General features: G+C 40.8%; 2 pseudogenes; both read left to right on the top strand.

Annotated features, from left to right (window-relative positions):
* The first annotated feature begins 39,704 nt into the window (after positions 1–39,704).
* On the top strand, positions 39,705–110,441 carry LOC123939044 (annotated as a pseudogene).
* Positions 46,558–47,271, top strand: LOC123939046 (annotated as a pseudogene).
* Positions 110,442–144,179: the final 33,738 nt, after the last annotated feature.

Below are 144,179 nucleotides of genomic sequence, written 5' to 3'. Positions count from 1 at the left end.
TTTTATCCATTTCGAGTTTATCTTTGAGTACGGTGTAAGAGAATGGTTGAGCTTCATTCTTCTACATATAGCTCTCCAGTTTCCCAGCACCATTTATTGAAGAGACTGTATTTTTTTTCCATTGTATATTTTTTCCTGTTTTGTCGAAGATTATTTGACAATCGAGTTGAGGGTCCATATCTGGGTTCCACTGGTCAATATGTCTGTTTTTATGCCAGTACCACACTGTCTTGGTGATCACAGCTTTGTAGTCAAGCTTGAAATCGGGTAACGTGATGCCGCCAGTTTTGTTTTTGTTTTTCAGCATTTCCTTAGCAATTTGGGGTCTCTTCTGATTCCATACAAATTTTAGGATTCTTTGCTCCAGCTCTTTGAAAATTTTGATCGGAATGGCATTAAAAGTATAGATTGCTCTAGGCAGTATAGACATTTTAACAATGTTTATTCTTCCAAACCAAGAGTCTTCCATCTTTTTGTGTCTTCTTCCATTTCTTTCATGAGTTTTCTGTAGTTCCTCAAGTACACGTCCTTTACCTCTTTGGTTAGGTTTATTCCCAGGTATCTTATGGTTCTTGGTGCTATAGTAAATGGAATCAATTCTCTAATTTCCCTTTCTGTATTTTCATTGTTAGTGTATAAGAAAGCCACAGATTTCTGTACATTGACTTTGTATCCTGCCAAGGTACTGAATTGCTGTATGAGTTCTAGTAGTTTGGGGGTGGAGTATTTGGGGTTTCCATATAAAAAATCATGTCATCTGCGAAGAGAGAGAGTTTGACTTCTTCACTGTCAATTTGGATACATTTTATTTCTCTTTGTGGTTTGCTTGCCGTTGCTAGGACTTCTAATATTATGTTGAACAAGAGTGGTAAGAGTGGGCATCCTTGTCGTGTTCCTGATCTCAATGGGAAGGCGGCAAGCTTTTTCCCATTGAGGATGATATTTGCTGTGTGTCTTTCATAGATAGATTTTATGAAGTTCAGGATTGTTCCCTCTATCCCTATCCTTTGAAGCGTTTTCATCAGGAACGGATGCTGGATTTTGTCAAATGCTTTTTTCTGCATCAATTGAGAGGACCATGTGGTTCTTCTCTCTTCTCTTATTGATTTCTTCTATCACATTGATTGATTTGCGAATGTTGAACCAACATTGTAACCCAGGGATGAATCCCACCTGGTCATGGTGGATAATCTTTTTAATGTGCTGCTGGATCCTGTTTGCTAGGATCTTGTTGAGAATCTTTGCATCCATATTCATCAATGATATTGGTCTGAAATTCTCCTTTTTGGTAGGGTCTTTGCCTGGATTGTGGATCAGGGTAATGCTGGCTTCATAAAAGGCGTCTGGAATTTTTCCTTCTGCTTCAATTTTTGGAAGAGCTTCAGGAGAATTGGTGTTATGTCTTCTTTGGAAGTTTGGTAGAATTCCCCAGGGAATCCATCAGGTACTGGGCTCTTGTTTTGGGGGAAGTTTTGATTACTGCTTCAATCTCATTATTAGATATTGGTCTATTCAGGTTGTCCATTTCTTCCTGGTTCAATTTTGAGAGTTTATAGTTTTCCAGGAATGGATCCATTTCATCTAGGTTGCTTAGCTTATTGGCATATAACTGTTATTTATAATTTCTGATGATTGTTTCTATTTCCGTGGTGTTTGTTGTGATCTCTCCCTTTTCATTCATAATTTTATTCATTTGGGCTTTCTCTCTTTTCTTTTGGATTAGTGTGGCCAATGGTTTATCGATCTTATTGATTCTTTCAAAAAACCAGCTTCTAGTTTCATTGATACGTTCTACTGTATCTCTGGTTTTTATCTCATTGATCTCTGCTCTAATCTTGATTATTTTCCTTCTTGCGTGTGGATTTGGTTTGATTTGTTGTTGATTCTCCAGTTCTTTAAGGTGTAGAGACAGCTGGTGTGTTCTGAATTTTTCAATGTTTTTGAGGGAGGCTTGGATGGCTATGTATTTCCCCCTTAGAACCGCCTTTGCTGTATCCCATAGGTTTTGGACAGAAGTGTCTTCATTCTCATTGGTTTCCATGAATTGTTTAAGTTCATCTTTGATCTCCTGGTTGATCCAAGCATTGTTAAGCAAGGTGGTCTTTAGCTTCCAGGTGTTTGAGTTCCTTCTGAACTTTTCCTTGTGATTGAGTTCCAGTTTCAAAGCATTGTGATCGGAGAATATGCAGGGAATAATGTCAGTCTTTTGGTATCGGTTGAGTCCTGCTTTGTGACACAGTATGTGGTCTATTCTGGAGAAGGTTCCATGTGCACTTGAGAGGAATGATTATTCTGCTGTTTTAGGGTCGAGTGTTCTGTATATGTATATGAGCTCTATCTGGTCATTGTTTCATTCAATACTCTTATTTCTTTATTAATTTTCTGCTTCGATGATCTGTCTATTTCTGAGAGAGGTGTATTAAGATCTCCTACTTTATTGTATTCATATCAATATGACTCTTTATCTTGATTAATAGTTTTCTTATGTAATTGGGTGCTCCCCTATTGGGGGCACAGATATTTACAATTGTTAGATCATCTTGGTGGATAGTCCCTTTAAGAATTATGTAGTGTCCTTCTGTATCTCTGACTACAATCTTTGGTTTAAAATCTAATTTATCTGATATGAGAATCACTACCCCGGCCTTCTTTTGAGGCTCATTGGCATGAAAGATGCTTCTCCATCCCTTCACTTTCAGTCTGGGTGTATCCTTAGGTTCAAATTGGGTCTCTTGTAGACAAAATATGGATGGGTCCTGTCATTTTTTCCAATATGCAACCCCGTGTCATTTTATGGGCGCATTTAGGCCATTCGCATTGAGCGTGATTATTGAGAGATATGTTTTGATTGACATCGTGTTACCTTTGAAGTCTGTCTGTAGATTGTTTCTATATTTCTGTTCAATGATATTCTTAGGATTTTTTTCTCTTTTATAGGACCCTCCTTAATATTTCCTGCAGTGTCGGCTTGGTGGTTCCATAGTCTTTTAAACCTTGCTGATCTTGGAAACTCTTTATTTCTTCATCCATTTTAAATGTCAGTTTTGCTGGATAGAGTATTCTTGGTTGCATGTTCTTCTCATTTAGTACTCTGAATATATTTTGCCAGCCCTTCCAGGCTTGCCAGGTCTCTGTGGAAAGGTCTGACATTATTCTAATGGTCTTTCCTCTGTATGTCAGTAGCTTTTTTGTCCTAGCTGCTTTTAAGAGGGTCTGTCTTGAAACATAATTCCTCATTTTAACTATAAGGTGTCACAAGGACTTTCAAGAATCTAAAATCTTGGGGGGAAATCTCTCTGTCTCTAGTACATGGATGTTGTTTCCGTTTGTGAGACTGGGAAAATTTTCATAGACAACTTGTTCCACTATATCTTCTAGACTTCTTTCTTTTTCCTCCCCTTCAAGGATTCCAATAATTCTGACCTTGGAACATTTCATGGAATCATTTATTTCCCTGATACTGTTTTCGTGGCTTCTGAGCTGTTTGTTCCAGGCTTCCTCCTGATCCTTTCTCTCTATCTGTTTGTTGTCCAGATCACTAATTCTATCTTCTGTGACAGTTAACCTAGCTTTTAGAGAATTTAGATTAGATTGGAACTCATTGAGAGCCTTTTGATCATCATCCCTGGTGGCTTTCAGTTCTGCCCTAACATTGTGAACATCATCCCTGGTGGCTTTCAGTTCTGCCCTAATCAATTCTGTTTGGTCATCCATGGCTTTCTCCAACCTAGCTATTTCCTGGATAATTGTTAGCCTGAATTCCTTTTCTGACATATTGTCTATGTCGATAGTCATTAGCTCTGTTGCAGAAGGTCCATCCTCTGTATTTTTCTTCTGTTGGGTATTCCTCCTCCTAGTCATTTTGGTAAGAGATGATTGAACAGATGCAGCTGAATTTATCGATTGTGGTGCAGTCAAGGTGCACCCTGGAATGCTTTTGTGCAATCAGCGTTCCCCACCCAAATAAGAGAAAATAGAAAAGAAAAAAAATAAGAAGAAAAAAAAAAGGAAAAGAAAAAAGGAAAAAAAAAGAGAGAGAGAGAGATACAGGGAAAAAAGGATAGATAAAAGGGAAGGCTCAGCCCAAATGGGCCCCAAGGTAAGATTTATGAAGTATACGAACAAAAACAGACAAACGAAAAGACTGATAAATGTATATGACAAGAGAAATATATATATATATGGGAAGAACCTCATCAGAAAGAACCCCAGGTATAAGATTTATATTCTATTAGGACAAACACAAATTCACAGAAACACTGACAGAAGGAAAAATTGGGAGAGTGGTTATAAATTCTCAGTGTCGGCGAGGAAGGTTATTTTGATTCTTCCTAGATGTATCTTGATGTTTTTGTTTAAGGGACTCAACTTTCCTAAGTTACAGGGGCATTAGAAACTGGTTTGCCTATAGGGGTAGCATTAATTGGGGAAAGGGATTACCTTGAAGTTTAACTCTATATGTATAGTAGAAAAAAAAAATTAAAAAAGTATAAACTAGACTAAACTAATTAAAATTTAAAAAAAAAATTAAAAATAGAAAAGCAAAAGAAAAACATGTGTGTATGTATCAAAAAGTTCAAGTTAGAAGGTTATTAAGGAATTTGATGTACTGGACATCTCAGTGTGATGGTCAATAGGTTAAAAAATTATCTGTATGTATTAAAAAAAGAAGCAGAATATTGGTAAAGAGTTAAAAATAAAAGTTGTATTTTTGAAGTAGTGGTGGTTGTTCTCTTGTAGTCTTTTTTTTTTTTTTTCTTCCTTCCTGGTTGGTTTTCTGGGGGAGGGGTCTGCCATGTGGGTTTTCAGACAATGATGTTCCCTGAGTTAGTTCCTCCTGCTCCCCTCAAGGGCGTGGGCTCTGAGGAAATTGTTTTTTTCAGGCTTTTGTTCTCTGGGGGTATTTATGTTCTTTCATCTGTTTTCTCTCGCCTTGACAGCTTTTGATGGTTTTTGCAGTTTTAGAGGAGAGCAAACTGCACCCCGACCTTCCTCTAAGAGAGAAGCCTCAGAATGCTCTGCAGAGCTGCTTGCAGGGTCAGTTCTGAGTCACTGTCCCTGGGGATGCAGGAGCTCCTCGTTGTACCCAATACCAGGGCATCGGTGGCTGTCTGGGCAGCTCCAGACCGCCAGAGAGGTTCCAAGCAGAGATCGCACACTGAGATTTTCCTGCTTTCCCAGGCTGGGAATGTCTGGTTTTTCTGGATGCCAGAGCTCCAGGCTAGCACCTGTGAGCACCTCTCCCAGGGGAGGGTGTGGGAGGCGAGCCTTTCAGGATTACCATCTGGACCGGCTCCCAGCCCCTCAGGGGAGCTGGACCCCACTTGTTCTTGGGCGCACTGGCGGCTCAGGAGTGCTGGCGGCTCAGGGACCGAGACCTGATTTCTCCGCCGCACTCTCTCTGGTTCTGGGCCAGGGGAGGTTGTCCTGGGTCCGGAGACTTAGGTCCCTGTCCCTAACCACCCCAATTTCCACTATTTCCCCCCGCGATCCTTTGCTCTTTGTTTTTTGAGTGCTTTCAACCAGACTCCAAGTTAATGCTGGTCCCCAGATGCAGGGCACTCTCGTATTGGGGTATTACTTTCCAATTGGTCACCTCTGGTGGCTCCCTCCCCCTTTTGTTTATCTTCCAATATCAGTCAGATATTCCCACTCTGCTTTACCTGCCACTGGCGTCTTCTGCTCCTGTAGAGATTCAGACGTGTGTAATTCTGATCTCAGGCTGATTTCATGGGTGGTCGGAGTTCTTTGGGGACTTGTATAAATTCTTGACTCTTTCATCTCTGGTACATTTTTAATTAATAGTTTTAATACTTTTCTTTTAATTTCTATTTAGTTTTGAGCAGTTAAAACAACCATTTTTATTTCATAATTGCTGCATAAAACATTTAGTGTTAAGATAGGATTCTTTTTAAATACAAATTTAATATATATATATATCTGCATCTATTTACCATCTGTGTTAAGACAGGAAATCCAATGAATTCCCTTAAATTTCTGAAACTTGATTTATCATCAGCAGCTATCTGTAGTCGTATTGATGGTTGTATCAAACTCAAGAGACTTTGGTCAGGAATAAATAAAATAAATTCGTGGCACCAATCTCACATAAGGTAGGTTCCACCATGGGGAGATGGTCAACAGAAGTGTATAGTCCTATCCTCTCTGCCATGTATGGACCTTCTTCAGGTTCAAGCCTTTGTTCTCCAACTGACTAAGAAACCATCTCTTTCCCTTTTACTCCACTCCCTATTGATAGTAATGCTTAAGCCAGACCCAAAATTTGAGTGAAATTTAAATGATTTAAGCAGATGCAAATCTTTTGCAAAGTAAATAGACTGGCCTTCATAATGTCATTGGGTAAAATTAAAATAATGGTGAAATAATCTAATTATTTTTACATGAAAATATAATTCTTCACATTAGAGTTTGGAACCAGATTTTCAATATCTAAAGTGACTTCCATGTCAGCTGCAGTACCTCTTTAACTATAAACACAACCAGCTTTCCCAGTTTTCCCTCTGCAAGTTGACAGTGACCACCCAATAATTGAAAATAAACTCCTTCACTTAGACCCAGAACCCTGATGTAGGTATTTCCCAGTAGATTAAGAGATGCACATCTGCAATAATTTGAGTAAATGTAAATTACTAAGTGAAATAACTTTTTTAATGATTTTATTCCATTATTCCAATAATGCATGGACATTGCATCAACAGACCATAGGATAAAATGATGGTCCCACAACCTATGCCTCTTGACACCCGAGGCAGATACTTCAAACCCATTTATAATTTTTACCAGTACTTCCTCATTTTTTAAAAGATTTTATTTATTTATTTGACACAGAGAGAGATCACAAGTAGGTAGAGAAGCAGGCAGATTGAGAGGGAGGAAGCAGGCTCCCTGCTGAGCAGAGAACACAATGAGGGGCTGGATCCCAGGACCCTGAGATCATGACCTGAGCCAAAGGCAGAGGTTTTAACCCATGAGCCACCCAGGCACCTCATTCCTCAGTTTTTTTTAAAATCTTGATTCCTAAATCTGAAATACCATGCCATGATTTATAACTCAGGCCACTGCGGATGAAAAATCATCCCCTTCTGACATCATCAACGTTTTCCACTCCCCTCCCCATTCTGTCAGCATAGTTACATACCACATTATGGCTGAGGATATGCATCTAGAGCTTTGTTGCATCTCCTAAAATGTATTGTCCATATATAAAATATAAAACAGTATCTGAAACATGACATTTTATATGTATGACTATATAGATTGCTTCTCAGATAACTATAATTTCTCTCAAGGAGAGTTTAGGATATCATCCTATATCATTTTGAGGATTATCAAGAAATTGTTCTCAAGACAGTATTCAGTATTTTCAAGAAAATACCTTTTAATAGATTACTTATTTTATTTTCTGTGGTCTTTACATCATCTTTCAATATTGTCAGTCATATATTGGTGTAGAAAAAGTTCTTTTTATGAGATTAACTTAAATAAATAATCTGTCCAAAAGAAATCGATGTCATACACATTTACAGAAATGCCCATAAGTATATGTTGGGTTATCTTTTATTCCTCTCATTCTCTTATCTGTCCTAAGTGTCAAATTTTGTGTTTCAAATTTTGCTTTCTGATCGATTTTCATCAATTAATCTTTTGAAACTTTGATTAAATTTATTGTATTAATTATTATCATTTATTTTCCAGAAGTTGTTTGTTGTTATTTGGCCTTTCATTTTATAGAACACATGACATTTTTATTTTGCATTTAACAAATTCTCATGTCATTGTGAAGGCATCAGTTTTTTTGTAAGGGTTCCATGTATTTATCTTTTTTTTTTATTTAATTTAAGTGTTTTAGTGTCACAAGATTCATTGTTTATGCACCACACCCAGTGCTCCATGCAATACGTGTCCCCTTAAATACACACCACCAGACATTTATGTAAGTCATTCTTAATTCAGTACACATATATGTGTTTGTGTCTATCTTTCCTAATAAGACTTCTTCAATATTCTGATGGCTTTGGTCCTCAAAAAGTATGAGAGGCTGAAGCACTACAATCCTTTGTAGGTGTAACATGCTGGGCTTTATTCACTGATGGTATTCCTTCTGGAGAAGATTCCCTCTACTCCTTCCAAACTTAGAATACTCTTGAAATGCCATTTCTCCTACTCCTTTTATATGTCTCTTCCTTAAAATGTCTTCACCCAAAATGTTCTTAACCTTTCCATCTCATTCCACCCTCTCCTCTGTTTCCCACTTTATTGAATCTTATGCAGATTTACTTCTTTGTTATGCTGTTAGTTGAGTTTTATGAAAGAGGGTGATACACGTAGGATCTAAATGCACAGATATCAAAAAATGGAAAGAGATTTAAGTACACAAAAGCAGGAGACCAAACAATAAGAAAAGGTAGCATAAAGCCATGCATACAGTTCTATAATTATTGAGAAGCAGAAGAACAATACAGATTTTTTCAGAGAACATAAGCAGTGTCAAGGACCTACAATAAAATTTTAGAGAAAATTGTCAGGAATGGATTTTCTTTAAAGCATTTGAATATTGAGTGAGGAGGACAAAATCTCCTTCATATAATTTATACTTATCAATAACTCTTCTCTGTTGATTTCTGTGGAAAAAGAAGCAGATACTAAGTCTGGGGTTCAAAACAAACAAATGAATAAACCAAAAGGTCTATAGCTCGACCTGACAGACTACTCTAGTTTCAGAAATTTTAAGGCTTAATTATGAAAGAAAAAAATCACTGCCTAAGTTTCATAAAATATATTCAAGTATGGGTCTATAATTTATGCATTTACATTACCTTACAATGCATACTTTGCAAGTACAAAGCCTGGTGTTGATAATAACTAAACTTACACAGGAAAATAAAATATGTCTATCTTAATAAAGCTACAGAAATATACTATTCTTACAAATTTATACATTTCCATAAAATATTTTGAGAATGGACATTATAGGTCATCAAGATTTTAACTAAGAGAAAATTTGTTTCAAAATATGTTATTTTTTTTTAAGAGCTGCCATATGTCCTGAATAAATCACAGTGGGATTAAATGAGTTAATAAGAGGTTGTTTTCTGTACTTAATAAGTGTCTCCTTTTAGGAAAAACTAATGTCCCATGGAAAAATATGAACCAGACATCAACTGATTTCTTCTGATTGGGGTTATTCCCACCATCAAGAATTGGGCTAGTTTTCTTCATTCTCAGTTTTCTCCTTTTCCTAATATCTCTGTTTGGTAACCTGTCCATGATCATCATCATCCTCTGGGATCCCCATCTCCACACACTCTGTCTGCCTGTGCTTGCTCTCTCTCTCTCTCTGACAAATAAATAAATAAAATCTTTAAAAAATATATTAAAATAAGATATGGTATATATACCATTATAAAATCTACACATATTTATAGATAGATATATATGTTATATCTATACATGTGTATATATTTCTGCAATATATAAACAAAATCTATAGATATATAACTCATGTTATATCTATAGATATGTATAGATATATAGATATGTAATACATATTAGACAGCAGATATATAGGTATACATATAATATTACTAAGCCATCAAAACAGAATGATTTCTTGTGATTTGCAGCGACATGAATGATGCTAGAGAGTATTACACCAAGTGAAATAAGTCAGAGAAAGAAAAATATCGTTAAGTTTTGACTCATATGTCAATTCAGAAAAGAAAGGAGTGAAGGGGGAAAAAAGAAAGAGAGACAAACCAATACACTCACCCGTAACTCTAAAGAAGGAGCAGATGATCACCTAAGGAAGGGTGGTGGGAATGGTTTACCTAAGGAATGGGGACTAACGAGTACACTTGTGATGAGTCCTGAGTGTTGTTTGGAAGTGTTAAATCACCATATTCTATACCTACAACTGACATTATGTTGTATATTCTCTAACTGGAATTAAAATAAAATCTTAAAAATATGTTAAGTGGTGACAAATGACAAGACTATAATGGACAATGGGTGTAGCAAGCATAGCATGCTTTTAAAATAACTCCCTTCAATAACACTGATGTGCGTAATGGTGTTCACTTTCCATTTAATTGTTGCAAATTGTCCTCAGTGTGTATGCTTGGAAAAAAGAGGTTAAAATTTTGCATCAGGCGCCTGGGTGGATCAGTGGGTTAAAGCCTCTGCCTTCAGCTCAGGTCATGATCTGGGGGTCCTGGGATCAAGCCCCGCATGGGGCTCTCTGCTTAGCAGGGAACATGCTTCCCCCTCTCTCTCTGCCTGCCTCTCTGCCTACTTGTGTTCTCTCTCTGTCAAAATAAAATCTTAAAAATAAAAAAAAAATTGTGTCAATGACCAATCCTACTATTGATGAGCTAAAAAAGCAATATAATGTAATTATCCTAGGAAAAATTAACATATATATCCATAAAAATAACACACACACACATACACACACAAATATGTATACCTCTAACAGAAACATAAAATACAAAACTGAATCATATTGAAACAAATTAATTTAGCGCCCTTAAAAGTAGAGTATTCCTGAATTAAAGCCAGTGCCCATCTGAACTAGGGTCTTGTGAGATTGAATTTCCACCTACAGTAGCCAGACATTTCTAGAACTCTGGTGGTTCTGTGAATTTTGATGACCTTCAGGAAGAGATTGTTCTTTGTTCTTCATGCCACCAGTGGTTCCTAGCCTAAAAATAGCCATCCTTATTTGTCTGGACAACACCAACATTGCTACTTAGAGCTTGTCAGATTCAGTAGAATTAGAAATATAAAACACCTAGTAACCATCAGAGTTCAAAAGCCCATTGTTCTTAATATATCATTGGTCACCTTATGATACTTACCAACTTGACTATTTCATTGAAATGTGCAGTCATTCACATAAAAGGGATTTATTTTTATTTTACTTGATTTTACTTCCAGTGTTAAAAGATTCATTGTTTATGCACCACACCCAGTGCTCAATGCGATAAGTGTCCTCCTTAATACCCACCATCAGGCTCACCAAACCCTTCACCCACCCTTCATCCAAAACCCTAAGTTTGTTTCTCAGAGTCCACAGTCTTTCATGATACGTCTTCCCCTCCAATTTCCCCCAACTCACTTCTCTCCAATTCCCAAGGTCCTCTGTGTTATTCTTTATGCTCCACAAGTAAGTGAAACTATATGATAATTGACTTTCTGTGACTTGTTTCACTCAGCATAATCTCCTCCAATCCCATCCACATTGATACAAAAGTTGGGTATTCATCATTTTTGATGGAGGCATCATACTACATTGTATATATGGACCACATCTTTATCCATACGTGTGTTGAAGGGCATCTAGGCTCTTTCCCCAGTTGGTTGGCTGTGGACATTGCTGCTATGAACATTGGGGTACAGATGGCCCTTCTTTTCACTAAATCTGTACCTTTGGGGTAAATACCTAGTAGTGCAATTTCAGGGTCAAGGGTAGCTCTATTTTTAATTTCCTCAGAAATCTCCACCCTGTTTTTTCCAAAGTGACTGCACCAACTTGAATTCTCACCAACAGTGTAAGAGAGTTCAGTTCCCTTTTTTCCACATCCTCTCCAACACATGGTGTTTACTATCTTCTAATGGGTGTAAGGTGGTATTTCAATGTAGTTTTGATTTGAATCTCCCGGATGGCTAAGGATGATGAACATTTTTTCATGTGTCTGTTAGCTATTTATGTCTTCTTTGGAAAAGTGTCTGTTCATGGTTTCTTCCCATTTCTTTGATTTAGTTATCTGGTTTTGGGGTGTGGAGTTTGAAGTGTTCATTTGAGATCTTGGATATCAGCCTTTGTCTGTAGTGTCATTCGCAAATATTTTCTCCAGTTCTGTGGACTGCCTCTTTATTTTGTTGACCCTTTCCTTTGCTCTGCAGAAGATTTTGATCTTGATGTACTCCCAAAAGTTCATTTTTGCTTTTGTTTCTTTTGCCTTTGGAGACATGTCTTGAAAGAAGTTGCTGTGGCCAATGTTGAAGAGATTACTACCTAGGTTCTTCTCAAGGATTTTGATTGATTTCTGCCTCGTGTTGAGGTCTTTTATCCATTTTAAGTTTATCTTTATGTATGGTGTAAGAGAATGGTCGGGTTTCATTCATCTACACATAGCTGTCCTTTTTTCCCAGCTCCATTTATTGGAGAGACTGTCTTATTTCCCACTGGATTACTTTTTCCCGCTTTGTGAAAGATTAGTTGACCATAGAGTTTCTGGTCCATATCTGGGCTCCCTACTCTGTTCTTCTGGTCTATGTATCTGTTTTTGTGCAAGTACAATTGCTATCATAAGTGTAATATAAGAAACAAAACCAATTAACATATGGGAAGGGGAGAAAATTTAAAAAAAGACACGTGTAGACAGGGAGGCAAACCATAAGAGACTCCACACTAGGGAACAAACTGAGGGTTGCTGGAGAGGAGGTAGCTGGACATGGGGTAACAGTGTGATGGCCATTACAGAGGGCATTTGATGGAATGAGCTCTAGGTATTATAAGCAACTGTTGCATCACTAAATTGTACCCTGACACTTAGAAAAATAACATTATTTTCAGGAGCATTCCATAGCTCTTCCCCACAAGCACATAAGAAGTTCCCATAAATGTCATTTCCTGACTTGTTAATTTTAGCCATTCTGACTGGTGTGAGGTGATCCCTCCTCCACTGTTGATGGGAATACAAGCTGGTGCAACCACTCTGGAAAACAGCATGGAGGTTCCTCAAAATGTTGAAAATAGAACTACCCTATGACCCAGCAATTGCACTACTGGGGATTTACCCTAAAGATACAAACATAGTGATCCGAAGGGGCACGTGTACCCGAATGTTTATAGCAGCAATGTCTACAATAGCCAGACTATGGAAAGAACCTAGATGTCCATCAGCAGATGAATGGATAAAGAAGAGGTGGTATATATACACAATGGAATACTATGCAGCCATCAAAAGAAATGAAATCATGCCATTTACGACGACGTGGATGGAACTAGAGCGTATCATGCTTAGTGAAATAAGTCAATCGGAGAAAGACAACTATCATATGATCTCCCTGATATGAGGACATGGAGAAGCAACATGGTGGGGTAGGGGGATAGGAGAAGAGTAAATGAAACAAGATGGGATTGGGAGGGAGACAAACCATAAATGACTCTTAATCTCACAAAACAAACTGGGGGTTGCTGGGGGGAGGTGGGATTGGGAGAGGGGGAGCGGGCTATGGACATTGGGGAGGGGAGGCAAACCATAAGAGACTATGTACTCTGAAAAACAACCTGAGGGTTTTGAAGGGTCAGGGGTGGGAGGTTGGGGCAACCTGAGGGTTTTGAAGGGTCAGGGGTAGGAGGTTGGGGGAACAGGTGGTGGGTAATGGGGAGGGCACGTTTTGCATGGAGCACTGGGTGTTGTGCAAAAAGAATGAATACTGTTACACTGAAAAAATAAATAAAATGGAAAAAAAAAGAAGTTCCCATAAATGAATTCTGAAATAGTGAGCTGCCAGATGGAGCAGTCTCATCCCTGTGCAGATACACAGGCTCTAGAGCTCAGAGAAGAGAAGAATAATAGCAGACAGGTACTCTCAGAAACCAGAGTAGATTGGCTTCCCCGTGTGGACCATGAAGAGAAGAGCATATGGCCTGGGACTGAACACAGGAAAAATCTGGCAGCAGATGCTGAAACAGAAATATGCAAAGAAGTAAACTGGAAGTAAATTACCACAAAAGTAAAGAGTGAGGTCTCCCCAAGAGACGAGTTACCTTTCACCCCTAGACTGGTGGAGTGAGGATAATTCGAGCTGGATTGCCTTTGGGCTCTCAGTCAAACCCATTCTTCTTATATATGTATACTTTTTGACTCACTTTTTTTTTTTAAGATTTTATTTATTTATTTGACAGAGAGATATCACAAGTAGACAGAGAGGCAGGCAGAAGAGAGAGAGAGGGAAGCAGGCTCGCTGCTGAGCAGAGAGCCCGATGTGGGACTTGATCCCAGGACCCTGAGATCATGACCTGAGCCGAAGGCAGCGGCTTAACCCACTGAGCCACCCAGGCGCCCCATGACTCACTTTTTTTAAGTGTAGTTGACACACATTACTTTGTTAACATCATGTGAACATTGTAATGATTGGACAAGTTTTTACCTTTCATTATAATGACCATAAGTGTAGCTACCATCTGTCAACAGAGATACTATTACAATACAATTAATCATATTCCCAATGCTGTAACTCATCTCCCTGACATATTCAACACTCAATGGGAAGACTGTGTCTCCTACACCTATTCACCTATTTCTTCCATGCACTCCTCACCTCCGTTCCGAGAACCATCTCTTTGTTATCTATATTGATATTCTGATTCTGCTTTTTGTTTGATTGTTTATTCATTTGTCTTGCAGGAGTGAAATCCTTTAGTATTTGTCCTTCATGTCTTACCCATTTCCCTTTCAGGTATGCCATCTGGGTCCATCCATGCTCCAAAGGAAAAAAATCCAATCCTTTTCAAATCCTGAGTAATATTCCATTTCTTCTCAGTTGCTTCACTTATTGGCATACAGTTCTTGATCATAATATCTGAAGATTGTTTCCATTTCCTCGATGTGAGTTGTGATCTCTCTCCTTTCATTCATAATTTTATTAATTTGCGACCTCTCTCTTTTCTTTTGGAATAGTTAAGCCAGTGGTCTATCAGTCTTATTGATTCTGTCAAAGAACCAGCTTCTAGATTTGTTGATGTGTTCTACTGTGTCTTTTGTTTCTGACTCACTGATCTCTGCTTTAATCTTAATTCTCTCCCTGCCTTTGTGTGTGTTGAGCTTAATTTGTTGCTGATTTTCCAGTTCTTTAAGGTGTAAAGGGAGTTGATGTATTCAGGGTTTTTCAACTTTTTTTGAGTGAGGCTTGGGCGGCTACGTATTTTCTCATTAGGACTTAGGACTAAGGACTGCCTTTGCCATATTGGATAGGTTTTAGACCAATGTGTCTTCATTCTCACTGGTTCCATGAATTGTTGAATTTCTTCTTTGATTTCCTGGTTGATCCAGACATTCTGGGAAGGGTAGTCCTTAGCTCCCAAGTCTTTTAATTCTTTACAAACATCTTTTTGTGGGTGCATTACAGTTTCAAAGTATTTTTGTTTGAGAATATGCAGGGAATAATCTCTCTTTTGGTACCTTGAGTGTCTGGCTCAGGTCATGATCTCTGGGTTCTGGGATTGAGCCCTGAGTCAGGCTCCCTGGTCAGTGGGGAGTTTGCTTCTCTTCCTTCTGCCCCTCCACCCTGTTCCTGCTCTCTGTCTCTCCCAAATAGATAAATGAAATGAAATATTTTTTAAAAAACTGTTAAACCTTTGGTAGATTGACCAAGCATAAATGATAAAATATATAAAATTATTGTTATATAATATACTACAATTAGTATTACTAGTATCAAAAATTTTAGACAAAATATGACTACAAATTCTACAGATGTTAACAGGACAATAAGGAAGTATTATGAAGATTTATATGGCTATAAATTTGACAATGTAGATGAAATGGAAAACAAAAAACAAAAAACCTTGACCTCTGTAATCTACCACAGTTTTCTAAAAAGAAACAAATAACCTGGATAGTCCTGTTAGGGACATTGAGTATATAGTTAAAGCCTTCCCACAATATAAAAAATGCCCATACAGCTATCACAGGTGAATTCTAAAACAGGAAGTAAGGAAGGAAGAAAAGAAAGGAAAGGAAAGGGAAAAAGAAAAGAAAGAAAGGAAGAGAGAAAGAGAAAAAAAAATTTGCCCTACATAAACTGCTCCATGAACCTAAAGTGAAGTAACAACAATTCATATATAGAAGCTAATATTAACCTGATTACCAGAGCTAGACAAAGACATTATAAGAAAAGAAAACTACAGACCAGTATCCCTCATGATCACAGTTGCCAAAGTTCTAAAAATGCTCTTTGGCAATCAAATTCAATGCATTCTAATGCATGAAAAAGATGTGATATCATAACTGAGTGGGGTTGATCTCAAGAATGCAGTGTTGCTATAACATTCTAAAATCAACCAATATAATTCATATATTAACAAATTAAAAATAAAATATCTTACAGTTATTTTAATTTATGATGAAAAAACATTTGACAAAATTCAATATTCATGATACATACAGTCAGCACTCTAGGAATAGAAGGGAATGTCCTCTTTCCACCTAATGTCAAGAGTAAGAAAATGATTTTTACCATCAACACTTCTTTTCCACAATGTATTTAGGCTTTGGCCAGAGAAATCAGGCAAAAAAGGAAATAAAGGGAATCTAGAATGGAACGAGGAAGTTGAACTATCCTTGTTTATAGACAACACGATCATCTGTGTAGAAAGTTCAATAGAACAAACAAAAAAAATTCTACTAAATCTAATAAGTGAGTTTTGCAAAGGTGCAGGTTAGACAATGTACAATTTACAACCACCAGCTGTATTTCTACATACAGGCACCAAACACTTAAAAAACCAGTTTATAAATACAGTAAATATGAAATACTTAGGGGTAAATATGATAAAATATGTAAAATATGAGTACACCAAAAAAGAGAAAACACCACTGAGGAATAATAAAGAAAACCTAAATAAATGAGACATATATTTTGTTCATGTTGAGTAGGAAGACTCAGTATTATTAAAATATCAGTTCTACCCTGACTGATCTACAGACTCAGAATCCTAGTAATTTGAAGAAATCATACAGAGTAGGTTTACCAATTACATGAGAACTAAAATAGCAATTAATAATAGAAAAATATTGGGAAAGTTCAGAAATTTTTGGAAATTAAATAGCACAATAAAATAGCCATGGGTATATGAAGAAATTACAGGGAAAGTGAAAAATATTTTGGACTAAAGGGGAATGAGAACACAACATAACTGAATTTGTGAAAAATGCAGCTATAACAGTGCTTAGGATGGCCAAAGTGGAGAAACATCATTAATATAAGGGGCATTGAGTGAAAGATGATGTGATTGTGAATGCAGAAAGGTCCTAATGACTCTACTAAAAGTGCTATTGTAACTAATAAGCACATTTAATTAGGTTGCCAGATACAATTACTATGTGATTTTTCTATATATGAGCAGTGAACAATTGGAAATTAAAAATTTTATTTTATTTTATTTTATTTTATTTTAAACTGTACCACTTATATTAGCATGAAACAATTACCCAGGGATAAATTTGACAATATATATATAAGACAATGAATACTTTAAAATATTGTGGGGAGGAATAAAAGCAGACTGAAATAAATGATGAAATTTATATTGTGTTCATGCATGCTTAATATTGCTGAAATGTCAACTTTATTCACATTGGTATCAATAAAGCATGGTTATCACAAAAATCCCAGCAACATTCTTACAGAAATTGCCGAAATGATTAAAAAAATTTTAAGGAAGCTTATAGAACATAATACCAAAATCAGTTTGAAATGTAGGAACAAAGTTGGGCTCTCACTTCCTGATTTAAAAACATCTGTTAAAGCCACAGTTATCAAGCTAGTGCGATACTAGCATGAAGAACAGAGTGTCCAGAACTGGACACACTTATACAGCCAAATGAATGTGTGACAACAGTGCAGAGATAATTAAGCAGGGACAGAAAAACGTTTTCAAAAACAGCATTGAAACAACTGGATAGCCATATGCAGTGTAAGTATCAACGCTGATCTTATATGAGATACAAAAATGAACTCAAAATGGATCAGAGCCCTACATGTAAAATCAGAAACAATACCAATTCTACTATAAGGCACAAGAATAGGTGTTAACCTTGGGTCTAGAAAAAAACAATTATAGTACATAGAATGCAAAAAGTGTAAAAGAAAAAAATGACAGATTTCATCATCATAATTTAAAACTTGGCTCTTGGAAAGACATTGTCAATTGTAATGGAAAGCAAGCTACATACTGGGAAAATATTCACAAAACACATGGCTCAATAAGGGACTTCTATGTAGAACTACACTGACAATTGAATTTTATGATATTATGGATGTATTTTCAATCTGCACTAATAGGTAGCCACTATTCATATGCAAATAAATGAGGATTTGAAGTGTAGCTATTTTGATGAGGGAACTGCATTTATAATATTCAATTTAAAATGGACTTTTGGGACTTCATTTAGATAAAAAGATTTTGCGCAGCAAAGGAAACAGTCAACAAAACTAAGAGGTATCTCAGGGAATAGAAGATATTTGCAAATGACATTATGGGTAAAGAAACAATATCCAAGATCTATAAAGAACTTCTCAAACTCAACAGCCCCCCCAAAACAAATAATCCAGTTAATAAATGGACACAGGACATGATCAGACACTTCTCCAAAGATGACATACAAATGAATAAAACACACATGAAAAAATGTGAAACATCACTAGCCATCTGGGAAATGAAAATCAAAATCAAATTGAGGGGGCTCCTGGGTGGCTCAGTGGGTTAAAGCCTCTGGCTTCAGCTCAGGTCATGATCTCAGGGTCCTGGGATAGAGCCCCACATCAGACTCTCTGCTCAGCAGGGAGCCTGCTTCCTCCTCTCTCTCTCTCTCTCTCTCTCTCTCTCTCTCTCTCTTTCTCTCTCTGCCTGTCTCTCTGCCTACTTCTGATCTCTGTCAAATAAATAAATAAAAATCTTTTAAAAATTCAAATTGAGATACCACATTACACCAGTTAGAATGACTAAAATTAATAAGACAGGAAACAAGTGTTGGTGAGGATGCGGAGAAAGGAGAACACTCTTACACTGTTGGTGGGAACATAAGCTAGTACAGCTACTCTGGAAAACAGTTTAGAGGTTCCTCATGATGTTAAAAAAGAGCTAACTTCAGAACCCAGCAATTGCACTACTAGATATTGACTCCAAAGATACAGAAGTAGTGAAAAGAAGGGACACATGCACCTCAATGTTCATAGCATCAATGTCCATGAAAGCCAAGCTGTGGAAAGAGCCAAGATTTCCTCAACAAATGAATGGATAAAGAAGATGTGGTTCATATATATAATGGAGTATTACTCAGACATCAAAAAGGATAAATACTCACCATTTGCATTGACATGGATGGTACTGGAGGGGACTATGCTAAGTGAAATAAGTTAATCAGAGAAAGACATTAATCATGTTGGGGCATAGATATTTATAATTGATAGATTTTGGTGTTGGATAGACCCTTGAGGTCTGAAATTGTATCCCTCTACACCTTTTACTACAGTCATTGGTTTAAAGTCGTATTATATGAGAACTACCCCCCAGCTTTCTTTTGAGGTCCTTTGGAATGAAGAATACTTCTCCATCCTGGCACTTTCAGACTGGAAGTGTCTTTAGGTTCAAAACGACTGTCCTGTATACAACATATGGATGGGTTCTGTCTTTTTCTTCAAATTGGAAACTCTATGACGTTTCATGGGACCATGTAGGCTCTTCATGTTTTCAGTAACTATTGAAAGATAGGACGTTCTCGACATCATGTTGCCTGTGAAGTCCTGATTTCTATAGATTGCTTCTGTAAGTGTCTGGTATTATTACTCTTGAGGTCTTTCTTCTTTCATAGAAGTCCCCTTCATATTTCTTGCAGGGCTGCCTTGGTGGTCACATATTCTTTCAGTTTTTGTGAGTCCTGGAAGATCCTTGTCTCTCCATTCATTTTCAATGGCAGACTTGATAGATAATGTATTTTTGGTTGCATGTTCTTTTCATATAGTACTGTGAATACGCCTTGCCAGGCCTTTCTGACTTGTCAGGCTTTTTTTGTGGATGGGTCTGATGTTATTCTAATGTTCCTCCCACTGTAGGTAATACATCTCTTCTCCATAGCAGCTATCAAGATAGTTTATTTGGTTCTAAGATTTGCAACTTTCTCTATTATATGCCAGGACAGTGTTCCATTTTCATTAATCATTGGAGGGGCACTCTGCTTCATGGAGAGAAATACTTGTTTCCTTCCCCGACCTAGGGAATTCTCTGATATGAATTGCTCAAATATATCTTCTAGTCTCTCTCTTCTTTCCTACAGGGCTCCCATTAATTTTGACCTTGGACCATTTTGTGGCATCATTGTTCTAAGTCTGTTCTCATGAGTTTAAAGCTATTTGTCACTATCCTTCTCAGATTGCTTTCTTTCTATCAATTTATCTTGTAGCTTACTAACTCATTCTTCTGCCTCTTTAACCCTGGTTATTTGAGTTTCCAGTTTGGACTGCATCTCATTCACAGCATTTTTAATGTTATCCTGATTAGATTTAATTTCTGACCTTTTAGATTTTATATTTTCTCTAATGCTTTTCTCAAGCCTAACTACTGACTTCATGATTGCTACCCTGAAGCCCATCTCTGATATCTTGTTTATATCCATACCCATCTGTGGCAAGGACCACTGATTCTGTTTCTTTTCTTGGTTGGGAATTCTTTCCCCTCATCATTCTGCTGAGGGCTGGTGAGAGAGTATACAGAGTCCAAAATATCAATCACCACACAAGCAAAGTGCATCTGTGAAAAAATGTGAAGCGGTTGGAAGCTACCACTGATACTCCATCAAAGCCAACATGATCCAAAACAACAAAAAAGAAAGACCAAAGGAATGAGGGGGAAAAAAGAAAAAGAAAAAGAAAAAAAATAAAGAGGGGGAGAAGGTAGAAATTATAATCTCTCAGGGTGGAAACAGCAGGTTGATCTGCCAGTCCCTGCTTGTTTTTTGGTGTTAGAAGTCACTGTATCACAAAATTACAAAGAAGTCAGAAGTTAGACATATAGCAAGATAAAGTTGAATAGAGTGAAAAATGGGCTGGTATAGGGCATAACTCTATAACCCATATATGTCAAAACAAAATAGAAGTTAAGGAAGGAGGAGCAAGGTGGCAGAGAAGTAGGAGACCGTGTTCCAACTGGTCCCCTGAATTGAGGTAAATAACAACCAGAAGACACTAAATACCCATGAAATAAGCATGAGATGTAAGAAAATACAATTCAGGATTTCACAGGGACAGGAGATCCTTAGTGGAGAGGTACAGTGGAGTGAGAGCACTCGGGCTGATATTGGAGGGGATTTCAGAAGGGGAAGGGAGTCACCAGATGTGACCCATTGGGAAGTAATACCTCCATACAAAAGTGCCCTTTGCTTGAAGACCAGCATTAACTTGGAGCATACTTAGAAACACTCAGAAAGAACAAAGTGTCTTAAGGGGCATTTGGTGTAATTGGGCAGCCACAGGCATGGATTCAAGCCCATGGACCAAGAGTGGTCAAAGCCAGTGCCCAATATGCCTGAGAGCGCCCATCCAGAGCTCCTGTCAGTGGTCCCTGATTCCATGGATTTCCGCTGTTTGTACCAATTCAGGAACTGTGCACACCCCTGCCCGCACCGGAGACAACTTGGCACAGACTGCTTCCAGACATTCCTGCTCCCTCAGCCTTCTACAAACTGAACCACGGCCTTCCATGACCTGCACCTCAGCTGGTCTCTGGGCATGACTCCAGACAGCAGTCCCATCAATGTAGCACTGGTATCCGGCTTGCCAGACCAATATCACTCCCAGATGTAGTGGCAAGGATGCAGAGATGAACAGGGGCCTCAGCCGACCACTGAGACAGTGGCTGGGGGTGTACAATGCTTGTAGGAGGTGCAGTGTTCAGTAAAGTGTGCAGTGGTGGAATTTGTGTATTATGGACTATCTAGAAGGGAGAAGACTGAGGCTTCACTCTGAGGCAGAGGTCCAGGTACAGACAGTTTACTTTGCACTAAACTTCTGAAAAGCCATGAAAAGCGACCAAATAACAAAAACTTCCAGAGAACAAAACCTGAAAAAACAGATTTCCACAGATTCCAGCCCACTGATAAGTAACTGGGTGACTCAGCCCAGGCAAGATTGACTGGAAAACAGTATGGCAGACCCCTACCCCAGAACATGAGCCAACAGAACAAGAGAGCAATAATCACAGGGTCCCCATATAAGTGTAAAAACCCAACATGAGGGGGAAACTGCTTATTATATTCCTGGTATTGCTCTAAAACTGGTATATTTCATAGGAACAACTTTAAAAAAATTGTTCTCATGGAGAGAGGAGTCAAGATGGTGAAGTAGCAGACTGAGAGGACATCAGGTAGCAGGAGATCAGCTAGATAGCTTATCAAACCATTCTGAACACCTACAAATCCAACAGGAGATTGAAGAGAAGACCAACAATCCTAGAAACAGAAAATATACCACTTTCTGAAAGGTAGGACCTGTGGAGAAGTGACTCCAAAGTGATGGAAAGATAGACTGCTGGGGGTGGGGTTGGCTCCCAGCAAGTGGCAGTGCAATGGAGCAAAAAATTGGAATCTTTAAAAGTCTGCTCCACTGAGGGACATCACTCTAGAGGCTAAGCCAGAGTGAAGCCCACTCAGGGACAGTGAGGTCTCAGGTACCGTTGGGACACAGCAGGATCAGGGGTGTCTGAGTGTCTCAGAGCTCACAGTATTAGAGCAGGGACGCCAGCTTCAGAGAAGGAGCCAAGGAGTAAGCTCTCAACTCATGGTTACCTTAAATCATGATCCGTGGTACAGGGGATTGCTCTGTGAGCAGAGACCACACAAGATCTGGGGAGACCCTCTGGAAGAATGCCAGGATTGGTGGGGTTTGGAGATTCCAGGCAAGGCTGTGTGCCAGAGACAGAGATATTTGGTAACAGGCTGGATGAGCTCAGAGCATGGCCGCAGGCCAGGGAGATGGGAGTGATTGAGCGCTTTTCTCCAAGGGCTCACTGAAGAGTAGGGCCCTAAGCTCTGGGCTCCTCCAGCCCGGAGATTGGGAAGCTGCCATTGTCATTCCCATCCTCCAGAACTCTAAGGAAATCTTTCCGGGAATAAAAGTTCCCAAAAGCAAAACTGAGCAGATTACTTATCCTGGCCCCTGGTGAGGGCAGTGCAATTCTGCTTCAGGCAAAGACACCTGAGAATCACTATAACAGGTCCCTCCCCCCAGAAGATCAGCAAGACATCCAGCCAGGACCAAGTCCACTTACCAAGGAGAACAGCAGAATTCCAGAGGAGGAGAAAGCAAAGCATGAAATTCATGGCTTTCTCCCCAAAATTATTCAGTCTTGCAGAGTTAATTATTTGTTTTTAATTTTCTTCCTTTACTATTTTTTTAACTTTTACCCTTTCTGCTTTTAAAGTTTTTTAACGAGTTTATCTTAAAAATACCTCCCATAAAAAAAAAAAAAAAACTTTTTTGAACCTTCATTATTATAGTCAAACTTATCCTTTATTGTATCTAACTTTATTTTGTATACACAAAGAGTTTTTTTCTTCTAAAAAGTTTGGGATAAAACTACTTATAAGATCAAAATATCTAAATCAGGCACAGGGCTTTATACAAGTCTCCAGCCTGAGCAAATTCTCTACACATTCTTTTTCTTTATTCTCCCAACCAATTTATCTTATCAACTCCTTCTTTAGAAATTAAATTTTTAATGTTTATATTCATATTCCATCGCTTCATTGTGTTTACGCTTTTCTATGTTTTTCATTCTTTAATATTTGGGGAGGTAGTATCTCCTGAGACCAAAATACTCCCAAAAATTAAGTGGGTGACCCTGTTATATTCACCAGTCTAATATATATATATAATATTTTTCTTTATTTTTAATTTTTTTCTCTGAACTTCTATTTTTTTCCTTTTTAAAATTTCTTTTCAGTGTAACAGAATTCATTGTTTTGCACCACACCCAGTGCTCCATGCAGTACGTGCCCTCCCTATTACCCAACACCTGGTTCCTCAACCTCCCACCCCCCACACACCTTCAAAACCCTCAGGTTGTTTTTCAGAGTCCATAGTCTCTCATTGTTCATCTCCCCTTCCAGTTTCCCTTAACTCCCTTCTCCTCTCCATCTCCCCATGTCCTCCATGTTCTTTGTTATGCCCCACAAATAAGTGAAACCATATGATACTTGACTCCCCTGCTTGACTTATTTCACTCAGCATAATCTCTTCCAGTCCCATTCATGTTGCTACAAAATTTGGGTATTCATCCTTTCTGATGGAGGCATAATATTCCATCGTGTATATGGACCACATCTTCCTTTTTTTTTAATATTTTATTTATTTGACAGAGAGAAATCACAACTAGGCAGAGAGGCAGGCAGAGAGAGAGGAGGAAGCAGGCTCCCTGCGGGGCAGAGAGCCCGATGCGGGGCTCGATCCCAGGACCCTGAGATCATGACCTGAGCTGAAGGCAGAGGCTTTAACCCACTGAGCCACCCAGGCGCCCCTGGACCACATCTTCCTTATCCACTTGTCCATTGAAGGGCATCTTGGTTCTTTCCACAGTTTGGCAACTGTGGCCATTGCTGATATAAACATTGGGGTACAGATGGCCCATCTATTCATTACATCTGTATCTTTGGGGTAAATACCCAGTAGTGCAATTGCAGGGTCATGGGGAAGCTCTATTTTTAATTTCTTCAGGAATCTCCACACTGTTCTCCAGAGTGGCTGCACCAACCTACTTTCCCACCAACAGTGTAAGAGGGTTCCCCTTTCTCCTCATCCTCTCCAACACATGTTGTTTTCTGTCTTGCTAATATTTGCCTTTCTAACTGGTTTAATTGTATCTCAATGTGGTTTTAATTTGAATCTCCCTGATGGCTAGTGATGATGAATATTTTTTTCATGTGTCTGATAGCCATTTGTATGTCTTCATTGGAGAAGTGTCTGTTCATATCTTCTGCCCATTTTTTGATATGATTATCTGTTTTGTGTGTGTTGAGTTTGAGGAGTTCTTTATAGACCCTGGATATCAACCATTTGTCTGTACGTCATATGCAAATATCGTCTCCCATTCCATGGGATGCCTCTTTGTTTTGTTGACTGTTTCCTTTGCTGTGCAGAAGCTTTTGATCTTGAGGAAGTTCCAAAAGTTCATTTTCACTTTTTTTCCTTTGCCTTTGGAGGGATATCGAAGAGGTTACTGCCTATATTCTCCTCTAGGATTCTGATGGATTCCTGTCTCATTCTGAGGTCTGTTATCCATTTCGAGTTTATCTTCATGTACCGTGTAAGAGAATGGTCGAGTTTCATTCTTCGACATATAGTTGTCCAATTTTCCCAGTACCATGTATTGAAGAGACTGTCATTTTTCCACTGTATACTTTTTTCCTGCTTTGTCGAAGATTCTTTGACCATAGAGTTGAGGGTCCATATCTGGGCTCTCCACTCTGTTCCACTGGTCTATGTGTCTGTTTTTATGTCAGTACCATGATGTCTTGGTGATCACAGCTTTGTAGTCAAGCTTGAAATCAGGTAATGTGATGCCGCCAGTTTTATTTTTGTTTTTCAACATTTCCTTAGCAAGTCGGGGTCTCTTCTGATTCCGTACAAATTTTAGGATTATTTGCTCCAGCTCATTGAAAAATACCCGTGGAATTTTGATCAGAATGGCATTAAAAGTATAGATTGCTCTAGGCAGTAGAGACATTTTAACAATGTTTATTCTGCTGATCCAAGACCATGGAATGGTCTTCCATCATTTTTGTGTCTTCTTCAATTTCTTTCATGAGTGTTCTGTAGTTCCTTGAGTACAGGTCCTTTACCTCTTTGGTTAGGTTTATTCCCAGGTATCTTATGTTTCTTGGTGCTATAGTAAATGGAATTGATTCTCTCATTTCCCTTTCTGTATTTTCATTGTTAGTGTATAAGAAAGCCACAGATTTCTGTACATTGACTTTGTATCCTGCCATGTTACGAATTGCTATATGAGTTCTAGTAGTTTGGGGGTGGAGTCTTTCGGGTTTTCCATATAAAGAATCATGTCATCTGTAAAGAGATAGAGTTTGACTTCTTCATTGCCAATTTGGATACCTTTTATTTCTCTTTGTTTTCTGATTGCTGTTGCTAGGACTTCTAATAATATGTTGAACAACAGTGGCGAGAGTGGACATCCTTGTCCTATTTCTTATCTCAAAGGAAAAGCTGTCAGCTTTTCCCCATTGAGAATGATTTTTTGGGAGTGGGTTAGTAGATAGATTTCATGAAGTTGAGGAATGTTCCCTTTATCCCTATCCTTTGATGCATTTTAATCAAGAATGCATACTGAAAACTTCCAGTCTCTTTCTGTGAAGCCCACATTACCCTGATGCACAACCAGGAAAAGACACCATCAAAAAGAAAAATTTCAGACCAAATTCCCTGACGAATATGGATGCCAAAATTGTCAGCAAGATCCGAGCTAAAAGGACCCAACTCAGTGCTTTTAGCCACTGCCTTCAGCTCGGGTCATGGTCTCGGGGTCCTGGGATCAAATCCTGTGTTGTGCTCTCTGCTCAGCGGGGAGCCTGCTTCCCTCTCTCTCTCTCTGCCTGCCTCTCTGCCTGCTTGTGATTTCTCTCTGTCAAATAAATAAATAAAATCTTAAAAAAAAAAGATGATCTACTGTGACCAGGGGTGATTTATCCCTTGGATGCAAGGGTGGTTCAACATTTGGAAATCAATCAAAGTGATAAAACAAATAAAAAATACAAGAGAGAAGAACCACGGGGGCCCTCTCAATTGATGTTGCATGCCTATTAGTCAAGATCCATTTGTATTCTTCAGTGTCTTTTTTGTTTTGTTTTGTTTTCTTTTGTTATTCTTCATGTATATTTTTTCATATAAATTATGTACATATATGTATTTTTTCTAGTTCTTTTCATTAAATTGTTTTATATTTGTAAGATTTTATTATTTTCTTTCTTGTTTCTTTTTTTTCCTACTTATTTTGGAATCTAGTTTCTTTTAATGAAGAGTTCTGAACAATACTGGGTCAAGTTTTTTATATTCTTTCAATGTTTGTTTTCGTTTCCAGTTTTTGTTATTCTTGTTTTTTCTGCTGTCCTTGTTTGTTATGACTGTCTTGTTTTCATAATTATTTTCATGGCAAAATGCGGACATGCTGAAATTCACCTCAAAAGAATGAACAGGAGGCAGTACTCACTCCCAGGATTGAATCAATATTATATAAGTAAGATCTCTGCACTAGAATTGAAAACAATGATTATAAAGATAGTAACTCGGCTTGAAGAAAGCGTAGAAGACTTTAGAGAATCCCTTACCATAGACATAAAAGAACTAATATCTACTCAGGTCCACTTTAAAATGCTATTACTGAGATGTAGTTCAAGTGGAGCCTATACAAAGGGATGAATGATGGAGAAGTATGAATCAGTGATATAGAAGACAAATGATGGAAAACAAAAATGCTGAAAAAAAATGAGAGAAAGAAAACTATTAGATCATGAAGGGAAACTTCGAGTGCTCGGGAGTTCCTTAAAATGAAATGATATCCTTAATAGAGATGTCCCAGGAGCTGAGGGCCAGCAGAAAGGGGCATAAGGTTTATTTCAACAAAGTATATCTAGCTGAAATTTGATGATATTAGCTTCCCCTAATCTGGGGAAGGATATTCACATTCAAGTCAAGGAGGCATAGAGAATAGCCCTCAAAATCAGTAAAAGATAAGTCAACACATAGAAATATAACCCTGAAGTTTGAAATTGAAAGAGACCTAGGAAATCCTGAAAGCAGCTTGGGACAAGAAGTCCTTCACCTCCAAGAGTAGGCACATGAGGCTGGCAGAAGACCTGTCCACAGAGACTTACCAGCCCAGAAAGGACAGGTATGATATAGTCAATGTGCTAAATGGGGGGAAAGAATATGCCGCCACGAATAGTGTATACCCCAAGGCTATCTTTCAGAATGAAGGGAGAGATAGAGAGCATCTAGGACAAACAAAAACAAAAGGAATTTAGGAACAATAAACCAGAACTGCAAGAAATATTAAAGGGGATCCTTTGAGTGTTTACAAAACAAACAAAAAGAAAAGAGAAAGAAAGAAAGAAAGAAAGAAAGAAAGAAAGAAAGAAAGAAAGAAAGGAAGAAAGAAAACCCATATGAGGTACAGAAACAGTGACATAACGTGTTCTAAATGGCACTAACTTCTTATCTTTCAACAATTACAGGGATTGTAGAAAGACAAAATGCTCCTACCAAAGGACATAGGGTATCAGGATGGAATAAAACAGAGCGCTTTGGTACTGATTTCTAGCCAGCACGAAATCACTTGTGCATAACATTAAATATTCGTGGGATGGAGTTAAATTTTTAATTAATCACCTCCCCAAACCGAGGTCTGTTCTGATTTCATAGGTCACTGCCCAGATTTGCAGTGCCCTGCTCATGACTATGGCAGTCTGCTTATAGCTCAATAAAGAAGGGAAGATGCACTGCTAGGCTTATAATTTCTGGAGGAAGTTCTATTACGTGAAATGGGAAAGGATTGCTCTGGACTTGGTTGTTTTGTGCCTGGTGAAATTCCCAAGGGAACACCCATCGTTGAACAAGAAGACTGTGGCCCTTGTCCTCTGCTGAGACTCACTGAGCCTCCACTAGTCTCTTCTGCCTTCCTGAAGAGCCTGGACAGCTCCTCAACTTTCTAGGCATTTTTGGATATTCCTTTCAGCTTCTATTGCCCTGACAATCTTGATGGTAGTGGCAGCTTGTTTTCTTTTTTAGTGAATGAACACATAAGCTAAACAAAGCTGCCTTGTTAGAATTTTTGTATTTGATTTCAGGGCTGGTCTTAAAATTGCACCAAGTGGATTTGGGATGGGATGGAAAGCAGTTAGATGGAGCAGACCAGGGGAGGGATTTCGGAGGAAGTGATGAGGTTGACAAAACAGTCATGGCCAGACTATAAGGTGCATGGATTCCACACTGAGGAGTGTCATTCCCCTCAACGGGATTGGGTGATGGGGGAAGCAGGGAACCATTTGTGCACGCCAACAGATCCCTTGGGCACTAGCAGAGATGGGCCAAGGAAGTGACACTGGGATAGCTAAGGGTTGACTCAGGTCCAACTTAGAAATAATGAGCCTCAATCCAAGGCAGGGACTGTGGAGTTTGAGAGACGGATGGCTAATAAAGATACTGCAAAGGTGGAACTGATGGTTTGTCAAGGCAAGAGGGAGAGAAGAGCCCAGATGGCTGCCAGTTTTGTTCTCTGAGCACTAGAAGGGTTATGGTGCCATGCCCTGCTAGCATTATGGACAACTCTGTGTTTTTCTACCATGCAGGCAATTTCCCCAGTCTGTAGATGATGTGTGACCACTTTTCCCAACACTCACTGTGGTTCATTGCATGCTGCTGGACTGGAGCAAGGCCCTGGACATGTGCCCTGGATTTGGCAGGGGCAGAGGCAGGGAATGGACAGAGGAATCAATCGATGGCTCTAAACTGCAAGTCAGGATTCACGGTGCAGTCCAGCCAAGGTAGTAGACACAATGAATGGAGTGAGAGTAGAATTCAAATCCAGAAGGGAGCTGATGCCCCAGATAGGGAGACAGAAATTTGCATCAGTTAAAACGAATGGGAAAAGCCGGGAAGTGTTGGGTCTTGGAAGCAAGAATGGAGGCGATTCTGCCTAGACCACACCAGGTGGTGATCAGTGCTCTCTGGCTCTCATTTGGATCTACTTTTCATGTTTACCTTGTCCCCAGTGAATAAAGTGAATATTCTTTATTTGCATTCCATTCTGCATTAGACCCCATGGGATCCCTGCCCTCAGAGATTTATAATCTGTTAGGCAAGAAAAGAGCAGAGACTCAATAAAACAGACAGAGTGTCACCTTTAATAGGACATAGTATGGAACAGTGACTTCTAGGTGGGCTGCCGGGGGAAGCTGTGTGAGAGAACTGACATGAAAGAGACCACCTAGGTCTAGGAAGTGGCATAAACAGAAGCCCAAGGAGTGGGAACACTTGAAGACCCAGCAGAGAACAGCAGATGGTCTGAGCTTGGGAAGGGCAGGGAGCACACATAGGGAATAGGCCAGGAGACAATTAGAAGCAGAGTGGGGCTCAAATCTCCAAAGGTCTAATGCCACATGAAGGACATGGCTGAGCAGCTAAATGCCAATGGAGAAAAATTGCTGAATATTCATCATTGGCTTGGCATAAAGTCCAAGGTTTTAAATAGTGCCTGGTGCATGGCAGACCCTCAGGAGTTTATCACAGTGTTTCAGTGACTTAACCCAAACTTAAGGACTATTAATCAATTTAGCATTTTGAGAAAAGATTTGATTGGGGCAGAAGTGGTGGGGGGAAAGGATTCCAGAGTTTCTCTCACCACATGTGGAACCTATCTGGGGGGTAGCTTACGGTCTGTCCAGCCCACATCAATAGCTCCTCTCTAGGAAAAACATTGTAAATTGGTGTGAGTCACACTGGCCATGTCTTTACCATTGAACTCCAGGCTGAGACTGTGGCCCTGCCCTGTTCCTTGTCCACCCTGAGACCTCATGTCCCGGTCTTCCTTTACTCTCTGTGATGGCCTGGTGACCTTCTCATTATTCCAAGCTCCTTACTGCTTCACTTTTGGTGGGGAGGGGAACTAAGATGACCAGAGCTTGTTTCTCCTGTTTGTGATTTTTAAAATTCCTAACTTATACAAGAAGATAACAAAATCCAATAGTAGGGTGGGTCTCAGTAGTGATGGAAAGTGAAGACCTCATGTGGGGAATATTGGCCATAGTTGGAGGTTCATTGTATTGGGAGGACATGACGAAGGATGAAGAGATGTCTCAGCTAACTGGCATGGTCCCCCCCCCCCCCCAGGAAAGGCCTCACAGAAGGGAGAGCATTTGAGATGGGATTTTTTTTTTAAAGATTTTACTTATTTGACAGAGATCACAAGTAGGCAGAGAGGCAGGCAGAGAGAGAGAAGAAGGGAAGCGGGCTCCCCGCTGAGTGGAGAGCCTGATGCGGGGCTCGATCCCAGGACCCTGAGATCATGACCTGAGCCGAAGGCAGAGGCTTTAACCCAATGAGCCACCCAGGCGCCCCTAACTGGCACGTTTTGATTGAAAGTGACTAGAAAAAGTGTGGAACTTTTTGAAGACAAGGGGTTTGGGCAACCTGAAGAAGGAGTGGGAGATGATTCCTGTTCTGAAGGCAAGTAAAGGAGCTGGTATTTATGGAGAATCTCCTATGGGCCAGGCACTGTTCTGAGTACTCTGCATGGGTCAACTCTGACGAACCTTGAGAACAATCTGAGGAGGTATCATTATCTCCATTTTCCAGATAGGTCACTGAGGCTTGAGTGGTTGATTGACTGTAGTAGGCACAAGGCTATTCACCAAATAATTCTGTGTCCTGAAGGTGGAGAGCTAGGGTTGATTATATTTTCTAACTTGGTGAAGTTGGGTGGGGTCGTTGGAAGTGACACGTGCCAGTGTGAGCCACCCATAAGCTACAGGTGCTGGCAGCAATCGTTCTGGAGCCCATTTTGTTTCCGTCTGCTACAGACACCATATTTCAGGTAGTGACTGCTCCATCCGCTGGAGTCCTGGATTGAGGGGAAAAGATGGTACAGAACAGAGCCCCAGCCAGTGTGGATGGTGTATGTAATAGGAACATGAAACAGACCTTTATTGTTTTAAGCTCTTGAGATTTGGGGATTGTTAAAGTATCTCATCAGGACTTTCCTGACTGATAAACTCAGTCGCTCAGTTCCAAGGTCTTGCTATTTGGCTTTAAATCCGTGTTCACATAGCTGATTATCAAGCCAGTGCCAGGTCGATATCCCTGGACATGTAGGGGCCCATAAGCAAGGTCAGAGCTTGAGCTGTAGATTTGCTGTCATTTGTATGGTGTGGTAGGGCGTAGAGAGAAAGGGAGAGGGATTTGGTCTGTGGGCTTTAGTGTGAAGCATCCTCCCCTTGTCTTCTTTCACTCCAAGGGTTTGTGGCCAGCGGCACATGTCCTGCTGCTAAGTAGGCAATCTCTACTGCCTGCCGGGGCTGGTGGTTTGGAGACTTTGGCTTGGGTTTGTTGACAGCTGCACACTCATAACACTGCTAAAAACTCCATAAACTCTGAAGCCTGGAAATAGTCCAAGTGTTTTGAAGTTTGCTCATTTGTAAATGTTTGAGTATTGTGTCCACAAATTGCAATTTGAGTAACTCAATTTTGAGGCATAGCTGCTATTTGGAAAAGACCCATGTAGGAATGCAGACTCCTTGCAAAATGATTTTGCTTCATTTTTGTCTAGTATCAGAAAACCATTAAACTGCAAAGCCATATGGCAAATGCCGACACAAAGCAGAGTACAATAGCACACCATAATGAATTTGTTTTGGGGGGAAGGAGATAGGACAGAGTCTGGTTTTTGTGATCTACAGAAAAGCATATTCAATGCTACACACTGCAGCCTTCTAGAGTCCTGAGTAAGGATTTTTTCCTCCCATGAAAATTCATATAAAAATTAAAATTATGATAGATGTTTTTTCCTTAGGTTTATTTTCCTTTCAAATAATATCCATTTGAGTTTCTGCATATAAAACAGGTTTAACTGGGGCAGTAGAGACTTCTCAAAGTTTACACACTTTTTCATTCCTTTATACGCTAGTTCAGTAAACATTCATTAGGTATCAGTATGTCAGTTAGAATTGGGTTTCACTGCATATATCAGAAAAATAGAAAATAATGGTGACTAAGAAGATTATTTCTCCCCCAGGAAAAAGAAGCCTGAAGGTAAGCATTCTGGGGCTGGTATGGCCACTCCAGGGTGATTAAGGTTCTGACTGTCTCTTGGCTTATTTTCTGTCACAGTGGGAGTTGTTCCAGTATAGCTGCCATATTCCAACCATCACACTGTAGACAGCAGGAGTGCAGAAGAGAAGGGAAGGCCTTTCCCATTTCGAGAAGGTTCTAGAAGTTTCACACAGCACTTCTGTTCATCAATCATTGGCCAGACCTTAGGCACGTAGACAGCCTTCCCCTGCCATCGAGACTTGGGAATATAGTAACCTGCCAGCAAAAGACAGAGACTCTGTTGCTGAAGAGAAAGGCAGAAGTGGGTAGTGGGAGATTCCCAGAAGACTGTTCCACCTGAGGGCCTGCTGGTTTGTTCTTCCTGCCAGACTGTAACCTTCTGCAGCATGGGGGCCAGGTTTTATTTAGCCCTGTACCTCTGAGGCAGTAGCACAGTTGCTGGTAGGTTGTGATTTTAATTATCTGTTACTTGGCACTCCTCACAGGAGACACCAGGCACTTCTCATCGTCTCCCCCATCTCTTCCGCCTTCATTGTTCCAATGTGGCAAGTCAGGTGTGATCTGGAGCGTATTCAACATCAGATGTTATTTCTACCAGCATGACATTACACTACCTGTTTCTCACGATCAAGTCTTAGCTCCAAGGATGAGTGACACTCAGTGCTGTGTTGTTAGGGTTGGAGCTGGGTGGAAGACTAGAGCAGTGGTGTGTGGGGGCGGCCTTCCTCGGGAGCAGTCTTCTGTGGGCACATCTCCCGGGCCAGGCCAGTTGGGAAGAGATGCTTAAAAGGCAGGTGGGTGCTGAGGTGGCCTTAGGGCTGTCAGGTTGTGATCGTGGGTGACTGAAAAAGCAGTGAAAAAGCAGATGGAGGTGGGGATGGTGAGTTCTGCTTTAAACATGATGAAAGGAAAGAGGAGCTACTATTTCTGGAGAACCCCCTATGGGCTAAGCATTGTGGTAGGTGGGTGAGCTCTGGTAAGCCTCATGACAGCCTTATGAGGTATGTGATTTATTTCCATCTGCCCTGTGGCTCACTGAGCCTCAGAGAAGTTGATGAGGTTCTTGACCAGAACACAGACACAGACCACTTCCTTCCAGGCAGATTTCAAGAATCAATGTGATGTGTGTAAAGTTGGAGCACAACATGTCACCTTTTGCTTGGGAAGCCCAGTATCTGTGACTCCCTTCCACTTTCCTGCACAGTAGAAAGTCATCCCAGCTCCTGAGCATGGGGCTGAAAGAGACCTTTTTCCATTCCTCATGGATCCTTTACATCTTTTGAAAGTTTTCCCAGCCCAAGAGCCAGGCTGCTTACTTTCCTGGGAGTCTTGTAATTAGGACAAGTGTTTAATTGGCATGTTTGTTTCCACAGAGAGGTGGCTGGTGGAGGAGCCTCACACTGACAAGGAAGGCTCCTTCAGCTTTTGTTAATAGCAGCACCTCATGTCCATAGGAACAGCGGGTGAACCCAGCAAAACTGAAAAGAAAAAATGCCCAGAGTTGGTGTGAAGATTGACAGCCCTGGAGAAGTTGACTTACTCGTGCAGTTGGAAATGATTTCCCTGGGTCCTGAAAAATGTGCTGGTCAACCCCAGAAATACAAACTGCATCTCTTGTTTTCTTTAAGATGAGGAGTCCAGTCAAGAGGTTTGTGTAATGAAAGATGTTTGTAGAGTCCATTCCCATTCTGCCTGAAGCAATCTGCTTTATGTCTATAATAAACAGGAATGTTTTCAGTCCCTTTCACAGGCCAGGTCCTGTTTGAGGCGCTAACCACAGGGAATGGTAAACTGACTGCCTCCCAAGAGGTGAGCATTAGCACATTAAATCTGTGGTGACAACACTTAAGCTTCCTGGCTCGTCTTTCAGTCCTGTGTCTCTACATGGGCCTGTGACAAATGGGCCAAAGGGTGCACACTTACATGCGGACCATGGTGACAACACTTAAGCTTCCTGGCTCGTCTTTCAGTCCTATGTTTCTACATGGGCCTGTGACAAATGGGCCAAAGGGTGTGCACTTACATGCTCCTGGAGGCCCCTTGCACCACTTGGTTCCCAGCTCTGTCCTCTGTCAAAGTCGGTGGCATAGCCTTTTCCTTCCTCATGGTCACTTTGGCCCTTGCATCTTTTGGTGTCTGACCCCCCCAACATTCTCCTCCTCATTAGGACCCTCATGATAAAACTGGGACCACCTGCATAATCCAGGCTAACCTCCCCATGTGTGGGTCATGAATTTAAACACATCTGCAGAGCCTATGTCTGTCTGGGCAGCAGCTGCTTGCCTCCAGCTCTCCAGAGCAGAGGGATGCCGGTGGTGTCAGCAGGTGGGAAGTCAGAGTATCTGTGCCCATGTGATACTGCCATGGACCATGGTGAAATAGGGCAGGAATGTTTTGTTGTATTTCAGTATGAAGTGGAGTCGGGTCTAGGGGGTCTGAAGTGCCTCTTGGAAGCCAGAAAGGTCAGTTTATATGTGCAGCAGGCCCAGTCCAGGACTGTTTTGTGACAGAACTGAAGAGGTGAGGTAGCCACCTGCAAAAGATAATATCAGGAGCTGAGGGGACTCACATAAATGAGAAGACACCCAGTAGGACTTCACCTTCTGCTTGGGGGAGAGCATAATGGGAACAAAGCAATGGCAGCTCTGGGGTGGCTGGAAGTAGAAAGTGGTAAAGCGGGTCCTGGGTATGTGTAACCTGGTGGGGAGTCGTGGGGGGGTAGGTTAAAGACTCCAAGGAACAGAGCTTGAAGGCAGGGGTGAGAAGGAGGGTGTTTGAGGAAGTCAGAAGAGCATTTGTAGAAGTGAGGAGAAGGGAAGCTTTTGAAGAGTGGAATGACATGCTGTTGGTGTGGCTGTGAAGCCAGAGGTGGTCTTAATCTGGAGAGGAGTCTGGGGCCCCAAGTGTAAGCCTTGTCTCTCCAGTTTAACGAGAAATTCCAAGAAGGCCATGCATGCCTCCTTCTCAACTTGTTAAGTCCTTCAGCAGCAATTACTGCTCACTCTGCTTGTTGATGAGGGTGTCTGGGTGGCTCAGTGGGTTAGGCGTCTGCCTTCAGCTCAGGTCCATGATCTCAAGGTCCTGGGATCAAGCCCCACATCAGGCTCTCTGCTCATCAGGGGAGCCTGGCTCTCCCTCTGCCTCTTCCCCGACTTGTGCTTGCACTGTCTCTCTCAAAAATAATTTTTAATAAAATGATTCTTGATGAGAAGTGCTGATCACCAACATTGTCCCACCCTTGCTTCATCTCACTAGATACTAATCGATGGCAGGGCAGGTGACTCACTTTATGGCCTACATCTGCCCTTGTGTCTGAGAAGAAGTGTGCATGCAAGTCAGAGCCTGGTTTGTCCTCCTGGTGGCCCTTGGAGTGAGTCCATTCTAAGGCTGTCATTGTGTTTCAGTGGGTTTGGGCTTGGGAGCAGGTTTAGTCGAGGCAGGATAGAGAATACAAGTGAGGCAAGAGCGCCGACCTTGTTCCTGAGCCTGGGAACCTGCACTCAGTGCCTCTTCCCAGCCCAGCCCTGGCCTTGATAGGCTCAGTCACTCTGGAACATTGTGGCTCGGTGTGCTGCTGGCAAGGAAATAAAAGATAAGATAGGCAGACAGATTAAACATCATTTATTCTTCTCCCCAACATCCCACCCCATTGCTGTTGATATCACCATTCAAACCAATGATCTAATTTATAGTTTCTTGGAACTTTTGAAAAAAAAAAAATCAAAACCTCACATTACCTGAGACGTTGCCGTTATGTGTTTTAGCAGCTCTACAAAATTATATTTTGTCAAAATGAAATAGAATTTTGAAAGGCTTCATAATAGTTTGCACATCAGCAAGACTCTCCAGATGCAGTCATCAAGGCTGCTCTTGTGAATAACAAAGCACACTCTGCAAATAATATCCCATTAAACCACCCACCCTTCCCAGGAAGAAGCTAGCAGCAGTAGCTTGCAGACTGGTTTCTTCTCCCACAATTGGGGGTGTTACTGCTGCCTTCAAGGAAGCTTGAAGAAACCATAGTCTGCTTAGGATGGAAGTTCTTTTTTACCTGCATGCTATACCTCAGAATACATCCAGAACAATTTCTCTACATTAGGAAGTGCATTCAATTTCCCCATGCCAGGACACATTTTCACTCTACAGCTAGCCACCACCCTTTGCAATCTTCACTGAGCCCTACTCGGGGGGCCAGGTGCTGTGCTTGAAGCTGTGTGCCAGAGATGAAGGAAACACCACTCCTGTTCTTAATGGGCTTATTGTCTGGTCGGTGGGAAAGGCAGAAGAGCGGGTTTTTCCAAAAGAATGTGGTCTATGGTTTATGGAAGGTAGGTCATAAATCAGCTGACCCTGGACAGTTGTCAGAAAATTCAGCTCAGCAGCCAGCTTCATGGCCATTGTATCCCCAAGTCTGTGGCAGATGTCGTGCATAAGCTAATCCTACTTCCAATTCCATTTTCCTTGATGCTTCCCACTGGAGAGGCTGTACAGCTAAATCCTTGCTTTCCCAGCCCCTCTGGCAGCTAGAGGGGCTTGTGATCTAGTTTTGGCTAATAAGAAGTAAAATCGACAGAGTGATCTGAAAAAACTCTTCTACTTTTGATTAAGAGGAACAAACAGTCTAGTGTAGCTCTTTGCTCTTTCTTGTGTCATCATATTCAACATGGCTATAGCTACAGCAGCAATCTTGTGACCATGAAGGAAAAGCTGAGAGAACTGCATGTCCTTGTTAAGCCAGTGACCTAATGCAACTGACAACTTGGAATTTTTGTCATGCAAGAAACAAATAACCTCTGTGTGTTTAAGCTACTAAAGTTTTAGGCTTCTGGGACTTGTACCCAGATCTATTCCTATCTGATACAGACACCTAGTAGGCAATCAAGAAATAGTTATTGAAGTCACAACTGATGTGATCACCTGAGTTGAATCTTAACAGATTTGGGTGTTCTGGGGGTGTTCTAGTCAGAGGAAACTGAAATAAGATGTATAAAAGCTTGGAGCAGGAAGCCATGAGGAGCTCAAAAAGAAACCACTGACAAATATTCCCCTATTGCTGATGTTTGAGGCAGGCAGTGGTTGGGTATAAGTCCCTGCATTTGCAGCATTTGGCTACAAGTCCCAGCATCCTAACTTCAGTGACTTCAACAGATAGAGGGTGTCTTTTCTTGTATGACAAAAAGTCTGAAAGTAGGCAGCTGCATTGGATCTGGAGAATCAGACAACGGAGGCCAGATTACAATAGTTTCCTTAGGTACAATGAGAGTTCCAGGTTTCAGCGACTGAGAACTCTCCATGTTACCCTCTGCTGCTGCAGAATTACAGTCAGAGCCACCATGAATTTTTCCTGTCAGTCACTATATTAGGTACCATTGCTGCTTAACAAATTAACCCAAAATTTAGCAGTTTAAAATAATACACATTTATTATCTCATAGTTTATATGGGTTGGGAATATGTCTATACATTGCTTAAGGGGTTCTTCTGGTTTAGAGTCTCTCACAAGGCTGCAGTCAAGATGTTCACAGGCCTGCGGTCTCATCTGAAGACTTTATTGGGGAAAGGCCCACTTCCATGCACACTAATGTGCTATGGGCATTATTTAATTCCTCATGGGCTTTTGGCACGAAAAGTCTCCTTTAAGTTCTTTGCCCAGGGTCTCCCCATGAGGCAACTTATAGCAGGACAGCTGACTTCATCAGAGTGAGCAAACAAGAAAGCAAAAGGGAAGCCAGAGACTTTTTGTAAACTCTATGGGTTGAAATCCCACTATTTTCTTGTATTCTGTTTAGTAGAAGCAAGTTATTAGGCCCAGCCTACACTCAAGGGGAGGGACTGCAGGAGAGTACTAGGAGGTGAGGCTCACTGGGAGCCTTCTCCTCTCTACCCTCCTCCCTTGTCATGGGCAATAGCTGCAGCGCCCATTTCATTATTGACATGATCATCGCCACAGCCACAGTAATTTATTAAATGCTTCTTTTATACTAGACTTCTCATACATAGCTCATTTATCTTCACAACAACCCTGTAAGAGGATATCATATTATCTTCATCTTGCATATGAGGAAACTGCAGCTCAGAGAGGGACTGTGATTTGCTTTCCTTTACCTACCCTGGCCCTTAAATCCCCAGATGGAGAAGACTGTAAGGTGGACAGGACCCTCAAAATGATTCAGCCCTAGATAAAGGACAATAGGCAAAATCAGAAAAGAGCTGTAGATTAGATACTCATCCTGTAACAATCTTAATTTCCTGATTTGAATCACTGCTCTTTAGTTATATAAGAAAATACCTCTGTTTTTAGAAAACGCATACTGAAGTACTTAGAGATAAAAAGGTATTATGTCTACAACTTACCCTTAAACAACTTAGGAAAAATAATTATAGGTAAAAACGTGTGTGTGTGTGTGTGTGTGTGTGTGTGTGTGTTGTGTAGAGAGATAGGATGAGTGATAAACCAAATGTGGTAAGATGTTAACATTTGGGAATTTGGGTAAAAGATATATAGAAATTCTTGGCTCAAATTTTGCAACTCTACTTGCAAATCTGAAAGTATTTTTAAATAAGGTGTTTTTTTCTTTTGTTTTGTTTTGTTTTTTAAGTAACAGTATACTCTGGGACCTAGTCTCACTTGGACTATCAGAGATGACATATGGGGGTCTTACATGCCTCCTTTTGATTTTAGAGTAACGCATCAGAGCCCAGGGAGTGTATAGAGCTTATAAGAAGAACATGGTCTCTGCAGCAGGCTGTCTGCATTCCAGTTTGTAGCTTCTAAGGTCCCTGAGCTGGCTAGGTGACCACTCAGGATTGTAGAAAGGACTTGGGGAGGTAAGGGGATTATTGTGACATATTATTGAGCACAGGTCCTGGTCCATGTTAAAGCCTCCGTAAATGTTGTTACTGTTATTACTGCCCCCCCCAGTCACCTTATAAATGAGAAGTAATAGCCTCTGAATAGTTTAGGGACATTGATCTGGACAGTTGTCTGGTGCCAGCTCTCTAAGCTCTCAGTTTTTGTCCCCATGAAGGCAGGGTGGCCACTTCCATGGGTGCGATGTGACTGAGAAGATGAAGAGCCTAATCCCAGTGGTGCTCCTGGCCTGTGGCTCCTTCAACCCCATCACCAACATACATCTGCATTTGTTTGAATGTAGATGGCCAGAGACCATCTACATCAGACAGGTCAGTTAGGGGGGCCAGGCCCAATGGACAAACTGATGGCTTGGGCCTCATGTGGTTTTGCCGACTGTTGTCATCACCACCATTATTAAAACTGCTCAGTATGGGAATTCACAACATAACTGGTAGCATACATTCCCCATCATATTCAGAGAGTTAACCCCTTAGCTCTGTGATATGTGGACAAGTCCTATCCATGGCCATAAAGTCGACATCTTCTCAGGCTCCACCATCCCCTGCCATTTTTTGTCCACAAAGGCTAAAAAGACAATGGGCACTTTCTAGAAACTGTGTTTCTGGGCATTCTTCCTGATGCTCCCAGGAAGTATTTACCTGCTTCCTGCACAGCCGGATGAAGAGGTAGCTTGTGCCTTGATACTCTTGTGCATATGCATGAGAGCTCTTGCTACTCTTCAGTGGGTAAGCAAACATGCTATAATGGGAATTTTTACATTTTATCCTTTGAATAGATCTTAGACAATCACAAATTAACAATCTTGCATATAGGGCATTTCCAATACTGATGGCAGGGCCTTGCCAGAAATATTTCATCATCTGGGAATATTTAATCTAGAAATGTTCCATCTCTGACTTTCCATTTCATTATTCAGAGAGGAAAATGGCATTTGGAATCTGCATAATTAATTCTAAAAAGAATGGAAATAATTTATATGTTGATGTCAGATATATAGGGAGATATTCATATTTCTTATGAATACCTTAAGTATTCATATATTTATTTTGTACTTTTGTATTAAAAGTTGCCTTTAAGGGCATTGTTTTTTTAACCAGAATCAATTTTTAATGTAGAAAAAAAGTATGTCAGTAACATGCAAATAATTTCTTCAAAGAAATTATGTACAAGTGTTAGTTTATTTTAAAGGGAATGTCTTTTTATCAAAAAAATGAAAGCAGGGATGCCTGGGTGGCTCAGTCAGTTAAACATCTGACTCTTGATTTAGGTTGAGGTCATGTTTTCATGGGTTTTGGGATCAAGCCCCACATAGGGCTCTACCCCTAGTGGGGAGTCTTCTTTAGGAGACTCTCCCTCTGTTTCTCCCTTCATTTGTGCACATGCTCTTTCAAATAAATAAATCTTTAAAAAGGTGAAAGTGGGTATCTATCTTCAGTAAATATATAGCTCTTACAAAGGAATAAAAAATCCAAACAGTCGAGTGAACATTAGTAGCAGTACACCAAAGGAGAAATATAAGTGACCAATAAATTTGGGGAAAGATGCTCAGTGTCGCTGATAATCAGTTAAAATACAAATAAAAAACATGGTCAACACTACAAGGTTATAAGCACCATGATGGCAGCTGCTGTGGCTGTTTGAACATCCCAGAATTGCCACCATCCATCACCAGGCTTGTAGTCAGTGCTCAATAAAAATCTGTTACAGCAGCAAAGAGCTTTAGCCTGTGCTATTGGCAAAATTAAGGACTGACAAAATTTAGTGGTGGCAGCATAGAGAGGGAAACAATCATTTATTGGTAGTGATAGGATAAGTGAAACATTTTTGGATGGTAAGTTGGTATTCTGTGGCAAAAAAATTAAAGTCTGTACTCATACCCATAATGGGGAGAAAAATCAATTGAAACTGAAACAGAACTAATACAGGTGTTAGAATTAGCAGATGGCATTACAACAGTTACTATATTTATATACCTTATTCTCAGGAGAGACAAGGAAAATATAAAAAGAGCTGAAGTACTAAGTGATTAAAACTACAAGATGTGGGATGAAAAAATACACCAGAAAGGATTAACAGATTGGATATTGTAGAAGAAAAGGTTAGTGAACTTTAAGATAGAACAATAGAATTGATCTAAAATGAAACACAGAGGGGAAAAATTGGAATTCCAAGAAGAAAGAGTATAAATGAGATGTTTGGGTAACTTAAAAGAATCTTGATATACTTGTAATCCTAGAAGGAAAAAAAAAAAAAAAACAGAGGGAGAACAGGAAAAATATTTGAAAAAAAATTAATAATAATAAATGAAAATTTTCCAAATTTGATGAAAACAGATTCTCTCAAGTAGCTCAACAAATTCCAGATGCAAGACATGTGAAGAAAACAACACTAAGGTATATGATACTAAAATTTCTCACAAACTAACAATAAATCTTAGAAGCAGCCACAGAACAAAAATAAATAGGATAGCAGATTTCCCATTATTGAATTCAGCAAAAAGGGAATTTAGTGGAACAAGATCTTTAAAGTACTGAAAGAACAAAAAACTGTCAAACTAGGATTTATCTTACTGATAAAAAATATGTCTTACTGAAACAAATAATATATATCTTATAGAAACAAAGGCAATTTTTTTCAACTATACAAAAGCTGAAAGATTTCACCATCAGATTTCCATTACTGAAATGCTAAAATCCTTCAGACAGAGGGAAATGATACCAAATGGAAATATAGATCTACACAATAGGAATACAAGCACTGATAACCACATGGCGATTATGTAAGATTTTTACTTATTACTTAAACTTCTTTAAAAGATAACTGACTGTTCAAACAAAAATTACAGCAATATATTGTGGGGTTTATAACATATGTAGAAGTAAAATATATGACAAGTATATAAGACATAAAACATATAACAATATCATAAACATGGGGATGGGAAAAGTGAAAGACGTCTAATGTAAGATTCTTATACATGAAATCATATAGTGTCACATAAAGGTATATTGTGCCATAGACAGATAGATACGTAGATATATATAAACTAAACCCTAATACAAGCACTTAAAAAATGTATAGATAGGGGCGCCTGGGTGGCTTAGTGGGTTAAAGCCGCTGCCTTTGGCTCAGGTCATGATCCCAGGTTCCTGGGATCGAGCCCCACATCAGGCTCTCTGCTTGGTGGGGAGCCTGCTTCTCTTCCTCTCTCCCTCTGCCTGCCTCTGCCTACTTGTGATCTCTGTCTGTCAAATGAATAAATAAAATCTTTAACAAAAAAAATGTATAGCTAATAAGCCTACAAAGGAGATAAAATAAAATCAGAATATATTCAATTAATTTAAAGGAAGAAAGGAAAGGAGGAAAGAGGACTGAAGTATAGATGGGGCAAATAGAAAGCATATAAGAAAATGACAGACTTAAATCTAACCATATCAGTAATCACAAAATATAAGTTGACCCTTGAACAGCATATATTTGAACTGTACAGGTCCACTTATTAAAAAAAAATGACTACAGTACAATTCTGTAAATGTATTTTCTCTTCCTTATGATTTTCTTCACATCTTCTTTTCTCTAGCTTGCTTTGTTATAAGAACATGGTATATAAAATATACAACATATGTCTTAACGAACTTTTTGTCATCAGTAAGGACATGGTATATAATACATAGAACATATGTCTTAACGAACTTTTTGTTATCAGTAAGATGTCTGGTCAGTAGTAGGCTATTAGTTCAGTTGGGGGTAATTCAAACATTAACTATGGATATTCAGTTGCATGGGGGACTGGTGCCCGGAAGGGTCATTTGTAGTCTAACAACTCCTGCTAAAGGGCAGACACCATCAAATTGGACAAAATAAGCAACACCCAACTACAACTATATGATGTCTACAAGAAACAGTTAAATATAAAGACACAAATAGGTTAGAAGTAAAAAAATGGAAAACTACTCCATGCTGACACTAGTTAAAAGAAAGCTGAAAAGGCTATAGTAATATCATAGAAAAGAGATTTCAGATGAAAGAGGGGATAAATAGGCCAATTTTTTAAGAAGTAATAATCATAAACCTTTCATTTTATGTAATAATATAGAACTGCAAGAAAAATAGATAAATCTGCAATCAAAGTCAGATATTTCAATTCTCACCAACTGAAAGAATAAGTACATGAAGACACATGAAAAAATGTTCATCATCACTAGCCATCAGGGAGATTCAAATTAAAATCACATTGAGATACCACCTGACACCAGTTAGACTGGCCAAAATTAGCAAGACAGGAAACAACGTGTGTTGGAGAGGATGTGGAGAAAGGGGAACCCTCTTACACTGTTGGTGGGAATGTGAGTGAGTGCAGCCACTTTGGACAACAGTGTGGAGATTCCTGAAGAAATTAAGAATAGAGCTTCCCTATGACCCTACAATTGCCCTGCTAGGTATTTACTCCAAAGATACAGATGTAGTGAAAAGAAGGGCCATCTGTACCCCAATGTTTACTGCAGCAATGGCTATGGTCGTCAAACTGTGGAAAGAACCAAGATGCCCTTCAACGGATGAATGGATAAGGAAGATGTGGTCCATATACACAATGGAGTATTATGCCTCCATCAGAAAGGACGAATACCCAACTTTTGTAGCAACATGGACGGGACTGGAAGAAATTATGCTGAGCGAAATAAGTCAAGCAGAGAGAGTCAAGTATCATATGGTCTCACTTATTTGTGGAGCATAACAAATAACATGGAGGACATGGGGAGATGGAGAGGAGGGGGAGTTGAGGGAAACTGGAAGGGGAGATGAACCATGAGAGAATTTGGACTCTGAAAAACAACCAGAGGGTTTTGAAGGGGCGGGGGGGTGAGAGGTTGAGGAACCAGGTGGTTGGTAATAGGGAGGGCACGTACTGCATGGAGCACTGGGTGTGATGCCAAAACAATGAACACTATTATGTTGTAAATAAACAAATAAAAAAATTAAATTAAAAAACAAGATATACATATAGCCAGAAAGTACATGAAATGATGTTCAATATCATTAATCATGAAAGGAATGCAAGTCAATAACACTATGAGATGTCACTTCATACCCACTAGAATGGTTTAAATCAAAAAGTCAGATAACTGAAATAAATGAAACAAGATGGGATTGGGAGGGAGACAAACCATAAATGACTCTTAATCTCACAAAACAAACTGGGGGTTGCTGGGGGGAGGTGGGATTGGGAGAGGGGGAGGGGGCTATGGACATTGGGGAGGGTAAGTGCTATCGTGAGTGCTGTGAAGTGTGTAATCCTGGCGATTCACAGACCTGTACCCCTGGGGATAAAAATACATTATATGTTTATTAAAAAAAAAATTTGGAAGGGGAGGCGAACCATAAGAGACTATGGACTCTGAAAAACAACCTGAGGGTTTTGAAGGGTCAGGGGTGGGAGGTTGGGGGAACAGGTGGTGGGTAATGGGGAGGGCACGTTTTGCATGGAGCACTGGGTGTTGTGCAAAAAGAATGAATACTGTTACGCTGAAAAAATAAATAAAATGGGAAAAAAAAAGTCAGATAACAACAAGTGTTAGCAAAGACTGGAGAAATGAAATCTTCCTACACTGCTGATGATAATGTAAAGTGGTGCAGCCATTTTGGAACACAGTCTGGCAGTTCCTCAAATTGTTAAACATAGCTTTACCATATAATCCAATAATTCTACTCTTAGGTATATTTTCAAGAGTAATGAAACATGTTCACATAGTAACTTGCACATAAATATATATAGCAGCACTATTTATAATAGCCAAAATGTGGAAATAACACAAATATTCAGCAATGGATAAGTAAAATGTGATATCTCTAAAGGAATAGTATCCAGTCATAAAAAATGAAGTACTGAGGGGCACCTGGGTGGCTCAGTCAGTTAAGCATCTGACTTCAGCTCAGATCATGATTTCAGGATCCTAAGATGCAGCCTCATATCAGGCTCTGTGCTCAGCAGGGAGTCTGCTTGTCCCTCTGCCCCTCCCCTCTCATGCTCTCTCTCTCTCTCTCTCAAATAAATAAATAAAATCTTTTAAAAATGAAGTACTGATACATGCTCTAATGAACTCCAAAAACATAATGGTAGGGCACCTCGGTGTCTCAGTGGGTTAAGCCTCTGCCTTCGGCTCAGGTCATGATCTTAGGATCATGGGATTTAGTCCTGCATTGGGCTCTCTGCTAGCAGAGAGGCTGCTTCCCCCTAACCCTGCCCCTGCCTGCCTCTCTGCCTCCTTGTGATTTCCCTCTGTCAAATAAATAAATAAAATCCTTTTTTTTCCCCATAAGTTACTTCTAAGAGTTTTTTTATTTTTATTTTTTTATAAACATATGGTGTATTTTTATCCCCAGGGGTACAGGTCTGTGAATTGCCAGGTTTACTCACTTCACAGCACTCACCATAGCATGTACCCTCCCCAATGTCCATAACCCCACCCCCCTCCCCCTCCCCCCTCCCCCCCTCCCCCATTAAACCTCAGTTTGTTTTGTGAGATTAAGAATTACTTATGTTTTGTCTCCCTCCCGATCCCATCTTGTTTCATTTATTCTTTTGCTACCCCCCAAACCCCCCATGTTGCATCTCCACTTCCTCATATCAGGGAGATCATATGATAGTTGTCTTTCTCCGATTGACTTAATAAATAAAATCTTGTAAAAAAATAATGGTAGGTGAAAGAAGCCAATTACAAAAGATAACACACTCTATGATTCCATTTATATGAAAGTCCAGAACAGGGAAATCTACAGAGACAGAAAGTAGATTAGTAGTTTCTTAGGGTTGAGGGTTGGGGAGGACATAGGATTGATAGCTAAAAGGTATGGTGTTTCTTTTTTTAGTGATTAAAATGTTTGAAAAATAAAGTAATGGTTGTATATATCTGTGAATATACCAAAAGTATTGAATTGCATACTTTAAGTGGATGAATTTGGTATGTATTGTATGATATGTGAATTAAATCTCAATAAAACTTTTTTTTTGAAGTGCAAAAAAAAAAAGTTAGGGGAGGGCCAGGTATTATGGGACAGATCAGATGTGTCATAACAATAAATGAGATAGACACCGACAACCTATATAAGGAACAGGTTCAACTCCTGGCAGAGATGTGTATCCTTGCTGATGAAAATGACCATACAGCTGGGGCTGAGACCAAAAAGAATTGTCACCTAAATGAAAAGATTATTGAATTGAGCTTTTAGGATTTCCTTATACAACACTGAAAATGAGTCCACGCTACAACAGAGATCAGAGGCTCAGACGCTAAAATTACCTTTCTAGGTTGTTTTACCAATACTTCTTGTAGTCCACCATTAAGTAATAGAGGAAAGCTAGAAGAAAATGATGCTGGCTGGAGTAAGAAGAGCAGCACAGAGACATTTAAAATCTGAACTATGAATTCCCATGAAAGAGGTTCCTCCAGAAGAATTAATTATCTAACACAAATTCACAGCAAGGCTCAGTCAGGTTGTATCTGGGAAGAACATGAAATTGATTCATTTTGCTTGTGAGGAGAAATGTATTTTTCATTCCAGAGCCCAATGAGATTAAGAGCTATTAGTTATGTGTCAAAGGAAGAGATAAAAGAACTTCTGGTAAAGACAGCCAGCGGTGAATTTAGCATAACTCCATGGTTTCAAATTACTGTGGAGCTTTTCCTCTTTAAGTGGCGGGAGAACTTAAATAATTTGACTTAAGCTCATTTTGTTGACCATGAGAAAATACATAGAATGTGAATGTGGAGATGAGCAGTTAATAAAATACTGAAAAATTTCTCTGCTTAGTAAAGTTAACATGATTTTTAAAAATTTGGTTCCTCAGCAACCCCCAGTTTGTTTTGTGAGATTAAGAGTCATTTATGGTTTGTCTCCCTCCCAATCCCATCTTGTTTCATTTGTGGGATTGGGAGAGGGGGAGCGGGCTATGGACATTGGGGAGGGGAGGCGAACCATAAGAGACTATGGACTCTGAAAAACAACCTGAGGGTTTTGAAGGGTCAGGGGTGGGAGGTTGGGGGAACAGGTGGTGGGTAATGGGGAGGGCACGTTTTGCATGGAGCACTGGGTGTTGTGCAAAAAGAATGAATACTGTTACGCTGAAAAAATAAATAAAATGGAAAAAAAATTTGGTTCCTTAGGAACTCTCATTTGAAACATTGATACTTTACAACAACTATTTGTGTGGAAAACATAACCAACTTCTTAATTTTATATCACACACCAAATATGTGTGCATTGCTACTTGTAAAAGACATTTATGAGAGGTTATTGTAAAAAAGAGAGAGGGAGAGAGAGATTAATTTAATTTAGCCTAAGCACATGGTCCTAACAAACTCGAACAGATAAGTGAAACTCTTCATTTTTTATACATTGTGATAAACACTGTTAGTGCACAATGAAGCAGTTTGCTCTTTGCCAAATGATGTATAAGTCATTAAATTTTTATCATACTCTAAAAAAAATGTGAGGGATAAATTAAGACATACCCAGATAAACAAAAGCTGTGAAAGAGTTTGTTACCACTAGACCTACCTTGCAAGAAATGGTCAGAGAGTTTTGTAAGGTAAAATTAAAGGGAACTAGACAGTAACTTGAATCTGTATGGAGAAAAGAAGATCTCAGCAGAGCTAAATACATGGGACATTATAAAATCTAGTATTATTGTAACAGTAGTTTGTAATTTTACTTTTTGTTTCCTACACATTTTAAGAGATTGTAAATTTGAAGAAAAAAATGTCATAGTATTATTGTAACTGGCTTGTAATTCCAAGTCTCGTTTTCTACATAATTTAAGAGACTAGTGGATTTAAAAGAATTATAAGGAGTGCCTGGGTGGCTCAGTCACTAATGCATCTGTCTTTGGCTCAAGTCATGATCCAGGTGTCCTGGGATCAGGACTTCAGTTGGGTTCCCTCTGAAACAGGGAGTCTCCTTCTCCCTCTGCCCCTGCCACTGCTCATGTGGTCTCTCTCTCTCCCAAATAAATACATAAAATCTTTAAAAAAAAGAATTATAAGTTTATGTTTTTGACCACACAGTTTATGAAGGAATTTAATTGTTCCACTAGAGGAAGAGGAACTAAACACAAAAGAAGACAATAAAGAACGAAATAAGGAAGGGGGGAGCTATAAGACATATAGAAAACAAATAACACTACTTAGAAATTCCTTCTTGTCAGGAATTACCTTACCTGTAAATGGGTTAAACTCTCCAGTCAAACAGGGATAGGCAGTTGAAAACAAGACAAAACAAAGCTAAACAACAACAAAACCAGCAATAACAAACAAACATGATCCAACTATATGCTATGTACAAGAGACACGTCAGATCCATAGAGAAAAAGAGATTGAAAATGAAAGGTTGGGAAACGATATTCTGTGCAAATAATAACCAAAAGTTAGCAAGGGTGGTATACCAATATCAGACAAAACAGACTTTAAAACAAAAAGAGTTAAAAGAGAAAAAGTTGGTCTTTATATAGTAATAAAGACAATAGTCCAATAGGAAAATGTAACAATTGAATATATTTATGTACTCAAATACATAAAGCAGCTATTAACAAACTTGAAGGAAGAAACTAATCGTAACACAATAATAGTGGGGGACTTTAACACCCCACTTATATCAATGGATAGATCATTCAAACAGAAAATCAACAATAAAGCAGTGTCTGTGAATGACACTTTGAACCAGATGGATCTAACAAATATATTTAGAAAATTCCATCCTAGAACAGTGGACTTAATACACATTCTTTTCAAGTGCACATGGAACATTCTCTAAAGCAGATCCATATTAGGTCACAAAACAAGTCTCAACAAATTCAAAAAAGATTGAAAGCATGTCATGCATCTTTTCTGAATAGAACACTGTGAAATCAGAAATCAACCACAAGGAAAAATCTGGAAAGAACACAAATACATAGGGGTTGAATAACCTGCTACTACACAATTAATGGGTCAACCAAGAAATCAGAAGAAATCAATAAATACACGAAGAAAAATGAAAATGAAAACACAGGGGCACCTGGTTGGTTCACTCAGTTAAGCATCTGCCTGTGGCTTGGGTCATGATCCCAGGGTCCTGAGACTGATCCCCACATCAGTCTCCCTGCTTGGTGTATAGACTGTTTTTCCTTCTGCCTGTGGCTCTCCCTGCTTGTGTGGACATACACTGTCTCTCTCTCTCTCTCTGTCAAATAAATAAATAAAATATTAAAAAAAGAAAGAAAAGAAAATGAAAACACAGTGGTCCAATATCTTGGAATGCAACAAAAGCTATCTGACAGAGAAGATTACAGCAATACAGGCCTACCTAAAAAAGTAATAAATATATCAAACAAGAAGCAATAAAAACACCAAACAACCTAACCTTATAACTTCAGCATCTAGAAGAAGAACAACAACAAGACAAATTACCCAAAATCAGTAGAAGAAAAGAAACATTATAGATTAGAATAGAAATAAGTAAAATAGAAACTAAAAAACAAAACAAGAAAACAATACACTACAACAGATCAAGGAAACCAAGATAAACCTCCAGCCAGACTAAAAAAAAGGGGGGGGGGACTCGAACAAAATTAGAAATGAAAGAGGAGAAATAACATTATCACAGATATAACAAAGATGTGTGTCTCTTGTAAGAAAGAGAATATTATGAAAAATTACATGCCAACAAATTGGACAACTTAGAAGAAATGGATAAATTTCTAGATACATAAACTCCCAAAACTGAATCAGGAAGAATTAGAAAATTGGCACAGACTAATTAACTAGCAAAGAAATTGAATCAGTAATCAAAAAACTCCAACAAAGTTCAGGACCAGATGGCTTCACAGGTGAATTCCACCAAACATTTAAAGAAAAGTTAATATCTCTTCTTCTCAAACTGTTCCAAAAAACTGAAGAGGAAGGGATGCTTCCAGATTCATTCTATGAGGCTGGCATTACCCTTATCCCAAAACCAGGTAAATATATTATCAGAAAAGGAAATAATGATTCAATATTTCAGGCTTGTAATTCTGCATAAGTGGAAAAATCCTCCACAGGGTATTGACAAGCCAGATTCAATAATGCATTAAAAATCATTCAGAAATGATGAATACCCAACTTTTGTATCAACATGGATGGGACTGGAGGAGATTATGCTGAGTGAAATAAGTCAAGCAGGGTCAATTATCAGATGGTTTTTCTTATTTGTGGAGCATAAAAGAATAACAGGGAGGACATGGGGAGATGGAGAGGAGAAGGGAGTTGAGGGAAATTAGAGGGGGAGATGAACTCTGAGAGACTGTGTCCTCTGAAAAACAATCTGAGGGTTCTGGGGGAGAGATTGGGTGAGTCTGGTGGTGGGTATTATGGAGGGCACATATTGCATGGAGCACTGAGTGTGGTGCATGAATCCTGGAACACTGGAAAGAAGTTAAAAGCAATAAATAAAAATTTAAAAAATAAAAATAAATAAATAAAATAAAAATAAAAATTAAAAAAAAAAATCATTCACAGTGCTTAAGCATAGTTTATTCCTGGGATGCAAAACTAGTTCAGCATTCACAAATTAACCAGTGTGATAAATCACATCAACAAGAGAAAGGATAAAAACCGTATTTCATTGGATTCAGAAAAAAAAATCACAATATCTATTAATGATAAAAGACCTCATCAAGGGGATTTAGAGGGAACGTACCTCAGCATAATAAAGGCATAAGTGAACACCCCACAGTTAACATCATACTTAATGTTGAAAAACTGAGAGCTTTTCCCCTAGGATCAAGAACAAGACAGGAATGTACACTGTCACCACTTTTATTCGGCATAGTACTGTAAGTCCTAGCCACAGCAATGAGGCAACAAAAAGAAATAAAAAACATCCTAAGTGGTAAGGAAGAAGTAGAACTTTTACTATTGACAGATGAGATGATACTATATATAGAAAACCTTAAAGACTCCTCCAAAAAACTACTAGAACTGATCAATAAATTCAGTAAGTTTGCAGGATACAAAATCAATATATAGAAATCCGTTGTATTTCTATGCATTTCTATGCCAATAATGAAGCAGCGGAAAGAGATATTAAGAAAACAGTCCTATTTCCATTTGCAACAAATATAATAAAATACCTAGGAATAAACTTAACCAAGGAGATGAAAAATGTGTACTCTGAAAACTATAAAACATGGATAAAAAAATTGAAGATGACACAAAAGATATTCCATGCTCAGGGTTGGGGAAAAAATAATGTTAACATGTCTATATTACTCAAAGAAATCTGCACATTTAATGAAATCCCTATCAAAAATCCAACAGCAGTTTTTCACAGAACTAGAACAATCCTAAAATTTGTGTGAAACCACAAAAGATCCTCAATAGCCAAAGCAATCTTGAAAAAGGAAAAACGAGGTTACCAAATCCCAGATTTCAAGACATACTGCAAAGCTATAGTGATCAAAATGGTATGGTACTGGCTGTGTCTATTTTTGTGCCAGTACCATACCAAAAGGTCAAAGAAACAGTTTAGATATATCCCAAGAAATAAATCCACAATTATATGGCCAATTAATCTTTAACAGAGGAGGCAAAAATATACAATGGGAAAAAGTCTTTCCAACAAATGTTGGAAGAACTGGACAGCTACATGCAAAAGAATGAAACAAGACCACTTTCTTATACTATACACAAAAACAAATTCAAATTGGATTAAAGACCTAAATGTGAGACCTGAAACCATAAAAATCCTAGACAAAAGCACAGAGAGTAATTTCTCTGACATTGGCCATAGCAACATTTCTCTAATACATGTCTCTTACAGCAAGGTACTAGAAGTTATAGCCAGAGCAATGAGGCAAGAAAAAGAAACAAAACACATCCAAATTGAAAAGGATAAAGTAAAATTATCTGTTTGCAAATGATATGATCTCCTATATAGGAAACCCTAAAAATGACACACACATACACACAAAACTATTAATGAATTCCGCAACATAGCAGGATGCAAAGTCAACACACAAAATTCAGTCACATCTCTATAGTAACAATGAATAATCCGAAAGGTAAATTAGAAAAACAATTCCATTTATAATAGCATCAAAAAGACTAAAATACTTTGGAATTGCCTTAAATAAGGACGTGAAAAACTTGCACAAAACAAGTGAAAACTGCAAAATAATTACTGAAAGAAATTTTGACTAAATAGAAACACATCCCACGTTCATGTATTGTGAAAGAGTTATTGTTACAAATATCCTGGGTTAAAGTTTTTAAATTACTGTTAAGGGGCACCAGGGTGGCTCAGTGGGTTAAGCTGCTGCCTTCATCTCAGGTCATGATCCCAGAGTCCTGGGATCGAGTCCCACATCGGGCTCTCTGCTCAGCGGGGAGCCTGCTTCTCCCCCTCTCCCTCTCTCTGCCTGCCTCTCTGCCTCCTTGTGATCTCTGTCTGTCAAATAAATAAATAAATAATCTTAAAAAAATAAATTACTGTTAAAATGTCAATGCTATGCAAAGAAAGCTGCAGATTCAGTGCAATTCCTACCACAATCCTACTGGCATGTTTTGGAAAAATAGAAAAACCTATCCTAAAAGTCTTTTGAAATCTCAAGAAACCAAATAACCAAAAAAGCCTTTAAGAACAAAACTGGAAGGCTGATTTCAAACTTAACTACAATAGTGCAATAGTCAAAGCAGTGTGGTCCTGGCATACAGACCATACATGTATGAAATAAAGAGTCCAGAAACAAACCCAAATAGGATCAGATGATTTTTGACAACAGTGCCAAGATCATGCAATGGTGAAAGGACAGTCATTTCAATGAATGGTACTAGGAAAACTAGACATCCACAGCAAAATAATGAAGTTGGATCCTTGCCTAACAGCAAATACAAAAATTAACTCAAAATGGATCAAAGACCTAAGTATAAGAGAAAGAATAAAACTCTTAGAAGAAAACATAGGATAAAAGCTTCAAAGCAAGGATTTGGCAGTGATTTCTTGGAGATGACAACAAAGGTACATATAATCAAGGGAAAAATAGACCAGTTGGGCTTTGTGAACATTGGCAAAGAGTGTGCATCAAAAGACACTGTTGACAAAATAAAAATGCAACCCATCGAATGGGAGAAAATATTTGCAAAGTATGTACCTAATAACAAACAAACAAACAAAAAACACAAAACAAAACAGAGAACAACAAATGTGAAGAGATTGGAACACTTTTGCACTGTTGATGGCAATGTAAAATGGTATATCCATTGTGGAAAACAGTATGGCACTTCCTCGCAAAGTTAAAGTAGAATTTGCATATGATCCAGAAATTCCACTTTTGGCTATTAGCCCAAAATAATTGAAAGCACGGTCTCAAAGAAATGTTTGTACACCCTTGCTCATAGCAGGAGTATTCACAATAGCTTAACTGTGGAAGCAACCCAAGTGTCCACTGTGGATGACTAGATAAGCAAAATGTGGTACAGACATACAATGGACTATTATTTGGCCCTCAAAAGAAAGGGCATTCTGTAATTTGCTATAACATGGATGAATCCTGAGGACATTACATGCTAAGTGAAATAAGACAGTCAGAAAAAGACAAATACTGTATGATTACATTTATATAAGATACTTAAGAGTAGTTAGATTCATAGAGATAGAAAGTAGAAGGTGGTTGCCAGAGGTTGGAGGACAGGAAAATGAGGAAATATTATTTAATGGATATAGAGTTTCAGTTTTACAAGATGAAAAGAGCTACAGAATAGGATGGTGCTGAAGACTGAACAACATAATGAATTTTTTAATACTACTGAACTGTTAAAAATAGTTGAGATGGCAAATTTTGTTATGTATATTTTACCACAATTAAAAATAAAACTGTTATAAAAAGGATCAAAATTGAAAAAAAATTAAAAAAACTGTCCTTCACCATACCTACATAAATTAATAAATTAATAATCCATTTATCAATTGTGCCAAACATTTAAGGACAAAATAATAACAGTGTCTTCCAGAAAATCAAAGGAGAGATTGTTTCACAACTCCCGTCTGTGAGGCTACCACTACCCCAATATCAAAACCAAGTAAAGATATTATATGAAAAGGAAGGTATGTGTTAGTATCCCTTATGAACATAGATCAAAACTCTAAACAAAATATTTCCAAAAAATCTAGCAATACATATACTGGATAATATATCAGTACCAAACCCATCTCTTGGTTGTCCCAAAGATATGCACTTAGTTTAACACTCAAAAATCAGTTAATGTAATTCAACACATTAACTAAAAAGGAAAAATATATATATATTATTATCTCAGAAAAGACGATTGTCAAAAGCCAACATCCATTCCTGATATTAAAAGAAAGAAAGAAAATGTAAAGCAGCATATTAGGAATGGAAAGGAATTTCCTAACCTCAATTTTAAAAAAGTGTCGGTGAAAAACCTACAGTGAACATCTTAGTGGTAAAAGGCTAAATGTTTCATTACTCTTTAGAACAGGAGTGAGACAAGGATCTCCATTCTTGCCACTTCTATTCAACATTGTGCTGGAGTCTGTAACCAAAGCAGTATGGCAGGAAATAGAAATAAGAGAAATTAAAGGCCATGCAGAAGAGAAAGGATAGGCTTTGCCAAAAACAGTACTGAAATAACTGTATATCCATAATAAGCAAAAAAAGGAGGGGGCACTTCAATCCATAACTCAAACCCCAAAAACTAACGTAAAATGTATCATAAACTTTCATATAAAGCCTTAAATTATAAAATTTCTAGAAGAAAACATAGAAGAAAATCTTGTGATCTTAGGTTAAGAATTCTCAGATAAGACACCACAAAAAGCATAATCCAGAATGGAAAAGAAAATGGAAAAATTAAACTTCATTAAAACTAAAAGCTTCTGTTCCCAAAAAAACCCATACAGGAATGAAAATATAAGCCATGGGCTGCCAGAAAAGATTTGCAAAGCCTATACTTGATAAAAGTATTGTGACCTCAATGTATAAAGACCTCTTAAGTCAGTAATTTTAAAAACACAATTAAAAAACAAGGGCAAAATATTCGAATAGACTCTTCACCAAAGAAGATATAGGGATGGCAAATAAGCACATGGAAAGATGCTCAATTAAATAAAGGAAGTGTAGATTAAGACCACAGTGAGGTAACCAGGGAACTCATATTAGAATGGCTGAACTTGAAAAGACCAACCTAGAACTATGGTCAAATACATGGAGCAATTGGAAGTATCAGACACTACTGGTAGGAATGTGCCTATTCAACGGTTTGTGAAAGCAGCTTGACAATTTCTTACAAGTTAAATGTTTACCTACCATACGATTCAGCTGTTCCATTGCTAGGTATTTACCCAAAATAAATTAAAGCATACACTCATGCAAAGACTCATGCACAATTGTTCAGAGCTGTTTTAGTTATGATAGCTCCAAACTACAGACAATCCAGGCTCCCATCAACTTGTGAATAAAGAGATGGTGGTTTATGCACACAGTGGAATAGTACTCAGCAACAAAAAGGAATGAACTCAAACCACAGATTAATCTAACAATAATTCTGCTGAGTGAAGAAGCCAGACCTAAAAAGAGGACATACTTTATGTATACAGTTTATAAAATTCTAAAAGTTACAAGCTAATCTATGGTGACAGCAAATTAGTCTTTGGGGTTAGGGTACTGGCATGGGGTGGGAAGGAAAGATTACAAAATGGCACAAGGAAACAATGGGTGACTGATGCTATGTTCATTATCTTGATTGTGGTGTTGGTTTCATGGGTGTATACGTGTCAAACCTTACTAAATTATACCATTTAAATATGTTTGGTTTATTGTATGTTAATTATACCTCAATTACCAAACAACAAATTCCACAAGGTTGCTTCAGTTATATATAAAATGTGATAAATTCTGTAGGACATAACCTATTTCTTTAACAAATGAACAGTGAGAAAGAAAGAAGAATTGGAAACTGTATAAATCAAGAGATTGAAAACACACATAAAACAATACCATGGATGGACCTTATTTGAATCCTGATTCAAATCAACTATAAAATGATATTCTTGCCAGAGTAGGAAAGTAGGAAGACCAACTGACTGGATAGTAGATGTATTAAAGAAGTTACTAATTCAGCAGTAATGGCTGTTGTGTTAAAATAAAAAGTGTCCTTATCTCTTAGAAAGAAAGTATATACTCTTGGTCTAGCAATTCCACTTCACAAAATTTATCCTAAAGCAAGTATGTGAGGGGAAAAAAGAACATTACTATTTGGGAGAAAGAAGAAATTTATTTCCGTATAAGTTGTAGTACCTTGTGTAGAAAAAATTCTTTTCAGGATATATACCCTGGACTTGATATAAACATCTGTTTGACTTTTAGCCACTATGTAGCTTGTCCTCCAATCCTGACTCATCAGAAATGCCTGGGCCTCATGTCATTGTCTTTGCTGTGAGCTTTGTCAGGATAGAATATGTGGTCTGCCTTGTAGAGTGTGCAATTCACAAACAACTAACCACACCTGTACTGTTTGGAGGATATATGAATTGTGTGATGTAGTTGAAGATGTTCTTTTTGCTGCAGGGGAAGGCTGTGGGATGGCCTTGCAAGGTGTCAGATTGTTTCTGATCACCAAAAGTAATGGTAACCATGGAATGCATGGATAATCAATCACCCATACATCATATATTTATTGTACATATGATTTCCATCGTTTGCGGTATTAGTAGTTGGAAGGCCCTTGGTCATGAATGACCTCAAGCACTTTCTTGCTTTATTCTCAGTCATTCTTCTATTCAAAGTACTTGGTAATTTTTGGAAGTCTAGAACAGATTCCCTGCTCGTGTCTTTGAATGTTAGACATTGGGTTGACACCTTTCAACATCGCATGGGTATTTACTGCATCTTCCCCTGGCCAGGCACTGTTTCTGGAAATAGAGTTCATTAAATTGTATTCCCTGTCCAACAGGAAGGCATGAGTACCATAGGTCACCTGAGGAATTCTACCTCTGTGAGATTTGACTGCCTGCCTCCCTTGGACAACGAGAGGTGCATGGTTGCAGGCAACTCTGGTACTATGTACAAAGGAGGGGCATTTCCCACCTGACAGTTGGGGGAAGCTTCTTGGGGAGGTGACACCAAGACTTGAGGAATGTGAGATGCTTAGCCAGGCATGGTTTAGGGGGTATGATAGTTAGAGAAAGCAGCATGGGTAAACAGAGTTGGAAGACCATCATGTTCCAGCATATGGGAGGGAGATGAGGCTGATAAAGTTGGGAGGGCCCAGATCATGGAGAAGGGAACTTTACTGCCACCATGAGAGCTATGTGGTGTGAATTTCCTTCTCCATTTGGTCAGGCATCATCTCCTCCTCCCCATAGCCCCAGTCACCGGCAGCAGCCTCCAAAGGTCAGCAGATCTATGCACCAAGCCATAACCTAACCACCCTTCATCTCTCCAGGGACAAATATTTAAGTAGTGCCTGTTCTGCCAACCAGAATCAGCTCACAATTAAAGCTGGATGAGAATCTGGCCCCACTGCTGACTTTGTTTTTTCAGGAAGAAAAGTGAATCTTCCTTCTGTTAGGGTATTTTCCCTATGATATCTCACAATTGTAATTTGATCCCATGTGCATATAAATTGAATTAAAACAGCTAAAGCATTTGTTGAGTACCTTTACAGAGAAATGAACAGTGTCTCCTAGTTTGCCGCAGGAAGTCGTTCCCTTTCACAAGCATCGCTTCTCCAAGCTGCAACTGTTCTTCCTTTGTTTCCTTCTTACTGTTTTTCCCAAACAACAAAAGCTTACAAGCCAACAGAGGCCAGTATATCAAAATTTTGATGACCTCTGCTCCTGTGGTAACACCTCCAACACTGAAAAACTTATACATGAGATGAAACTTAGCTCTGTAGATTTTCATTGTTAATATGGCAGTCATACAAACTCAGAGGAGAAAATATTAAAGCAGCTATTATTTTCCACATTCCTTCACTTGTGTGAGGCCATCCAAATGGTTCAGCCCAACATATGACTAGTGAACAGCACCATACATACTTATAGCTTTCATTCAATATATTAAGAATCCAAGCCTGTATTTCTTTTGAGTTGTTGGATGTATTCCCAATTGTACATTGCTGTTTTCCCAACATGTAGTTACAAACTTACTAATGAAAATTGAATTAAATTTAAATCCTGTTTTCTATTACATAGAGTGTTTATTTCTAGGCAGTATGATTTGGTAGTTGGCCTGTATTTCAGTAACAGTCACTTGTATATCTTCTTTTTTTTTTTTTCAAATCAAAGTTTCTTCGAGGTTAATTAACACTTACTCATTTAGCAACGTTCACCTGTCTTATGTATTTAACAAATGTGTATCTTCCTTACTACTTGCTAGGTAGAAAGTGCATTACATGAACTCATTTAACCTTCATTACAAACTTATAAGGCTGGTACTGTTATTCCCCTTGTTTTATAGATGAGGAAGCTGAGGCTCAGGGAGATTGAATCACTTGCCCAAGGTCACACAGCCAGTAAGGAATAGAGCCAGTCAGACCTCCAGTCTGGGTCCATAACCACCACATCATGCCATCTCATTCATTCCACATGTTTCTTTTTTTTTAAAAGATTTTATTTATTTATTTGACAGAGAGAGAGAGATCACAAGTTAGCCAGAGAGGCAGGCTGAGAGAGATGGGGAAGCAGGCTCCCTGCTGAGCAGAGAGCCTGATATGGGGCTCGATCCCAGAACCCTGGGATCATGGCCTGAGCCGAAGGCAGAGGCTTTAACCCACTGAGCCACCCAGGTGCCCTGCCACATGTTTCTTCTTGAGCCCTGCTTGTGCTGGGAGCTGTGCTAGATGCATGGACCACATGGGAGCAGACTGGTTCCTGTGTTCCTTGGTGACACCTTGGTACACCTTGGTCATCAGACATCTGTGAGCAAGAACACAGTAGATGTTGGCCAGAGTGGTTTACAAGCAAAGCAGATACATTTATTTCTATAATTCTAAAAGCTGGAAGTGTGAGATAGGGGTGCCAGCAGGGTCAGGTTCTGGTAAGACCCGTTTCCAGGTTGCAGACTGCTGACCTCTCATTGTATGGGTACAGGGTGTACAGCAAAGAGAGAAAGCAGGCTCTCCTGTGACTGTTAGAAGAGCACTCTTCCCATTCCTGAGAGCTCCACCTGTGATCTTACCTAACCCCAGTCATCACTCAAAGGCTCCGCCTCCTAATACCATCACAGCAGGAGTTCTGGTCTCCACACTTGAACTGGAGAGAGGGAGGAGTTACAAGCATTTAGTCCCTAACAGGGAAGCAGACATTAATCAAATCCCACAGATAAGAAATTACTCAGAGGAGTGAGGAGAATCTCTGATGATCTGAGTGAACAGTGAGGCAACTCAACATAGTCAGAATCCAGGGAGAGTGTTTCTTGGAATGGGAGAGCTGAGCTATAGAAGAATAACAAGACATTTTTATGTCAAGAGTGAGGTTGGCCAGGGATCAGAGGATGTGGGGCATTCATGGCATAGGAAAGTTGCACATGCAAAGGCCCTGAGGTGGAAGAGAACATGATTACCAAGAACTGAAAATGTTGTGATGACTGTGAAGCAGGGAGCAAAGGGTAATGTTGTGGGAGATGAGACAAGAGAGAGAAAGAGAAGAGGCAAACCATGAGGGCCATGCTGGTCATTGTTAAGGAATGTGTTTTTCATCTTAAGTGCTGTGAGATGATCTGCCTTTCCCTTACCTCCCTTACCTTCCTCCAACACATGTACCAAAGAGGGGATGGAGGGAAGACAGTTCAGTGGCACCTGAAACAATACTTTTGATAAAAGGGTGACATGGAAGGCCATGTAGAGCTGTTGAGAGATGTGGAAGGTAGCTGGAAGGTAAAGCTGACCTTATCTGATGGGGAAAGTATGCCAGTCCCTGAGGAGGAGAGAGTCCTGGATGTGGGCCAGACATGGGCAAGGAACAAGTTCAACTTCAGACACACTGGGAGGAGAGACAGCTAAACATCTGTGGGAAGGTGGTGGTTAGAGAAGACAGGTGTAGAGATGGGGATTCACCAATCCCTTGTAGATAAAACAGGCAGGTGTTATAGGGGTAACTGAGTTCCAGGAGTGGGGGAGAGTTAAAAAGGGAGAGAAACCCTGAGGGGCTGCAGCATTTTGCAAACCCACCAAGGAGGATGATGGCTTACAATCGAGTCTAAGGAGGCTGAGAAGTGGGAGGGAACCAGAATGTTCTCCGTCCCAGAAGACAGGGGTGAAGAGGGGTCACCACACTTCATGCTAAGAGGTCTTATTGTTTGGAAAGTGCAAAATCACATTTGTGGGTTTTTGCAGCATGGGGCGCCTTCTCTGTGAGAATGCTTTTACTGCAACAGTAGCATTGACAGCTGGATTGGAGAGAATGAGAGAAGAGAACTGGAGATGATAGTGGACATGGTCTGCAGGATTGGCCTGCTCTAGGTGAGGCAGGGTTTAAATGTACAAAAGCAAGGGGAAAGATCAAGCAGACTAGCAGCAATGGGGGAGCATATGCGCCCTGTCTGAAGAGGGCAGTAGCCATACCTTCTGAATTCATAGGGGGAGCTGCAAATAGAAAGGTTCATGTGTAAAAGATTATTAACTGCTGTGTTGTTTGTGATTACAAAATAGGGAAAACTAAGTATTCAAGTGTAAGTGAATACTAAACTCTAATAAATAGGTTTCTTTTTCCCAGATTATTGGGCTATCAATTCTGAAACTACTTTTTTTTATATCAGTACTAAGTGATAAATAAATATCTTGTGGATAATCAAAGTCAGGCTTCTCACTGTTGCAAGAGAAAGGAGTTACAAATGTAGACAGATGGAACGTGGAATTACCCCAGTGATGGGACATGGGAATTGAAGGTATCAGTGTGAGGAGTTCACGGAGAGAAAAGATAGTTGGAAAGGCTGACAGACGTTTCTGTCAGTGTGTATGCAGACACACATACATTTTATTTTATCCCTGTCTGCTGAGAGGGTGTAGAAATAATAATATCCCAAGAGCAATAGTACAACTTAGCATCCTAATCTGGGTTTCTAAACAAGATCCTTTCTGCCAAAAGACTTTTTGGGAAAAAATGGTTGATTCTGGGCCAGGGCAGGGAAAGTATAAGCTGAATTGAGTAGCTTAAGGGACCAAAAAAACAAAACAAAACAAAACAAAACAAACAAACAAACAAACAAAAAACACTCACATAATGGGAACATAGCAGAAGCACATAGGAACCAGCTTGAAGGAGTTACCACTGATAAAATCTAGGACAATTTGAGCATAAAAATAAATAAGTAAGGGGCGCCTGGGTGGCTCAGTGGGTTAAAGCCTCTGCCTTCGGCTCAGGTCATGATCCCAGGATCCTGGGATCAAGCCCCGCATCAGGCTCTCTGCTCAGCGGGGAGCTTGTTTCCTCCTCTCTCTCTGCCTGCCTCTCTGCCTAGTTGTGATTTCTCTCTGTCAAATAAATAAAATATTTAAAAATAAATAAATAAATAAAGAATTATCACTCATTGAATAAAGTAGCAGTCCATTAATCTAAATTGATATAAATCAACTAAGTTAGTTAAATGAACAGACAGATAAAGGAAGAAATGAAAAAGCTCTTTCTTGGTACTAAGATGGAGTGGAAGTAGGAGGAGGCACCATTTCAACCTGTACCCTAAAGTGAGCTGATTACCTACCAAAGAACTCCAACCACCCATGAAATCAGCCTGAGATCAGAATTATACACATCTGGATCTCTACAGGAGCAGAAGACACCAGTGGCAGGTAAAGCAGACTGGGAACATCCGACTGATATTGGAAGATAAACAAAAGGGGGAGGGAGCCACCAGAGGTGACCTATCGGAAAGTAACACCCCAACACGAGAGTGCTCTGCTTCTGGGGACCAGCATTAACTTGGAGTCTGGTTGAAAGCACTCAAAAAACAAAGAGCAAAGGATCGCGGGGGGGTAATAGTGGGAACCTGGGCTGTTAGGGTCAGGGACCTAAGTCCCTGGACCCGGGACAGCCTCCCCTGGCACGGAACCAGAGAGAGTGCGGTGGAGAAATCAGGTCTCTGTCCCTGAGCAGCCAGTGCACCTGAACACCAGCGCGCAGGAGAACGAGTGGGGTCAGGCTCCCGAGAGAGGCTGGGAGCCTGGCCAGATGGCAATCCTGAAACGCGCGCGTCCCACACCCTCCCTTGGGAAAGGTGCTCATAGGCGCTAGCCTGGAGCTCTGGCAGCCAGAAAAACCAGACATTCCCAGCCCAGGACAGCGGGAAAATCTCAGTGCGCGATCTCTGCTCCGAACCTCTCTGGCGGTCTGGAGCTGCCTAGACAGCCACCGCTGCCCTGGTTTTGGGTACAACGAGGAGCTCCTGCATCCCCAGGGACAGTGACTCAGAACCAACTCTGCCAGCAGCTTTTGCAAAACAGTCTGAGGCTTCTCTCTGAGAGGGAGGTTGGGGTGCTGTTTGCTCTCCTCTAAACCTCCAAAAACCATCAAAAGCTGTCAAGGGGAGAGAAAGCAGATGAAAGAACATAAAAACCCCCAGAGAACAAAAGGCTGAAAAAAAACAGTTTCCTGAAAAAAAAAGAGCTCACCCCGTTGAGGGGAGCAGGAGGACCTAACTCAGGGAACATCATTGTCTGAAAACCCACGTGGCAGGCCCCTCCCCCAGAAAACCAACCAGGAAGGAAGAAAAAAAAAAAAAGACTACAAGAGAACAATCACCACTACTTCATAAATACAACTTTTATTTTTAACTCTTTACCAATATTCTGGTTCTTTTTAAATTTTTTAACCTATTTTTTATACTTTTTATAATTTTTTAACCTATTTACCATCACACTGAGATGTCCAGTACATCAAATTCTTTAATAACCTTCTAACCTGAACTTTTTGATACATATACCCGTGTTTTTCTTTTGTTTTTCTATTTTTTTAATTCTTTTTAATTTTAACTTAGTTTAGTCTAGTTTATTCTTTTTTAATTTTTATTTTCTACTATACATATAGAGTTAAACTTCAGGGTAATCCCCTTTCCCCAATCAATGCTACCCCTATAGGCAAACCAGTTTCTAATCCCCCTGTAACTTAGGAAAGTTGAGTCCCTTAACAAAAACGTCAAGATACCTTCAGGAAGAATCAAAATAAACTTCCTCACCCACACTGAGAATCTATAACCATTCTCCCAATTTTTCCTTCTGTCAGTGTTTCTGTGAATTTGTGTTTGTCCTAATAATATATAAACCTTATACTTGGGGTTCTTTCTGATGAGGTTCTTCCCTTTTTTTTTGCTTATATATGCATATTTTTTTCTCTTGTCATATGCTTTTATAAGTCTTTTTGTTTGTCTGTTTTTGTTTGTATACTCCACAAATCTTACCTTGTGGCCCATTTGGGCTGAGCCTTCTCTTTTATCTTCCCTTTTTTTCCTATCTCTCTCTCTCTTTTTTTTCCTTTTTTTTCCTTTTTTCCCTCTTTTCTTTCCCCTTTTTTTTTCTTTCTTCTTCTCTATTTCTTTTTCTTTTCTTTTTTCTCTCATTTGGGTGGGGAATCCTGATTGCACAGAAGCGTTCCAGGGTGAACATTGACTGCACCACAATCGATAAGTCCAGCTGCATCTGTTTAGTCATCTCTTTCCAAAATGACTAGGAGGAGGAATACCCAACAGAAGAAAAATACAGAGGATGGGCCTTCTGCAACAGAGCTAATGGCTATCGACATAGACAATATGTCAGAAAGGAATTCAGACTAACAAGTATCCAGGCAATAGCTAGGTTGGAGAAAGCCATGGACGACCAAACAGAATTGATTAGGGCAGAACTGAAAGCCACCAGGGATGCTGTTCACAATGTTAGGGCAGAACTGAAAGCCACCAGGGATGATGTTCAAAATGCTCTCAATGAGTTCCAATCCAATCTAAATTCTCTAAAAGCTAGGGTAACTGAGACAGAAGATAGAATTAGTGATCTGGAGGACAAACAGATAGAGAGAAAGGATCAGGAGGAAGCCTGGAACAAACAGCTCAGAAGCCACGAAAACAGAATCAGGGAAATAAACGATGCCATGAAACGTTCCAACGTCAGAATTATTGGAATCCCTGAAGGGGAAGAAAAAGAAAAAAGTCTAGAAGATATAATGGAAGAAGTTGTCTATGAAAATTTTCCCAATCTCACGAATGGAAACAACGTTCATGTACTAGAGGCAGAAAGATTTCCTCCCAAGATTTTAGATTCTCGAAAGTCCTCACGGCACCTTATCGTTAGAATGGGGAATTTTGGTTCAAGAGAGACCCTCTTAAAAGCAGCTAGGACAAAGAAGCTTCTTACATACAGAGGAAAGCCCATTAGAATAACGTCAGACCTTTCCACAGAGACCTGGCAAGCCAGGAAGGGCTGGCAAAATATATTCAGAGTACTAAATGAGAAGAAGATGCAACCAAGAATACTCTATCCAGCAAGACTGGCATTTAAAATGGAAGGAGAGATAAAGAGTTTCCAAGACCGGCAAGACTTAAAAGACTATGCAACCACCAAACCGACACTGCAGGAAATATTAAGGGGGGTCCTATAAAAGAGAAAAAATCCTAAGAATATCATTGAACAGAAATATAGAAACAATCTATAGACAGAAAGACTTCAAAGGCAACACGATGTCAATAAAAACCTGTCTCTCAATAATCACTCTAAATGTGAATGGCCTAAATGCGCCCATGAAACGACACAGGGTTGCAGATTGGATAAAACGACAGGACCCATTCATATGTTGTCTACAAGAGACCCATTTTGAACCTAAGGATACACCCAGACTGAAAGTGAAGGGATGGAGAAGCATCTTTCATGCCAATGGGCCTCAAAAGAAGGTCGGAGTAGCGATTCTCATATCAGATAAATTAGATTTTAACTAAAGACTGTAGTCAGAGATACAGAAGGACACTACATAATTCTTAAAGGGACTATCCGCCAAGAAGATCTAACAATTGTGAATATCTATGCCCCCAATATGGGAGCACCCAATTACATAAGAAAACTATTAATCAAGATAAAGAGTCATATTGATATGAATACAATAATAGTAGGAGATCTTAATACGCCTCTCAGAAATAGACAGATCATCAAAGCAGAAAATTAATAAAGAAATAAGAGCATTGAATGAAACATTGGACCAGATGGACCTCATCGACGTATATAGAACATTCCACCCTAAAACAACAGAATACTCATTCTTCTCAAGTGCACATGGAACCTTCTCCAGAATAGACCACATACTGGGTCACAAAGCAGGACTCAACTGATACCAAAAGACTGCCATTATTCCCTGCATATTCTCCAATCACAATGCTTTGAAACTGGAGCTCAATCACAAGGAAAAGTTCAGAAGGAACTCAAACACCTGGAAGCTAAAGACCACCTTGCTTAAGAATGCTTGGATCAACCAGGAGATCAAAGACGAACTTAAACAATTCATGGAAACCAATGAGAATGAAGACACCTCGGTCCAAAACCTATGGGATACAGCAAAGGCGGTTCTAAGGGGGAAATACATAGCCATCCAAGCCTCCCTCAAAAACATTGAAAAATCCAGAATACACCAGCTGTCTCTACACCTTAAAGAACTGGAGAATCAACAACAAATCAAACCAACTCCACACGCAAGAAGGGAAATAATCAAGATTAGAGCAGAGATCAATGAGGTAGAAACGAGAGATACAATAGAACGTATCAATGAAACTAGAAGCTGGTTTTTTGAAAGAATCAATAAGATCGATAAACCATTGGCCACACTAATCCAAAAGAAAAGAGAGAAAGCCCAAATTAATAAAATGATGAATGAAAAGGGAGAGATCACAACTAACACCAAGGAAATAGAAACAATCATCAGAAATTATTACCAACAGTTATATGCCAATAAGCTAAGCAACCTAGATGAAATGGATGCATTCCTGGAAAGCTACAAACTCCCAAAATTGAACCAGGAAGAAATTGACAACCTGAATAGACCGATATCTAGTAATGAGATTGAAGCAGTGATCAAAAACCTCCCAAAAAACAAGAGCCCAGGACCTGACGGATTCCCTGGGGAATTCTACCAAACTTTCAAAGAAGAAATAACACCAATTCTCCTGAAGCTGTTCCAAAAAATTGAAGCAGAAGGAAAACTTCCAGACTCTTTTTATGAAGCCAGCATTACCCTGATCCCCAAACCAGGCAAAGACCCTACCAAAAAAGAGAATTTCAGACCAATATCACTGATGAATATGGATGCAAAGATTCTCAACAAGATCCTAGCAAACAGGATCCAGCAGCACATTAAAAAGATTATCCACCATGACCAGGTGGGATTCATCCCTGGGTTGCAAGGTTGGTTCAACATTCGCAAATCAATCAGTGTGATAGAACACATCAATAAGAGAAGAGAGAAGAACCACATGGTCCTCTCAATTGATGCAGAAAAAGCATTTGACAAAATCCAGCATCCGTTCCTGATGAAAACGCTTCAAAGGATAGGGATAGAGGGAACATTCCTGAACTTCATAAAATCTATCTATGAAAGACCCACAGCAAATATCATCCTCAATGGGAAAAAGCTTGCAGCCTTCCCGTTGAGATCAGGAACATGACAAGGATGCCCACTCTCACCACTCTTGTTCAACATAGTATTAGAAGTTCTAGCAACAGCAATCAGACAACAAAGAGAAATAAAATGTATCCAAATTGGCAAGGAAGAAGTCAAACTCTCTCTCTTCGCAGATGACATGATTCTTTATATGGAAAACCCCAAAGACTCCACCCCCAAACTACTAGAACTCATACAGCAATTCAGTAACGTGGCAGGATACAAAGTCAATGTACAGAAATCAGTGGCTTTTTTATACACCAACAATGAAAATACAGAAAGGGAAATTAGAGAATGGATTCCATTTACTATAGCACCAAGAACCATAAGATACCTGGGCATAAACCTAACCAAAGAAGTACAGGACCTATACTCGAGGAACTACAGAACACTCATGAAAGAAATTGAAGAAGACACAAAAAGATGGAAGACTGTTCCATGCTCTTGGATTGGAAGAATAAACATTGTTAAAATGTCTATACTGCCTAGAGCAATCTATACTTCTAATGCCATTCCGATCAAAATTCCACCGGTATTTTTCAAAGAGCTGGAGCAAATAATTCTAAAATTTGTATGGAGCCAGAAGAGACCCCGAATTGCTAAGGAAATGTTGAAAAACAAAAACAAAACTGGCGGCATCACGTTACCCAATTTCAAGCTTTACTACAAAGCTGTGATCACCAAGACAGCGTGGTACTGGCATAAAAACAGACACATAGACCAGTGGAACAGAGTGGAGAGCCCAGATATGGACCCTCAACTCTATGGTGAAATAATCTTCAACAAAACAGGAAAAAATATTCAATGGAAAAAAGACAGTCTCTTCAATAAATGGTGCTGGGAAAACTGGACCGCGATATGTAGAAGAATGAAACTCGACCATTCTCTTACACCGTACACAAAGATAAACTCGAAATGGATAAAAGACCTCAACGTGAGACAGGAATCTATCAGAATCCTAGAGGAGAACATAGGCAGTAACCTCTTCGATATCAGCCACAGCAACTTCTTTCAAGATATGTCTCCAAAGGCCAAGGAAACAAAAGCAAAAATGAACTTTTGGGACTTCCTCAAGATCAAAAGCTTCTGCACAGCAAAGGAAAGAGTCAACAAAACAAAGAGGCAACCCACGGAATGGGAGAAGATATTTGCAAATGACAGTACAAACAAAAGGTTGATATCCAGGATCTATAAAGAACTTCTCAAACTCAACACACACAAAACAGATAATCATATCAAAAAATGGGCAGAAGATATGAACAGACACTTCTCCAACGAAGACATACAAATGGCTATCAGACACATGAAAAAATGTTCATCATCACTAGCCATCAGGGAGATTCAAATTAAAACCACATTGAGATACCACCTGACACCAGTTAGAATGGCCAAAATTAGCAAGACAGGAAACAACGTGTGTTGGAGAGGATGTGGAGAAAGAGGAACCCTCTTACACTGTTGGTGGGAATGCAAGTGAGTGCAGCCACTTTGGAGAACAGTGTGGAGATTCCTGAAGAAATTAAAAATAGAACTTCCCTATGACCCTGCAATTGCACTGCTAGGTATTTACCCCAAAGATACAGATGTAGTGAAAAGAAGGGCCATTTGTACCCCAATGTTTATTGCAGCAATGGCTACGGTCGCCAAACTGTGGAAAGAACCAAGATGCCCTTCAACGGATGAATGGATAAGGAAGATGTGGTCCATATACACAATGGAGTATTATGCCTCCATCAGAAAGGACGAATACCCAACTTTTGTAGCAACATGGACGGGACTGGAAGAAATTATGCTGAGCGAAATAAGTCAAGCAGAGAGAGTCAAGTATCATATGGTCTCACTTATTTGTGGAGCATAACAAATAACATGGAGCACATGGGGAGATGGAGAGGAGAGGGAGTTGAGGCAAACTGGAAGGGGAGATGAACCATGAGAGACTATGGACTCTGAAAAACAACTAGAGGGTTATGAAGGGGCGGCGGTGGGCTGGGGGTGTTGGGAGGTTGAGGGACCAGGTGGTGGGTAATGGGGAGGGCACGTACTGCATGGAGCACTGGGTGTGATGCCAAAACAATGAACACTGTTATGCTGTAAATAAACAAATAAAAATAAATAAATTAAAAAAAAGAAAAAAAAGTGAAAAAAAAAGAAATAGCTCTTTCTTACAGTAGAATGCTGGTTAGTAAAGGTAGAAGGAATGATAGAGCTAGAAAATCATTTGCCAACCACACAATAATGGACTGAAGCAAGAATCGTTCAGGGGTGCTAAAACTAGTAGGTTGGCATAAGATATTTACATCCTCACAAAGTAACTCCTGACATAGACTTACTACTAATCAGAAAGGAGAAAATCCTAACATTATGGCAGAGAAACCCAGCAGACACCACCTTAACCAACAGATCCAAGCTGACCTCCACAGGAGGGAACATAATGACACAGGTGTGTCCTGACCTGATGTGCTGGGAAGGGTGCCCCATCGCCACTGCGTTGTGCCTGCCAGGAGGGCACGCTCCACATCCCCTCCGGAGGAAACGTCCCACAAAGCTAGGGCAAGAGACAGGCTGCCAAATAATTAGCCTGTATACAATGCCATGTCGGGAAGAGCAGACTGAAGGGCTATTGTAGATGCAGGAAGATCTAAAGAGATGACAACTGAACACTGTCTGCTGATCATGGGCTGATTGTTACCATAAAAGACATCAATGGAAGTCTGGTGAAATCGGAATTGGATCTGTAAGCAAACAGTACTGTATCAACGTTAACTTCATGATTCATACTATTGTAGCTATGTAAAAGAATGTTTTTGTTAAAAGAAAACATACTAAAATATTTAGGAACATAGGGACAGCATGTCTACAGTTTACTCATCTGTTTCAGAAAAAAAAGTGTGTGTGTATATAGTGAGAGAGAGAGAGAAGGATAAAGCAAGTGGGTAAATGTTACCATTGGGGAATCTGGGTGAAGTGTATATGAAAATTCTTTGTAATATTCTAGCTATTTCTCCTTAAGCCAGAAATTATATAAAAATTAAAAGTTTTTTTAAACAAAGCTCTAAAATATTTAATACTGGCTTATCAAATATTAAAAAAATAAGTATACTCTGTGTAACAAGCAAGGCATGCCTGCCATGGGCAGATTCAGACTGCAGTTGACTGATTTTTGGTCTCTCTGGTGGTGTTCCTGTGCGATAAGGAGGAACTAGAAACCCATGCCCCAGTGGATGGACTGGCTCTAGGCTGTGGCTGTTGTAATTGGGGGTCAAACACGCAGGACAAATGTAGAGATGGGGACAGTCCTCCGTGTGGCTTCTTTTGCCTTCCAAGATAGGTGGCATGGCCCCCAACTAAAAGTGAGAGCTGCTGGGAGTTCAGAAGCTTGAGGGGGGGAAGATGGAGGGTGTGTGGTGGGAGACCACCTGGGCCAGAACTTCACCTTTGTGCAGGGTGTGTGGCTAGTCCATTGGACTCAGCACTGCAAGAGGTCCCAGGGATAGCTTCTCCTGTGACAACCACAGAAAAAGAGGGTATCTGGGTTCAACCAGGGAAGCAATTTGCTAGCTGGGTGTAATGGAGTTATGCAGGGGAATGGGGCTCCAGGTATTGCCATGAGCATCCTTGAAAGGGCTGACCTGAGAACCCAGGTGATCAAAAGCGAGGTGCAGAAGGAGAGGGGAGGCAGGAAGGGCAGGGTCAAGAGTGACCAGAGAGCCTAGCAAGGGGGGTTCACAGTTTTATCAGAGAGGGTGGAACACGTGGCTGTCGAGAGCTGAAGGAATGGGCTGGTGACCAGCAGTCTTAAGGGTAACAGGGTCCGGTTCATGAAGGAACCCACGCATGGCTTCAGGGCATGGAGAACAGTTTACTAATGAGGGACAGGGAACCAGTGTGTTAGAACTTGGAAATTACATCCAAACTTGGAAATTGTGGCCAGACTGTAGATGGAGAAGATCTCAATGTGCTGATATGACCATGATTTTACACACGGGTAGACAGAAGCTAACGCGAGGTGGGTGGGGTACAGGGGAGGAGATGTTGGGGAGTGTGCCATTATGGAGCGCAGAGTAGAGGGGGCAGATGAGTCAGGACAGTGAAGTAAAGAAGCTTGGGAAAATTACCACCAGGTAGAGGACCCTTATAATGTGCAAACCTCCAAGTACAGAAGGATTTCCCAAAGATGGAGGTACTTTGAGTCCTACTTCTGAGAACCTGCGAATCTGATGGGACAAGCCAGGGAAGCTGGGATGAGAAGGGATCCTTTAAGCACCAGAGTAACAGGAGGTTTTGGGTGTTATGATGAAAGGAGGCTATGGGACTACAAGGACTGGAACATAGGGGGTCGTGCTATCCCTCCTTAGCAAGACAGGGAAACTGAGGCTTGGAGAGGTTTTCAGTGCCACAGCTCTTGCATAGGGAGCTAGAGACTGAACCCAGGCTTTGGCCCCCAAGGCTAGTGTTCTCTCCTCCCCGTGCCTCAGAGATGCAGTGGCAGGCTTGTGCAAGGCCTCAGGAATGTCAGGTCTCAAACCTGGATTTGGTGAGAGCAGAAAGTCTGGGTGTCCTGGCTTGAAAAAGGCCTTGACCTTGGAATCTGAAATGTCAGGTAGGGAAAGTGGACTTTAAGATGAAGGGACCCATTCAGAATCTCTACCAGGTGGTCATCAGATGTCTAGTAGCTGAAGTCTCAGGCACGGAGGGAAACTTGGCACAGGGAATCCCCCCAGAGAGCCTCTGGTACAGTGACTGTCAAAATACCCCAAGCTCCCTGCACGTGGGTTCCTCAGACCTCTGTCCAGTGCCAGGAATGCTGACAGAGCATTGAGCCCCTTTTCAGCAGGGCCAGCAGGACTAGCCTCAGGGGCAGCCCCGTACAACAACTCCTGGCAGCAAGCTGGCCCTGGGTGCATTTCCCACCTCACCATGAGACCCTGACAGATCCCCAGGTAAGGTTTTACTTCATTGGCAGTTACCTGCCTGTTGTCTGGAAACTTGTCTGGAAACCAATAGGGAAATGACTTCTCAGTGAACCCTTGCTGGCTCTGAGCACTCATCTTTTTCTGAGTGTTCAGAAACTAAATTGTAGGCTCTGTTCCCTGATTTTGCTCTGGTTTGAATTCAGGGTCCCAAACTATAGTCCAGAGTTTATCCTTTGTTCTTCTTCTATAATTGACCAAATGGATGCCTCCAGAATGAAGAACATAGTTTTCTAGACATGTGGAGCAGAACTGGGTGCATATCTGCTCTCAGCTAAATCTCTGTCCATTCTAGGCAGGATCGAGGAGGCTGTGCCTCTGCCTGGCAGCCTGACCAGCCCGCACACTCCTCCCAACCTTGCTTGCCAGCCAGCCACACTAGGCCCTGACTTGGTTCTGGGACCTCGGATTCTCATGTCTATTTCTGCTTTCCCTCGCATGCCACAATGCACAAGAGAAAGCATTGCACAGTAGTGAGCCATAGAGGGGACATTGCTCCCTTCCCTGGGACCATAGGATTACAGAAAGAGCACTGGGTGTGAAGTCAGCCTTGGTAGCAATCCCACTCACTCAGACATGACCTTGAGCAGCTTATTTCACCCCTCCAAACTGTGTGCCCTCAACGGCAGCAGGGGAATAACATCTCCTAACTTTTGCAAGGTGATTCATGACAAGGCTTCAGTGAAATGACATATGTGGAGCGTCTAGTCCACACGACACTCCAAGTGCATCTTTCAGTCTCCCCACTTGCATCCTGAGCAGCCCTCCACCCATGGCCGGATGAAAGCAGTTCGCATTCCTGTGGCCATGATCAGACAGGTTAGCACCATCTTCTCATATCTGTCCATAGCTGTGAGAAAACCATAAAATGGTTTCTCCTGTTTTCTTTAGTCCTTTCTTGATACTTTACGATGTTATTTCCTAACGATCCTGCCCCACATGTTTGTGGCATCCCCAGATTAAACTGCATCATAAAGATAACAACAGAGTTGAAAGCCTTGTCCCTTTTTTCTGTTTGGACAACCTTGAGGAAGGGAAGAGTACTTTATGGCTCCCAGGTTTCCCTCACAAGAACTTTATTTTAAATTAGGTTTATATGTTGCAATATTTACACAAGCAGTTTTCTGGGTTAAATACAAATATCTGATCTGTGTTCAGTGTGACACACATCACTTGTGATTACCCCTGTGACTTTAATTTTGATTCTCCATTACACAGTCAATGGAGAGAGGATTCAATGCATGAGGATCAGGAGGTACAAGAAACTCTGAGATAAGGGGGGAATTAAGCTCTAATAATTCTGTTTAAGGCAGTGACAGTCCAGGTTTTGGGTCTTCAGGGCTTCGGGAGACACCGTGAGAATAGAGTAAATATTATATAAGATCAGCATGTTGCTTTTATCTTGGGCTCACATAGACGTTTATTAATCAAATAGACTGATTTTAGTATATTTTCATGGGCAATTCTCCAGCCTGGCCTGAAAAACTGTTTATTTTCACATTCCTAATTTAAGAGATTTTTCTGGAGGAGACAGACGTAAGAATGTTGAATTACTCTGGCAATTGTTTTGAGCCAAGAGAGTTTTCTCTTTCTCATGAGAGGCTTCAGGGGCTTGAGGACACACGAGTGTTACATCCCAAAGTCTTTCAGAAGGAGGTACTTTTTGATTTAGTAACAAATCAGCATTTTTTTATCTGTCTGCCTGGAGATGTGGCTTCAGTGAAACAGATCCTGGAAGTGTCTCCGAGAGTGAGGTCTCCATGGCTGGTATTCTCCTTCCGGACTTGGCTGCATTGGGTTAGGAGTAAACAGCCCTTCCCCACTGAATGTGCTTTATATTGAGGCCCTCAAACATTTTTCTGGTTTCCATTCTACTTCACTACTGTGCACATACAGGACTCTATGAAAAATGGGAACCATTTTTTGTGTCTTCATGAACTACAAGATGCCTCTTCCCCACTTTCCATACCCTTCCCTTAACCAGATACCAAAGGAAAACAAATCAATGTTTTTGTTTAATTGTTTTGCTTATTTAGTGTAACTCTGTCTTATTCCTCAGAGCTGAAGTTGCAAATCACATGTTCAAGAAAGGACTGCTATTGGCATAGAGTGAGAAGATGGCGTGGAAGTAGGAGGAGGCAGGGTTTCAATCTGTACCCTAAAGTGAGCTGATTACCTACCAAAGAACTCTGACCACCCATGAAATCAGCCTGAGATCAGAATTATACACGTTGGAACTCTACAGGAGCAGAAGACGCCAGTGGCAGGTAAAGCCGACTGGGAGCGTCAGACTGATATTGGAAGATAAACAAAAGGGGGAGGGAGCCACCAGAGGTGACCGATTGGAAAGTAATACCCCAATACAAGAGTGCCCTGCCTCTGAGGATCAGCATTAACTTGGAGTCTGGTTGAAAGCACTCAAAAAACAAAGAGCAAAGGATCGCAGGAGGAAATAGTGGGAACCTGGGCGGTTAGGGTCAGGGACCTAAGTCCCCGGACCCAGGACAGCCTCCCCTGGTGCTGAGCCAGAGAGAGTGTGGCGGAGAAATCAGGTTTCCATCCCTGAGCCCACAGTACACCTGACCCACCAGCGCACCTGAGAATGAGTGGGGTCTGGATCCCCTGAGGGGCTGGGAGCCTGGCCAGATGGCAATCCTGAAACGTGCCCGTCCCACACCCTCCCTTGGGATAGGTGCTCATAGGCGCTAGCCTGGAGCTCTGGCATCCGGAAAAACCAGACATTTCCAGCCTGGGACAGCGGGAAAATAGTGTGCGATCTCTGCTCGGAACCTCTCTGGCGATCTGGAGCTCCCCCGACAGCCACCGCTGCCCTGGTTTTGGGTACAACGAGGAGTTCCTGCATCCCCAGGGACAGTGACTCAGAACTGACTCTGCCAGCAGCTCTTGCAAAACATTCTGGGGCTTCTCTCTGAGAGGGAGGTCGGGGTGCAGTTTGATCTCCTCTAAACCTCCAAAAACCATCAAAAGCTGTCAAGGGGAGAGAAAGCAGATGAAAGAACATAAAAACGCCCAGAGAACAAAAGGCTGAAAAAAAAACAGTTTCCTCAGAGCCCACCCCCTTGAGGGGAGCGGGAGGACCTAACTCAGGGAACATCATTGTCTGAAAACCCACGTGGCAGGCCCCTCCCCCAGAAAACCAACCAGGAAGGAGGAGAAAAAAAAAAAAAAAGACTACAAGGGAACAACCACCACTACTTCATATGTACAACTTTTATTTTTAACTCTTTACCAATATTCTGGTTCTTTTTTTTTTTTTTGGAAATACAGATAATTTTTTTAACCTATTGACCATCACACTGAGATGTCCAGTACATCAAATTCTTTAATAACCTTCTAACCTGAACTTTTTGATACATACACCCGTGTTTTTCTTTTGCTTTTCTATTTTTTTAATTCTTTTTTAATTTTAACTTAGTTTAGTCTAGTTTATTCTTTTTTAATGTTTATTTTCTACTATGCATATAGAGTTAAACTTCAAGGTAATCCCCTTTCCCCAATCAATGCTACCCCTATAGGCAAACCAGTTTCTAATCCCCCTGTAACTTAGGAAAGTTGAGTCCCTTAACAAAAACATCAAGATACATTCAGGAAGAATCAAAATAAACTTCCTCACCCACACTGAGAATTGATAAACACTCTCCCAATTTTTCCTTCTGTCAGTGTTTCTGTGAATTTGTGTTTGTCCTGATAATATGTAAATCTTATACTTGGGGTTCTTTCTGATGAGGTTCTTCCCTTTCTTTTGCTTATATATGCATATTTTTTTCTCTTGTCATATGCTTTTATCAGTCTTTTTGTTTGTCTGTTTTTGTTTGTATACTTCACAAATCTTACCTTGTGGCCCATTTGGACTGAGCCTTCTCTTTTATCTTCCCTTTTTTTCCTATCTCTCTCTCTCTCTCTTTTTCTTTCCTTTTTTCTTTTACCTTTTTTCTTTCTTCTTCTCTATTTCTTTTTCTTTTCTTTTTTCTCTCATTTGGGTGGGGAATCCTGATTGCACAAAAGTGATCCAGGGTGCACATTGACTGCACCACAATCGATAAGTCCACCTGCATCTGTTCAGTCATCTCTTACCAAAATGACTAGGAGGAGGAATACCCAACAGAAGAAAAATACAGAGGATGGGCCTTCTGCAACAGAGCTAATGGCTATCGACATAGACAGTATGTCAGAAAAGGAATTCAGAATAACAATTATCCAGGCAATAGCTAGGTTGGAGAAAGCCATGGACGACCAAACAGAATTGATTAGGGCAGAACTGAAAGCCACCAGGGATGATGATCACAATGTTAGGGCAGAACTGAAAACCACCAGGGATGATGTTCAAAATGCTCTCAATGAGTTCCAATCTAATCTAAATTCTCTAAAAGCTAGGGCAACTGAGACAGAAGATAGAATTAGTGATCTGGAGGACAAACAGATAGAGAGAAAGGATCAGGAGGAAGCCTTGGAACAAACAGCTCAGAAGCCACGAAAAGAGAATCAGGGAAATAAATGATGCCATGAAACGTTCCAATGTCAGAATTATTGGAATCCCTGAAGGGGAGGAAAAAGAAAGAAATCTAGAAGATATAGTGGAACAAGTTGTCTATGAAAAATTTCCCAATCTCACGAATGGGAAGAACGTTCATGTACTAGAGGCAGAGAGATTTCCTTCCAAGATTTTAGATTCTCGAAAGTCCTCACGACACCTTATAGTTAGAATGAGGAATTATGTTTCATAATAAGACATAAATAAGACACTTTTAAAAGCAGCTAAGAAAAAGAAGCTCCTTACATACAGGGGAAAGCCCCATCAGAATAACATCAGACCTTTCCACAGAGACCTGGCAAGCCAGGAAGGGCAGGCAAAATACATTCAGAGTACTAAATGAGAAGAACATGCAACCAAGAATACTCTATCCAGCAAGACTGACATTTAAAATGGATGGAGAGATCAAGAGTTTCCAAGACCGACAAGGCTTAAAAGACTATGCAACCACCAGGCCGACACCGCAGGAAATATTAAGGGGGGGGTCCTATAAAAGAGAAAAAATCCTAAGAATATCATTGAACATAAATATAGAAACAATCTACAGACAGAAAGACTTCAAAGGTAACACGATGTCAATCAAAACCTATCTCTCAATAATCACTCTCAATGTGAATGGCCTAAATGCGCCCATAAAATGACACAGGGTTGCAGATTACATAAAACGACAGGACCCATCCATATGTTGTCTACAAGAGACCCATTTTGAACCTAAGGATACACCCAGACTGAAAGTGAAGGGATGGAGAAGCATCTTGCATGCCAGTGGGCCTCAAAGGAAGGCCACGGTAGCGATTCTCATATCAGATAAATTAGATTTTAAACGAAAGACTGTAGTCAGAGATACAGAAGGACACTACATAATTCTTAAAGGGACTATCCACCAAGATGATCTAACAATTGTGAATATCTATGCCCCCAATATGGGAGCACCCAATTACATAAGAAAACTATTAATCAAGATAAAGAGTCATATTGATATAAATACAATAATAGTAGGAGATCTTAATACGCCTCTCTCAGAAATAGATCATCGAAGCAGAAAATTAATAAAGAAATAAGAGCATTGAATGAGACATTGGACCAGATGGACCTCATAGACATATACAGAACAATCCACCCTAAAACAGCAGAATACACATTCTTCTCAAGTGCACATGGAACCTTCTCCAGAATAGACCACATACTGGGTCACAAAGCAGGACTCAACCGATACCAAAAGACTGACATTATTCCCTGCATATTCTCAGATCACAATGCTTTGAAACTGGAACTCAATCACAAGGAAAAATTCAGAAGGAACTCAAACACCTGGAAGCTAAAGACCACCTTGCTTAAGAATGCTTGGATCAACCAGGAGATCAAAGATGAACTGAAACAATTCATGGAAACCGATGAGAATGAAGACACTTTGGCCCAAAACCTATGGGATACAGCAAAGGCGGTTCTAAGGGGGAAATACATAGCCATCCAAGCCTCCCTCAAAAACATTGAAAAATCCAGAATACACCAGCTCTCTCTACACCTTAAAGAAATGGAGAATCAACAACAAATCAAACCTACTCCACATGCAAGAAGGGAAATAATGAAGATTAGAGCAGAGATCAATGAGGTAGAAACCAGAGATACAGTAGAACGTATCAATGAAACTAGAAGCTGGTTTTTTGAAAGAGTCAATAAGATCGATAAAACATTGGCCACACTAATCCAAAGAAAAAAGAGAAAGCCCAAATTAATAAAATTATGAATGAAAAGGGAGAGATCACAACTAACACCAAGGAAATAGAAACAATCATCAGAAATTGTTACCAACAGTTATATGCCAATAAGCTAAGCAACGTAGATGAAATGGATGCATTCCTGAAAAACTATAAACTCCCAAAATTGAACCAGGAAAAAATTGACAACCTGAATAGACTGATTTCTAGTAATGAGATTGAAAAATTGATCAAAAACCTCCCAAAAAACAAGAGCCCAGGACCTGATGGATTCCCTGGGGAATTCTATCAAACTTTCAAAGAAGAAATAACACCAATTCTCCTGAAGCTGTTCCAAAAAATTGAAGCAGAAGGAAAACTTCCAGACTCTTTTAATGAAGCCAGGATTACTCTGATCCCCAAACCAGGCAAAGACCCTACCAAAAATGAGAATTTCAGACCAATATCACTGATGAATATGGATGCAAAGATTCTCAACAAGATCCTAGCAAACAGGATCCAGCAGCACATTAAAAAGATTATCCACCATGACCAGGTGGGATTCATCCCTGGATTGCAAGTTTGGTTCAACATTCGCAAATCAATCAATGTGATAGAACAAATCAATAAGAGAAGAGAGAAGAACCACATGGTCCTCTCAATTGATGCAGAAAAAGCATTTGACAAAATCCAGCATCCGATCCTGATGAAAACACTTCAAAGTATAGGGATAGAGAGAACATTCCCGAACTTCATAAAATCTAACTATGAAAGACCCACAGCAAATATCATCGTCAATGGGAAAAAGCTTGCAGCCTTCCCGTTGAGATCGGGAACACGACAAGGATGCCCACTCTCACCACTCTTGTTCAACATAATATTAGAAATTCTAGCAATGGCAATCAGACAACAAAGACAAATAAATGGTATCCATATTGGCAAGGAAGAAGTCAAACTCTCTCTCTTCGCAGATGACATGATTCTTTATATGGAAAACCCCAAAGACTCCACCCCCAAACTACTAGAACTCATACAGCAATTCAGTAACGTGGCAGGATACAAAGTCAATGTACAGAAATCAGTGGCTTCCTTATACACTAACAATGAAAATACAGAAAGGGAAATGAGAGAATGGATTCCATTTACTATAGCACCAAGAACCATAATATACCTGGGAATAAACCTAACCAAAGAGGTAAAGGAACTGTACTCGAGGAACTACAGAACACTCATGAAAGAAATTGAAGAAGACACAAAAAGATGGAAGACTGTTCCATGCTCTTGGATTGGAAGAATAAACATTGTTAAAATGTCTATACTTCCTAGAGCAATCTATACTTTTAATGCCATTCCGATCAAAATTCCACCGGTATTTTTCAAAGAGCTGGAGCAAATAATCCTAAAATTTGTATGGAATCAGAAGAGACCCCGAATTGCTAAGGAAATGTTGAAAAACAAAAACAAAACTGGCAGCATCACGTTACCCGATTTCAAGCTTGACTACAAAGCTGTGATCACCGAGACAGCGTGGTACTGGCATAAAAACAGACACATAGACCAGTGGAACAGAGTGGAGAGCCCAGATATGGACCCTCAACTCTATGGTCAAATAATCTTCAACAAAACAGGAAAAAATATACAATGGAAAAAAGACAGTCTCTTCAATAAATGGTGCTGGGAAAACTGGACAGTGATATGTAGAAGAATGAAACTTGACCATTCTCTTACACCGTACACAAAGATAATCTCGAAATGCATAAAAGACCTCAACGTGAGACAGGAATCTATCAGAATCCTAGAGGAGAACATAGGCAGTAACCTCTTCGATATCAGCCACAGCAACTTCTTTCAAGATATGTCTCCAAAGGCCAAGGAAACAAAAGCAAAAAGGAATTTTTGGGACTTCATCAAGATCAAAAGCTTCTGCACAGCAAAGGAAACAGTCAACAAAACAAAAAGGTAACCCATGGAATGGGAGAAGATATTTGCAAATGACAATAGAGACAAAAGGTTGATATCCAGGATCTATAAAGAACTTCTCAAACTCAACACACACAAAACAGATAATCATATCAATAAATGGGCAGAAGATATGAACAGACACTTCTCCAACGAAGACATACAAATGGCTATCTGACACATGAAAAAATGTTCATCATCACTAGCCATCAGGGAGATTCAAATTAAAATCACATTGAGATACCACCTGACACCAGTTAGACTGGCCAAAATTAGCAAGACAGGAAACATCATGTGTTGGAGAGGATGTGGAGAAAGGGGAACCCTCTTAAACTGTTGGTGGGAATGCAAGTTAGTGCAGCCACTTTGGAGAACAGTGTGGAGATTCCTGAAGAAATTAAAAATAGAACTTCCCTATGACCCTGCAATTGCACTGCTGGGTATTTACCCCAAAGATACAGATGGAGTGAAAAGAAGGGCCATTTGTACCCCAATGTTTATTGCAGCAATGGCTATGGTCGCCAAACTGTGGAAAGAACCAAGATGCCCTTCAACGGATGAATGGATAAGGAAGATGTGGTCCATATACACAATGGAGTATTATGCCTCCATCAGAAAGGATGAATACCCAACTTTTGTAGCAACATGGACGGGACGGGAGATTATGCTGAGCAAAATAAGTCAAGCAGAGAGAGTCAAGTATCATATGGTCTCACTTATTTGTGGAGCATAACAAAGAACATGGAGGACATGGGGAGATGGAGAGGAGGGGGAGTTGAGGGAAACTGGAAGGGGAGATGAACCATGAGAGACTATGGACTCTGAAAAACAACCAGAGGGTTTTGAAGGGGCGGGGGGTTGGGAGGTTGAGGACCCAGGTGGTGGGTAATAGGGAGGGCACGTACAGCATGGAGCACTGGGTGTGATGCCAAAACAATGAATACTATTAAGCTGTAAATAAACAAATAATAAAAAATTAATAAAAAAAATACTCTTTGCAAAAAAAAAGAAGAAAGAAAGGACTGCTATTTATATAAATAATTTTCAATGTTTAACCATAAACACGCCAACAGTCCAGTTAATAGTAATAATAATAATAATAACAACAACAACAATAACACTGAATGCTAGTAAGGTTGCAGAGAAACGGGACCTCTCATACTTGCTGGTGAGAATGTAAAATGGCACAACCACCCTAGAAAACAGTGTAGCAATTTTTGTAAAACTAAACATGCAAATACCCTGTTCCCAGCAAACTTACACATGGGCATTTATGCTAGAGGAAGGAAAACTTACTTTCACACAAAAACCTGTATACCAACGTTCACTATGGCTTCCTTGAGAATAGCTAAATGCTGGAAAAAAATCAGATGTCCTCAAGGGGTGAACAGTTAAACCTTGATACATCTGTACCAGAGAATATTATCCAGTAATAAAAAGAAACTATATACACAACAACTTTGATAATCTCCAGGGAGTAATACCGTTGGAAAAATGCCAGTCCTCGGGACGCCTGGGTGGCTCAGTGGATTAAGCCGCTGCCTTCAGCTCAGGTCATGATCTCAGGGTCCTGGGATCGAGCCCCGCATCGGGCTCTCTGCTCCGCAGGGAGCCCGCTTCCTCCTCTCTCTCTGTCTGCCTCTCTGCCTACTTGTAATCTCTCTCTCTGTAAAATAAATAAATAAAATCTTTAAAAAAAAATGCCAGTCCTAAAATGTTACATAGTATAGGACTCCATTTATATAACATTCTTGGAATGACTAAATTATATGAATGAGACTATATTAGAAGTTGCCAGGGGTTGGGGTCTGGGCTTGAGAGGAAGGAAGTGGGTGTGGTTATAAAGGGACACCTGAGAGCTGGCTATGATGAGGGAGTGGTTAAGTAGCTCAGCTGTGGTGGTAAATGCAGCCTACAGGTGGGATGACATTTCAGGGAGCTAAAAACACATGCTCAGATGAATTCATGTGGAATGGATGAAACAGGAGTAAGACGAATGTGTTCTCCCAATCCCAATGTCCTGGCTATACTGTACTGGGTAAGTGTACACTGGGGGAAACTGGATGAAGGGCAGATGGGATCACTCGGTATTATTTCTTAAACCACGTGTAAATCTACAGTTATCTCAGGGTGCCTGGATGGCACAGTCAGTTAAGTACCCAACTCTTGCTTTTGGCTCAGGTCATGATCTCCAGGTTGTGAGATCAAGCCCCTTGTCAGGCTCCAAGCTCAGAGCAGAGTTGACTTGAGGTTCTCTCTTCCTCTCCCTGCATTCCCACTTGCTTGTGCACACTCCCTCTCTCTCAAATAAATAAATAAATAAATAAATCTTTAAAAAAATCTACAATGTCACTACAAAACCTGTCTTAAGAGCACAGTTGTGAGGGGTGCCTGGGTGGCTCAGTCTGTTAAACATCTGCCTTAACCTTAGGTCATGATCTCAGGGTCCTGGGATTGAGCCCTTCATCAGGCTCCCTGCTCAGCAGGAAGCCTAATTCTCCATCTCTATATGCCTCTCCCCTAGCTCATGATCTTTCTCACACTTCTCTCTTTCCTGAAAAAATAGTAAATAAAATCTTAAAAAAAAAGGCATCTTGGTGGCATATGGCCCAGGACTGATCATTCATCAGTGGGAAATGAGGCTGCTTTGCACATACCAAGATTCCACATATGGAGGCTGTCCACATCAGTGCTTCATGTCATTCCCATGACACTTTCTGTAGACTGCACACCAAACCAGGAGTGCTTTATTACAATCAGCCCCCATGGCCTCCTCTCCCATAGAGTTCCTGTTGGATCTCAGGTCCAGAAAGAGACAGCAGTGAGTGTCTGAGGAGCCTTGAGACTCCAGCATTTGGGAGTTCTGGTGAGTTCTTTTTTAGCACCTACCTAGTCTGAAAGGAGACTCATTATGTTCAGAAGTCAGAGAGACGCAGCCAGGAGTTAAGTGTTGGAAAACAGAGGCACACGTAAGAAAGAGGTTCTAATACCTGAAATCATGAAAGACCCCAGGAACTGGCCACCCAAACAGAGGCTTTGTCAGCACTTCCATATAAATGGAACTCACGCCACCAGCTGACCAGCACCAAGCACCTGCGACTCAGGAAAAGGGTTGTAGAGAATGAATGGAGCAGGAGAGAAGAAATAGAAAACGACCCACTCTCCAGGACCAGAAAAGCAGTTTAAACCCTGTGAAATATTGCTGCTTTGTTGTTTACTTTGCCCATTTTATTATAAGAATTTGCATACAAAGAAACCAGGACATTTGGAAATGAAGGAAAGAGAAAAAGCTCCTGCTGACAAGCTCAGGCATTGAAGGATTCTGGAGAGCAGAGGGGGCTTTGTAGGGTGCAGGAAGAGAGTTCAGGATGAAAGAAAGACTCTGCATGGAAAACAGTGAGGGAAACAGAGGGCAGACAGGAGAGCCATGTAAGCCACAGGTACTGAAGAGGGAGGGAGCATGGTCACACTGCCCGTGGCCACCATGGTCTGGCCCACCTGTAGCACTTCCAGAGAACCACAGCTCTAGGTGGGGTAATCAGAATTCCTGGGCCTGTTCTCCCTGTCCCAGGCTCCTCCATCCAGGCATTTAGTGGCCTTTGGAGGTGGGGCGGGGGGTACTTCTGGCCAGCAGCACACAGAGCAGAGCAATAAAGAGACAGTCTCAAGCTCATCTGGACCAGGAGCACTAAGTGCAATCTGGCTGAAGAAACAAACAAAAAGCAGGACTTAATGAAGAAAATAAAGAAGAACATGCCTAAATGGCCTCAAAGCCTCAACAGCCTTTTTTTTTTTTTTCCCAAATCATGATTTCCAGACTTCCCCAGGAGGCCAAGTTTAATCACAATAAGTCTTTGTAAAAGCATGCATATCCATTTGGTTGCGATCCTGGTCTTCCCCCACCCCCAACCTGCTTAACATCACTCTGGCTTTCTTTCCTTGTTTACCTTGCAACACTTGCTCCTGACATTTCTTAAAAGACTTTGCCTTTCAAGGCCCCATTTCCTGAGGTGCTTTTCAGTCACCACAACCAAAGAAAAAAGAAAGGACAGAAGGTTCCATGAAGTGGGCAAGTGTTGGACTGTGCCTGTGCACAAGGGGACACGGAGCTGCTCTGAGCAGGGGTGGAATGTGCCGGGGAAGGAGTGCAGTAGGAGCCATCCAGGCTCTGAGTATGACCTCATGCTTTGCTCAGTTGTTTGGACAGGTGTAGTTTTGTTTTAGATACATATGATAATTCTTAATAAAATGCTGATAAATGGGCCAGAGCACTCCCTGTCATAATAATGAACTCTTTATACTTCGGAATGCTACTAAGTCTTGTTTCATAGTTTGTGAAGCTGCTAGCATTTTAAGGAGCAGTAACAGGGACACCCGGTGTTGCTAGGGGACACAGGGTGGGATCCCTGTCATACTCCCAGAGTGATCTGGTCTGGGACCACACACACCACACACACACACACATGTGGAGCTGCCGAGTGGCATCCTCCTGAGTTCTGGCTGACTTAGGGCTCTCTGAACCTCACTGCCAGTCACTGGTTTAAGAAACAGGAAAAGTACAGGCACAACTGCTCCAAAGCTCCCAACACTGCCATGGCCTGGTAGTGTAACCATAGGAAAATGATGTGAATTTTCTGAATCTCCAGTCCGTTTCAGTTATTATTACTACACGGCAAACCACCCCAAATTCAGTGATGTAAAGTGATCGTTTTGTCACACTCACAGATTCACTGGGTTAGGAGTCTGGACTCAGCCCAGTGGAAATGTTTTATCTCTGACCCACAATTTCTGGGGACTCAGCTGGGAGGACCTCCAAGACTGGGAGTGACTAGACAGACAGCTAGGATCGGGAGTCACCTGGAGACTTTTGCATGCACACATCTGGCAGTGGATACTGGGTGTTGGCAGGACTGTTGATCAGAGTGTGGGCAGCTGGCTTCACTGTGTCACTGTGGAGTCTCTCTGCATGGGCTAGCTTGGGCTTTCACAGCCTAGCATCTGGGTTCCCAAACGAAGTATCCCTGGATCTTAAGGAGGACATGAAGGACATTTTTATGACCTTCCCCAGCAGTGACATCGTATCACTTCTACCTCTGGGTTAAACACTCTCCAGTGCTCACCCAGGTCCGGGGTGGGGGAGGGGCACAGACTTTTGACAGAGGAGTGGTTGGGTTCTAGGAGAGCATGCGTGTCAGGAGACAATGTCATGGCCATTTTGGGAAACATGACCTTGCCACAGTTCCCTGCTCTCCTGATGTAACAGCAAGAGGGTGATGAGAGTGACAGTTGCTGAGCACCAGCTGAGTGTGGCATACTCTTTCTGTGTTATCAAATCCTCACTTGTTGATTTAAAATAACTCTGGTTTTAGGAAAATAAAAGGGGTAATGGCTAGCTACCTCACATATACTTTTTCTGAAGATGGCACAGGCACAGGACTGCAAGTCTCACCAAGCAAGCAAGTTTTGAGTTTTTGTTCATTTCACATCCACGTATATGCCATTGGCCAAAAGGAGTCTCACAGCCAAGCCCAGATTCAAGGGGTGGGAAAGTACATCCTGCCTTTGTGAGGTTGTGGCAGGGGAGTGTGTAATGGCATAATGACAGAGTGAGGAATTAGGACCAAAAATTCAATCTCCCAGAGCCATTTTCTAGAACAAAGAAAACTGGATAAGGATATTATGGCATTACAGCTGGTGTTTAACAGTATAATCTGGGATGCAAATTAGCCACTTAAAGTAGTAGGTTATCAACTTGCTAATAAAAGAATAATTCAACATGACCAGGTATCATTTATCCCAGGTATTCAAGGACAACATACCATAAAGATATATATTAATATATTGCATTACTAAGATGATATGTTTTTATGGAACCTAAATCAAAATCTCAGTACACACTTAAAAGTCATTCAGTGAAGACTAACACCTACTTAGGGATTTTTTTAAGTTCTTAGTAAATTAGAGCTATAAGGACACTTATCTAGCATGACATGTAATGACATAACACTTCAGAAGCATTCCCATGGAAGCAAGGAAATAGAAAAGAATGCTTACTTACCACCATTATTTCTAATGGTTCCAGTCAAAAATAAGAAATAGACTTATGGATTGGAGACTCAGTTTTCATTATTTGAAGGTGGTATCATGGTATCCCTAGGAAACCCAGGGAAGCATCTGAAAACCTAGCAAAATGAATACATTCAGTAAGGTAGTCCAGATTAAAAATAAATGAAAATACAGAGTTTTTGACATAACAGTGGTGATACAATGTCATGAGCTGTTTATAGTCTATAAAACATATGTAATATGTAACACATAAAAATACACATAACCTGTATATTAAAATAAAATTTAAGGAAAAAATCATGCAGTAGAGAAACTGCCAAGGACACCTGTCCCCAGGACAAACCTGAACTGGAAATGTGAAAGTCATTGGGGAGACACGCGACCCCTCTGCTGGGAGGCCTCACTAAATGCAGATAGGAGCAGCTCCTCAAGGGAATGGCCAATTACTGAGGGGCTTTCCAGTGAACATACCCATGGCTATTTCTCTTTGTTTAACTTGAAAAATGTAACCCAAGTTTCACCTGGAAGAAGAATATAGTGCTCAGAAAGCTCAATGAGACATAAAATGTCATTTTTTTTCAAAAGTGATTACATGAGTGTAATGCTGACTCTAGACAGCACGATGGAACACAAAGTCTATGTAAAAAGAAAATACACAGTAAGAGCAAAACACAGAGTCAGTCGTGCAGGAGACATAGTTTTTAAAAAAGGAAGTGTGACAGTCTCTTCAAGTACCTTTTTTTCCCCTTAAGTATTTAAAGAAAAAAAGTCAATTTCATTGCTTAACTTATGCATTTATTATTCTTAAAATACCAAAGATAGGGATGTCTGGATGGTTCAGTCCATTAAGGTCTGCCTTTGGCTCAGGTCATGAACATGGATCAGGTACTGGGATCGAGTCGTGCATTGGGCTCCCTGCTTGGTGGGGAACCTATTCTCCCTCCCCCTGCTCTTGCCCTATTGCTTGCTCTTTCTCTCTCACTCTCAAATAAATAAAATCTTTTAAAAAATTACTAAAGATAAACAGAATAGGGGGAATTCCCTGTCAATGGATGTTTCCTTTGACATCTAGCTCCCTCCTTGCACTACAGAAATGCATTTCTGAGATACAAATAAAAATCACAAAAAACCTGAATGTTGCTTTTGTCCTTTCGCTGTGAATAAAATAATTAAGCAAGAACCTACCCAGACTGAGAGGACTGCCCAGCAGCCCATATGGGACCAGATAGAGGCAGAAAACCAGGCAGTGAAAAGCAACATATCATCTGAAAAGGAGATGTCCTTCCAAGGATGGTATAAGAGGGCCAAGAGAATGCCCTCTACTGAGGAAGATAAATTACTGAATTTTTGGTTCTCTATGAGATTTAGGAGAAAAATGTGAGCATAGGAGAAGGTCAAACTGTCAGGAGAAGCAGCTGTCTAAGGACAGTGAAGGGCATTTGGGATGAAAAACATTTTTGACAAATTAGCATTCAGTGGAGCCCAGGGAGCAGGGAAGCGATTTCTGGCAACCAAATAGAGAATGAGAACACCAGTCTGCAGGATTTTTCCATAACTAAAGAAAAATATAAGTATATGAAAATCCTAAGAGGAGATAAGGAACTGATACAAGCAAGTGGGGCAGAAGCACAGTACTCAGTCAGAGAAATGATAGAATCATCCCTGAGAGAACAAGTTGAGGCTTGGCTTCACGAGGATGTGGGGAGTCTTAGTTGGTTGAAGACCTAGACCTAAGTCCCAGCAGCCAGACTGGAGTTGGGGAAGAGGTCCAGGATGTGGAGAAGAACCCTCTCTATGTGGTGCAAGCAGACCCAACAGGACAACATTATATATATTTGTTAAGAAGAATTCCTAGGGATGCCTGGGTGGCTGAGTCGGTTAAGCTTCTGCCTTCTGCTCTTGTCATGATCCCAGCCTGGGATCAACCCCCGCATCAGGTTCCCTGCTCAGCAGGGAATCTGCTTCTCCCTCTCCCTCTGCCTGCCACTCTCCCTACTGGTGCTCTCTCTCTCTTAGTCAAATAAATAAGTAAAATCTTTTTTTTTTTAACTTTAATTTATTTATTTTCAGCGTAACAGTATTCATTGTTTTTGCACAACACCCAGTGCTCCATGCAAAATGTGCCCTCCCTATTACTCACCATCAGTTCCCCCAACCTCCCACCCCTGACCCTTCAAAACCCTCAGGTTGTTTTTCAGAGTCCATAGTCTCTTATGGTTCGCCTCCCCTTCCAATATTTTTTTTTAAACATATAATGTATTTTTATCCCCAGGGGTACAGGTCTGTGAATCGCCAGGTTTACACACTTCACAGCACTCACGATAGCACATACCTTCCCCAATGTCCATAACCCCCTCCCCCTCTCCCAACCCCACCTCACCCCAGCAACCCCCGGTTTGTTTTGTGAGATTAAGAGTCATTTATAGTTTGCCTCCCTCCCAATCCCATCTTGTTTCATTTATTCTTCTCCTATCTCCCTAACCCCCCATGTTGCTTCTCCATGTCGTCATATCAGGGAGATCATATGATAGTTGTCTTTCTCTGATTGACTTATTTCACTAAGCATGATACCCTCTAGTTCCATCCACATCATCGCAAATGGAAAGATTTCATTTCTTTTGATGGCTGCATACTATTCCATTGTGTATATATACCACCTCTTCTTTATCCATTCATCTGTTGAAGGACATCTAGGTTATTTCCATAGTTTGGCTATTGTAGACATTGCTGCTATAAACATTCGGGTACACGTGCCCTTTGGATCACTATGTTTGTATCTTTAGGGTAAATACCAAGTAGTGCAATAGCTGGGTCATAGGGTAATTCTATTTTTAACATTCTGAGGAACCTCCATGCTGTTTTCCAGAGTGGTTGCACCAGCTTGCATTCCCACCAACAGTGGAGGAGGGTTCCTCTTTCTCCACATCCTCGCCAGCATCTGTCATTTCCTGACTTGTTAATTGTAGCCATTCTGACTGGTGTGAGGTGATATCTCATTGTGGTTTTGATTTGTATTTCCCTGATGCCGAGTGACGTGGAGCACTTTTTCCCGTGTCTGTTGGCCATCTGGATGACTTCTTTGCAGAAATGTCTGTTCCTATCCTCTGCCCATTTCTTGATTGGATTGTTTGTTCTTTGGGTGTTGAGTTTGCTAAGTTCCTTATAGATTTTGGATACTAGCCCTTTATCTGATATGTCGTTTGCAAATATCTTCTCCCATTCTGTCAGTTGTCTTTTGGTTTTGTTAACTGTTTCCGTTGCTGTGCAAAAGCTTTTGATCTTGATGAAATCCCAATAGTTCATTTTTGCCCTTGCTTCCCTTGCCTTTGCCGTTGTTCCTAGGAAGATGTTGCTACGGCTGAGGTCGAAGAGGTTGCTGCCTGCATTCTCCTCAAGGATTTGGATGGATTCCTTTCTCACATTGAGGTCCTTCATCCATTTGGAGTCTATTTTCGTGTGTGGTGTAAGGAAGTGGTCCAATTTCATTTTTCTGCATGTGGCTGTCCAATTTTCCCAGCACCATTTATTGAAGAGGCTGTCTTTTTTCCATTGGACATTCTTTCCTGCTTTGTCGAAGATTAGTTGACCATGGAGTTGAAGGTCGATTTCTGGGCTCTCTATTCTGTTCCACTGATCTATGTGTCTGTTTTTGTGCCAGTACCATGCTGTCTTGATGATGACAGCTTTGTAATAGAGCTTGAAGTCCGGAATTGTGATGCCACCAACGTTGGCTTTCTCTTTCAAAATTCCTTTGGCTATTCGAGGACTTTTCTGGTTCCATATAAATTTTGGGATTATTTGTTCCATTTCTTTGAAAAAAAATGGATGGTATTTTGATAGGGATTGCATTAAATGTGTAGATTGCTTTAGGTAGCATAGACATTTTCACAATATTTATTCTTCCAATCCAGGAGCATGGAACATTTTTCCATTTCTTTGTGTCTTCCTCAATTTCTTTCATGAGTACTTTATAATTTTCTGCGTATAGATTCTTAGCCTCTTTGGTTAGGTTTATTCCTAGGTATCTTATAGTTTTGGGTGCAATTGTAAATGGGATTGACTCCTTAATTTCTTTTTCTTCAGTCTTGTTGTTGGCGTACAGAAATGCAACTGATTTCTGTGCATTGATTTTATATCCTGACACTTTACTGAATTCCTGTACAAGTTCTAGCAGTTTTGGAGTGGAGTCTTTTGGGTTATCCACAAATAGTCTCATATCATCTGCGAAGAGTGATAGTTTGACTTCTTCTTTGCCAATTTGGATGCCTTTAATTTCTTTTTGTTGTCTGATTGCTGAGGCTAGGACTTCTAGTACTATGTTGAATAGCAGTGGTGATAATGGACATCCCTGCCGTGTTCCTGACCTTAGCGGAAAAGCTTTCAGTTTTTCTCCATTGAGAATGATATTTGCGGTGGGTTTTTCATAGATGGCTTTGATAATATTGAGGTATGTGCCGTCTATCCCTACACTTTGAAGAGTTTGGATCAGGAAGGGATGCTGTACTTTGTCGAATGCTTTTTCAGCATCTATGGAGAGTATCATATGGTTCTTGTTCTTTCTTTTATTAATGTGTTTTATCACATTGATTGATTTGCGGATGTTGAACCAACCCTGCAGCCCTGGAATAAATCCCACTTGATCTTGGTGAATAATCCTTCTAATGTACTGTTGAATCCTATTGGCTAGTATTTTGGCGAGAATTTTGGCATCTGTGTTCATCAAGGATATTGGTCTGTAGTTCTCTTTTTTTGGTGGGATCCTTGTCTGGTTTTGGGATCAAGGTGATGCTGGCCTCATAAAATGAGTTTGGAAGTTTTCCTTCCATTTCTATTTTTTGGAACAGTTTCAGGAGAATAGGAATTAGTTCTTCTTTAAATGTTTGGTAGAATTCCCCTGGGAGGCCGTCTGGCCCTGGGCTTTTGTTTGTTTGGAGATTTTTGATGACTGTTTCAATCTCCTTACTGGTTATGGGCCTGTTCAGGTTTTCTATTTCTTCCTGGTTCAGTTGTGGTAGTTTATATGTCTCTAGGAATGCATCCATTTCTTCCCGATTGTCAAATTTGTTGGCGTAGAGTTGCTCAGAGTATGTTCTTATAATTGTCTCTATTTCTTTGGTGTTAGTTGTGATCTCTCCTCTTTCATTCATGATTTTATTTATTTGTGTCCTTTCTCTTTTCTTTTTGATGAGTCTGACCAGGGGTTTATCAATCTTATTGATTCTTTCAATGAACCAGCTCCTAGTTTCATTGATTTTTTCTATTGTTTTTTTGGTTTCTATTTCATTGATTTCTACTCTGATCTTTATGATTTCTCTTCTCCTGCTGGGTTTAGGGTTTCTTTCTTGTTCTTTCTCCAGCTCCTTTACGTGTAGGGTTAGGTTGTGTACGTGACACCTTTCTTGTTTCTTGAGAAAGGCTTGTACCGCTATATATTTTCCTCTCAGGACTGCCTTTGCTGTGTCCCACAGATTTTGAACCGTTGTGTTTTCATTATCATTTGTTTTCATGATTTTTTTCAATTCTTCTTTAATTTCCTGGTTGACCCATTCATTCTTTAGAAGGATGCTGTTTAGTCTCCATGTACTTGGGTTCTTTCCAGCTTTCCTCTTATGATTGAGTTCTACCTTCAGAGCGTTGTGGTCTGAAAATATGCAGGGAATGATCCTAATCTTTTGATTCCGGTTGAGACCTGATTTGTGACCCAGGATGTGATCTATTCTGGAGAATGTTCCATGTGAACTAGAGAGGAATGTGTAGTCTGTTGCATTGAGATGGAATGTTCTGAATATATCTGTGACGTCCATCTGGTCCAGTGTGTCATTTAAGGCCTTTATTTCCTTGTTGATCTTTTGCTTGGATGATCTCTCCATTTCAGTGAAGGGAGTGTTAAAGTCCCCTACTATTGTATTATTTTTGATGTGTTTCTTTGATTTTGTTATTAGTTGGTTTATATACTTGGCTGCTCCCATGTTAGGAGCATAGATATTTAAAATTGTTAGATTCTCATCTTGGACAGACCCTTTGAGTAGGATATAGTGTGCTTCCTCATCTCTTATTATAGTCTTTGGCTTAAAATCAAATTGATCTTCTATAAGGACTGCCACCCCAGCTTTCTTCTGATGTCCATAAGCATGGTAAATTGTTTTCCACCCCCTCACTTTAAATCTGGAGGTGTCTTCGCATCTAAAATGAGTTTCTTGTAGGCAACATACTGATGGGTTTTGTTTTTTTATCCATTCTGATACCCTGTGTCTTTTGATTGGGGCATTTAGCCCATTAACATTCAGGGTAACTATTGAGAGATATGAATTTAGTGCCATTATTAGCCTGTAAGATGACTGTTACTGTATATTGTCTCTGTATCTTTCTGATCTACTACTTTTAGGCTCTCTCTTTGCTTAGAGGACCCCTTTCAATATTTCCTGTAGACCTGGTTTGGTGTTTGCAAATTCTTTCAGTTTTTGTTTGTCCTGGAAGCTTTTTATCTCTCTTTCTATTTTCAATGATAGCCTAGCTGGATAGAGTATTCTTGGCTGCATGTTTTTCTTGTTTAGTGCTCTAAATATATCAAGCCAGCTCTTTCTGGCCTGCCAGGTCTCTGTGGATGAGTCTGCTGCCAATCTAATATTTTTACCATTGTATGTTATAGACTTCTTTTCCCGGGCTGCTTTCAGGATTTTCTCTTTGTCACTAAAACTTGTAAATTTTACTATTAGGTGACGGGGTGTGGACCTATTCTTGTTGACTTTGAGGGGGGTTCTCTGCATCTCCTGGATTTTGATGCTTGTTCCCTTTGCCATATTAGGGAAATTCTTTCCAATAATTCTCTCCAATAGACCTTCTGCTCCTCTCTCTGTTTCTTCTTCTTCTGGATCCCAATTATTCTAATGTTGTTTCGTCTTATGGTGTCACTTATCTCTCGAATTCTCCCCTCGTGGTCCAATAGCTGTTTGTCCCTCTTTTGCTCGGCTTCTTTATTCTCTGTCATTTGGTCTTCTAGATCACTAATTCTTTCTTCTGCCTCATTGATCCTAGCAGTGAGAGCCTCCATTTTTGATTGCACCTCATTAATAGCTTTTTTTATTTCAAATTGGTTAGATTTTAGTTCTTTAATTTCCCCAGAAAGGGCTTTTATATCTCCAGAGAGTGTTTCTCTAGTATCTTCCATGCCTTTTTGAGCCCGGCTAGAACGTTCAGAATCATCATCCTGAACTCTTGATCTGACATATTACCAATGTCAGTGTTGATTAGGTCCCTAGCCTTTGGTACTGTCTCTTGTTCTTTTGTTTGTGGTAATTTTTTCTGCCTTGTATTTTGTCCAGATAAGAGGATATGAAGGATCAAGTAAAATACTAAAAGGGTGGCAAAGACCCCAGAAAAATGCGCTGTAGCCAAATCAGAAGAGACCCCAAATTGTGGGGGGGGAGAAAGGGGATAAAAAGAGGTTCAGAAAAAAAAAGAAAAAAATTAAAAAAAAATAAAGAAAAAATATTAAAAAGAAAAAAATATATATTTAGATAAACTAGTCAAAAACGTTAAAAAAGAAAAGGGTAAATTTTTAAAAAAATTAGCAGAAGAAGAAAAAAGAAAAAAAGAAAAAAATTGAAAAAAGAAAAAAAAATTGAATTAGCCGCAAGACTAAAGGATCATGGGGAGAAAGCCATGAGTTCCGTGCTTTGCTTTCTCCTCCTCTGGAATTGCGCTGCTATCTTAGGAATTGAACCTGCTTTCCTTGATAGGTGAACTTCATCCTGGCTGGATATTTTGTTGATCTTCTGGGGGAGGGGCCTGTTGTAGTGACTCTCAAGTGTCTTTGCCTGAGGCTGGATTGCACCGCCTTACTGGGGGCCGGACTAAGTAATTGGCTCGGGTTTGCTTTTGGGAGCTTCTGTTCCCTGAACGCTTTCCGTAGAGTTCTGGAGGATGGGAATGAAAATGGCGGCCTCCTAGTCTCCGGCCCAGAGGTGCTGAGAGCCTGGGGTCCCACTCCTCAGTGCGCCCCCAGAGGACAGCACCCAATAACTCCCGTATCCCCAGCCTCTAGCCGCACTCCGAGCTCACCCAGCCCGCGACCAGTTCAAGGTAACCCCGAGCTGAGAGTTCAGTCCTCGGCTCTGTCTCTGTAGCCGGCTTCTCTGTTCTAATACCTGCGAGCTCTGCGACACTCCAACACCCCCGATCCTTCTGTGACTCTGTGGGACCTGGGGCCCAGCTGACCTCACATGGGCTTCACCCTTGTTTAGCCTCTGGAGCAATGTCCCTCAGTGGAACAGACTTTTAAAAGTCCTGATTTTGTGCTCTGTTCCTCCACCACCCCGGAGCCGGCCCCTCCCCCCGCGGTCTATCTTCCCGTCGTTTTAGATTCACTTCTCTGCCAGTCCTACCTTTCAGAAAGTGGTTGATTTTCTGTTTCTAGAATTGCTGTTCTTCTTCTCTTCAATCTCCTGTTGGATTTGTAGGTGTTTGCAATGTTTAGATAAGCTATCAAGCTGATCTCCTGCTACCTGATGTAGTCTCAGCCTGCTACTTCTCTGCCATCTTGACTTTTCCCAGTCTGAAGTTTTATAATGGTTTGTTGTGTGTACACTTTATGTCCTGCAATGTGCTGAGCACGCAGAAGGTATTTAGTTCTGAAAACTTACACCCTTCTAGTCTGGGAAATGTATTATTTCTGTGATGTTAACCTCCCTCTGTTCTCTCCCGGAAATTTCTGTTACCAAGATGTGGGGCCTCCCAGGTCAGTCCTCTAAATTTATCTTATTGGCATATGATTTTCTCAGGTTATCTTCTGATTCTTCCACTGGATTTACTCACCAGAATGCACTTTCCATGAGGACAGGGATTGGTCTGCTACGCCAACCTGTGTGTCCCGGCACCTAGCACAGCACCTTGCTTGGAATGTGCAGTGAGTGAATATTGTTGAATGAGTAGATACTTTTCGATTTCTAAAAGTTTCCTCCTATTTTCTGACTGGTCCTTTGAGAGCATTCCACTCGTGGATGGACTGTCATCTCCTACCCTCCTGACAATATTATTTGGAGATTCTTGAAATTTCCTTTTTCTCTCTACATTCACTAACTCTATGTCCTCCAAGTCACTAACCTGGTGATGGTTTTGGTCTCTTTTTCCCAGTCAGTACTTTTCTAAAACTGGTCTCTTAGACTATCCGCTTATATTCACAGATCAGGCCCTAAATGCTGGCTGGAAACTCTGAATATATGCATGAAGCCAGTGGGCCTCATGGCCATATGATCAGGTCCTGGATCCAAGACCCCTGAATGTGAGGATCAGTGGGTGTCTTCTCCGGGGTGGAGAAGACTCTGGAAGCAGAACTTTAGCCTCCTGTCTTTTTGTTTTTGTTTTTGTTTTTTACAGGATTGATTTATTAACTATGATACATATCACACAAGACCTTTTCAGATTCATTGAGATGAGTACAATACTTTGTAGCAAATACATGATTTTAAAAAACAAAACCAAAACCACCTCAGTCAGAGATGCCTCAGCCTTGATGGCTGACCATGCACTAATCAGGTTGGAGCCTCAAAAAATCCATGACGTGTTTAAAAAAAAAAAAGTCTGGAAATGAAGCAAACATTCCTAACACCAACTAGAGGATGTCCTGGTTAAAGCCCCTAAAAAACAAAGAAATAATTGTTATACTTTCTTTACATACAGTTCTCCAATTTTGCTGCAAAACAAATTTAGGCACATGGCCAGACTACTAACACATTTCAATACCATTAATACACCCTTTTCTCAGGAAACTCAAAATATTTGTTAATTCAACATATATAAAGATCATTTAACATGTGAAAATACAAGTACCTGGAAAATAAGCTGGCAGCAGCACTATTCCAAATTTTCAAACAATTTTTATTCTCATACTTTTTTTTAATGTACACAGGGGAAAGGATATTTTTATGGAAACAATAACTTAGGTGCTGTCTCTACATGAAAATGTAACCTCACTACAGTGGGCCTAGACCTGGCTCCCCAGGAGGGCAGGATCCCTCATGGCCATAGGTCAGAACCTGGGGAGGGGAGAATGGCCTTTGCCCTCACAATGTAAGGACTGTATTTCTCCCTCTGATCACCTAATATCTGCCTGTATCTGGGAGGCAAGGTTCTCTCCTGTCCAGTCTCAGCAGAAAGCAGATATCCAGCCTTCTGCCAGGATGGGAGAACAGGTAGGTGATTGATTGATGGCAAACTCTGAACTGGTCTTCCCATGTTTGGGCCCTTGGGCACCCCTTCTCCCATTCCTGAGCCACTGTGTTGCTCTTGCCACACAAGGCACCTAGCTTCTTCCCACCGTTGTTGCCTGCAGACGCTGCTTGTTAACCATTGTGTGCCAGCTCTCCAGCTTCCAAAACTGACCTTTCCCATCCGAGGTTGTCTCTTTTCCTGCTCTTTTTGCCCTGGTGATTTTGTATTTTATGTATTTATATATTTTCTTCCTTCACTGCCATTTTATTAGAACACGGGTGGAGATAAAGAAAGAATTCTATCCACCATGTTAAACTCACAGCCATCTATTGCTATGGTAACACCAAAGTAAGGCCAGTAGAGCTTTGCACTAAGATATGTGCACATCATGGTACTCAAAATTAAAAGTCAGGTTTACATCCTTTGAGAGCTGTCAGTCTCATGGGAAAGAAAAACATATCTTTACTGTAAAGATTCTCTAATGGAGCTATGTCAGGGCAGAGCAAGTCCCCAGAGAAGTACCTGGAGGGCCACCTGGAGCCCCACTCCTTTCCTCCAAACAGAGATTAATGTGCAAGTTAAATGTATGTAAATTGCACAAGAAAGTGGGCACACTTCAGAAGCTAGCCTGCCCTTTTTTAAAGTGTAAAAGAGAGGGAGTCAAGATGGCGGGGAAGTAGGAGGAGGCACCATTTCAACCTGTACCCTAAAGTGAGCTGATTACCTACCAAAGAACTCCAACCACCCATGAAATCAGCCTGAGATCAGAATTATACACGTCTGGATCTCTACAGGAGCAGAAGACGCCAGTGGCAGGTAAAGCAGACTGGGAATGTCCGACTGATATCTGAAGATAAACAAAAGGGGGAGGGAGCCACCAGAGGTGACTGATCGGAAAGTAATACACCAACACGAGAGTGCTCTGCGTCTGGGGACCAGCATTAACTTGGAGTCTGGTTGAAAGCACTCAAAAAACAAACAGCAAAGGATCGCAGGGGGTAATAGTGGGAACCTTGGCAGTTAGGGTCAGGGACCTAAGTCCGCAGACCCAGGACAGCCTCCCCTGGCGCAGAGCCAGAGAGTGCAGTGGAGAAATCAGGTCTCCGTCCCTGAACTGCCAGTGCACCTGACCCGCCAGCGCGCCCGAGAACTAGTGGGGTCTGGCTCCCGTGAGGGGCTGGGAACCTGGCCAGACGGCAATCCTGAAACGCGGGCGTCCCACACCCTCCCTTGGGATAGGTGCTCATAGGCGCTAGCCTGGAGCTCTGGCAGCCAGAAAAACCAGACATTCCCAGCCCGGGACAGCGGGAAAATCTCAGTGTGTGATCTCTGCTCCGAACCTCTCTGGCGGTCTGGAGCTGCCTAGACAGCCACCTCTGCCCTGGTTTTGGGTACAATGAGGAGCTCCTGCATCCCCAGGGACCGTGACTCAGAACCAACTCTGCCAGCAGCTTTTGCAAAACAGTCTGAGGCTTCTCTCTGAGAGGGAGGTTGGGGTGCTGTTTGCTCTCCTCTAAACCTCCAAAAACCATCAAAAGCTGTCAAGGCGAGAGAAAGCAGATGAAAGAACATAAAAACCCCCAGACAACAAAGGCTGAATAAAACAGTTTCCTGAAAAAAAAAAAAAAAAAAAAAGAGCTCACCCCCTTGAGGGGAGCCAGAGGACTTAACTCAGGGAACATCATTGTCTGAAAACCCACGTGGCAGGCCCCTCCCCCAGAAAACCAACCAGGAAGGAGGAGAAAAAAAAAAAAAGACTACAAGAGAACAATCACCACTACTTCATAAATACAACTTTTATTTTTAACTCTTTACCAATATTCTGGTTCTTTTTTTTTATACATACAGATAATTTTTTAACCTATTTACCATCACACTGAGATGTCCAGTACATCAAATTCTTTAGTAACCTTCTAACCTGGACTTTTTGATACATACACCCGTGTTTTTCTTTTGTTTTTCTATTTTTTTTAATTCTTTTTTAATTTTAACTTAGTTTAGTCGTTTATTATTTTATTTTTTTTATTTTTTACTATACATATAGAGTTAAACTTCAAGGTAATCCCCTTACCCCAATCAATGCTACCCCTATAGGCAAACCAGTTTCTAATCCCCCTGTAACTTAGGAAAGTTGAGTCCCTTAACAAAAACATCAAGATACCTTCAGGAAGAATCAAAATAACCTTTCTCACCCACACTGAGAATTTATAACCATTCTCCCAATTTTTCCTTCTGTCAGTGTTTCTGTGAATTTGTGTTTGTCCTGATAATATATAAACCTTATACTTGGGGTTCTTTCTGATGAGGTTCTTCCCTTTTTTTTTTTTTTTTTTTTTGCTTATATATACATACTTTTTTTCTCTTGTCATATACTTTTATCACTCTTTTTGTCTGTCTGTTTTTGTTTGTATACTCCACAAATCTTACCTTGTGGCCCATTTGGGCTGAGCCTTCTCTTTCATCTTCCCTTTTTTTCCTATCTCTCTCTCTCTTTTTTTTTCCTTTTTTCTTTCCCCCCTTTTTTTTCTTTCTTCTTTTCTATTTCTTTTTCTCTTCGTTTTTCTCTCATTTGGGTGGGGAATCCTGATTGCACAGAAGCGTTCCAGGGTGCACATTGACTGCACCACAATCGATAAGTCCAGCTGCATCTGTTTAGTCATCTCTTACCAAAATGACTAGGAGGAGGAATACCCAACAGAAGAAAAATACAGAGGATGGGCCTTCTGCAACAGAGCTAATGGCTATCGACATAGGCAATATGTCAGAAAAGGAATTCAGACTAACAAGTATCCAGGCAATAGCTAGGTTGGAGAAAGCCATGGACGACCAAACAGAATTGATTAGGGCAGAACTGAAAGCCACCAGGGATGATGTTCACAATGTTAGGGCAGAACTGAAAGCCACCAGGGATGATGTTCAAAATGCTCTCAATGAGTTCCAATCCAATCTAAATTCTCTAAAAGCTAGGGTAACTGAGACAGAAAATAGAATTAGTGATCTGGAGGACAAACAGATAGAGAGAAAGGATTAGTAGGAAGCCTGGAACAAACAGCTCAGAAGCCATGAAAACAGAATCAGGGAAATAAATGATGCCATGAAACGTTCCAACGTCAGAATTATTGGAATCCCTGAAGGGGAAGAAAAAGAAAGAATTCTAGAAGATATAGTGGAAGAAGTTGTCTATGAAAATTTTCCCAATCTCACAAATGGAAACAACCTTCATGTACTAGAGGCAGAAAGATTTCCTCCCAAGATTTTAGATTCTCGAAAGTCCTCATGGCACCTTATCGTTAGAATGGGGAATTTTGTTTCAAGAGAGACCCTCTTAAAAGCAGCTAGGACAAAGAAGCTTCTTACATACAGAGGAAAGCCCATTAGAATAACGTCAGACCTTTCCACAGAGACCTGGCAAGCCAGGAAGGGCTGGCAAAATATATTCAGAGTACTAAATGAGAAGAACATGCAACCAAGAATACTCTATCCAGCAAGACTGACATTTAAAATGGATGGAGAGATCAAGAGTTTCCAAGACCGGCAAGGCTTAAAAGACTATGCAACCACCAAGCCGACAATGCAGGAAATATTAAGGGGGGTCCTATAAGAGAGAAAAAATCCTAAGAATATCATTGAACAGAAATATAGAAACAATCTATAGACAGAAAGACTTCAAAGGCAACACGATGTCAATCAAAACCTATCTCTCAATAATCACTCTCAATGTGAATGGCCAAAATGCGCCCATAAAATGACACAGGGTTGCAGATTGGATAAAACGACAGGACCCATCCATATGTTGTCTACAAGAGACCCATTTTGAACCTGAGGATACACCCAGACTGAAAGTGAAGGGATGGAGAAGCATCTTTCATGCCAATGGGCCTCAAAAGAAGGCCGGAGTAGCGATTCTCATATCAGATAAATTAGATTTTAAACTAAAGACTAGTCAGAGAGACAGAAGGACACTACATAATTCTTAAAGGGACTATCCGCCAAGACGATCTAACAATTGTGAATATCTATGCCCCCAATATGGGAGCACCCAATTACATAAGAAAACTATTAATCAAGACAAAGAGTCATATTGATATGAATACAGTAATAGTAGGAGATCTTAATACAGCTCTCTCAGAAATAGACAGATCATCGAAGCAGAAAATTAATAAAGAAATAAGAGCATTGAATGAAAAATTGGACCAGATGGACCTCATCGACGTATACAGAACATTCCACCCTAAAACAACAGAATATTCATTCTTCTCAAGTGCACATGGAACCTTCTCCAGAATAGACCACATACTGGGTCACAAAGCAGGACTCAACCGATACCAAAAGACTGCCATTATTCCCTGCATATTCTCCGATCACAATGCTTTGAAACTGGAGCTCAATCACAAGGAAAAGTTCAGAAGGAACTCAAACACCTGGAAGCTAAAGACCACCTTGCTTAAGAATGCTTGGATCGACCAGGAGATCAAAGATGAACTTAAACAATTCATTGAAGCCAATGAGAATGAAGACACTTCAGTCCAAAACCTATGGGATACAGCAAAGGCGGTTCTAAGGGGGAAATACATAGCCATCCAAGCCTCCCTCAAAAACATTGAAAAATCCAGAATACACGAGCTGTCTCTAAACCTTAAAGAACTTTAGAATCAACAACAAATCAAACCAACTCCACATGCAAGAAGGGAAATAATCAAGATTAGAGCAGAGATCAATGAGGTAGAAACGAGAGATACAGTAGAACGTATCAATGAAACTAGAATCTGTTTTTTTGAAAGAATCAATAAGATAGATAAACCATTGGCCACACTAATCCAAAAGAAAAGAGAGAAAGCCCAAATTAATAAAATTATGAATGAAAAGGGAGAGATCACAACTAACACCAAGGAAATAGAAACAATCATCAGAAATTATTACCAACAGTTATATGCCAATAAGCTAAGCAACCTAGATGAAATGGATGCATTCCTGGAAAGCTACAAACTCCCAAAATTGAACCAGGAAGAACTTGACAACCTGAATAGACCGATATCTAGTAATGAGCTTGAAGCAGTGATCAAAAACCTCCCAAAAAACAAGAGCCCAGGACCAGACGGATTCCCTGGGGAATTCTACCAAACTTTCAAAGAAGAAATCACACCAATTCTCCTGAAGCTGTTCCAAAAAATTGAAGCAGAAGGAAAACTTTCAGACTCTCTTTATGAAGCCAGCATTACCCTGATCCCCAAACCAGGCAAAGACCCTACCAAAAAGGAGAATTTCAGACCAATATCACTGATGAATATGGATGCAAAGATTCTCAACAAGATCCTAGAAACAGGTTTCAGCAGCACATTAAAAAGATTATCCACCATGACCAGGTGGGATTCATCCCTGGGTTGCAAGGTTGGTTCAACATTCGCAAATCAATCAGTGTGATAGAACACATCAATAAGAGAAGAGAGAAAAACCACATGGTCCTCTCAATTGATGCAGAAAAAGCATTTGCCATAATCCAGCATCCGTTCCTCATGAAAACGCTTCAAGGTATAGCGATAGAGGGAACATTCCTGAACTTCATAAAATCTATCTATGAAAGACCCACAGCAAATATCATCCTCAATGGGAAAAAGCTTGCAGCCTTTCCGTTGAGATCAGGAACACGACAAAGATGCCCACTCTCACCACTCTTGTTCAACATAGTATTACAAGTTCTAGCAACGGCAATCAGACAACAAAGAGAAATAAAAGGTATCCATATTGGCAAGGAAGAAGTCAAACTCTCTCTCTTCACAGATGACATGATTCTTTATATGGAAAACCCCAAAGACACCACCCCCAAACTACTAGAACTCATACAGCAATTCAGTAACGTGGCAGGATACAAAGTCAATGGACAGAAATCAGTGGTTTTCTTATACACCAACAATGAAAATACAGAAAGGGAAATTAGAGAATCGATTCCATTTACTATAGCACCAAGAACCATAAGATACCTGGGCATAAACCTAACCAAAGAGGTAAAGGACCTGTACTCGAGGAACTACAGAACACTCATGAAAGAAATTGAAGAAGACACAAAAAGATGGAAGACTGTTCCATGCTCTTGGATTGGAAGAATAAACATTGTTAAAATGTCTATACTGCCTAGAGCAATCTATACTTTTAATGCCATTCCGATCAAAATTCCACCGATATTTTTCAAAGAGCTGGAGCAAATAATCCTAAAATTTGTATGGAGCCAGAAGAGACCCCGAATTGCTAAGGAAATGTTGAAAAACAAAAACAAAACTGGCGGCATCACGTTACCCGATTTCAAGGTTTACTACAAAGCTGTGATCACCAAGACAGCGTGGTACTGGCATAAAAACAGACACATAGACCAGTGGAACAGAGTGGAGAGCCCAGATATGGACCCTCAACTCTATGGTCAAATAATCTTCGACAAAACAGGAAAAAATATTCAATGGAAAAAAGACAATCTCTTCAATAAATGGTGCTGGGAAAACTGGACCGCGATATGTAGAAGAATGAAACTCGACCATTCTCTTACACCGTACACAAAGATAAACTCGAAATGGATAAAAGACCTCAACGTGAGACAGGAATCTATCAGAATCCTAGAGGAGAACATAGGCAGTAACCTCTTCGATATCAGCCACAGCAACTTCTTTCAAGATATGTCTCCAAAGGCCACGGAAACAAAAGCAAAAATGAACTTTTGGGACTTCCTCAAGATCAAAAGCTTCTGCACAGCAAAGGAAAGAGTCAACAAATCAAAGAGGCAACCCACGGAATGGGAGAAGATATTTGCAAATGACAGTACAGACAAAAGGTTGATATCCAGGATCTATAAAGAACTTCTCAAACTCAACACACACAAAACAGATAATCATATCAAAAAATGGGCAGAAGATATGAACAGACACTTCTCCAATGAAGACATACAAATGGCTATCAGACACATGAAAAAATGTTCATCATCACTAGACATCAGGGAGATTCAAATTAAAACAACATTGAGATACCACCTAACACCAGTTAGAATGGCCAAAATTAGCAAGACAGGAAACAACGTGTGCTGGAGAGGATGTGGAGAAAGGGGAACCCTCTTACACTGTTGGTGGGAATGCAAGTTAGTGCAGCCACTTTGGAGAACAGTGTGGAGACTCCTGAAGAAATTAAAAATAGAGCTTCCCTATGACCCTGTAATTGCACTGCTGGGTATTTACCCCAAAGATGCAGATGTAGTGAAAAGAAGGGCCATTTGTACCCCAATGTTTATTGCAGCAATGGCTACGGTCGCCAAACTGTGGAAAGAACCAAGATGCCCTTCAACGAATGAATGGATAAGGAAGATGTGGTCCATATACACAATGGAGTATTATGCCTCCATCAGAAAGGATGAATACCCAACTTTTGTAGTAACATGGACGGGACTGGAAGAGATTATGCTGAGCGAAATAAGTCAAGCAGAGAGAGTCAAGTATCATATGGTCTCACTTATTTGTGGAGCATAACAAATAACATGGTGGACATGGGGAGATGGAGAGGAGAGGGAGTTGAGGGAAACTGGAAGGGGAGATGAACCATGAGAGACTATGGACTCTGAAAAACAACCAGAGGGTTATGAAGTGGCGGCAGGGGGGTGGGGGGGGAGTGGGAGGTTGAGGAACCAGGTGGTGGGTAATAGGGAGGGCATGTACTGCATGGAGCACTGGATGTGATGCCAAAACAATGAACACTGTTATGCTGTAAATAAACAAAAAAAAATAATGTGTAAAAGAAAAAGATCATATTTCATGCATAACACGTGACTCAGATATGCAGAACAAGAACTTTCTTTACTTTCTGTAACACTCACCTTGCTCTTAAGCCACCATTCCCATGAATGGTGAAACAATTTGCCACTTCAAGGTAACCATCTTCTGATGTTAAAGTCATTGTGTACAAGTCAACTTTTAATCGAGTCAATCTTTTGCTGCCTGCCTCCCCAAAAGTGAATGAAGCATCGTAGGTGGTAGTCTGTCATCCTAGCATCTGAAACACGGTATCTGGGTCTTGGGCACTGGCCTCTTTCCTCTCTGCCTCCACTACTGATGTGCCCCCAGCCTCTCCTGGCTAAGACCCCATGGCTGGGTTCTCCCAGGTTCTAACACCACCACAGTCCTTGGCTTTGCACTGCACACCCTGTGTCCCCTACTGGCCACTCCCCCTTCCCCCAAAGTAGCCCTGCTGACTGTTCATCCTCAGCCTCTTTCAGTCTTCCTCTCAAAGAGCCTTAGGTATTTCTGTGGATGTCTGCCATAATCCACTGAAAGCAGGGGAGGGGATGTTTCCTGAAGCCCTCCCTGCCTGTCATGGCGCACTGTCACTTTTACTCTACTGGTGCTCTGCCAGCTCAGAGCAAGATGGTCTCCTTCCGGAATTCCAAGAGGGAACAAAGTACCAGTCCAGCTGCTCTGCTGTTCCCACAACTAAGCCTCTCAACTACATCCTCCCCCACCCAACACTCAGGAGGCTTTGTCTCCAAAGGGTAAGAGGATGTAGGGAGCAGGTCTCCACTTGGCTCTAATCTCTTGGTCACCACAAACTTTTCCTACCGGGTGCTTCCCGATGCCTGCTGATCATTCTGCCCACCCAGCCCAGCTCCCAGAAGGGGCTTTTCCTTTCCATTTTCATATTCTCTCCTTACTGCTCTGTGCATTTTAGTGAAATTCCGTGCTCTTACTCCCTAGACTCTGACTATTGATATTTTTTAGGGAGACTCTCAAAATTTGATCAATCTTTCTCAAAAAACCCTGATTCCAAACTTCACCAGTATTTCTCTGAAATGAGTTTTTGGAACCAGTTTCTGGAAGTGAAAAGATGAATGCCCTTTCTTTATTCTCTGCTAGTTCTGTTATCCCCCTTGATATAGTGGATGTCTCTGCCTCCAGGAAGGAAACATGCATCAGGGAACTCTCAGCTTCCAGAAGGGTGTGGGTATGTGGGTGGGAGGTGGGTGGGGTGTGGGAGTGGGGTTCAGTCTGCCTTCTTTGGATCAGCTGTCCCACTAAAATAAAAAAATAAATGGTCTCTTATGGTTCGCCTCCCCTCCCCAATGTCCATACGAGACTATGGACTCTGAAAAACAACCTGAGGGTTTTGAAGGGTCAGGGATGGGAGGTTGGGGCAACCTGAGGGTTTTGAAGGGTCAAGGGTGGGAGGTTGGGGGAACAGGTGGTGGGTAATGGGGAGGGCACTTTTTGCATGGAGCACTGGGTGTTGTGCAAAAAGAATGAATACTGTTACGCTGAAAAAATAAATAAAATGGAAAAAAAAGTTTCTAGTAAAGTTAGGGTTAAAGGAACAATAAAAAAAAAATGGTGAGCAGAACATTTTCAAACCTCACTGTTAAAGTAAAAAAGTGGGGATGTCTCAGACCAGCTGAGAGAAAAACCCCTAAAACCAGGGAGGTTAGTAAGCATACTATTAGAACATCAGAGCCACTTATTCCCTGTGGGTACTTGCCAATACTCCTCACTCAAGCTTTCAATCAGCAGACATACACGCCAACAAAGAATTCAAAGCCTAGATCCCTCACAAGCTGGGGAACCTGATGGGTATCTTCCCCCACATTAAGCTGGACAAAGAAGGAGCTTTGTCCTTCAGGGTCTAGATCTTAACCCACCTTCTCCCCCCAGTCCTAGAGAACTTCAGAGAAGCCCTAGTACTAACGCAAGCAAAAGAAGAAAAAGGCAAAGATAAAATATCTATAGGAAGAAATGGCCACACATCAGCCTTCCCTCAGATTTGCAGCCTCTTTCTGGAATTAGTCAAATAACATTAAGTCAACACCTTCATTTCAGGTCATCTGTGACTTTCAGTAACTCCAGGGACCTGGAAGACAGAAACATGAACTTCTATCGAGGAGGGCATATCTATCTGACACCCAGGGGAAAGCCCCCCAACAAGTGATTAGTCAGGGGCATTGACTGGCAAGTAGTCAAAAATCCTACAGAAATAACACCATCATTTCAAGAGTTGAAGAGAAGATGTTTGCTAAAACTCAGTTATGGCAAAAGCTCTTAAACGGAGAATAGCTGGGAATGTTTCTTAAAGTAACCTATTTGTCAGGGTAGCCCAGGTCAGTCTACCATAACAAATCCCCCAATTTTAAGAGCTTAGCATATTTAAGAATGTTTCTTTCTCATAAGATAAATCCCATGTAGATCTTGAAGGGCTACAGGGCAATTCCCTGCCCAGCTGTGTCTCAAGAATCCCAGTCGTCTCCGCCCATGACTTTGCATCCTTAATTTCAGCTTTCAGATTCATTCTAAAAGAGTTGGAGGATCAGCAAGAATCTTTATGGCCAAGACTAGATGAGATGGACATCACTTCCACCCACATCCCATTGACTAGAATTCAGTGAGATCACAGAAACCCAAACTAATATCAAGAAAAATAGATATATTAGCTAGCAGTATGCCCAGAAATAAGGGAAAACAGGGTTTTAATGAACACATGGCATAATCTTTGCCACAACTGAAAAAGGATAGCTACAGAAAACTTGCAGTAGACATCATATGTAATACTGAAACTCAAAAGCTTTTCCTCTGATAGTGGCGATAAGGCCCCCTAACACTACCTCTTTTTAGTATCATGCTAGAGGTATTCAGTGGTACATTGAGAAACACAAAAGGAAGAGGGATTGGAAATGAAGCAAATTTGTCAGTATTTTAAGATGGTATATTTTGGACACAGAAAATTCAAAAGAGTGTACAAATAAACAATTAGAATAAGAGAGTTTAGCAAGGTTACTAGATATGCATTCAGGATGCCTAAATCATATGTCTATATATTAACAAGAAACAGAAGAAAAATTATTTTTTAAATCCCATTTATAGGGGCACCTGTGCTGCCCCATGGGTTAAGCCTCTACCTTTGGCTCAGGTCATGATCTCAGGGTCCTAGTATCAAGCCCCACATCGGGCTTCCACCTCTCTCTCTCTGCCTGTTTCTCTGCCTACTTGTGATCTCTGTCTGTCAAATAAATAAATACAGTCTTTTAAAGAATGAAAAAATAAATAAATTCCACTTATAGTGGCATCCAAAAAACCAAGTGTCTAGGAACAAGTCTTAGAAAAGTTGCTTAGGCTCTCTATAAGATATACTGTAAAATTTTATTTAGGGTTATTTAAGAAGATCTAAATAAATGGAAAAATATACGATGCTTGTGGATTGGGCAGCTAAAAACTGTAAAGACTTGAGTTCTCCCTAAATTGAATTATAAATTTTGTTCAATGCCTATCAGAATTTCAGCAGGTTTTGGGGGGTAAAGGCAAAGGAGAGGTGCTTCATTTGTGGAATCTGACAAACTCGTTCTGAAATGTATATGGGAAGTACAAAATGTCAGGAATTGCCAAGCCACTCCTGAAGCAGAAGCCAGTGAAGGATTTGCTTAACCAGAGACCAATATGTGTAATAAAGCTATATTAAGCCAAGCAGTGTGCTGTTGCACAGTGCTGGGAAAATAGAGCAAAGAACAGAACAGCAGAGAAGCAGGCCCTTGTACAGATGAGCACTGATGTTCAACACATGGTTGGCAGAGCACAACAGCAGGGTGGATGAGGGCTTTTTGGTAATCACTGCTGGGATAATGGACTATCCAAATGAAAATAAGTTAACAGGATTCACATCATGCACAAAGTCCCAAATGCAACAACAACAACAACAAAAACTGTAACCTTTTTATGAGATAATATAGGAAAATGTCTTCATAACACAAAATACACTGTCCTTAAAGGAAAAAACAAAACAAAACAAAACAAATAAACACAAAATAAAATAAAACAAATCTAATAACCCAACCCAACTACATTAAAATTAAGATCTTTCTTTATTTTTCTATTATTTTCAAAGGATTCCATTAAAAAAGAACAGTAAGGCAAGCCATTAAACAAAAGGGTATTTATGACTCCTATAACCAACAAACAAAGGCTCATATACAGAATACATAAAGAACTTGACTAATCAATGATAAAAATGCAGACAACCCAAAATATGGGCAAAAGATTTGAACAGGCACTTTCACAAAAACAATTAAGCCTGAATCTTTAATAATATATGAATAAAATGCTCAGTATCATTAGTGAGCAGGAAAATGAACTTTAAAACAATAGTGAAATTTAATTACACGTCTCTCAGATTGGGTAGATCCTTACTATAACCTTCTGCGGCATGGCTCAGGGCAAGTGAAACTCACTTTCACAGCTGGTTGGAGTGCCAATAGCTACAATAAATATATAAATAAAATATAACATGGCCATAAAAACACAAAACACATGTGAATTGAAAGAGAGTTATAAAGTATATCCTGCTTTCATCATCACCTAGATTAAGACACAAACACTTCGGGCACAAACACTTCCCACCACAAGCCCCACTGGGATGGCAGTTAATCACTACTCTTACTTTTTAGTAGTAATTCTCTGTCCTGTATAGCTTTACCATGAATTTATGCAGACTTAAAAAAACAGATTCATTTGCCTTCTGAAACTTACAAATGGAATCAGTCTGAATATATTCTTTTGTTCAGCCTTTTTCACTTTATGTAAATGAAATTCATATAATCCAACCAGTCTTATTGCTGCATAACCTTCCATTGAAAGATTATATACTTGGTTTGAGTCTGGCTTTGGACATCTGCCCTATGACTCAGCAGGTCCACTCTTGGATGTGTGTCCTAAAACATGCATGGCTCTTTGCACAGGGAGACTTGGGGAAGGATGTCCTTAGCAGCACCATTTGTAATTGTCCAAAGCCAGACTCCAACCAACCATCAATAGTAAAAGAGATCAATAATTTGGCAACTGTACTGTATGGGTGGCTCAAACTGGAGCTTGTCAGTATCAACAACCCTGCCCAACTTCACCAAGTTAGAAAATATAATTGACTAATGATCCCATTTCACATACAGGAAAACTGAAGTTTAGATGACCATGTATTTTATTTTTCCACATAGGTTGGTAATTGCCAAGAGTGCATTAGGGTGTGATGGAGCTGGAGCCCCACCCAAGGCTCTCAGGGTCCTGCTCAGAGTCTTTCCACACTGGTTCTCTGTTGCTTCTGCCGTGTCACTCTCACTCTGAGCTTGAAGTGTTCCGTTCTCCAGTCTCTGAGCCATACTGCATCACTCATCAGCACAACCCACATCTTTCCCAAAGTAGGCCTTCCTGTTCCTCCTAGACCCACCCCTTCACATCTCCTTCCCACATCCCACCTACCTGGTCCAGGCTCCAGCCCTTCCCTTCATCTTTGATTCACAAGACCCCCTGTTTGGGTATAAGAAACTGCACATCACTGTTGCCCCTTCCATGATTAGAGGATGATGGTGCCTCTGTGTTTTGACCCTAACTGTCCACACTGCCATCTGGGAACCCTGTCTGGCCACCCCCTCACAGCCTGCCTCTCAGGGGAAGTATGATTCAGGACTGCAGCCGACTGGAGAAGCACATGATGACTGGGGCAGCATATACCCTTGCCTGAGGGGCTGGCCCAGCAGGAGAGAATGACTGAGTCTTCCCCCACTCAGAATGAGGCCCAGAGAGTTTCCAGGTGGCCGGGTGGTCACTGTTGGCACATAACACACACCCCTGCTCTCCCTTGCCTAGGAATGTACCAGGTGATTGGGTGCATCATCTCTCCTGTCAACGACCACTACAGGAAGCAAGACCTTGTGGCTGCCCACCACTGGGTGGCCATGGCCTGGCTGCCCTGCAGTCATCTGACTGGGTCCAGGTGGTCCTCTGGGAGAACGAGCAGCTGCAGTGGATGGAGATGGTGAAGGTGCTGAGGTAATAGCGGGGCATGGTTTTGTGTGAGGACCAGGAGTCATGGGACACATCTGCAGAGCCCTGCGGGTGAAAGTAGGGACCAAGTACGATGTAGGGCTTTAGTCAGGCTTGCTCAGCCAAAATATTAGAAGTGCTTCCTTTCAGAGGGAGAGAGACACCAGACCCACTCTCAAGGAGGGCCAGAGTGAAAACAGTCACAGCCCACTGACTTTCAGGATGAACTTTCTGGAAATGCCCAATCTCATTTCAGAGGGCTGTCTCCTTGGGCTCCAGTGTGGCCACCTAGTAGCTGTGAGGCAGGGCACTGAACATTCTGAGCCACATTTCTCACTTGCAGAATGGGGACAATAAAACCTAATGAGGACTTTTTAAATGTAAGGAAATTTCCTGTCCCAGAACCCCGTTAGAGTATTCACTAAGTGGGACCTTCAATCGTTATCATCACTGACTAGGTTGAAAATCCCATAAGCCATCTTTTCTACTTGTACAAATCCTGGGCTCTACAAATCTTGACTTTTATGTGAAATTGAAAAAAAAAAAGCCTATAAATCTAGAAAGTTGCTCGGGATCTTTTTTTTTTTTTTCCTTTCTTTCAGAACTGCTGTTAGGACCCAGCAAAAGTAATTGGTTGTTTAAAAAAATAATAATGTATAATCTGGGGACTCTGTGGCCCATCAAGTTTTCACTTAAAATTTACCATTAAAATAACCCAGAGAATGGGACAAAAAAAAATTAGTTGGTTGTTTGAATGCCTTGGGAGCCCTGGGAGCTGGGGCAGTGGTTCACCAACTTGGGTCAAGGAAACAGTCCTGGGAGTTTACTGGAAAAGGAGGAAGCCTCATCCAGGCTGGGGGTCAGAGGGGACTAGAAGGTGGGCCTGTCTCTCATGGACAGCTGGCTCTGCTGAAGGGATGGCAGACTGGGCGCTGTGTCTCCTCTCTCTTTGGAAGCATGAGGACTGTCAGGGTACAGGAAGCCCAAGGGACAAGGTCCAGTAATTGTCAGAACTGTTCCTCATAAATCGATTTAGGTTTTCATTTTTAACTCATCTTCACAGTCACTTGGTTGAAAACTCTTTACCATTTTCTTAGAGTAAACGTAAACATTCAGTTATAGATCTTGGCTCTGATTGTTTGCTTTTTCTTGAGAAAGAAACAGCTAAAAGCATTCAGTAGCAATTCAGTGTTACTTCAGAACCTCTTGCCAAATTAAAAGTATAGCAAATATGAAATGATGATTAGAATGCATGCTCTTTTTATAACATAAAGAATAATTTTACACCTAGATCATCCCTTCAAACATAACTTACTAAAAAAGAATCAATACACTGCAATCTATTAAAATTAAATCTTATGATCTATGAACAAGAACTAAAAACAAACAGAAGCCCCCAATTCAGAAAATCATTATTACATATCTATTTGAATGGTCAAAGTCCAAGCATGACACCACCAACATCTTTGGGACACTGCGTGAAATAAATAAGATGATGTGGACAAATTCCTGGTTTATGGTAGGTGCTTAATAATGTTAGTTACCTTCCCTGCCTAGTCAGCACTGGCCCAGAATTTATCCTCAAGATAGATAAGCCATTTCTGGATAAATAGAAACTGACCACAGAACTATGTAATATTGTTGCTGCTTCTACTGAAAAATGCAGGTGTGAGCTGAGATTTTTGTGAACATGTGCTTTTTCTTTTTTTACTCTATCCTTTAGTGCAGTGCCTCTCAGCTCTGGCTGCACCCTGAATCACCTTGGGAGCTTTCAAAAGTACCAGAGCCTGAGTCTCCTCCCAGAAACCGGGATGTCACTGGTCTGGGGTGGGGCATCAGAATTTTTAAGGGCTCCCTAGTGATTCTAATGCTTAGCTGGGATTGAGGTCACAGCCTCAGTCACAAAGTATGTGAAGCAGGTCCATGATTAGTACCAAGATCCATCCAAACCAGTGGTCCCTGGCTATCGGAATCATCTGGGAAGCTTTTTTAAAAAGGGCTCATCTCCCCACCCCCCAGGAATGATTTGTGGGTGTGATCTAGGTGTGGTATTTTTTAAAATGTCTCCAAATGGTTGATTTTGTGCAGCCAGGATTGAAAATCCACTGATAAAAACAGACAACACAGTTTTGCCAATAACTGATTCCATTTTTTCCCGAACATTTAGAGTGAGCTTCTTAGAAAATTTGATTGTTAATGTTTTCCTAAAATTGTCCAAATAATTTTTTATTTTAAGATTGAAAATCTGGTAATTGTAAGCTTAGGTGATTTTAGAAGCGTGGTAGTAATCCACCCAAACATTTGCTCAATTTAGTATATTCCTGACAGAGTCAACAGGGGATTTTCATCATAGGGACAAATAGTTTCACTAGGACAAATGTCACTATGAAGTAAATTCTCAGTAGACTTCATTGAGGATTCTTTTTCTACTTAGGTTGCTTAGTTTTACTCTCTCTCTCTTTTTTAATTCTAGGCCAGGTTTCATGCTTTTAGGACATTTGATAATTTACTTTGCTTACTTTCTGCCCACACTGTCGGGGGAGGCCCTTAGTCACAATGCCATTTGATGTGGTACGTTATCATCGTCACCATCACTACTGTCATCTCACCCACCCCTTTGCAAGTGTGATCTTACGCTATCCTCCTTTTACAGATGAAGAAGCAGGTTCAGAGAGGCTAAGTTAATCAAAGTCACAAATGAGTGGTAGAGCCCCGTCTGAGTCTGAAGACACACTTATGGTCCTTCTCCAACCAGAGATCTACTGGTGGGCACACAGTGGGGCTGACTCTGTTCCTGCCACAGGGACCCTCTGACCAGGCATGCCTGACTGTGAAGGACATGGAGAACTCACTCCAAGGGTCAGCCCTCAGGCCCGGGGCTGGGAACACTGGGGCACCACTCAAGCAGACAGGAGGAAGCCATGGGCACTGCCCCACAGAGGTCCAGTGGGGGTCTGTGAGGAGAATAACTATTCACATATCAGAGTTCAGAGAACCAGCTAATATTCAAAGTAGGGTCAACTTGAACAAGGATCTTTAAGGTAAGTACAATAAAATGACAGTCACCACCTTTACTAATCACCTGTTTGTGCCAAGCTTTTCTCAGTAGATTAACATCTAGTCACCTCAGCAACTCTGAGAAGTAGGTGGGTTTAGTCCCATTTTACAGATGGGGAACTGGAGGTTCTGAAAGGGTCAATAACATCCACAGACTCCTATAGTTAGAAAGTAGAGGTGAGACTCACACGTACCTCAGTACGGGTGCAAGATTCCAGACTAACTGGGAATGAATCCTCAGACTTGAAGCTTACCAAAACCAAATCAGACAATAATGGAAACAGAGTCTAGCTAGACCCTAAGAAGATTCAGCTTAATCTCCGAGACCATCAGGAAGGACTAGGGACCAAAATTAAATGTATTATTGGTCAATTTCTTCCATCATTCCTGAATTCAGTGGATTTTAAGGAAGCAATTCCTGAGAACTAAGACTATAAGGATGAATTGAATGAGCTCACCATTCACAGAAAAACTGCTAATGCTGACTGGGCCCTTTCTGTGGATGGGCCAGTGCTAAGCTGCTCCATTGAACCTCAGTGCAGCTCAGAGGGGTTGGTGTGGTCATCATCCCCCATTCTACAGATGAAGAAACCAGAAGCAGATTGCATAATGAAACTTGACCATTCTCTTTCACCATACACAAAGATAAACTTAAAATGGATGGAAAACCTCAGTGTAAGACTGGAATCCATATTTTTTACTATATTTTTATTTATCTCCTCAAAAAATGGTGCTGGGAAAAATTGGACAACTATTTTCAGCCAGCCCCCAGAGAGCCCGGAGGAAAAAAGCATGTTGGGCATAAGGGCAGGTCAGTGACATTGTGGTGGCATTCCTGTACTGAAACTTGTTAGGACATTGCAAGAGCTGCTCAGTGGCTAGCGCAGTTGTCCTGGTATGAGAGTAGGATATAAAAGCCATCTGCCCATCCCCCATAAATCCATCACCCATCCAGACAACCTGCTTTTATCCACCCATAGAACATACCATGAACAATGTGTGCCTGCAAATGGCTGTGTCTCTCTGTGGTGAGTGAGTCCCTGAAATTCATTATCATACATTATCTATAGAAACAAAGAGATGGATATTGCTCTGGTGACAAACTCTGAGCCCAGAATCTCTCAGAATCCAGGAGAAGGGAAGAAGGAGTCTATTTGGGCAAGGGGACCAAGGGGAATAAGGCTGGGCTGGGAGAGTCTGGGAGACAAAGCCACCAGTGCCAAAGCAGGAAGACAACATGGGACGACTGGACTGCAGGGGGAAAGGGTACAGACTGGCTGGGAAGAGACATTAGGACATTGAGGTCAGATTGTCAAGGGCCTCAGATGACAAGGAAGAGAAGGTATCTAGAATTTATTGAGGGAGTATGTTCCCAAATCCTCAAAATTACGCTACAAGGTGATTGCTCAGATACATCAAGTGACTTGGCCAAGATCACACAGCTAGGAAATGGTGAGCATGGAATTCAAGAGCAGTCTGACTCTAAAATCCAGGTGTGTTGTTGCACTGGATTCTGTCAGTCCAGGGGCAGTGTGTGCTGCAGACCATGAAGGAACTTCACAGATGAGATGTGCATCTTCACAAAGATTATTATAATGCAATTTGGAATGTTGGTTTTTTGTTTTTGTTTTTCTTTTTGTTTTTTTTTTTTCCCTAAATCAATGTTTTCTTCTTTTGGAAGCACAAAACTTCCAGTGGCTGCCTAAAAAGCCTATTGGCCCTCCAGTGCTTCTAAGGGGACAGGCACTAGATGGAGGCCTTAATGCCAGCCCTGAGGTGATTGGGGGTCCTGGTCTTCCTGCCCCATCCCTGACATCCTTCCGTGGGAAGCCTCATCTCCTTAGCCCCAAGTCAGCACAGCCTTGCTCTATATTTGCTCTCAGGGTGGTCTTCGGAGGACCGGGTCACGTGGTTCTTGGAAATCGATGTGTGTTTGACTAGCTGCCTCCCATCCATCTCTCATTGCATAATTCTGCCCCAAGAACACAAAAACTTTGGTCTGCAAGATTTGTTCTTTTTAAATCTGACTGGAGCCTCACTAAGATGCATTAATCTTTAACTGTTTATAGATTTTTTTCTGCTTGGAATATATCCCCTGTGCTTTCATTTCACATGGGAATTCAAGTCTGCTTCAATACTGAAGATGACTTAAGGAGACATAATTTCTTTCTGGGATTTTCTTTTGTGGGCTTACCTAGCAGTTACCTATGCTAGGCCCATAGATCTTTGTGTCATTCGGGAGACAGTAGCTGGCTAAGACCTTGGGCTTTGGGTCAAACAGAGCCAGACATGCATTCAGTCCCCAGCCCTGACATTCCAGCCATGTGACCTCAAGCAAATCACAAAACCTCTCTAAAGCTCATTTTCTTCTGAAAACCAGCACCCAGTGGAGTCATATCTTGCCCAGGGTGCTATAATGAGCACAAAGTATGTAACAGTCTTAACAATTACTTCTGAAAGCCCTCAGCACTGCAAGGACGCCATCTCCTCTCCCACCCCTCCGACCCCTCACCCTTTTCTATCGCTACTCTTCTTGCAAGGGCAGCTGCCTGCTCCAATGTCTACTAAGTCAACCTGTCAGGTCCACCTCCAAGCCTCCCCTTCACCCAGCGCTTCTGATCAGCTCGTGAGAAGACCCAGGGTAAAGCCTGCAAAACCACCATCATCCTTTGAAGGCAGGGAAGGAGAAAAAGTTGTAAATACATAGAGTTCATTTTTTTTTTCAAATTTATTACTGGCCAAAAATGTTTTAAGTGTCATCATCCAAAGTGAAAACACAATAAATCTCCTGTTTAAGTTTCAACTTCCTGAGTACCTCAAGACTGTTCAGGAAAAGTGATAAAAAACCTGGGCCTCCTGGAAACCAAGAAAATGCACATGGATCGAGAATCAGCCAATATGTGGTGCCTGGGTGGCTCAGTCCATTAAGTGTCTGCCTCCGGCTCAGGTCATGATCCCAGGGTCCTGGGATGGAGCCCCATATTGGACGTCCTGCTCATTGTGGAGCCTGCTTCTTCTTCTCCGTCTGCCTGCTGCTCTGCCTACTTGTGCTCTCTCTCTCTGTCCAATAAATAAAAATCTTTAAAAAAAAAGAAGTAGCTAATACTTCATCTTCTATCTAAAATGGCAATGGCTGCTCCTAGCTGCCCACCTTCTTGGATAACCTGCCTCCAACCTCCCACTTCAGTCCTTTTATGCAGGTCTGTCCCAGGGGAGGTATGCTGGCTGGTGAGCAGCAGGCAGATAAATTATACTGACACCTTTCTCACCTTTAGTGACTCTGATATAACCTAACTGCTAATGCCATCTCACTTAAAATTCCTTTAGAATAAATTCTGACCAAAAAACCCCACATCACCCTCATGACAGGGCAAGGCATGGAATCATGGCATCTCCGGTCTTTCCATCTACCATATTGCTCCTCAGATGAAATGGCCATTTAAAGGCTGAAATCAGACTAAATCTCAGAGACGACCTCTTCTCATTTCCCACCAGCTATGCCACTGTATGAGATGTTATCTCCCAGCTAAACCAATGTCCTGGGGGCTGACCCATTGGGTAGCAGTAACTTCACCCCAATACTCCCGGTCCTGCATCTGGGTTAGTGGGCCTCTACTCCAGAAGGTCTCCACCCATGTAGAGGGCCATCAAATCCAGGGACCTCCAGCGCAATCACTACCCCGGCATGGCCTTGGAACTTCCACCATTGTATGTGCGATCGTCCTACTCCCACATCACAACATTCATGCAGCAATCACAGCACTCCACAGGACCCAGGCATCACGTTCCAAGAGACAGTCTCCTTGCCTAGATATTTAAGGGTACAGAGTATGGAAAAGTTGGGATCCAGGTATGAGTGTAGAAATGGAGGAAGACTGCAGAGGTGGACTGGGGTAGATAAAGTAGAAGGTGCTCTGTTCATGAAACCACCACAACTCACAAGATCTCCCCATTGTGTGTCCTGGCTTTGCCTGCTGTACCATGCCCTCACTGCAGGCAAGACCCTTGCCAGTATTCCCCTTCTTTACCACCATTTCTAAGGTGTTCTTGCCATCCAGCAGCAAGCCAGGGGAGTTGTCCCACCACTCCACAGCTGGAATAGCTGGAAAGCCTGAGAGAGTGACCCCCTTCACTAAAACTGGGCACTGGCATGACTCCATGGGAAGCCTCCCAAGATGGAGGGCATCTCTGACTGCCCATAAGGCTCCATCTTTCCAGACCCTGGGAGGCCCTGCTCTCCTTGGGGTCCTGAGTCTCATGCACCATTTCTGGTAGCATGTTGCAATGACCAGTCACATCCATGAGGTAACATGCAGGAATAAGAACTGTAGATGGGCTTTATGAACACAATTTAATAAAAGAAACCCAGAAGTTCTATCTGTGCTCAAAAGTTCCACCCCAGTCTGATGGTGACTCACAGAGAAAGAGGGATCGAATGGGGTTTTTACAGTGCTGGCCCAAATAAGGAAAGGACTGCTCACTCTGTGGTATCGAAACCCTCCCCAATGGAAAGGCAAACTGCTCTGAGATACCCTTTTTCAACTAGCAAAAAGCCAAGCTTTTAACAACACAGTCCATTAGTGAGGAAACAGACATGTCCACATGTCGATGCTGGAAATGGTTTGGGCTCAGGGAGGAAATCTAGCAACATCTAGTGAGAGCATTTCAAGAATTTATCCTTTGACACAGCAATCCCTACTCTCAGAATCTATCCCAAAGACACATTCATAAAAATAGAAAAAGACTTAACCTGTTCATAGCACTCTTTGTTGCAGCATAAACTGGGGAACAACCGTGAGCAGGGGATGGGTTCCAGAAGCTACGGCTCAGCCATACAATAGAGCATTGTGTCGCCAGAGAAGGGAAGGAAGAAGCTCTCCCTGCAATACTGTGAGTGCTTTTAAATTAACAAAAGGGTGGTGGGCTCCTGAGTGGCTCAGTGGGTTAAAGCCTCTGCCTTTGGCTCAGGTCATGATCCCAGGGTCCTGGGATCAAGCCTCTCATTGGGATCTCTGCTCAGCAGGGAGACTGCTTCCTCCTTTCTCTCTCTGCCTGTTTCTCTGCCTACTTGAGATCTCTATCTGTCAAATGAATAAATAAAATATTTAAAATAAAAGGATGGGGCATCTGGGTGATTCAGTCAGCTAAGTGTCCTACTATTGTTTCTGCTGAGGTCATGATCTCAGAGTCCTGAGATCGAGCCCCACGTCAGGCTTTGCACTGAGTGTGGAGTCTGCTTGTCCTTCTCCCTCTTCTACTCCCTCACTCTCTTTCTGTCTTTCAAATAAATAAATAAAATCTGGGAAAAAAGGGGATATAATAAGCCACTATTTATCTAAGAAAGGGAAATCATGGTTACATAATACATTTATGTTTATATTTTTAAAAAAATTAAGTAGACCCCATGCCCATCACGAAGACCAGTGTGGGGTTTGAACTCACCACCTTGAGATCAAGACCTGGTTGAGATCAAGTGTCAGATGATCAACCAACTGAGCCACCCAGCCACTGATATTTCTATTTTTAAGTGAGAAGATAGGGGTGCCTGGGTGTCTCAGTGGGCTAAAGCCTCTACATTAGGCTCAGGTCATGATCCCAGGGTCCTAGTATTGAGCCCCGCATTGGGCTCCCTGAAGGGAGCCACCCTCTCTGCCTGCCACTCTGCCTGCTTGTTATCTCTCTCTCTGTCAAATAAATAAATAAAATCTCTAAAAAATTAAATGAGAAGATAGGCCATGAACAAAGATATACACCAAGCAATGGCAATGTCTGAAACTTGTTTGGATCTTTATTCAAACTAAAAAAAATACATGAAATAAGTGAACACCTTCTGGATGTTTGATGATATTAAGGAATTGTATTACTGAATTTTAGTTGTGATAATCGTGTTGTGTTATTGTTTTTGATGAGAATATTTATTAGAAATACTTCTCAAAATGCTTCCAAATGAAATAAAATGGAAATATGTGGACATACCGCCTATGTTCTCCTCTAGTATTCTAATGGATTCCTGTCTCACATTGAGGTCTTTTATCCATTTTGAGTTTATCTTTGTGTATGATGTAAGAGGAGGTCGAGTTTCATTCTTCTACATATCGCTGTCCAGTTTTCCCAGCACAATTTATTGAAGAGACTGTCTTTTTTCCATTGTATATTTTTTCCTGTTTTGTCGAAGATTATTTGACTATAGAGTTGAGGGTCCATATCTGGACTCTCCACTCTGTTCCACTGGTCAATGTGTCTGTTTTTATGCCTGTACCACGCTGTCTCGGTGATCACAGCTTTGTAGTAAAGATTGAAATCCGGTAATGTGATGCCGCCAGTTTTTTTATTTTATTTTGTTGTTGTTGTTGTTGTTGTTGTTGTTTTTCAACATTTCCTTAGAAATTTGGGGTCTCTTCTGATTCCATACAAATTTTAGATTATTTGCTCCAGATCTTTGAAAAATACCAGTGGAATTTTGATTGGAATGAAATTAAAAGTATAGATTGCTCTAAGAGTATAACCATTTTAACAATGTTTATTCTTCCAATCCAAGAGCATGGAATGGTCTTCCATCTTTTTGTGTCTTCTTCAATTTCTTTCATAAGTGTTCTGTAGATCCTTGAGTACAGGTCCTTTACCTCTTTAGTTAGGTTTATTCCCAGGTATCTTATGGTTCTTGGTGCTATTGTAAATGGAATCGATTCCCTCATTTCCCTTTCTGTATTTTCATTGTTAGTGTATAAGAAAGCCACTGATTTCTGTACATTGACTTTGTATCATGCCAAGTTACTGAATTGCTATATGAGTTCTAGTAGTTGGGGTGGAGTCCTTGGGGTTTTCCATATAAAGAATCATGTCATCTGTGAAGAGAGAGAGTTTGACTTCTTCCTTGCCAATTTGGATACCTTTTATTACTCTTTCTTGTCTGATTGCCGTTGCTAGAACTTGTAATACTATGTTGAACAAGAGTGGTGAGAGTGGGCATCCTTGTCGTGTTCCTGATCTCAATGGGAAGGCTGCAAGCTTTTTCCCATTTAGGATGATATTTGCTGTGTGTCTTTCATAGTGAGATTTTATGAAGTTGAGGAATGTTCCCTCTATCCCTACACGTTGAAGCATTTTCATCAGGAACGGAGGCTGGATTTTGTCAAATGCTTTTTTCTGCAACAATTGAGAGGACCATGTGGTTCTTCTCTCTTCTCTTATTGATTTGTTCTATCACATTGATTGATTTGCGAATGTTGAACCAAACTTGTAACCCAGGGATGAATCCCACCTGGTCACGGTGGATAATCTTTTTAATGTGCTGCTGAAACCTGTTTGCCCGGATCTTGTTGAGAATCTTTGCATCCATATTCATCAGTGATAATGGTGTGAATTTCTCCTTTTCGGTAGGGTCTTTGCCTGGTTTGGGGATCAGGGTAATGCTGGATTTAAAAAAAAGAGTCTGGAAGTTTCTGTTCTGCTTCAATTTTTTGGAAGAGCTTCAGGAGAATTGGTGTTATTTCTTCTTTGAAAGTTTGATAGAATTCCCCAGGGAATCCATCAGGTCCTGGGCTCTTGTTTTGGGGGAGGTTTTTGATCACTGCTTCAATCTCTTTACTAGAAATCGGTCTATTCAGGTTGTCAATTTCTTCCTGGTTCAATTTTGGGAGTTTATAGTTTTCCAGGAATGCATCCATTTCATCTAGGTTGCTTAGCTTATTGGCATATAACTGTTGGTAATAATTTCTGATGATTGTTTCTATTTCCTTGGTGTTAGTTGTGATCTCTCCCTTTTCATTCATAATTTTATTAATTTGGGCTTTCTCTCTTTTCTTTGGGTAAGTGTGGCCAATGGTTTATTGATCTTATTGACTCTTTCAAAAAACCAGCTTCTAGTTTCATTGATACGTTCTACTGTATCTCTGGTTTCTACCTCATTGATCTCTGCTCTAATCTTGATTATTTCCCTTCTTGCGTGTGGAGTAGGTTTGACTTGTTGTTGATTGTCCAGTTCTTTAAGGTGTAGAGACAGCTGGTGTATTCTGGATTTTTCAATATTTTTGAGGGAGGCTTGGATGGCTATGGATTTCCCCCTTAGAACCGCCTTTGCTGTATCCCATAGGTTTTGGGCCAAAGTGTCTTCATTCTTATTGGTTTCCATGAATTGTTTAAGTTCATCTTTGATCTCCTGGTTGATCCAAGCATTTTTAAGCAAGGTGGTCTTTAGTTTCCAGGTGTTTGAGTTCTTCCTGAACTTTTCCTTGTGATTGAGTTCCAGTTTTAAAGCATTGTGACCTGAGAATATGCAGGGAATAACGTCAGTCTTTTGGTATTGGTTGAGTCCTGCTTTGTGACCCAGTATGTGGTCTATTCTGGAGAAGGTTCCATGTGCACTTGAGAAGAATGAGTATTCTGTTGTTTTAGGGTGGATTGTTCTGTATATATCTACGAGGTCCATCTGGTCCAATGTCTCATTCAATGCTCTTATTTCTTTATTAATTTTCTGCTTCAATGATCTGTCTATTTCTGAGAGAGGCGTATTAAGATCTCCTACTATTATTGTATTTATATCAATATGACTCTTTATCTTGATTAATAGTTTTCTTATGTAATTGGGTGCTTCCTTATTGGGGGCATAGATATTCACAATTCTTAGATCATCTTGGTGGATAGCCCCTTTAAGAATTATGTAGTGTCCTTCTGTATCTCTGACTACAGTCTTTCATTTAAAATCTAATTTATCAGATATGAGAATCGCTACCCGGCCTTCTTTTGTGGCCCATTGGCATGCAAGATGCTTCTCCATCCCTTCACTTTCAGTCTGGGTTTATCCTTAGGTTCAAAATGCGTCTCTTGTAGACAACATATGGATGGGTCCTGTCGTTTTATCCAATCTGCAACCCTGTGTCATTTTATGGGCGCATTTTGGCCATTCACATTGAGAGTGATTATTGAGATATAGGTTTTTATTGACATCGTGTTACCTTTGAAGTCTTTCTGTCTGTAGATTGTTTCTATATTTCTGTTCAATGATATTCTTAGGATTTTTTCTCTTTTATAGGACCCCCCCTTAATATTTCCTGCGGTGTCGGCCTGGTGGTTGCATAGTCTTTTAAGCCTTGCCGGTCATGGAAACTCTTTATCTCTCCATCCATTTTAAATGTCAGTCTTGCTGGATAGAGTATTCTTGGTTGCATGTTCTTCTCATTTAGTACTCTGAATGTATTTTGCCTGCCCTTCCTGGCTTGCCAGGTCTCTGTGGAAAGGTCTGATGTTATTCTGATGGGCTTTCCCCTGTATGTAAGGAGCTTCTTTTTCCTAGCTGCTTTTAAAAGGGTCTGTTGTGAAACATAATTCCTCATTCTAACTATAAGGTATCATGAGGACTTTTGAGAATCTAAAATCTTGGGAGGAAATCTCTCTGCCTCTAGTACATGAACGTTGTTCCCATTCGTGAGATTGGGAAAATTGTCATCGACAACATGTTCCACTATATCTTCTAGACTTCTTTCTTTTTCCTCCCCTTCAGGGATTCCAATAATTCTGACGTTGGAACGTTTCATGGCATCATTTATTTCCCTGATTCTGTTTTCGTGGCTTCTGAGCTGTTTGTTCCAAGGCTTCCTCCTGATCCTTTCTCTCTATCTGTTTGTCCTCCAGATCACTAATTCCATATTCCATAGAATTGTGGAATTCTATCTTCTATAATTCTCTCTTCTGTCTCAGTTACCCTAGCTTTTAGAGAATTTAGATTAGATTGGAACTCATTGACAGTACTTTGAACATCATCCCTGGTGGCTTTGAATTCTGCCCTAATATTGTGAACATCATCCCTGGTGGCTTTCAGTTCTGCCCTAATCAATCCATTTTGGTCATCCATGGCTTTCTCCAACCTAGCTATTGCCTGGATAATTGTTAGTCTGAATTCCTTTTCCGACATATTGTCTATGTCGATAGCCATTAGCTCTGTTGAAGAAGGTCCATCCTCTGTATTTTTCTTCTGTTGGGTATTCCTCTTCCTAATCATTTTGGTAAGAGATGACTGAACAGATGCAGCTGGACTTATCGATTGTGGTGCAGTCCAGGTGCACCCTGGAACGCTTCTGTGCAATCGGGTTCCCCACCCAAATGAGAGAAAAAAGAAAAAGAAATAGAGAAGAAGAAAGAAAAATAAAGGAAAAGAATAAAGGGAAAAATAAGCGAGATAGACAGAGACAGGTAAAAAAGGGAAGATAAAAGAGAAGTCTTAGCCCAAATGGGCCTCAAGGTAAGATTTATGAAGTATTCAAACCAAAACAGACAAACCAAAAGACTGATAAACGTATATGACATAGAAAAAATTATATATATATATATATATATACATATATATATGCAAAAAAAAAAAAAGGGTAGAACCTCATCAGAAAGAACCCCAAGTATAAGATTTATATACTATCAGGACAAACACAAATTCACGGAAACACTGGATAAAACACTGATTATAAACACTGCATAAAAGAAAACATTTGATAAACAGGACTTTACCAATACCGAAAACTTGTCCTCTACTAAAAATATTGCTCATATTAGGATCACAAAAATACAAGTTAGACTAGGTTAACATATTTGCAAACCACATATCTGACAAAGAATTTCTATGGAGTGAACTTCAGTATTTAATAGGAAAAAAACCCAAACTATCTAACCAAAAATGGACAGGAAGACATGAACAAACATTACATCTAAAAGAACATGCAAATCACAAATCAGCATAAGAAAAAAACATGTTCAAATTCTCTATCCATGAGAAAAAAAGACAATGAAATCCCGACTGAGTTACCAGTTTTACCCACCTTTTAGGATAGCTGGTTAATATAAAACACAGGACAAATATCAAATGTTGGAAAAGAGCCAGATCACATACTTTGAAGGTGGAGAGGTAAATGGAAGAGTCATTCTGGTAAGACCATTTGATAGGTTCTACAGAAGCAAAACCAAATCCTATAACCTAGCCAGCACTCTCCTGGGCCCAGAGATGGAAAATTTGAGATGCCATGAAACATGGTGCACAATTTTTCACTTCAAATTCATTTGTAACTGCTGAAAGGAATGGAGGCAGCATAAATGGGTGAAGATTGCCTCTGTGAAAAGGACCTTCTGAAATACCTGTGGCTTCTGGTATCTATAAATCTACTTTCTACCTCCCTTCCTATCTGTAAGTAGTGTTCTACCTGTCGATACACCCCTAAGTCTAGCAGTCTCACCCTGCATCACTGGAGTTCCAAATGTCCCTAAAGGCACCAGAACCTTAAGGTGTGGGTGTCAAGCAATAGTGAAGGAGGCAGTAGACCAGCAGAAGACCTGGTGCTGGTCTGTGACTTGGCAGATGCTGTCCTTTGATGCCCTATAACCCAAAGGGGCAGCGAAGGCTGGGTATGGGACAGAGTCATCTCACACACTACCTTGCCAAAGCTGATATTTTGCCTGTAGGGTGAAAACGCCAGGAAAAGGGCCTGGTTCACAGTCTAACACCCCATGTTCCCTCCCTCCTCTAGACTGCATCTGTCCCTGCCCATGTAGATTCTCTCTCCATACCTGACTTCTTCTGCCTCCTGCTCACACAATCACTTCATACAAAAGTTGCCCTCATTTTCCATATAAAGGAATGGGGACTGATGGGGTGAGCAGCTCTAGGGTGCCAGCCCACCCAGGGGCCTGATATTTGTGGAACCGAAGGAATGGTGAGCATGGTCTGAGCAGCTAATCTCAGGAGTCTCCAAGTGCTCTGATCACATAATGAGCCCATATCACCCTTACAGTTAAGTGACCTGGACTCGCCCAGCCCCCACATGGGCTCCTGGAAACAGCATCCTCAAATCAGCTCAGAAATCATCCATCTTATAGTTATAAGCGTCCCACTTTCCAAGTTCCCTTGAAGTTCATTTCGACCCGCAGAAGAAACCTCCTCATGGGTCCTATCTGTGTATGACCAGGTGCTATGCGCACACTGTCATTACTGAGCTCAGCCCAGGAGCCACAGCTGTAGGCACTTCCCCTACAATCTCAGTTGGAGTCAAATGTAGACACCAGATCACTGCACCCCACCTGCACTCCCACTCTACATCCCTGGAGATAAGATAGACCATAGCCCAGGAGGGCCCAGCCAGGAATCTTACCTTCAAATTCCATTCTGACTTCCAGTATCCAATTTATCAGAAGGTCAACACTGTCTTTTGGAATGGCCCCATTATTCTTACCCAAGCCAACCCTACAGTCTCCAAGGTGCACCTATTCCACCTCTCTCTCACTGTGCCTTACTCTGCGCAAACACTCAAGCACCTGAAGCACCCAATGTGAATCCCACATGTCTCCCCAATTCCTGCAGTGCTTCTATGGTCAGAAGGGAGCTCACCAGCCTGGCCACTCATACCATTCTGCCTCTTGCTCTGACCCCAAACCTTCTTGCCCAGAGACAGGGAATCATCCCCTGCCTCTGGAGTCGCCCTACCCTTCTAGCCTGGCCTTGTCACGTTTCTTCTTCCAAGGACTGCATCACAGGTGAATCTGTCCTGGACCAACAGCTGTTTTTCTGGCCACAGTATGAAACAATAACATCACTGCCAACCTCAAATTCACCAAAAATCTGAAAAATTAGTCTCTGCCAATGCTTTAGGCAGAAATACATGTGAACAGACACACGGATTCTCTATTCCTTCCAATGTTGCTGAACTTAGGTCCTCTGCTTTCGTTCTAGAGATTAGTTTGTGTGAACGTGTTGATGAGGACAGGCATGTTATCATTAATGTCAACCTGCATACTTAACTGACATATTCTCAGAGTCATGGAGACTCCAACCTCAGGATAATGGTATGGATCATAAGGGATAGTAGTGACTCTCGGATAGCCTGCCCTTTACAATCACCCAGGGGTTGTTTCTTGTAAATCAGTTATTTAGAAATAATCAATTTTGGGGTTTTGCGGGGATATTTTAAATTTTAAATGGTTTGTTTACATAATGTTCAAATTCATACCTTACCATCAATCAGGGAGATGAACATCTATTTCCCATCTCCCCTTCTATGCCATAGTGCGTGGGTGCACAGACATTAACCCTTGGGCTCTGTGTGTAAGGCAAAAACATCCAGGAAGACCTTCATTTGAATGAAGAAAATATCCACCTCATGGAGCTGAGCCTGCTTCTCTGTTCACTGATTGGCTTCTAACATTAAGGCCTCCATCTCTCCCTTGAGGATTTAACACTTCTCCTTCAAATGGAGAATTTCAGCCAATGACTGCATAGTGTTCCGGGCCTGGGTCTCCTCCACAACTTCCTTCCATTGCCCCCCTTCATTTCCTGCCATAAGTTAGAATACAAAGTACTTCAAACCAAGGACTGTTTCATCTCCTAGGGCATGTTGTAGTTTTCTTCTCCGGAGTATTACCCCCAAAATGAATAATGCACACATAGCAGGTCACAAGGACCTCAGGCTGAAGTAAGTCCAAACTGAGAAGAGACTTGAATGCTGACTTCTCTGCAGAGGTGAAAAGCATGCTGTCATAGACTTTGGGTCAAGTTGGTGTCCCAATGGCTTCTTTGTCCCATGCTGTCCTGGGATGGAAGGCTCATGGTTTGGAGGCTTCCAGGTCTCCATGGCTGCATTGGATAAATTGGTGCAATGTTGAGCATGTTTGGAGGTCTTCAAATCTGATGCCATGTCCTGTACTCTGAGGAGAAGGAAGGATCTGTGTCCAAGGAAACATGCTGGACTCGCTGTTCAGGTGCCTTCTTGGCCAGGTGTAGAGGTGCATTTTTGGTCTCCCGGTCCGAGGGCACACAGTGAAACTGCCATCCAGGTGTCTGTTAGGTCTATCAGACAGCTCAGTTCTTGGTCTCCAGATCCAAGGGTATATGGTGAAACCACATTCATCATGGCTGCTTAACCTATCACAGAGCTGATTTTTTTGGTCTATTGGTCCAATTTCCCATGGTAAGCCTGCTATCAACATTCCTAGTTGCTTGAGCACAGAGCTGAGTTGTTGGTTTTGAGGTCCAATGGCCCATGGTGTGCCTGCTTACCAGGTGTCTACTTGGCAAATCAGACAGCTGAGTTTGTCTCCAGGTCCAAGGGCACAAGGTGATCCTGCTGCCCAGGTGTCTGCTTGGCCTATTAGACAGCTCAGTTGCTGGTTTCCTAGTCCAAGGGCACATGATGAGCTCACTGTCTATTTGTCTGCTTGGTCTGGTGCAGAACCGTGTTTCTTATTGCTGTTAAAGAACAGATGGTGAACCTTTATCCAGGTGCCCTCTTGGCCTAGCAAAGTTCCCTGTTGTTAGTTGCCAGGTCCTCTGTGCTCTACACATCACACATGGTGATCTCCCTCTCAAGGTATGTGCCTGGCCTAGCTGAAGGTTCCTCTGTTGGTCACCATGTCCGAAGTCTCATGGTAAGCCTGCTCTCCAAGTGGCTACTTGACCTAAGAGAGAGCTAAGTCCTTGGTCTCGAGGTCCAAGTGCACATGGTGAGCCTGCTGGCCAGGTGCCTGCTTGGCCTAGTAGTGACCTGATTTTGTGGTTCCCAGGCCCCTGGGCACATGTTGAGCCAGCTGTGAAGTTTCCTGCTTGGATTGTCACAGAGCTGTATTGTTTGTCTACAGGTCCTAGGGCACATCCTTATATCACTGACAAGAAGAGTGCTTAACCTAGCAGACAGATCAGTTTCTGGTCTCCACATCCACAGACATATGATGAGCCTGCTGACAGTGTGCATCCATAGCCAAGCTTGTGCTGACTTGTTTGTCTTGAGGTCCAAGGGCACATGTTGAGCCTCCTGTCTGGGTGTCTGCTTGGCCTAGCCCAGGGCCCATTTATTTGTCTCAAGATCCAAGCACACATGGTGAGTCTGCTGTCCAGGTGCATGCTTGGCCTAGTGGAGAGCTGAATTTTTGTACATTGTGTGCAAAGTCCCATAGTAATGCTTCTGTTGAGGTGAATAATTTTCCCGATACAGAGCCAGGATGCTCTACTCACGGTTTCTTGGCACATGGCAAGCCTATTCTCTGAGCTTACTTGCCTTGTGCTGCACTGGGCTGGCCAACGTAAGCTATGGAGGCTCCTTGTCCACCCAGTTCTGTGTGACTCATCTGCCCAGTGTCAAATGGGATCAGAAGCCTCCCAGTCCTTGGGTTCCTGGCAGGTGCTCTCTTCTGAGCTCTGAATTTCTCTTTGTTAGGCTGTGTTTCAGGATTGATGGTCTGTGGGCTCTGGGTTAGCCAGGTGTCTGGGGAATTATTTTGTCTACTGCTGAGCTGTTTCAGACAGTCCACTGACTGAGGTCCAGTGTTCCAAGGACTAAAACTGCATACAGAGATGTGATGATTCCTTTTCCCAGTACCTACTTGTTTTGTAAAATTCCCTCTCTGTCTGGTGTCTCCAGACATTCCACACATTGTGCACATCTGGGTTGGCTGGATGTTCAGAGCATTCACGTCCCCTGTAATGAGCCAGAGTGGAGGGCTCCAGAGTAGTAATGTGCTCAGTGTTCCCTCAGGACATGGACTCAGCTTTCCTGTACTGAAGACATGAGTGACCCCAGAGGTGTGAGACCCAGCTGGCTGAGAATCCATGGAATTCTGATAGCAAGTGTCCCACTCCTACCTGCCAAATGAGAATGTCTCCCTGAGGACCAGGTCCAGCCTCATCATGTTAAATGGGTCTAAGAGTCACTGTGTATGGGTTCGAGGACTCATCGGACCACAGAGGATCAAAAACGTAGGTACTAACATGAAGGTGATGTGTAGAGTATTGGAGAGAGGCCCAGAGCTCGAGGAGTGGGCAGAGCACTTGACATGGGCAGGGGCAGGGAACAGAGCAGAGATGTAGAGGAAGAGCAGGAAGAACTGTGACTGAGCCACCACATCTCTCCTCACTGCAGCCTGGGCTGTTGCCAAGCTTTTATAACTGCCCCGAGAAATCACCATGAGTTCTTTTAGTGATGTCACCATGTGATATCAGCACTATGCCCTGGCCAATCACCAGGGATTTCTCAGATTGGCTTCATTCTGGTGATGAATGAACAGGTAGGTCAGCTGCCCAATTACTGATGGCTTTCTTAGTGACACCCCTGACTCATATCATCACCTGGAAACCATGTTTGAAAGGAAGAGAGGTAAACTGTAATTCAAAAGGAATTACAATTAATATTTCGGTTGTGTTTATAGTGATGGTCACAGTGAGCCTGAAAGACTCAAACACTACAAAGGTAAATGTGCCACACAGAGGCACCATTGATTTAAAGCACTGGACATGGATATTAATGAATACATGGGGCATTATACCCCACGAAAGGTCATAGTTGTATGTAAGTCAGACAACATGGCAATAGAGAATATGTTACTGTCAGCTCATCCATCAAGTCTTAAATATAAGTGGAGAGAATGGTAGACATTATGTTTAGTACATCCTCTCACAGTAAACCTCAACCTGCAAGGGATGAAGCTGTGTCACCAGTAAGTATCTGCTTGCCAATATCCTAGTGGTATTCAGCTCTCATTGAAGGGGGACAACAAAATACACCCTGTAACCAGGTTCACTGTCTTCATGTCCAGCATCCAATCAGAAAATTCTGGTTGGAAGGATTATATTTTTCTCCTCCCTCAAATACAAGTACAAATATATCAAATCATTCTGAACACTCAAGAAAGTCAATCAAAGGTGTGATCATATAAATGCTGCAAGACAAAAATAAATAAATAAATAAATAAATAAATAAATAAATAAATAAATAAATAAATGCTACAAGGCTACAAGAAGGAAAATGACCACCATTTGGAAGGCAGGCAGGAGGATGGAGATTTGAATCTGGTGTGGTATAGCTGAGGATACCGTGTAGTGGAGGGAGTCTGCTTATGGAAGCTATTGAGAAGTATTATAAACAACTGGGTGCAAAATCAGAACTTTTTAAAAGTCTGGATAAAGAAGATGTGGTACCCAGATACAACGGAATATTACTCAGTGACTAAAAAACTGAAATCTTGTCATTTGTAAGTATGAGGATGGAACTAGAGGGCATAATGGTAAGGGAAAGAAGTCACTCACAGAAAGCCAAATGCCATATGATTTCTCCCATAAGCATATTATAAGAAACAAAACCAGTGAACATAGGGGAAGGGAAGAAAAAATGTAACAAGATGCATATAGAGAGGGAGGCAAACCATAAGAAACTCAACACTAGGAAACAAACTGAGGGTTGCTGGAGGGGAGGTAGCTGGGATATGGGGTAACTGGGGGATGGGCATTATGGAGGGCATTTGATGAAATGAGCACTAGGTATTATATGCTACTGAGCCATCACTAAATTGTACCCCTGAAACTTAAAAGAAAAATAATTTTGTTAGGAACATTCCATAGCTCTTCCCCACCAGTACATAGGAAACTCCCATAAATTACTTGTTGAAAGAGTGAGCTGCCAGATGGAACTGTCTCATCCCCATGCAGATACACAGGCTCTAGAGCTCAGGGGAGAGAAAAAGAAGAGCAGAAAGGTAATCTCAGAAAACAGGAGTAGAAGGGCTTCCCTGTGTGGACCATGAAGAGAAGTGAATGTGGCCTTGGACTGAACACCAACCAAAGGGACACACAGGAAAAAGCTGGAAACAGAAGCCGAAACAGAAATCTGCAAAGAAGTGAACTAGAAGTTAATTACCACAGAAGTGAAGAGTGGGGTCTCTCCAAGAGACCGGTTACCTTTCACAGCTAGACTTGTGGAGTGAGGATAATTCCAGCTGGATTGCCTTTGGGTTTCTGTCACTCTCAGGCAAGCCCATTCCTGTTATATATGTATACTTTCTCACTCATTATTATTTTTTTGAAACATAGTTGACACACAATAGCTTGTTAACTTCAGGTGAACATTATAATGATTGGATATGTTTTTACCTTATAATGACCACAAGTGTAGCTCCCATCCATCACCAGAGTCACTATTCCAATACAATTGATCATATTTCCTGTCGTGCCTTTCATCCCCATGGCTCATTCAACCCACAGTGGGAAGACTGTGTCTCCTACACCCCTTCAACTATTTGTTCCATGCCCCTCTTACCTCCTTTATGAGAACTATCTCTTTGTTATCTATATTGACATTCTGATTCTGCTTTTTGTTCATTTATTCATTGTTTTGCTTTTCAGAATTCAGACAGGTGTGAAAGTCAGTGTTTGTCCTTGTATAGTGTTTGTTCTTCCTGTCTTACCTATTTCACTTTAGTGTATGCCCTCTGGGTTCATCCATGCTCCAGAGGACAAAAATCCCATCCTTTTCTAAGGCTGAGTAATTTTCCATTTCTTCTAGGTTGCTTAACTTATTGGTATATATTTGTTGATCATAATTTCTGATGTTTGTTTCTATTTCCTTGATGTTAGTCATGATCGCTCCTCTTTCATTCGTAAATTTATTAATATGGGACCTCTCTCTTTTTTTTTTTTGGAATAGTTTGGCCAGTGGTTTATCAATCTTATTATTTCTTTCAAAGAAGTAGGTTCTAGTTTCATTGATGTATTCTACTGTATCTCTAGTTTCTAACTCATTGATCTCTGCTTTAATCTTGATTCATTCCCTGCCTTTGCATGCGTTTGGCATAATTTGTTGTTAATTTTCCAGTTCTTTAAGGTGTAAAGGGAATTGGTGTATTTGGGGTTTTTCTTTTCTTTCTTTTATTATTTTTTTTGAGTGGGCTTGGACAGCTATGTATTTCCCCCTTAGCACTTAGCACTAAGGACTGCCTTTGCCATATCCCATAGGTCTTCACTCCCATTGGTTTCCATGAATTGTTGAAGTCTTTTTGATTTCCTGGTTAATCCAAATAATGTTGAGAAGAATAGTCCTTAGTTTTCAAGTGTTTGAATTCCTTCCAAAAGTTTTCTTATGGGTCAGTTCCTGATTCAAAGCATTGTGGTTAGAGAATATGTGGGGAATATTCTCAATCTTTTGGTATCAGTTGAGGCCTGACATGCAACCTAGTATGTGGTCTATTCTGAGGAAAGTTCCAGGTGTGCTCAAGAAGTATATTCTGGTGCTTGAGGGTGGAATGTTCTGTATATATCTATGAGCACCATCTGGTCTAATATGTCATTCAAAGATCTTGTTTTTGTGTTGATTTTCTGCTTAGATGATCTGTCTACATATGAGAGTGGTGTGTTAAGATCCCCTAAAATGAAAGATTCATATTAATTTGGCTCTATTTTGATTAAGAGTTGGTTTTATGTAGCTGTTTGCTCCCATGTTGGGGGCATAGATATTTACAGTTGTTAGATCTTCGTGGAAGATATACCCTTTAAGAATGATGTAGTGTCCTTCTGTATATCTGACTACAGACTTTAGCTTAAGGACTAATTTATCTGATATGAACATCACAACCCCAAATTTCTTTTCAGCCCCTTAAAATGGAAGATGGCTCTCCATCCCTTCACTTGCCATATGGATGTATCTTGAGGTACCACATGTGTCCTTTGTAGAGAGCACATGGACAGGTCCTGCTGTTTTATCCAGTCTGTACCCTGTGAGGGTTTATGGGAGCTTGTAGGCCATTCAAGTTGAGTGTAATTATTGAAAGATAAGTTTTTATTGACATCCTGTTCCCTGTAAAGTCCTTCTTTCTGTAGATTGTCTCTGCAAATTTCTGTTCTATGTAATTCTTGCATTCTTTCATCTTTTAAAGAACCCCCCTTAATATTTCCTGTAGTGCCAGCTTGGTGGCCATATAACTTTTTAAACCTTGCCAGTCTTGAAAGCTCTTTATCTCTCCATCCATTCTGAATGTCAGCCTTGCTGGATAAAGCGTTCTTGCCTGCATTTCTGTTCTCATTTAATGCCCTAAATATGTCTTGCTAGGGCCTTCTGACTTACCAGGCTTCTGTGGATAGGTCTGACATTATTCTGATTCTTCTTCCTCTGCATGTAAAGAATCTCTACCCACTAGCTACCCTTAAGACCTCCTGTCTAAAATTATGATAATGAATTTCACAATTAAGTGCTGGAGGACTTTCTAGGACTTTCTAGGACTTGATCTTGGGGGGGTGTCTTTCTGCCTCAAGGATTTGTACATTTGTTCCATTCCCCAGAATGGGGAAATTTTCATCCAGAATTTGCTCAACTCTATCTTCTAGTCTTTCTCTTTCTCCACCCCCTAAGGGATCCCAATAATTCTGATGTTGTAATGTTTCCTGGCATCATTTATTTCCCTAATTCTGTTTCCATGGCTTCTAAGCTGTTTGTTCCAGGACTCCACCTGATCTGACTTTCCTATCAGTTTATCTTTTAGATCACTAATTCTTTCTTCTGTATCAGTTGTCCTAGGTATTAAACTATTTTGATTAGATTGGATCTCATTAATAGAATTTTTTAGTACTGCAAGATCAGCCCTCATTTCCGTCTTTAGAGTTTCTAATTTGTCACTAAGGGTATTCTCCAACCTAGTGATTGCTGCTAAAATTGTTACCCTGAATTCCCTTTCTGACATATTGTTAATGTCCATAATTAATAGTTCTGTGGCAGAGATCACAGTCTCTGAATTTTTCATCTCTTGGATGTTCCTCTTCCTAGTTATTTTGGTGAGTGTTGGTTGAGAGAATGTAGAGCTTCTGAATATATCAAGCCAGGGGCTGCCCAATTCCAGCAAATGCATCTTAAGACCCTTAGTTCTTTTTTTGAGTGCTTTTAACTAGACTCCAATTTCACACTGGTCCTCAAGCACAGGGCACATTCATATTGGAGTATTACTTTCCAGTGTGTTACTTCTGGTGGTTCCCTTCTCCTTCTGATATTATTCCCTCCAATATCAGTCTAAGTGCTCTCATTCCACTGTACCTCTCCCCTGAGGATCTCCTACCCCTGTAGAGATCCAGAAGTGTATAATCTTACATCTAAGGCTGATTTCATGGGTGTTTAGTGTGTTCTTATAGATATTTAGCTCAATTAAGGGGACCAGTTGGAACACAGTCTCCTACTTCTCTGTCATCTCGCCCGTCCCTCCTTACATTTTATTTTCTTTTTGACATATATGGCTTTTAGAGTTATGCCCTATACCAGCCCAGGTTTCACTCTATTCAACTTTAGCTTTCTGTATATCTAACTTCTGGCTTCTTTGCAATTTTGGTGTACAGTGATATTTAATATCAAAAACCAAGGAGGAACTGGCAGATAACCCCGCTATTTCCACCATGAGAGATTATAATTTCTCACCTCACTCCCTCTTTTTTTTTTTTTTTCTTGTTCCTCTGTTCTCCCTTTGTATCGTTTTGGATCGTGATGGCTTTGATGGTGTATCGGTGTTAGCTTCTTACCGCTTTGGATTTTTCACAGATGCACTTTGCTTGGGTTCTGATTGATATTTTGGACTCTGTATATCTCCTCAACTATCCTTCAGCAGAATGATGAGGGGAAGGAAAGCACAATGAAGAGAAGAACGAGAGACAGTGCTCCCTGCTGCAGATTTAATGGGCATAGATGGAGCAAGATATCAGAGATGGAGTTTGGGGTAGCAGTCACAAAGTCAATAACTAGGCTTGAAAAAAGCATTAGAGACAACATAAAATCTACAATGGCAGAAATGAGATCTAATTGGGATGACATTAAAAAGGCTATGAATGAGATGCAGTCAGAACTGGAAACTCAAAAGCCAGGGTAAAAGAGGAAGAAGAACAAATTTGTGAGTGAGGAGATAAGCTGATAGAAAGAAAGGAAGCTGAGGAAGATAGGGACAAACAAGCTCATGAGAACAGACTTAGAAAGAACAAAGATGCTGTAAAATAGTCCAACTTGGAGAAACTAGAAGTTATATTTGAGCAAATCATAGCAGAGAACTTACCTAAGTTGGGGAAGGAAACAAGCATTCCTCTCCATGAGGCAGAGAGGATTCCTCCGAATATCAATAAAAATGGACCCACATCCTGGCATATAATAATGAAACTTGAAAATCTTAGAGCCAAAGAAGCTATCTTGATAGCTGCTAGGGAGAAGAGATGTATTATGAACAGTGGGAGGAACATTAGAATAACAGCAGACCTGTCCACAAAAACCCTGACAAGCTAGAAAGGGGTGGCAAGAATAGTCAGGGTACTATATGAGAAGATCATGCAACCAAAAATATGTTATCCATCAAAGCTGCCATTCAGAATGGATGGAGAGACAAGACCTTCTGGGACTCATAGCAACTGAAAAAATATGTGACCACCAAGCCAGCCCTGCATGAAATATGAAGGGAGATTCTATGAATGAAGAAAGACCCCAAGAGTAATACATACCAAAAATTTATAGACACAATATATTGAAACCAGGACTTCACAGGCAACATGGTGGCAATAATGTTCTACATGTAGATAGTTACTGAAAACATGAACAGTCCACATACTCCCATGAAAGGGTTTCAGATGTGAAGAAAAAGACAGGACCCATCCATATGTTGTATACAAGACACTCATTTTGAACCTAAAGTCACCTCCAGACTGAAAGTGAGGGGTGGAGAACTATTCTTCATTCTAAAGGACCTCAAAAGAAAGCTGGGGTAGCAATTCTCATATCAGAGAAGTTAGATTATAAACCAAAGACTGTAGTAAGAGGTATAGAGGGATACAATATCAGACCTCAAGGGTCTATCCAACACAAAAATCTAGCAACTGTAAATATCTATGCCCCGAATATGGGAGCAGCCAACTACATAAACCAACTCTTAAACAAAGTAATCTTATTCATAATAATGATACATGAATAGGTAGAGACTCCAACACCCCACTCACAGAAATAGATCTCCTAAATAGAAGATTGTTCAAAATGAAGCAAGAGCTTTGAATGACACCCTGGAACAGTTCGACCTCAAAGATAAAACAGAACATTCAGTCCTAAAACCACAGAATGCCATTGTTATCAAGTACAAACATAACCTTCTGCAGAATATGTCACATACTGGTTGATCTTAGCTTTGTAATAAACCTTGAAATCAAGCAATGAGATGCCCCCAGCTTGATTTTCTTTTTTCCATATTTCATTGGAGATTCAGGGTCTTTTCTGGTTCCATGCACATTTTAGGAGTGCTTGTTCCAGCACTTTGGAAAATGCCGATGGTATTTTCATCCAGATGGGGTTGAAAGCATAGGTTGCTCTGGGCAGCATAGATATTTTATCAATGTTTATTCTTCTAATCCAAGAGCATGGAAGGTTTTTTCCATCTATTTCTGTCTTCTTTATTTTCTTTCATAAGTGTTCAGTAGTTCCTTAAGTATTGATACTTTACCTCTTTGGTTAGATTTCTTCCAAAGTACTACAAACTGTGATCACTAAGAAAGCGTGGTACTGGCATGAAAACAGACACATAGACCAATGGAAGACTGTAGAGAGTGCAGATATGGATGCTTGACTCTATGGTCAACTAATATTGGATGAAGCAGGAAAAATATCCAGTGGAAAAAAGGAAAGTCTCCTCAATTAATGGTGTTGGGAAAATTGGACAGCTATGTTCAGAAGAGTGAAACTCGAACATTCCCTTTCCCCATACACAAAAATAAACCAAAATTCATGAATGATCTCAATAGGAGACCGGAATACATCAAAATCCTGGAGGGGAACACAGGTAGTAACCCTTTCAATATCAGCCACAGCAGCATCTCTCAAGACGCATCTTCAAGGGAAGGGAAAGAAAAGTGAAAATGAACATTTGGGTCATCATCAAGATAAAAAGCTTCTACACCACAAAGGAAACACTCAAAAAAAACCAAAGAGGCAACCCATGGAATGGGGCAAGATATTTGCAAAGGAAACTACAAACAAAGGGCTAGTATCCGGGATCTATAAAGAACTTCTCAAACTCCACACCAAGAAAACAGATCATCAAGTCAAAAAAAAAAAAAAAATGGCAGAAGACATGAAAAAACACTTCTCCAAAGGAGACAAACAAATGGCTAACAGACACATGAGAACATGTTCCTCATCATTACCCATGAGGGAAATTAACATTGGGATACCACATTTTACATGACATGACAACAAAAAGGCAAGAAACACTAAATACTGGAGAGGATGTGGAGAACAGGGAGCCCTCTTATAACATTGATGGGAATGCCAGTTGGTGAAGCCACTTTGGAAAACAGTGTGGAGACTCCTCATAATATTAAAAATAGAGCTACTTTCTGACCCTGCAACTGCACTACTGGTTATTTACAACAAAACTACAGATTTAATGAAAAAAAGTCATATGGACCGCAGTGTTCATGGTAGTAATGACAACAAGAGCCAAACTGTGGAAAGAGTCAAGGTGGCCTTCAACAGACAAATGGATAAAGAAGATGTGGTCCATATATACATTGGAATATTACACGGGAGAACAGCCCCGTTTTTTATTCAACATGGAATGAAGTGGAGGAAATTATGTTAATTATAAGGTGTCAGCAGAGAAAGTCAATTTTGATATGGTTTCACTTACTTTCAGAACATAAGGAATTATGTGGGGCACATTAGGAGAAGTAAGGGAAAAGGGAAGCTGGGGATATTGGAGGGTGAGATGAACCACAATGCAATTTAAACTTGAAGAAACAGAGGGTTTCAGAGGGGAAGGGGTTGGTGAGATTGGTAAGGCTCGTGGTGGTTATTAAGGAGGGCATGTACTGAATGGAGCACTGTTTTACTTAAACCACGAGCTTAAGAACTCTACATCAAAAACTAATGATGTATTGCATGGTGAATAACAATACATAATAAAAATTTTAAAAAGAAAGAAAAAAAAGAGAAGATCATTTGCATGCCGGGGTGGATCAATGGGTTAAGCCTCTGCCTTCAGCTTGGGTCATGTTCTCAGGGTCCTGGGATTGAGCCCCACCTTGGGCTTTCTGCTCAGCAGAGAGCCTGCTTCACCCCCACAATGGCCTGCCTCTCTGCCTACTTGTGATCTCTCTCTGTCAAATAAATAAATAAAAATCTTAAAAAAAAATCACATAATGGGTCACAAATCACGTCTCAACCAATATCAAAATTCTGAGATTTTCCGCTGCATTTTTTCAGACAATAATGTTTTGAAACTGGAGTCTGATTAGAAGAGTAATTTTGGATGGAATTCAAACATTTGGAGATTAAAGAGCATCCTGGAAAGAAATGATTGAATAAACCAGGAAATTAAGGAAGAACTTAAACAATTCATTTCAACTAATGAAAATGAAAACACATTGGTTCAGAAACTATGGGATCCTGAAAAGTTGGTGTTTAGAGGGAATTACATAACCATACAAGGCTTTCTCCAAAAATTAGAAAATCCCAAATGCACGAACTAATCTTATACCTGGAAAAAAAAAACAGAAAATAGAACTGAAAACAAGCAGGAGAAGGAACATAATAAAGATTAGAGCAGAAACCAATGAAATAGAAACTAGTGGAACAGCAGAGCCAACCAACAAAACTAAAAGCTGGTTCTTGGAACCAGTTAAGGAGATAGAAAAACTTCTTGCCAGATGTAGCCACAAGAAAAGAGAAAAGACCTATAATAAAATCAGGAAGAAAAGAGGAGAGATCATGACCAATACAAAAGAAACAGGGAATTGTTAGAATATATTATCAGCAACTATATGCCAACAAATTAGGCCATTTGGAAGAAATAGATGCATTCCTGGAAACTTGTAATCTACCAAGTCTGAAACGGGAAGAAATAATCTGAACAGACCCATAACCAGCAAGAAAATTGAATCAGGAACCAAAATCCTCCCCCAAAAAAACAAGAGTACAGGGATAGGTAACTTATCAGGGAAATTCTACCAAACAGTTTAAGAATAAATCATACCTATTCTACTGAAGCTGTTTCAAAAAATATATATATATAGAACTGGAAGGAAAGTTTCCAAACTCATTTTCTGAGGCTAAGCATTACCTTGATCCCCAAGCAGACAAAGACCACATGAAAAAGGAGAATTACAGATTAATAAACCTGGTGAGCACTAATACCAAATTATTCAACAAGATACCAGGCAGTACGTTTCCATGGTCCATGAAAAGTGTTATTCACCACCACCAGGTGAGGTTTATTCCTGGGAGGCAAGGGAGGTTCAACATTCACAAATAAATTGGTGTGATTGGTCATATAATCCAAAGAAAGACAGGGACCATAATATCATCTCATTTGATGCAGAAAAGGCATTTGGCAAATACAACATCCTCTCATGATTATAACTCCTCAAAATAAGGGGAGGCGAACCATAACAGACTATGGACTCTGAAAAACAACCTGAGGTTTTGAAGGGGCATGGGTGGGAGGTTGGGGGAACCAGGTGGTGGGTAATAGGGAGGGCACATATTGCATGGAGCACTGGGTGTTGTGCAAAAAAACAATGAATACTGTTATGCTGAAAAAAATAAATTAATTAATTAAAGAAAAAAAAAACTACTCAAAATAGAGGGATAGAGGGAACATGTCTCATATTATAAAAGCTGTTGATGAAGATCCCACAGCAAATATCATCCTCAATGAGGAAAAACTGACAGCTTTTCCCTTAAGGTCAGGAACATAACGGGGATGCCCAGTCTCACCACCTTTGTTGAACATAGTGTTAGAAGTCCTAGCCTCAGCATTTGGACAACACTAACAAATAAAAGGGATTCAAGTTTTCATAGAAGAAGTCAAACCATCTCTCTGTGCATATGACAATATACTTTATTTGGAAAACCCAAAAGATTCCACCCCTAAATTACTTGAACTCAAACAGCAATTCAGCAATGTGCAGGATTCCAAAATCAAAGCACAGTAATCTCTTGCTATTCTATACACTAACGATGTGAATAGAGAAAAGAGAAATTAAGGGGTCAATTCCATTAACCATAGCAGCCAAACCTATAAGATGCTTAGGAATAAACGTAACCAAAGAGGTAAATGACTTCTACTGTATAAACTACAGAACACTGAGGAATGACATTGAAGAAGTTGCAAAGAGATGGAAAAACATCCCATGCTCCTGGATTGGAAGAATCAACATTGTAAAAATGCGTATGCTGTCCAGAGCAATCCACACATTCAATGCAATCCCTATCAAAATATCCTCAAAACTTTTCACAGCCCTAAAACAAACAGTCCTATAATTTCCATGTAGCCAGAAAGGATCCTGAATAGCCAGGGCATTGTTGAACAAGAAAACCAAAGCTGGGCACACGTCACAATGCCTGACTTCAAGCTAGTTAACAAAGCTGTGATCATCAAGACATCAAGGTACTGGCACAAAAACACACCCATTGCTCAATGCAACAAAATAGAGACCCAAGAAATGGACCCTCATGTCTATGGAGAACTATTCTTTGGCAAAGAAGGAAAGAATATGCAATGGAAAAAAGGGCAGTGTCTTCAATAAGTGGTGCTGGGAAAATTGGAATCACATACAGAAGGATGGCACTGGACCTTCTCTTACACCATCTGCAATGATAAATTCAAAAGGATTAAATCCCTCAGTGTGAGACAGAAAACCCTCAAAATCCTAGAGGAGAACCCAGGCAGCAACATCTTCAACCTCAGCCACAGTAACTTCCTGCAACACACGTCTCTAAAGGCAAGGGAAACAAAAGCAAAAATGAACTACTGTTTCTCAAGATAAAAAGCTTCTGCACAGCAAAGGGACCAATCAACAGAACTGATGGGGAGTAGATATTCGCAAATGATATATCCAATTAGGGATGAATATCCAAAATGTAGAAAGAACTTATACATGAGACACAGAATATTCAAACACCTGAATAGATATATCTGTTTACCCTCTGAATTAACCTTTAAGTCAACTATTAAAACAGCTACACAAAGTGTCAGAACTCATTTCTAATCTTCGTCCTAGGGACATGCTGACCAATTGGTATTTTCATCTTATTCAAGTCTCCGTGGACCTTCTCAAGTGAATACACACGTCAAATACCAGGTATTCTCCTTCATCTACAAAAATGTCCTGAAATCATGATTGCTGTTAGGATTTTATGGAGTTATCTAAAATGTTAAGGGCAGGGGTGAGACAAAAGTATACACACTGGTTTGAAAAATATTCAAAGAAGGCTATTCAGAAAAATGACTTCATTCATAGGATGATGGGAGGATCAATGTTAGCTCTCCAAACCAGTATGTTTGTTTCTTTTCAAGATAGTCAACAGTATATGTCTTATGGCATTTTTATTTTTGTTTATTATTTAAGGTTGAGATATTTCTCCAAATGCTTAAGATGATTTTAATTAGTATTAAAAACGATTTTAATAAAGTATTAGAATTAACCATTGGTACATTCAAGCATTTAGTTGACTACAGGAATCCAAAGGAAAATCTTATTTGTCAAAGTCAATTGAAGATAAATATATTATATATTTCATACTTTCATATAGATATATAGGTAAATGTTATAAAGTAAATTATTTTCATACTTGTGTGATTTTTAAAAAGATGAAGGAGTCTTTAAATTCAAAACAAAACACAACAGAATTCTTGAAAGAATTGGTGTTGTTGTACCTCCTAATCTATTATGAAATTGTAGTAAGTGTGGCGGAAGTGATATTTTATTTTTTTAAAGATTTATTTATTTATTTATTTGACAGACAGAGATCATAAGTAGCCAAAGAGGCAGGCAGAAAGAGAGAGAAGAGGAAGCAGACTCCACGCTGAGTGGAGAGCCCGATGTGGGGCTGGATCCCAGGACCCTGGGATCATGACCTGTGCTGAAGGCAGAGTCTTTAACGAACTGAGCCACCTAGGCACCCCTGGAAGTGATGTTTTAAACAATGGGTGATATATATACACATCAGCATACTCCTTTTCTCAATTTATAGTAAATTAAACTAAGGTCCACACTAAATGATACTATGTTCATGTGAATGTGATCACTTTAAAGTAGTAATAATTCTCTTTGGCAAAATATATAGCAAATAAATGAAAGCAAATGAACTTGCAAATAGGAGAATTTGTCTGAACCAAGAGATTTTTAGAAAAATAATTGAATTTGAAACAGACATATTATCACTGACTAGTACAGCCAACAGGAGGTAAGTTGAAATTTCCTATAAGTTAAATTAATTCCTAAGACTATGATTTTTAAAAAAAATGTTGGTATTGGTTTTTTGTGGGCTTTACCCTCCTCTCTACTTCTTAATCAAGACCTGCAGTGTTGTAAATCGGCCTCACAAAATACATCCTAACAACGTTTCTAAAAAAGAAAAAAAAAAAAAGACTAAGCCTCCCCCATCATTTCTAGTGGTGCATTTTTCTGGCGCTGTCATGCACCCTTTCTGTTCCCCCACTGGTCCTATCACTGGCAGGTAAAGGCACTGCTGCAGGCCAATGGCAGAGCAGAGGCCCAAACCAGGAGGAGCCCGAAGCCTCCCGGAGCAGGGCACATCCCCCCTGCAGCCCAGAAGAAAAAGCCCCCACAGCTACTCACGACCCTGAAGCCAGGCCTGCCTGGCAGAGAAGGAGGCGCCTGCCTGGGACAAGGCCATGGAGAGGGGCTAGGCTGTGGCAACTGAAGGGGAGGCCATCTGAGCCGTCTCCTCCACATCTCCCCCAAAGGCCTTTGACCGGGCCCAGAGCTTGCCCAGCAGCAAGACCCTGAGAAACAGGAAGAAGCACTTTTCCTTCCAGAAGTCTTTTGAACAGAGCGGCTTCCCCTTCAAGAAGAGTGATGAGGCCCGGGAGAGGACTGAGCCACCACTGAAGACTGTGAGGACCAAGCACCAGGGGAACCACTCCAGCTTCCACAGAGATGGACAAGGCCACTTGGGAGCAGGTGGCCAGGCCAGGAAGGGACAGGGTGGTGTGGGAGGAGAGGCTTTCCTCCCTGTAGGCCTCCCTACTCATTCAACAACCTGATATGGGGGGAGTCAAGATGGCGGGGAAGTAGGAGGAGGCACCATTTCAACCTGTACCCTAAAGTGAGCTGATTACCTACCAAAGAACTCCGACCACCCATGAAATCTGCCTGAGATCAGAATTATACACGTCTGGATCTCTAAAGGAGCAGAAGACACCAGTGGCAGGTAAAGCAGACTGGGAGCGATGGACTGATATCGGAAGATAAACAAAAGGGGGAGGGAGCCACCAGAGGTGACCGATTGGAAAGTAATACCCCAACACGAGAGTGCTCTGCGTCTGGGGACCAGCATTAACTTGGAGTCTGGTTGAAAGCACTCAAAAAACAAAGAGCAAAGGGTCGCTCTTTCAGGGGGTAATGGTGGGAACCTGGGTGGTTAGGGTCAGGGACCTAAGTCCCCAGACCCAGGACAGCCTCCCCTGGCGCTGAGCCAGAGAGAGTGTGGCAGAGAAATCAGGTCTCCGTCCTTGAGCCGCCAATGCGCCTGAACGCCAGCGCACCCGGGAACGAGTGGGGTCTGGCTCCCGTGAGGAGCTGGGAGCCTGGCCAGACGGCAAACCTGAAACATGCGCGTCCCACACCCTCCCTTGGGATACGTGCTCATAGGCGCTAGCCTGGAGGTCTGGCATCCGGAAAAACCAGACATTCCCAGCCCGGGACAGCGGGAAAATCTCAGTGTGCGATCTCTGCTCGGAACCTCTCTGGTGGTCTGGAGCTGCCTAGACAGCCACCGCTGCCCTGGTTTTGGGTACAACGAGGAGCTCCTGCATGCCCAGGGACAGTGACTCAGAACCGACTCAGCCAGCAGCTTTTCCAAAACATTCTGGGGCTTCTCTCTGAGAGGGAGGTCGGGGTGCAGTTTGCTCTCCTCTAAACCTCCAAAAACCA

Source organism: Meles meles, chromosome 3 (genome assembly GCF_922984935.1).
Source record: "Meles meles chromosome 3, mMelMel3.1 paternal haplotype, whole genome shotgun sequence".
Taxonomy (NCBI): domain Eukaryota; kingdom Metazoa; phylum Chordata; class Mammalia; order Carnivora; family Mustelidae; genus Meles; species Meles meles.
This window is presented reverse-complemented; position numbering and strand designations above follow the sequence as displayed.